Source organism: Podarcis filfolensis, assembly GCF_964270895.1.
Source record: "Podarcis filfolensis genome assembly, chromosome: 9".
Taxonomy (NCBI): domain Eukaryota; kingdom Metazoa; phylum Chordata; class Lepidosauria; order Squamata; family Lacertidae; genus Podarcis; species Podarcis filfolensis.
Window position 1 is genome coordinate 48,403,964 of NC_139610.1, and position 144,179 is coordinate 48,548,142.

The 144,179-nt window shown below is 41.2% G+C and overlaps 1 protein-coding gene and 2 long non-coding RNA genes across 3 annotated transcripts in view; 1 reads left to right on the plus strand and 2 right to left on the minus strand.

Annotated features, from left to right (window-relative positions):
• Positions 1 to 1,276: 1,276 nt before the first annotated feature.
• Positions 1,277 to 116,140, minus strand: LOC310742747 (uncharacterized protein; the record flags this gene model as incomplete). The annotated part of the gene is made up of 5 exons (XM_083572164.1): positions 115,929 to 116,140; positions 63,284 to 63,367; positions 30,466 to 30,572; positions 15,149 to 15,345; positions 1,277 to 1,367 (listed from the first exon to the last, which is right to left on the minus strand). Exons 1-5 carry the CDS (start codon positions 115,981 to 115,983, stop codon positions 1,277 to 1,279), a joined length of 534 nt encoding a protein of 177 aa, XP_083428290.1. The 5' UTR covers positions 115,984 to 116,140.
• Positions 116,141 to 128,686: 12,546 nt separating this feature from the next.
• LOC310742542 overlaps positions 128,687 to 144,179 on the minus strand; it is a 140,820-nt gene continuing 125,327 nt past the window's right edge. The window contains exons 4-6 of the long non-coding RNA XR_014538533.1: positions 142,173 to 142,573; positions 131,812 to 131,885; positions 128,687 to 130,556 (exon numbers count right to left, since the gene is read on the minus strand). This is a non-coding gene — a long non-coding RNA (uncharacterized lncRNA). The remainder of the gene's footprint in view (positions 130,557 to 131,811; positions 131,886 to 142,172; positions 142,574 to 144,179) is intronic.
• Positions 131,909 to 144,179, plus strand: part of LOC310742550 — a 14,741-nt gene continuing 2,470 nt past the window's right edge. Inside the window, exons 1-4 of the long non-coding RNA XR_014538541.1 lie at positions 131,909 to 132,032; positions 137,038 to 137,230; positions 142,290 to 142,502; positions 143,287 to 144,179. The exon at positions 143,287 to 144,179 is cut by the window's right edge and continues 2,470 nt beyond it. This is a non-coding gene — a long non-coding RNA (uncharacterized lncRNA). The remainder of the gene's footprint in view (positions 132,033 to 137,037; positions 137,231 to 142,289; positions 142,503 to 143,286) is intronic.

Below are 144,179 nucleotides of genomic sequence, written 5' to 3' on the forward strand. Positions count from 1 at the left end.
TGAATGATTCTCACTGAAGCCCCGTACATTAAACAGGCTTGGTTTAGCTTGATTGGAGATTAGACTTACCATAGAGACACCAAAGAATATTCTCAGGTTAAATAAAAGTTCACCCATTTATAGGCACTCCCTTATTTAAAAAGACATGCATATGATACTCTCTTCCACATAGGATTTTCATTGTCTATTGGATTTAGGATCATAGCAAACTGCATTATACTGAGTAAGACCATTGGTCTGTCTAGTATTGTCTATATATTGACTGGCAACAACTCTTCGGGAATTCAGAAACTGATCTCTCCCAGCCCTACCTAGGGATGTTGAGGATTGAAACTAGAACCTTTGGCATGCAAACCAGATGCTCCAACACTGAGCTGTGCCCCCCAATTTATGTGGGCTGTAGGGTAACATCATCAACGGCCCTGCTGTGAATGGCCCTGCTTGGGGTTTCAGGATAAAAGTTTCAACGTTAGTAACTCAAAAGTATCCATTCCAGACCTGCCAAAATACAGTGGACTATACTTCAAATCAATGTCAACATGGAGAAGTTCCACATAAAGGTCTAAGAGGAATGTGATCTCATCACATTCCAGTGGTGGTCCGTATTTCAAGGAATTCAGGGTACTTAAGTTAACTTGGAAAAGGTCATTGAGGAGCTGTAAAGCCAAGTTTTCCTCTTTGGTGGCTTCACTGCTTCCCATGCCAGCATGTGCTTGCATAATTCAAGGGGGATTCTGGGAAGAGAAAACATGTGGTGGCAACCAGGCAAATAAGGAAGAACCACCACTGTAACAGTAGGTAACATTGTTTTTACACAGTTTAAAAAGGGTATTTCAAATTCTTTCCCCTAAACTATTTGTTACATTTCTTGCTGCCATGCTGAAAACCACTGAGATGGTGGTCCCATTTTGCCATCTGGGAACACCCATGGATTGGTTGAATTGGGGAGGCAATTTTCGACTCATCCTCGATTGAAGCTTGCTGTTTAGCAACCACTGCTGCTCCTGTAGAGGAGTTTAGAGTCTTCTGTAAAATAGAAACTGGGCAGATTTTAGAAATAGTACTTCCAGGCATGGTTTATGGTCCTACCCCACTGAAGTTTCATCCCAAGGTGCCATCTTGGAAGCAGTCTCTAATGGAGAGGGTGTTCTGATGCTATCCCCAGCCAAGGGGCACGTCATATCCTGTTTACAGACCTATATAGGGGCCCCCATTTCACATATATTCTCAAGATAGTAAAAGTGAAGTAATGTGCATATGAATAGGTTTTTTTTAATCATTGCTTTTCTGGCAGGTAACTGGTGAATGTTGCGGTGTTTGATTCCTTTGGGTTGGAGGAGGGAGCGCAGGGAGCACCCAGAAGCATTCTATTACAGAAAACAAGGAAGAGGCAACATTAAAAACTCATTGCAGATGCTCAAACAAAAGCCCCGAGGGGTTGAAGCTGCTCTTTCACATACAAATCATGGCAAATAATTGAACGGAGTGCAGTTTGTATTTCATAAGCACTGAGGTCTTGGAAAATCTTCATATACAAAATGATAACAGCTGCTGTGCATTATGCATGGCGTACTGCTGCTCTGTAGTTGTGCTACAAAAATTGGTTTCTTGCTGCTGCAAAGCAAGAGTATTAGTTTACAAAAAAGGACAAAATAAAGAAATTCATAAAGGGGCTGTTGATTATGTTAATAGACCTTAGCTAGAACAGAGAACATCCAGTATCGGGGGGGGGGGGATGAATATTCAGTGGGTCAACATGCATTCTGTTCTTCTAAACTGGTGTGCAACAACTCTTTCCATGCACAAACTCTTTCATGTAGCACTCTAGAAGGAATGGGAAATCTGTGACCCACAGAGGTTACTTGACTCCAGCTCCCATCAGCCCCAGCCATAATGGGCAATGGTCAAGGATGATGGGAGCCCAAAGTCTAACAACATCTGTATTCTTATTGTAATCTGTGGAAACAGTTATCACTTTTGTGTACCTTTCCAGATTGCATAGGGTCAGTCTACCAAGAAAGCTGTATGGAGCTTATGTATAGGGTCAACTGGCATAGATCTTTGATGTTAAAGGCTTTACATGTGGCTGCAGAAAATGTATGAGGCTAAGCTTGACTGTGTGCTCTGCCCCACATTTCTCCTCAATGCTCAACCCTGCATTTTTCAGAATCAAGTACCGGTATGTAGTTTGTTCAGGAATGGGTAAGGTGGTCAGGAAGAGTTAGAGTGGATGTGTACATTTGAGGAAGGCTGAGGATGGATTCACATTTGCAATGCTTCCATTTCACAATACTGGTAAAAACACTCTTATGCTTTCCTCTTGCACAATGCTACTTCCACCAATTAATCTTATGCCAGCTTTTCACCATGCATCTTAAATGATGTTGGTGTTTACTGGGGCTGATGTTCAGCAACATCTGGAGGGTGAAAGGTTCCCCACATCTGCACTAGACTATCCTGATTTGAATCAGTGTGAGTACTTTAAAATAAACAAATTAGAGATATCAGTTGGGTTTCTCAACTGTTACAACTCAGCCAAACATCTTCATCCCTGGCTGAATTATGGCTTTAATCCCAAGGAAATTAGTCTATGCAAAGTTTCAAGACAAAAATTAATTGGCAGTTCTTAACCTTCTGCATGTACAATAAATAAACACATGGGGTGTGCAGCTGTTCCAGATGTTTGTTTATACTCTCTGGAAGAAATGGCCTTGGAGCATTACATAAACATTGGCAAGGATTTTAATGTTCATATAAAAGAAGGGACTGTGTACTGTAAGATCATTTTTAAATAATGCATCTACTGCTTTTAAAAATTTAGCTAGTGAATAGTTATGATACAGCCCATAGCTCTCCCTTCCTTTCATAATTAGAACTGCAGGAGTTACTTGGAGCCACATGTGAGACCAAGTGAAACTCACTTTAGCTGGAATTTCATTAGAGTCCTGAAATTTAATTCTGGATTGAAAACCAACTTTGAATGATCCTGAGCCAAGTTATGGCTTAGGGTGAAATCCACAAGAAACTTAATTATTCTGGCTCATTGTTGTCCAGCAAAGCGGGGGAGGGATACTCGTGCCAGTACATTTTCCTTTATGGCTAATTCTGCCTTTGGCTCTGTGGTCACAGAGACAGGATGGGCTCTTCAGAATGGCAGAGGAGAGGAGTATTCAAGTCCGGTGACTAAGAACCATTGGTGTTCAATATCCCACTTCCCCTTGGCACAAGCTTCATAGGCCCGCATTGTAAGCTAGAAAGGAGGAGAATAGTTGGAACAAATGCTGAGTGACCAGGAAGGTAAAAAAGGGACCCCTGACCATTAGGTCCAGTTGTGACCGACTCTGGGGTTGCGGCGCTCATCTCGCTTTATTGGCCAAGGGAGCCAGCGTACAGCTTCTGGGTCATGTGGCCAGCGTGACTAAGCTGCTTCTGGCGAACCATAGCAGCGCACAGAAACGCCGTTTACCTTCCAGCTGGAGCGGTACCTATTTATCTACTTGCACTTTGACGTGCTTTCGCACTGCTAGGTTGGCAGGAGCAGGGACCGAGCAATGGGAGCTCACCCCGTGACGGGGATTCGAACCGCCAACCTTCTGATCGGCAAGTCCTAGGCTCTGTGGTTTAACCCACAGTGGCACCCACGTCCCTGACCAGGAAGGTAGATTGTCTCTTTTTGGAGATACGAACAAACACACATACACACTTACTTCAAGTGAACCTCCTTTTATTTAGAATAGCACCATCCCAATGACCAGCATAAGCAGTAAAATGAATACCACCTCTCATCATCCTAGTATTATGGCACAGCTATGCAACTGTAAAGGCAGGTGATGGTATTTGTCTACTTTTTTCATGGCGTATCCCACAACTGTCTGGAAAAACTGGGACATCTCAATTTTCCCTGCAAGAGAACGGTGGCCATTTGGGTTGCTCTGATTTTACAGTGAAAAATGCACTTGGGGGGAGGGTCGTATTCTTTCATGTTGCCCCCAAATGCCCATTTTTGAGTGCCATGCCCCCGGTGTGAAAATGGTCTCTCTGCGCTCATGATATAAAACTGAAATATGGCATGCAGGAAGATGGCGTCCCAGATTTTGGCTTCAAAGTGTTCAGCTAAAGACATTGTTTCTAAACATGGTCCATTCTATATTCGTAATGTATTTTTGTCGGTGTTTGTCCTTTGATGCTATGGCCTGGCGGCTACGCAAATAAAGTCTATTCATTCATTCATGAACAACTAGTGGGTCAAATGATATTTGCGTGCAGCACCCTAAAATTCATGTGGTGCCACCACTACCCGATTCTGTCATGATTCTTGACTGCATCTTGCACATCATTCAAGCAAAAACTGCCAGTGATTACATCTTAAATGTGATGTTAAACATCTGAAGCCTTGTTGGTGGTGCTGACACCAAGGGCTGCCCCATGACAGGGCCTTTTCCGTGGTGGTTCCCTGGTTGTGGAATGCCATCCCTAGGTGAGGTGCACCTGTCTGCATCATTATTAACTTTCAGGAGAGGTTTGGAAACATTCCTGTTTGCCCAGCCATTTGATGACTGGAGAATACTCATCTTGCCAACCGAAAGATCACTGAATGAAATAATGTTTTTAACTGAAGTTGGTTTTTTATATTTCTAAGTGTGTTTTTTTAATGCTTTTGCTTTGTTTTACTTTTTAAAATGTTTGCTTGTTTGCTGCTCAGGAAGAAGGGCAGAGGATATAAATGCAATTAAAGAAAAGTACAGTGGTACCTCAGGTTAAGAACTGAATTCGTTCTGGAGGTCCGTTCTTAACCTGAAACTGTTCTTAACCTGAGGTACCACTTTAGCTAATGGGGCCTCCCACTGCCGCTGCACGATTTCTGTTCTCATCCTGAAGCAAAGTTCTTAACCCAATGTACTATTTCTGGGTTAGCGGGGTCTGTAACCTGAAGCGTCTGTAACCCGAGGTACTACTGTACATGAAGCACACCTCTCTCCTACACTTGCCAGTGCAAGAAAAAAGGATTAATTCAATGGTGTTTCTTCTTCAATATTTTTTAAATTATGATTACTTTTTACTGGGTGGTTTTGTGTTACAAAGCAAACAGATAAACAGGGAATGGTACATCTAATGTCTCTATTTTCTATTTATAGTCTTTTTCACAGTTTGTTTACATCTGATGAGAGACATTTTTGGCATAGACATATTGCAGTTGGGGAACAGAGATGGGGATTTTTTTTATTATTATTCTATTGCCTATTCTTAGTGTAGGGGGTGTTGTGTCAGCATCACATGAGTAGGTGCTTTGTTTGTGTATTTATTTATTTTTATTGATGTTGCAAGAGGTTAGGGGTTCCCGAGCTTGGTTGGTTGCGGTGTGGCTTATTTGTGTGAGGTTTCTTCTTCCATATTGTCAGGCAAGTGATCTAGGATGTTGACAGTACTGTACTCCTGTATTACAATCACATTTGTCACACCCTTTCCAGCTACTGTTCATTGGAGTGTTCATTGGGGAAACACATTAGTAAAAGCCTGAATGACAGGATGAACAAAAAGTGCCAGCATGCAGTGCTGACTCTCCAAAAGGTAAACACAAGTGCCACCTAGTGGAAGACACATCCTTCTTTTTGAGAGAACTGAAAAGCTACGGCAATGGACAATTGTGTAGAAATGCCAAACACTGGAAAGCAAACCTCCAGAAACAGGCTCTACTTAATTTTGATTATTATTCTTTAGCTTCATTTTTTGCATAGTGTCAAGGACTGGTTGAATGCAGAGGCATGGTGGGAAGAACCGGCTAGGGAAACCCCAAGAGAAGAAAGCTCAGAGCCTGGGAAGTGGTGGTGGGACAGCAATGAGTGGTCAGAGGGAAGATGGAGAGAAGACTGAGAAGAGCAGGTGTCAGAAGCTTAAGAGGTAACAGGGTTCAGGTAGCAGGGACAGTCTATGGCAGAGAGCTGTCCAGAATCAGAATCAGGAGATGAGGAAGGCCAAGAAGCAAAGAGGAATCTGGATGGTGAAGGAACCAGGGTGTCTCCCCATCTTGCTGCGACAAGAACGAGGAGAGGCATGAAGAGAGAGCAGAAGTTAGCTTCCTGCAGGCACAGTCTCAGATTGCTGGGGAAGCAGCTACATGAATAATTCTTGTTCAGCAGGTTATCATGTTCTTTGTACAGAGGGTGTGCCACAGTAGTGCAGAAAGTCAGCAAACCAACACAATGTGATATTTTCTGAAGCTCAAGCCCATCTGGAAGTCATGCTCTTTGATGTGGTAGCACTTTCTCCTGGCCTCAAATGTATGAGGACTGTAGGGTGATTGGTTAGGGAAAGGAGCTCCAGGCATGTTCCAAGGAACCGTTCTCAGCATGCTTATGTCACTGGTCACAGGACTGCCTCTGCCAGCCTTCTTGCCTCAGAATCTTTGGCTGGATTGAGAAAGACTCAGATCAAGAAGATTCCCATGTGATCATAAAAATCTCTAAGTAGCTCCCATCATCCTCAGACGCTGAGGGTGACTCCTCTGCAGCCTCTTCTGCAGGAACATGTGACTGAAAAATAGTTTGTTGTTGTTTAGTCATTTAGTCGTGTCCGACTCTTCGTGACCCCATGGACCAGAGCATGCCAGGCACACCTGTCTTCCACTGCCTCCCGCAGTTTAGTCAAACTCATGCAGGTAGCTTCGAGAACACTATCCAACCATCTCATCCTCTGTCGTCCCCTTCTCCTTGTGCCCTCCATCTTTCCCAACATCAGTGTCTTTTCCAGGGAGTCTTCTCTTCTCATGAGGTGGCCAAATTATTGGAGCCTCAGCTTCACGATCTGTCCTTCCAGTGAGCACTCAGGGCTGATTTCCTTCAGAATGGATAGGTTTGATCTTCTTGCAGTCCATGGGATTCTCCAGAGTCTCCTCCAGCACCATAATTCAAAAGCATCAATTCTTCGGCGATCAGCCTTCTTTATGGTTCAGCTCTCACTTCCATACATCACTACTGGGAAAACCATAGCTTTAACTATACGGACCTTTGTTGGCAAGGTGATGTCTCTGCTTTTTAAGATGGTGCTTTAAAGATGGGTGCTTTAAAGATGGCCCTGCCAGCCTTCTGAAACCCTTAACTGATTCTTGTCCTTGGCTGACATGCCTTCCTTAACTCAGTCAGCAGGGCAAACTGGGAGCTGCCTTGCCTTGCCATGCCCTAATCATTTCAATTTCACTTGTAGGGCTCCAGCAAAGCATGACAGTGTTGAAACTTTCTAGGGTGAAACTCTGCTGAACTTTGGTTCAAATCAAGCCAAGTCGGTTCATTTCAGTGAGTTCTTTCAACATGATGCTACACTGAACAATGATGATAATACTCTGAAACATCAGTATTCCCCCCCCCCCGTTATGAGCTGCCCAATTGACACGGGTGGCGCTGTGGTCTAAACCACTGAGCCTCTTGGGCTTGCTGATCAGAAGGTCGGCGGTTCGAATCCCCACGACGGGGTGAGCTCCCGTTGCTCAGTCCCTGCTCCTGCCAACCTAGCAGTTTGAAAGCACGTCAAAGTGCAAGTAGATAAATAGGTACTGCTCCGGTGGGAAGGTAAACAGCGTTTCTGTGCACTGCTCTAGTTCGCCAGAAGTGGCTTAGTCATGCTGGCCACATGACCCAGAAGCTGTACGCCGGCTCCCTCGGCCAATAAAGCGAGATGAGCGCCGCAACCCCAGAGTTGGCCACAACTGGACCTAGTGGTCAGGGGTGCCTTTACCTTTACTAATATTGGAAATAATCTATAGAAATCCCCACTGAAATCTGGTTAAGTAATATTTGGAATGTAGTTCTATGGGAATACCTAACTCACCACAGAAGGGTAATTAAAGGCACTTGAAGGATAGATATTTTGGTGTGACTTGGGTTCCTTCCTTTTCCTTTATTAACGAGACAAAAATACTTTTATTCCACCCTCAACACAAGAATCTCTGTGGATATTTGAACTGATAATACATAAATAAACATATTGCTTATGTACTGTGTACTGCATATGAAACTTAATAAGAATGTACTACTGGATAAGTAACTGTAGTTATGCTGTTCTTGAATTAACATGAAAAACAATAATAAAATTGGGGGGGGCACATCTAGGTCTTTGTTTCTTTTTCCTGCAGAAATGATAGTAATAAATTAATTCAAAGTTAACACCACAGTTCTGGTGATGTGGTATTTTGACTACTTTAATATTGCAACTTCCTGGAAAAACCCACAACCCTTTCCTATGAATCTGATGAAGATTGTTGGATTTTTGCACTTCAGTTTTTCTGAAGACCAATCCAATTGCATTGAGACAACTACTGTACTTTTCCGTGTATAACACGCCCCCATGTATAAGACACCCCCTATTTTTCAGGACTAAAATGTAAGGAAATGGGGGGAGATGGCTCAGAATTGTTGAGCTTTTTGGGGGAGGGATTGCCCAGAGCTTTTTAAGGGGGTATTGCAGCTTTTTTAGGGGGGATTGAGCTTTTATAGGGAGGATTGCAGAAAACCGCTCAAACACACACGGCGAAAAATCCACCTGTCTCCTGTCCCTTTGCTGGCAGAAGCTGCCAATCACCCACCCAATTGCCGCAGCGTCAACCAATCAAAACCAGCCCTTTACGTAGCAACCAATAACATGCCCAATAGCTGCTGCCAGCTGCAGCAGCAACCAATCAAACATCCACCCTATGCATTACCCATGTATAAGACTCCTACTTTTTAGTATGATTATTAAATAAAAAAACCAGTCTTATACACAGAAAAGTACAGTATACCCAAATTGTTATAGTATCTGAAGTTTATTATATAGATTTTTCTTTGTTACGGGGAAATAGCACTGATTACTTAAGAACAAAACACACTGTATGGTATTTATTTCACTGTAGTTATACTCATGAATGCTCAGTATGTGATTCATTAGTTCATTGTTCCACTAGATGGCACAAAAGTCCTATCTTTTTTAGCTTTTCCCAGAGGATATTCTAGAAGTTAGCAGCTATTTTAACAAATTAACCTGGAGGACAGACACTGATCCTTTTTAGAGGCAGTAAAAAGCTAAAGTAGCTTATTTTTCTGCCGTTCATGGCAAGATGTGCATATCCACCGAAACAAATATAGAAACAAACATAGGAACATTTGAAGTACCTAACAGGATAGATATAAGTATCCATGAATTTAACCAAAGACAGTTGTTCCACAGGTCTCTTTTTTTTCTAAAGTAGTCAAAGCATTTATAATGTGCAGCTTTCAAAGAGAAGATGTTTCAGTCACATGGGATGTAGAGAGATTAGTGATGAGAGAGGGATTTTATTTGGTTTGAACTGAAAGGTGAATCTACCCAATTCACACGTTCCAAAGCAATCTGAGAACCAAAATGCAGCCATTCTTTGAAATTTGCACTTCTCTGAATTTTGCCATGCTGTTTTCCAGCCAAGTGACATGTGCTGGGATAAAGTGCATATTAATGTATGTATTAGTGAAACAAACATACAAAGATGTGTTCTATTAGAGAAAACTGTTTTGCAAAAATAAGCGCTAGTTGACAAAATTGCCTACAAACATGTGCATTTCACTATAAATGGTGGTGGGTTTCCAAAAGGGCTTCTTTCAAAAAATTGCTAACCAATGTAGAAATGTGGAGACCTGAAATTATGACTGGAAAAAATGAGAAATGGAGAAAACCCAAAATTGACAGATCCGCCCATCCGTAGAAGAGATGGAGAGGCGCATGAAATAATTTTATGTTTTATTTCAGTGACTTAGCTTGATTGCTGCTTTTGGAAGTGAGGAACCCAAATTTCAAATATCTGTAGTAATGGCATTTACCAGGTAGCTTTCAGTCATAATTCCTCAAGTCCATATCACAAATTCAAACTTTAAGTCAGACACACCAAGACCAAGAGCCACGAGGTCTCTCTGATCAGATTTTTTAAGGTGGCTTACAGATAAGAACAAGAATCACTAAAAACATAGAAAAATCAAATATATGTAAAACAAAAAAGCAACAAAAGCCAGTAATGAACACAAGACATTCAAGTTCATTAGGTTCCCATTTTAATTTGAACCTATTGAATCCACACTTCTCCAACTTTTGCAGTGTAGTTCTCCATCATAAAAGCATGTCTGTTAGTGACAATGACACTCAAAAATGCATTTCATTGTAGCAAATTGCCTGCAAAAAATGCGTACATTGTGATGTTTTCGTGTGTGTGTGTGTGCGTGTATGAAAAGATAAATAGAGAGAGAGAAATGGGGTAGACTGAAGATTGAAAAATAAGAAACTGAACAAAACTGAAACTGAACGATTCGTTCATCTCTAGTCAATGATGTGTGTGTGTGTGTGTGTTTAATATTAAACAAATTAATCAGAGGGGCTGCAGAAGTGTTCTTTACAACCCTCTGCTCATTTCACCCTCCACTCCTTACATACAAGCACAAACATTCCCACACTGCAGCCTGGACATCTACTCACCTTCCTGCCAAGTTGGGGCTCTGCCTGCCTCGGGGCATAGCTTGGAGAGTAGGACGTGTGTGAAACAGACGCCCAAAATATTATCTTTGAGGAGACAACTAGATGTTCTGACACTACTAGTTTTTGGCAGAAAATAATATATTTAATTCATCCTTCTGTTTATTTTTTTAAGTTGTTTTTTTTTAACCTGTGTTGTTTTGGCAGTTAAGAATCTGACAGCCTTAAAACCAGAGATTAAAAGAAAGGGTTGGGTATGCTTTTGTTGAGGGCGAACTGTCAACTGTGGAACGTCTTCCTGACATTATAAAGTTTCAATATTGCCTTGAGATATTTAATGGGAAGCAATCCATAAATGGAAATAAGCACACAGGATTGCAGGCAGAAGATGGCCTGTTGGAGTTCAACGTCTTCCATGTTAGAAAGATAATGTTTTGGATCCATAGAAACACGAGCAAGAGGAAAATAGTTGGTGGTGATATGCTCCAAAAACATGTTCAAGAAAGATTTGATGCAGGGCTGTAAAAGGGTTAGGATTTCCAAAAGTTTTCCCATGAGCAGAAGGTACGTTTGATCTAACCCATTAACTTCATTAAAATTCCAGTGGAGATCTTCAGAAATCCTGAATGGGCATTTCAAGAAATTGTCTTAGGAGTTACAGAATTGCATTGGTGAAGTAAAATTTTCTTTCTTGTAGATCAAGTTTTGGAACTAAACAAACTATCTGCTAGTTGTATCTTAATCAAAGCTGCTTTGATGATAAAATAGTTTATTTGATCTTCAAGCATCCTTCTAGTGAACTTCTTGAGCACACAATGCAGATTTCTCAAAAACGTTTCAGCCTTTTAAATTTTATTAGTCATACCCCTGCTTTATGACTTAGCTCCGACAACCCAATTTCCTTCATTTCCCACTCATTGTACTATTGCCTTAGTGATGCCACATGATCCTAACTTCTTCTTAAATTGATGTTGATTTTCTTCTTGTATACAATCATTAACTGTAGCATTTGTACTCCTCCCCCCTGTAACAATCAGATTACCAATAAACTGAAATCTTAAAGACAGCGGAGAGTAAATTCTGTAATTTTTAAAAATTGATAATGCCCTGGCATCTTTCCATTCTGCAACAGGTGACTATTGGGGGTCTCTTCTACCAAAGCAAGCTTAGACTGGTTATTATTCCGCATTTTCTCTAGCTGCTGGTGTACAACTGAATTACAGCAAAGAAATAGTGAAGTCTAAGCTGATTAACAGCCCAGTAATAAGAATCTAGCTTTTTTCAGTTGCCTTGAGTAGAAGTAAACCCTTCATCTCAACTGGGTTATGAATTTGACTGTTAGGTATTAGAAATAAAATAAACCAGTTGCTGCAATGTTTATATCTGTCAGTCACACTATTAATAATTTGAATGAATACCTTACATTTGCAAAAAACAATGGTGTCATTCCTGCTAAGGGTCAGTGGGAGTTTTGCTGCTAACGTGACACAAGAGTAAGGAGTAAATTCAGTTTTTACCTCTCAGGCACTGACATGAAACATGCTCCTTATAAGGATGGTATTCTTCTGGCCACTTATATGTCACAGGATGTTATTTTCATAGAGCTGGTAGTAGCAAGTGTTAACGTAAATCCCATAATTGACAGGTTAGTGGTTTGTGGAGGCAGTGACTTCCCCAGAGGGGATTTCTTGATTAATTGTGATGGCAGATTTAAGGCAGACTGGTTGCCAGTGGGAGGCAGCTGATTACACAGTGTCTAATTACAGACTTTCCACTTTCCAGGGCAATGTAGTGTCATGCATAAACCTGCCAAAATTCTTTCAAGACAGGAAATGCAGGGGAAGCTAGGCTGACCAAAAAGAAAGACACTGCTAGCAAGGCAAATCTTTGATGGATCATGTATAAATAAGAAGCAGGGACAGTGGGAGACAGTGAGCTCATTGACGACATTGGGAGGCAGTCCGTGCAGTTGGGGTAGAACCAAAAACACCAAAGGTCAAAATCTAAGATATACTTCAGCTATGGGTAAGTCCCTTTCTCTCCCTAATTCAGATTGATTTCTGCACCTGAAAAACAGGAATATGGGGCAATTCTCAAATGCTGTTAACATAAAAAAATACATGCCAATGCTCATACTGTATAGTACAAAAAATTGGGATCTGCAACAAATTGTCAGTGTGGTGTGTTCCTGTCTATTGCTGCAGTTGGTCAGCCTGACCCTACATAAGACTTGATTCCATTTCCTTATCTGCCATATTTTCCATTTTCCCTCCCCACAGCCAATCAGCTCCTTGGTCAGTCCTCATTGGGTTCTTTTGGAGTTCTTCCTACTCTGGTTTTATTTCATTTCAAAACTGCAATGCTACAATCCTTGTTGTTGCCCCAAACCTCCTGATAACCCCCTCTTGTGCATGTGTAAGCCATGGCATTTCACCTGAGCATCAGAAATTAGATAAAATGACTCCATTGCATGCCAAAGGGCAAACAGCCTTCTGGGTTATAAATGATATATCCTGTGTAATTTGTAGACTTAATGGGTCTCCTTCATTGAGAAGGACAGCTGAAGGATATATTGTTCCATCATAACTGATCTTCCTCTATCTACAGTTCACAAACAGCCACAGGGATATGTGAGAGGGAATACTCTCAGTTCAAAATAGGTGATGGTAAGGTCCAATGCTCTGCCTTGTGAACTGAGGGTTTACCTAGAAACATGCCCCCCAAGATTCTCTGTAATGTACAGGGTCTCTGTTGTAGAAGTTTCTTGGCAGTTGCTGATATGGAAGATGTTGCATGGTGGTAAGAAATGGAAAAAAAAACCCCACTATGCTATGCAATTCCATGTCAGCTGTCAGCACTGCCAGATGTTTATTACCATTGCAGGTCAATGATCAAACATTGCAAATTACATATCAGATATCAAAACCAAACATCATTTGGCTGAAACACAGACAGCAATAAAACTCTACGAATATTAGGAAACTATTCCAACATTTGCTGTTGTTATCACTGAATAATTTACATCATGAAACTTTAATTAAAGTACATGATGTTCCCAGGTGATTTCCCTCCAGAGAGAAATACTTTGAGAATATTCAGCATCAAAATCATCCACAGAAGAGAATTTTGGGGACAATTTTTGTTTTATTTCAGCTGCAAATGTTTCACAGGTAACTTGGATTCTTGTAATCAGCTTAAGCCCGGCTCATTGTATGCCAAGGCAATGTGCCACCCCCACCCCATTTTCCATAGCAATAAACCAGGCAGAACACAGTGCTTTTGGATCAAATAAGGCCACAACTTTACTGATTGCAGAAGTTAGAGGTTTGGCATAGGCATTGGATACAGCCATTGACTTGAAGCCGCCTTCCGGAAGTATACCCAAGGTCAATCCAACAGCGGGGGAGTCCTATGACTTATATCAAGTAGGAGTACCCCACGGGATGGCTGTCTTGATGAGTGCTGTGGCTCTAGCCCCCATCTAGGACAAAAGGAACTCCTCACATATGTCTTTAGTGGGATATCCTTTTCTCAGAGGGACAGGCAGAGCCACAACCTCTCCTCCAGCCAAGACTAAGGCTTACCCAATGCCTAAACCACCAAAGTTGTGATGACTGCTGTGAGGTAGACAAAAACAACTGAACTGGAGCAAATTTGCTGGATCAATTTCTGCCCCGAATATGGTGACCAATGAAGTTTACAGCAAGGCCAAGCAAGCATAATTAAAGCTGAAAACATAGGCAGGGCCCAGGGCTGTCTGACTTGCAAGCCCAAGGAGTGGACCCAAGGGAAGCCTGAATGCTCCATTGGGCCTGCTTCCGAGGAGAGCCTGTCTCCAGGCCCACCCATGACTGGGCAATTTGCAGGCAGGCCTGAATCCAATGCCCTGGCCATTGACGCAAATTGTTCGGTCCAACGTTAAGTGCCAGGCTGCAACACCACCTGCCCCTTTAGTGGTACAGTGGTACCTCGCAAGACGAATGCCTCGCAAGACGAAAAACGCGCAAGACGAAAGAGTTTTCCGTTTTTTGAGTCGTTCCGCAAGATGAATTTCCCTATGGGCTTCCTTCGCAAGACGAAATGTCTTGCGAGTTTGTTTCCTTTTTCTTAAAGCCACTAAGCCGCTAAGCCGTTAATAGCCGCTAAGCCACTAAGCCGCTAAGCCGTTAATAGCCGCTAATAGCCGCTAAGCCGCTAAGCTGCTAATAGCCGTGCTTCGCAAGATGAAAAAACCGCAAGACGAAGAGACTCGCGGAACGGATTAATTTCGTCTTGCGAGGCACCACTGTAAGTGGACTTGCTACAAATGTACTCTATTGATGCTTTGACTACTTGGCCAATGCCGGACAGTAATTGACCAAATATTTCTTTCCTGGTTGAGTTTACGAATAACTGGCCCATCCTAATGCAGTCGGAGATTGTTACACTCCTAGAGAGAATGGAGTTGATTAAAGATTGAAGTATAAAGTATGTTTCGATGGCATGAATCACATTTAAGTAATTTGCAAAATATGCTTTGCTCATAAGGAGCAACCAAAGCTTTTCTCTGACCTTCCGTCCGCACACCTGTGGGGTTCTCCAGGATCACTATCTGTTGGGATGTACAACACATCCTCTCTCCCTGTTCCTCTCTCTTCCCGTTAGCAGGTGATTTACGTGACCCCCATTGGCTTCTGTCAGTTACCTTTGATTTGTGAACAAGCTGGAATGAGCCCAGGGCTGGTGGGATCGCATGGTGACAGAGGGATGTTTGAAAGAAAGGTTACATGCAGCCTTCCACTCCTGTGAAAGCCAAACATGCCATTTTTCATAGCTGTAGCTCTGTGATTTCACCTTGCTCACTCGTTTGGCAGGAAGCACAGCTACCGCCTGATGACAGTTCTGAAACAGAAGCAATTGAAAGGGCTTCTTTATTATCTGGAGGTCAAAATAATCAGAAAGTGGAAGAGAAGCAGACAGTGTGACATACTGAATGAACCAGGGTTTCCTCAGTGTGTATCTCTTTAGAAAAGAAACCTTATTTTTACCCATCAAATAAAGCATGGAATGCAGTAGGGTAAATGATTGAGCGCAGTCCCATTGAGTTCAAGGAGACTTGCTCTCAGGTATAGGATTGGAGCCTTAAAATAGTTTTTATAGGTCAGTCTTATGCATGTTTGCTCAAAGGTAAGAAATTCTGACTTCAATTGCACTTACTCCCAAGTATGCAAGTATAGGACAACAGCCTAGGGCTGTAAATCTAGATGCACTTAGATGCACCCATGGTGAGACTTCCTAATATATACATATATATGCATAGAACTGTAACCTTGCAAGTCTTGATTTCATATTCTTAAAGATATGCACTTATTTATTTAGCCTTTCACCCACCTTGTCCCCCAAGGTCAATGTGGATTGAACATCAGAAAAACCAGATACACAAGGATGTGATGATTGCTAAAAGTCACCTGCTGTAAGATGCCTGCCCAACTTCTTCTGAAATATTTCAAGGGAAAAAGTTATTTGCTTTTTAATTAGGTCAAGTGTATCTGTGCAGTTGGATTAATTGCCTTAAAGGTAAAGGGACCCCTGACCATTAGGTCCAGTTGCAGACGACTCTGGGGTTGCAGCGCTCATCTCGCTTTACTGGCCGAGGGAGCAGGCATACAGCTTCCGGGTCATGTGGCCAGCATGACTAAGCCACTTCTGGTGAAACCAGAGCAGCACATGGAAACGCTGTTTACCTTCCCGCCGGAGCGGTACCTATTTATCTACTTGCACTTTGATGTGCTTTCAAACTGCTAGGTTGGCAGGAGCAGGGACCGAGCAATGGGAGCTCACCCCATCACGGGGATTCGAACTGCCGACCTTCTGATCGGCAAGTCCTAGGCTCTGTGCTTTAGACCACAGTGCCACCCGCATCCCAATGTACTTCATAACCCACTCCTATCCAATAATCCTATCCATAATTGTGCTCCTACCAAGAAAAGCGCTCCCTGACCCCAAAGAAACATCAGCATACTCAGGCAGCAATAGGTCCAGATAGTTTTCTCTCTTGAGATTGAAAGTAGACCAGGCTTACAAAAATTTTCTACTCCCATCCTCTTAAAATATACGCTACAAATTGATAGCTATTTATCAATGGACAATACAATTTGGAACTCATGATGATAGTACAAAGTAAAGGCTTTCCTATCCCAAATTTAGGCTCTGCATTCAAACTAGTTATTCCCAATGCAAAATCTTTTTACAAATTCATTTCAACAAACTGATTCTATCTATGAGACATTTTCAAATGTAACTTCTGTAAGTAAGTCTTCAACAAAGTTTAGTTTCACTTTTACACATGGTATCCTGTTTTTCAACAAACCATGGTTAGTTATACAAGCTTGCTTTCTCACCTATGGCTTGAACTTTAGCAACTCATAATAGTTTAGGATTCTATGCAAAGATGGCTAATGCTAAATTTGACAAGTTCATGCAACTCAGCATATGTGCTATCTGTTAGCAGTGCCTGAATGTCCAACCTGGTGGTCTGACATTAATGGAGCTCTGACGTGCCAGTGCCATCCTAATCTCTTCAATCATATTGATCCGCTGAAGAGCTGAATCGAGTTTGAGTGCTTCTTACTCATGTTGTTTTTGTAGCTGCAGTTTGTAGTTTGGGTGATGGGCCAAAAGATGACAAGTCCTTTACTCCACTTGAAATGGCTAGTGAAAACATTTTTTAAAAAATAAAAAAAATCAATTATTGCTTCTGCAAGGTTTACACGCCACTGAAAAAGTTTTGTAACTCAGCCAAAATGATCAGTTTTTCAACAGGACCAGCCCTTACAAGTATCAGATATGTCTGAACAAAGCTCTGCTCTATTCTGCCTTGCAGTCACAAATGGCTGACGATATCCCTGTTGAATGATGTTGTTGAGTGATGGAAAACATGCAAGTAGTACTCAGGACAAATGTCAGAATGGTACTTTGTACCTTAAAGATCTATTGCAGACTTGTGCAATCAGGAAACACTGGAAAAAGGCAGCCACTCGATAGCTCCAACGCTGGAGAAAATAGACTCTGAAGACACTTCCCAGTCACCTAGCTTGATGCCTCATCACCCAGGCTCCTCTTTCCCAACGTCCATTGAGGCAACAGTGTTCAGGGAACATGGGCTTTCTCTGCACTAAAAAAGAAGAGAGCTATTGGGCTTAGAGTGTTTTCCCACTTGAATAGGGCACCATTATGGTCTCAATGGAGTCAGATGGAAGTGGAGAGATAGACATGTGTGAGCACCCAGAGCCATTTGAATGATGAAAGGAGGATTACACAAGTCAGCCGTTCAGTGGGGAAGGACTATTGCTAGTAGCAAAGCACATGCCTTCAAAGAATCATAGAATTGTAGAGTTGGAAGGCACCCCAACAATCATCTAGTCCAAACCCCTGCAATGCAGGAATCTCAACTGAAACATACATGACAGATGGCCATCCAACTTCCAAAAATGGAGAGTCCACCACCTTCTGAGGGAGTCTGTTCCACTGTCAAACAGCTCTTACTGTCAAAAAAAAGTTATTCCTGATGTTTAATTGGAATCACCTTTCTTATAACTTGAAGCCTCAGTCCAGTATACCTGAAGGAGCGTCTCCACCCCCATCGTTCTGCCCGGACACTGAGGTCCAGCTCCAAGGGCCTTCTGGCGGTTCCCTCGCTGCGAGAAGTGAAGCTACAGGGAACCAGGCAGAGGGCCTTCTTGGTAGTGGCTCCCGCCCTGTGGAACACCCTCCTACCAGATGTCAAAGAAAAAAACAAGTACCAGACTTTTAGAAGACATCTGAAGGCAGCCCTGTTTAGGGAAGCTTTTAATGTTTAATAGACTATTGTATTTTATTTTTTTTGAAATAATTTTTATTAGTTTACAACAAAAACAAAAACACATACTAATTTCACATCCAATTTTTCACAAATTGTTTCTTTTCTGGACTTCCTTCAGCTTTTCCGTAAATCATCCATAGTCATTATTCAAATTACGCATTCCTTAGGTTTGTATTGTCATTGTTTATACCCTTCTTTTCTATTCCCTTTAAACAATACTTCTCAATTTAGACTATTGTATTTTAATATTCTGTTGGAAGCTGCCCAGAGCTGCTGGGGAATAAATTATTATTATTATTATTATTATTATTATTATTATTATTATTATTAGTTCATGTCCTGCCCTCCAGAGCAGTAGAAAACAAGCTTTTTCTTTCTTCCATGTGACACCTGTTGAGATCTTTGAAGATTGCAAAGAGTAGACACCTGCTACACCAGGGATCTGATGGTTTGTCCAAGGAGGGTTGCCTATTCAAGGTGAGCATCAGGAGATGCTGTTTCCTAACTCTCTTTGTGGTAGCAAATGCACCAGAGCTGAGTTAGGGGAGAGATTGCCTTTGGCTAGTTGACTGCAAATCAAACACATACGTCAACAAGGCTGTGGCCCACAACTGAACCCATTTGCAGTGCCTTGTGTTTTCATTCCAGGGGTGTGGGGGAGGGAAGGCGGAAGCAATCATGTTTTAGGTTGGAACAAATTAATACAAGCAACGCTAGGCACATGTGACACGGTGATCATGGAAACGCTGGCACAGCTCTAAGTATAAAAGAACCATCTGACCATGCTTTAAAAACCACAGTACACTGTAACTCATTATCAAAGAGCTGATATACAAACAATGGATCAAAGTCTCCCAGCATTCCCATGCTATGGGTAGGAAAGCCCGGCTTTCTTCCGTTTCAGATGAACTCAAGATGAAAATGCTGCAGTGAATGAGACCTTTTCCACTGATGAGAGAGAGGGAGAGCAATAACTTAAGAAGCCTTTACTGATGTTAAGCTCTCAGGTGTTGCCTTCAGGCAATTTTTGTGTGTTGTTGATTATTAATCTTTGTAGCTTAATCACTATAAACACGGATGATAATTATCTTAAAAGGGAAAATGCTTTCTTTGTTGTCTTCAGCACAACATTAGGTGTGGTTTTTTTTTACTCTTCCCTTAGACTGTAAACCACACTATCTAAACTCTCTCCTCAGTAAGAAATATAATCCTCTAAAGCGGAGCAAAAGTATTTTAGCCAGGAGGTGGTTGTCAAAGCTGTGGCAGTTGGTAAAGCGCTCTGCTCCTGCAGGAAAGCCGTTCGCTTGAACCATTTGGAAATCTTTTCTTTTTGTGCTTCTGTATTTTAAATGTGCACACATAAACGGCCTCAGCTCTGCTCTCGTCATGGGCAACAAGTCATGTCCCAGAATGGCATCTGCACCAAAAGGCACATTCAGCCGGTTCAATGAAAACCATGTGGTCACTGCAATGCAGGTGGGAACAAGTGGAACCTGCAGCAAAACGTTGTAGTGTGGAGTGCTGCCCTTCACGGTTCCAGCCAGGCAGCTATGCTCCTTTCCAGGATACTCCATTCCGTTCCCATTCCCACCCACTGTTTTACATTTCCCATTTCCTCCTACTTAGCAGTAAGTCAGCATTCCATGTCCACCAAGCTCAGTCTCACTAGCCTGCTCTGTGATCCACTCCTTATTTTTTTGCATGTGACGCGGACATCTGCCCTTATATTTCTGGTGGGATCTGATTAGACAATCCTCACTTTCAATTCTATGAATATATTAAGAAAATAATATTTTTAGAAGTGCTAGACTTCCAGTTTTGGTAAACATCCCAAAGATGAAAAAGCTATAGGTGAAGAAGTTAATACAGATCCTTTGGTGCCTTTGAAAGTCAGGCCAAAAGTAATTTGCCTAAAGCTGTGCCGATTGCCCCAGGAATTATTCAAGCTCTCTTGACTGTAATTTAAGGCTGATTTATGTGGTACATTTTTGTGGCCAAACCTCACATGCACCGGATTGTGTGTGTGTTTGTCTTTCCTAATCAGCAGCTCCTCTGCTGACTTGAGAGTCTCCACATTCAAAAGTCTTTCAAGCTTTAAAAGCTGTCTTGCGATTCATGCAACAGTTTTGCTGTGGAATCAAAATTGATCCAAAAAGCTCCAACATGCCATATGTAGCCCTCTTTCCAGTATGTCTGAGCAACAGACAAGAAATCAGGTTTTGTAGGTGATTTGTCTGGCTCTTAAAATGTCATGTGCATTGTCGTGCAAGATAACAGATCTTTGGTGATCGGTTCTCTGATACTTTGCCTTCTAAAATTATTCAAAGGCATGCCCAGATGTGCCTAATTTCAGTGATGATATCCTGCTTAGGGAAGCACATTTACTGAATTTGGGATTTACATTCAATAGCATGCACTGACTCCCCCACGCCTGACCACCATTCCCCATTCCATTTGTTGCTGGGCAATCTGCCAAGTGGAGCTCCATTTTAAGGCTTGAGTAGCTAAGCAGCTTTCCTTCACATGGAGCTGAATTGACAGGTTTGCTCCTGGATTAATCACACACATAGTTCTTTTGAGACAAAATTGCATGTGACAATATTAAACCCTGGTCACCTTTGATGTAAAGATCAGACAATGAACCCATGAATGGCAAGGTTAAACCACCATGCTATTCACCAGTAATTCTTTTTTTACTACAGACGGAGATCAGAAATGCCAGTTTCTGAACCAATTATGAGTTGCTGGCTTAGGAGAACTTCCTATCAAATCCAAATGTGGGCTATACTCCATAGTCTATATTCACAACTGTAACCAATATCTTCCAGAATTGGATAAAGGTTTATAAAAGTGGAATCTGAACATTTTGTGGATAGACTCTAAGAGCACATGGATCTATTAGAACAGAGGAAGGCAGAGGTGCCAGCTTCTCAAGATGATAGGGGAGCCCAACGCAATGTCCTGACTTTGCACATGCAACATCATGAGGAGCCAGGGGGCGGAGCCAAATGCCCTCTGAACATTAACATTGGGGGCCCCCAAAGTGCCTTGGCCCCCAGGAGCTGGCTCCTATGGAGGAAGGCTTGAGAATACTGTTCAAAATATTGGGAGGAACAACATTGCACCAAGATGATCATTCCATGAGGGCAAACGCTTCGGCTTGCCTGATTGAATGATCCCCCATGTTGTTGTTGTTTAACTTTGCTGGTTGCTTTATGTTGTTCAGGGCAACTGAAAGTGACTTACAACCAACCAAACAGATAATAAACCCCACATAGATACACTAAAACCAAGAGAAGGGCCTACTGCATGAGGGAAATGTTTTTCAGTTGGATGACCACACTCCCTCATGGGTGGTGGCAGGTGTTCTAGGCACCACAGATGAGTGGCAGGAAGGGGCAGGGGCAGAACTGGGTGGAGCAATGGTTGTGACAGCAGACTACATTCCAGCCATGTGGAAATCAAATGCGCTCTCTCTCTGTCTGTCTGTCTCTCTCTCTCTCTCTCTCTCTCTCTCTCTCTCTCTCTCTCTCACACACACACACACACACACACACTCCATCCAGGTGATCAAAAGGCATTGTCACATCACAAGGGCATTCCAACCAGGGTAAACATTTGAGCAGGGCTGGTGAAGGGTTTGGTCTGTGAAGGGTTTCAAGGGCTAAACATTGAGGGCTGGAGGATTGTGTTCTGTCCTTCTCCCACCCCAGGCTAAGAATCCTCATCCCTGAACTATAATATAGGCTTTTATCCTAAATAAACAGCTCCTGTTGGGGCACCCTCACCGATAATGTGCTACGGGTTGCAATCCCAGTGAGCACAATGAATAGTGATCAGGTTATACTTGGGTCTTCCTTCCCTACATTGCTCCTCCTTCCCTACATTGCAATTGATTTGCTTTTTTGCTAATTGCCCACTGCTTTCTTAATCCTGGGTTGTTGTTGTTGGGTTTCTTTACTGAATTCCCAAGTCCTAAACACTTAAGTGCTGGAGACGAACTGAATTCAACAGTGTGCTCCTTGATAATGCAGCCTTGATAGGCCATGTAACAGCAGATGGCACTAACGCACTAATAATAAACACTCCACAAAACAGCACCATATTTACACCACATCTACCAACCCATACTTTTCATCAAGCATTTTAAAACACTCTTTTCTATAGATCAAAGAAGGCTGCAATATACCAGGTCAAGCTATTTGCACAGTCTGCTTAGCCCACTATATTGTCTGCTTCTCTCATAGGGCAGCAGCTCTTCAGGGTCTTAAGGCGGACATCTTTCAAATCACCTGCCACCAGATCCTTTTAACTGGAGATGCCACAGGTTAAATCTGGGGATTTTTTGAAGTGGTTCTCTACCCTAAACTATGGCCCTCCCCCCCCCTTTCATTTTTATTTAGCACTCACTCTGAACGTTACCTATTTATTCCTCCTTTTACTAGCAAAGGTAATGGATTTATGTTCTGAATGGTTCAACATTTCCTAAGTAGCTACTGAATTTTAAAATCTGTGTTGAACTTTGTGGGTGTGGTGAGTTTTGTTTTTTCCTGTATCTAAGTAGGTTTTGATTTTCTGGTTTTATGCATTTATTTTATATTGGAAACTGTCCAGAGAACTTTACATGATGGGATGGTATACAAATGCCACAATACATACATACATACATACATACATACATACATACATACAAAAAACCTCACAGTGTCAACATTTCACATGACTTGCACCAGAATTGTACTTTTAAAATTTAATCAGGAATCTTTTTAGATAAAGGTTGTTCTCCTTTTAAATAAAGGCTGAGTAATGATCTGCACAGGCTACTCTGGCTATATTTTTATAACTATTGCTCATATAGGATTTGATCCCACAGAATTTTGTGTACTCAACTCATTTCCTAGAAATATGTGCTTGCTGCAAGATCTTGCTCACGCCCGTGATTAACACTCTGATTGGCAACTGGTTCAAAAAAGGATTAAAATACTGACATTGGGATGGGCTGCAGTGAAATGTTACAATGAATTCTTTGCATGTACCCTGCCAAGTTTGAGCTGTGTGACATTTCTAGTGAAAGGCATTTGAGATAGCAGGGCAGGAACTTTGAAAGGAACTGGCCTACTTTTGGGTCACTCCTTACAGTGGAAGGATGTAACCCAAAAAAGAGCATGACCAAAAACTATCTTAAAAGCAGAAGTGCTGTTGTTGTTTTTTACCCATGCTCTGATATTTTCTTGTGATCCTGCATTTCTTAAGTGTCTAATGCTTTCATAATCTTTCTCTCTTCCTCAGCAGCCAATTGAATCAGTTTTTAAAGGAACATCTATTTGAGATTCATATGAGATATACAAATCTGATTGGATCACAGTTGTTTATATTATCACTGCTGTTGACAAGAGGTTTAATGGGCTAATTAACCTATAGATTAACCACAGGAAGGGGTTTAAAATGACAAACTGATTTCCCCCCCCCCCAAAAAAAATATTATGGGAGTATAGTCATGGGAAAAAGAAAGTGCACCCTCTTTGAATTTTGCGGTTCTGCATGTCAGGACATAATAGCAATCATTTGTCTTAAAATTAGGTAAATACAACCTCAGATGAACAACAACACATGACATATTACACCATGTCATGATTTCTTTAACAGAAATAAAGTGAAGATGCAGAAATCATGTGTGAAAAACTAAGTACACCCTTATTGTTTCCATAGGAACCAAGAGGCTAAGTAGTAGACAAGGGCTGCTAATTAAATGCCCTTGCTTAATTGATCATCTGCAAGTGCGCCCACCTCTATAAAAGCCAAAGTTTTGGGTTTTTTCTGGTCTCAAGCATTCAGATGTGCTTTAACACAATGCCAAAGAGGAAAGATGACACAGTGCTCTTAGAGAAGCAAGTTCTGCTGTTCATGAAACTGGGAAGGGTTTTAAGGCCATTTCCAACCAATTTTATGTCCATCATTCTACAGTGAGAAAGATTATTCAAAAGTGGAAAACATTCAAGACAGTTGCCAGTCTTCTCGGGAGTGGACGTCCCAGCAAATTCACGCCAAGGTCAGACCATTCAATTCTCAGAGAAACTGCAAACAAAAACAAAAACACCAAGACTTACGTCTCAGGCTCTACAAGCCTCTGTTAGCATGTTTAATGTTAAAGTTGATGACAGTGCAATTAGAAAAAGACTGAACAAGTATGGTTTGTTTGTCATGTTTGTCAGGAGAAAGCCTTGTCTCTCTAAAGAGAACATGGCAGCACAGATTTGGTTTGCAGTTGCATCTGAACAAACCCCAAGACTTCTGGAACAATGTCCTTTGGACAGATGAGACAAAGTGGAGGTGTCTGGCAATAATGCACAGTACCACGTTTAGCAAAAATCAAACACAGCATATCAGCACAAGCACCTAACACCAACTGTCAAGCACAGTGGTGGAAGGGTGATGATTTGGGTTTGTTTTGCAGCCACAGGCTCTGGGAACCTGGCAGTCACTGAATCGACCATGAACTCCTCTGTAATAAAGTCTTCTGCAGTCAAATGTGTGGCCATCTGCCCGACAGCTGTAGCTTGGCTGAAATTGGGTCATGCAACAGGACAAGGATCCCAAGCACACCAGTGAATCTACAACAGAATGGCTGAAAAAGAACAGAACCAGTTGATATCCAGACCCCAACCCAATTGAAATGCTGTGTGGGACCTTAAGAAAGCTGTGCATAAACAAATGCCAGCAAACCTCAATGAACTGAAGCAACGTTGTAAAGAAGAGTGGGCCAAAATTCCTCCACAACAATGAGAGAGATGGATAAAGTCCTACAGAAAACAATTACTTCATGCTATTGCTTCTAAAGGTGGTTCTACAAGCTTTTGAATCATAAGGTGTACTTAGTTTTTCACAAATGGGTTTTCCATTTTGGCTTTATTTCTGTTAAATGAATCATGACACAGAGTAATATGTCATGTGTTGTTGTTCATCTAAGGTTTTATTTACCTGCTAGGGAACAGATGATTGTTATTATGTCTTCATATGTAAAACTACAGAATTCAAAGAGGGTGCTCTTTCTCTTTCCCATGATTGTAAGTCAGAAGAAACTGATTTTACTTACGCTCCCCAGTTATGTTAAAATTTTCTTTTGATATCAGTGGAAATGGGACAAATCCAACTCTGCCTGGATTATGTGCCATGTCACCTATTGCCTTAGATTTTGGAAATACGGTCCAAGCATTATAAAATCTATTAACATGCATAGCACCCAAGATAAATTTAAAGCTTACCTTGCACCATTGTCAAACATGGAACTGGTGCTTGATTTGCTTGATGTGTTTCTGGAGTAGACTAGCTGACCATATTGGAAAATCTTGGACTATTCTTATTTATTAATTTCAGAATATTTATAGCCCATCCTTCCTCTAGATCAGAGCACTGGATGACTCTTTCACCCTAACCTAATACACAGGGCTGTTGTGAGGATAAAGCTGGGGGCATTCGATATGTCACTCCGTAAGAAGGGTGGGATAAAATGTGGAAATTAGGGTTTCCCAGTGGCATATTTAGATCACAGTAAAAATAAAATAAAATTGCTTAATTTTACCAATAGATGTAAATGGAATCAAGAATAGAGTGGAGTGTGTGTATGTGTGTGTAAGTAAGTAATAATGCAAAGCTTCATTGAAAAGAAATGAAAGGAGAATCCCCCAAATTAATGTTGCTTTATTGGAAAGAGCAGCAATACCCTGTAGGGCAGAAGAGAGGTAGGAGGTAGGAGCCATTTTTCCTGAAAATTGGAGCCCTGGAGACACATTGATGATATACATGAATTTAACTTCACAATGGATTCTCCACTCTAAGAGAGATTTACCATCAAATAACATGATAAGAATAAACAGCAGCATCAGAAAGTGCTGTAGATGAATTTTAGCTTCTCTATCTGCCTCAATACCTTCAGGAATGACTGGATATTCTTGTTTGATAGATGTTTATTTTGTATGTACAGACTGTGCCGAAGATTAATCTGATACATGCCGGATGTGTTGTTGAGCAGGGCAGAGTTCATGTTTTGCATACCAATTTGAAACAAGAAAGTGACTTTTGTCTGGGATATCTGAGGGAACCCGTTGCCAAGAAGCATATAATGTAAGTCTGTCATATATAATGTTACTGTTTCTTCAGAATGAACGTCGTTTTTGAAGAGCTTTTGGCTTTATTTTTCTCCAAAGTAGTGGAATGAATAATATCAACAAATAAACTGAACTGGAACATTGCAATAAATTTGTACTGGTTTACATGTCTCTAGGTAGCTGTTGATGGAAAAATATGCCTTTTGCCCTAGAGTTGCACGTTAGTTGGAAATGTCTGGATATGGCTATTGAAGTTGTCATTAAATTTGTAGGGATGGTTTCTAACTAAGTAATACTCATAGTAGACCCATTTAAATTAATGGGCAAGACGCTGGACACCAAGTCACACAAAGTTTTTGAAAATATTCTTTTACAAAAATAATAATATGAAACTAGAAGACACACTTGTTGATTTTCCTGATGAACATGGATCAGAATTAGTCCATGGAAGTGATTTGTACAACTTTGCCAGCCTCAAAACTTTGCAAACTGATGCTCTCTCTTGGAAATCTTGTTGAATCCTCTTCCCATAAAAAAGCCAGCATCTGGAATGGAAAGACACAGCTACCGTATTTTTCGCCCCATAGGGCGCACCGGCCCATAGGACGCACCTAGTTTTTTGGGGGGGAAATAAAGAGGGGAAATTATTTTTTCCCCAGGCATGGGGCTGGGGCGGGGGATGCCCGAGCTTCCCCCGACCCCAGCCCCCAGAACAGGCTGCTATCCACAAGCCTAGGGAGCCCGGCGGGAAGTTGCGCCGGTCTCCCCAGGCTTGTGGATATCTGTCCCACGAGCTTGTGGGGATGGCGGTGGGGAGAAGTGCGCTTCTCCCAGCGCTAGCCTACAAACCAGGTCGGGCAACAGTGGGAAGGCGCGCTCCGCCTCCCCGCTGTCCCCCGAGCTTGTGGGACTGGCCGATATCTGCACAAAGCCCGGGGCGCACTATGCAGCGCGCCCCAGGCTTCGGGATGCAGGCTGCTATCCGCAAGCCTTGGGAGCCTGATGGGAACTCCCGCGGAGCTCCCAAGGCTTGCGGATAGCTTCCTGAAGCCTGCATTCGCCCCATAGGACGCACACACATTTCCCCTTCATTTTTGGAGGGGAAAAAGTGCGTCCTATTGGGCGAAAAATACGGTATATAGTGTTATCTCAAGATGACGTCATATCATTCGGTAATCCTTCATTTTAGCTAAGGCCTTAAGAAATGAACCTGCTGATTATTGATGCTGGATGAAGTTGGGGCTTAGTGTTTCTGTTTTCCCAGTGGATATGTTACTCTCTCTTTTTCTGTAAATATGTGTTTAAATTGTATATTGTGTTATAAGCTGATCTGTGCTTCAGTGTGAAGGAAGAATGGGTTATAAATTAATAATTATATTTATTATTGTTTTATTTATTAGAGGGAGGGAGGGAGGCAATGCCCCATCTGTGCAGATTTCCTTTTCTTGGTGGTGCCAGAAGTGGAGGGGGCATGAACCTGCAGGAGAGGGGAAGCCAGTGAATATTGTTGTCCCCTATGACAGCCTGCAACTAGGATGGGACCAGGTTGTGTAGGTCATGAGAAATGGGGGTGGGGTGGGGGTTATTGACACAAATTTGACAGCATCCATTTATTCATTTCTTTGCATGCTTGACAAACATATTGATGGTTAAACACGGAATGTTATTTAGTTATTGGTCTGTGCTGCATCCTATGCAATTAAATTTATAGCATAATTTCATGCTGGGTGAAAAAGTATTTCCTACAGGGAAACCACAAAACCCATAGTCAAGTTGCATACTTTCTGTTTCTTATTTGGATTTTAAAAATGCAGTTGAATGGCAGCTATTACAAGCGTTCCTACGAACAAAAAACCTTAGCAGTTCATTAGTCTCTGTGCTACAATTAGGGGTTTAGAGCAGGTCCAGTTCTTTCTTCTCCTACATCATAGCCAGATGGAAGAAAAGCCTTGCTTGTGGAAAGGGGTGTGGGGAGAGAGCAACATGACTAAGGGGGGAAACCAAAGATTCATATCATTCGCCGTGTGTAATGTGCCTTCACAAAGTATTTTGCTTTGTTTCTTTTACCAGTTCAGGCACTGGTAACTTCAAGGCTGGACCACTGTTTGGACCTTCCCCTGCTGATCAGAGGGTCTGAGGTGGTAAACCACAAAGTTCTGGCCTGTCACAAAGAAAACACAAAGTTAAGATAAAGTTTTTCAGAAGATAGTCATTCAGAAATTGCAGTTCTTGCAAGCTGCAACAGCAACCCCTCCTGATGATGTAATGTGCCTTCGCTGGTGTTGAATGGCTTTACAGAGATGGTTCAAGAGACTCAGTATTGTTGATGTTGTAAGGTGCTAAATGTCTTCAGCCAAATCCTAACCCTGATCTGCAATCCCTGATCAGGGAGTTAGGATTAAGCAGAGATGTACCTCTGATGACTTCTGCTGCTGTAAATGCCCCTGCTGTACCTGCCCAAAGTCCAAGTGGTTAGGAAGCTACCACTTCTTTCCAAAATTGGATAAAGGTTTATAAGATAGCCTGCATAAGGCTCCAAATCAGAGCATTTCAGTGGCAAGGCAGGGGTAGAACCGAACCAGCCATAGATTCACCAGAATCAAAGCCGCTATATCCCCCTGAGCAGGGTCTGATCTGACAATCAAAATATCCTCTTGGTGATAGCCTTTCTATACCATCAGACTAAAAATTGTGCGGAGACAGAAAGCCATTCAAAATAGGCACTCCATATTCCCTTAGAGGCTCATTAAAACCAAATATTGCAGGTTCTGTAGGCTTTTCTTCTCTTTTTTCATTATCAAATGCACAAAATCAAATGTATCTTCATATAACAGGAAATTCACCTCATCAAATGCCACAGGTCCTATGGCCATAAAAAATAAATAAATTTCATTAGAAGATGAACAAATCCAAAGGTAAATTTATTATCATATAAGAGAAAATTCTCCTCAGGAAGTCCATAATCATGAGCCCTATAAAGGAAGCAGAGCTAGCTTCTGTTACCTTGAGGCAACAATATGCTCAGTCACAAAATTACCTCAAATTACAGTATTTCACAAACACGAAAATGACTAAAACAAAGAGTCAAGTATTACCTCAGATTTAACAGGCTATGTTGCCATCATAAAATTAACAGCCTCTTAAAAGTTTCTATTCCCTTTGCAATATTTACCCTAATATCTTCACCAAGTTTCTCAGCCAAGGGTTTCTTTGATTTCTTTGGGGAAGAAGAAAGAGAAGAAAATGAAATATACGCTCCTGATGATGGTAAGAAAACTAAAGATTTCAGAAGGATAGCTTTCTAAAACTTTATATCAGTATATTCAATTACATTAACAGTATAGTCCTATGCATGTCTGCTCACAAGGAGCCCCTAATGAGTTCAATGGGACTCACTCCCAAGTCAGTTTTCCATAGGATTGTTACCTAAAGGTGTCATTGCTGAACCCGGGCATTCTCAAAACTTTAAAGACTACACCTTTTAATTGTTGCCTTATGATTAGACATTGAGAAGAACTTGATTTGGTTTGCACTTAAAGGTAAACCTCCCTAAATTCCACTTTCCAAAGCAAAGTGAGAACTGAAAAACATCCATCTGTCAGGATTGTTTGGCTATACTGTACTACTACTGTACTTTTCACCTTTTGAGCCACCCTTTACCCCTTTCCCATTTTATTTGCAGGTTTCTGTGATCTTTGATGGGTTTTCAAAGCATAGGAAGCTTCCTTAAAACAAGTGAGGCAATTGGTCCATCTAGCCCAATATTGTCTACTGTGACAGGAAGTGAGATTCCAAGGTTTCCTGCGGGTGCTTTTCCTAGTCCTATTTGGAGATGCTGGGGACTGAACCTGGGACTTTGTACCTGCAGGGCAGGTTCTCTACCTGAGCTGTGGTATTTCCCCCTTTTGTTTCTTGCTGTTTTAAAAAACAGCGGCATTTGATTTAATTATCTTCCTTCCTTTCCTACCTTTGTGGGCAGCAACATCTCCTATGTCCTTCAGCTGTCTTAGATGCTTGTTTCTTGTACTGCACACGTTTGACAAAAAGATCACTTACCCAGAAACTCCTCTCCTCAAAGCCAATAAAATTAGAGAGGGGCTGTTTGCTATGCCTGAGGTAGCTCAGCCTGTCTTCCACCATTTTCATCAAGGCAGCCTCGACACCTGACAAATTGGACACGTCAACACAATATTGGTACGAGCTTCAGTGTCGCCATTCATGAAAGAGAAGAGAAAGGATAAAATAGCTTTGTAAAATGCCAGCGTTTGCACATTTCTATTTTTCTCTTGGCTTACTAAAGAGCACTATTATGAGATCTCCCCAGCTAAAACAGCGTTAGCTTTCATATTTTGTTTCCTATAACTTATCTCCAGCATCGCAAGGGGGGGACTCTCCTGGGACTATGCCCCTTCTGAATCCAGTTCTGTGTCAGGGATCACATGTTGGAGTGTTTCCCTTCATCAATAAAATATTCTTGAATACAGAATGTAAGCATGACAGGGAAAAAGCTAGGCAGAATCTGATCCCCTGTTATTGTCATTTATTTATTTTCAGTATTTATAAGTTGTCTTTCTGCACCAAGTCCACCCAAGGTGGCAAACAGCAGTACAACAAGGAAACACAACTGTTAAGTTGTGGGTGAACATATCAGACGACACAGCGATTCTTCAGCAGCTCTTGTTTATTCACAGGCCAGAACAGAAATGAACAGAAGGGTTCAGCCAGCCTGCTTATACAGAGCTCCACTAGAATGCAACAGTAACCATTTTCTGTAACTATCCAATCACTGAACATCTCTTTTGATCCCTTATTTGCATATGTGGACCTGAACTATCTTACAGTATCGCCCTGCTAGCCCAGGGTGAGAACTTCAGTACATAACAACAACCCAATCCAATCTCCCCAAATAGAACCCCAAAATGTATGTGATTGGTATAAAATCAGTATAAAATTATTTCCAAAGCCACAATAGTAAAACTACAAAATACATTTGTATTTTTTTATTCTGAGAACAATCTCTATTCTGAAGAGAACTGTATCAGATGAATGAATGTCTAGAAGCCCATACTCATTTATCCAAGAATCCAGTTGCCAGAATTCCAGACTGTAGCCTAAGGAATTATTCCAAATTATAAAGAGCTTCCATAGGTGAATTGATCCATCTCTTCTTTCTGCCACTCTGCCCACACTCACAATATCCTAAATCCAAATTATCCACAATCCATATCTATTTAGTACATGTCCTGAAAACCTCCCAGAATGGAGATTTCACAACCTGCCTAGACAGACTGTTTCATTACTGAACTGTTCATATGGTTAGGAAGTCATTTTCTCCTGCTTCAGCTACGTACACTTTCCTGAAGCTTTAACACATTGCTTCTTCCTCTGTCCTTGGTATAGTGGGAACAACCACTGTATTGTTTTCAAAACTGAAGTACTTCTGATGCCCTCCTTTTGCGTGAGAACACAAGTTGTGTAATTTCCTCCGTTTTCTTTATTACTCAGCTACTCAAGCATGTGAATTGAGAGTTCCATCACCCCTTGTTGAATTCACACTGGCAGATATTCACAACGGGTAGATTCTCAAGGGATGTCTACTGCTACACAGACAGCAAACCTGCAACTCTGAAAGCATAATATTTTTTCCCCTGTTCTGAAAACATAAATACTTAAGGATGTAGCAACATATTGATGGTGTTAGAGAGTTATAGATTGATAGTGCTGAAAGGAAACAGAAGGTCCTATTGTCCAACCCCCAACTAGAAAGCTGTACCATCCATTCTGTGATCATTATTATCCAAACCTCTTGTTTTCACAGGCCAGGAACACTCACAGTGAGTATTTGGTAGAACTACTACAAATGATTCAGGAGAGAAAGCCAATACACACTATCAAAAGTTTAAAAGTCAGTTAAAATGTAACTTCCATTGCAAGTGTCACCATGTCTCCTTGGAAGTCCCAATGAATTTGTTGGGGCTTACTCCAAGGTAAATGGAGTTAAGATTGCATTCTAAGGCCAATAGCACATGCTCCATATACAGGCAGGACACCACCTCCCTACGGGAGGTGATCTGTACATCTCCAAGGGTAAATACATATCATTTCACTTTCACTCTTTCTTCCACCCTATTTTGCAGAATGTAGAAAGCTCCTCACAAATAGATGTAGACTAGGAGTATTACACACATGCATGTACATCACTTGAACTATCTACATTTGATCACTGTAAATAGAGAACTGGAAGCTAAATATATGAACTGACCCACTGGAAACAACTGAGATGATGTGAATATTCTGTCGGTGCTGTTTTATTTGTAATTGCACGTTCACACATGCCAGCCATCAATTGATATTATAATTATCACATGATGAATATCCATGTCCCCAGTTCCATGAAGTGTTGTTATTTGTTCTATCAGCTAATTTTCTTCAGCATGCATTGTTTTCTAAGGCACACAAGTTCTAAGCTATTGAACATAAGCGCTCCTCCTCCTCTGTGGTCTATGTGGCTGTTCTTGTTGGAACAGCTCTATGGCATTTATTCAAGGAGGGAAGGAATTGCTTTTTCAGTGATCATGATTTGGCAAGGGGAAAGCCAGGACAGGATGCCCAGATTCAGTCTGTCAGGCCCATTTTTTTTCTCATCAGTTTCAGCAGCAAATTTATTTTGCCAGTTTCAGGAAGATGTGGAACACACTCATACACTTGCTTGATACTGAGATGGAATCTGAAATTCATTTAAATTTGTGAAAGGAAGAAACCATAACAGTCTGAGAGTGTAGCTCTTCTCTTACTCACTCTTGCTGAAAAAGGTACTTAAACAGTGATCTGAATGGGTAACTTGTATGTAGCATTGACTTTGGAAGTTGCAAGAAAACAAAAATGTACCATATTGACTAAAAATGCCCTCCTTCTGCTGTACAAACATGTCCGTGATTTACTTCTGAAAATACAATTATTCTGTGTATGTGTTATTAAAGATCCAGTGTAGTGGTGAGGCTGTTGGATTAGGAACTAGGAAGCCAGGGTTCAAATTCCTACTCCAGCATGATGCTCTCTGAATGACCTTGGGCCATTCATAGTCTCTCAGCCTAATATTGAGAAGATAGAGAAATGCTATTGGATGAGAAGAGAGAAGGCGGAACTACTGGACACCTACTTTGCCTCTGTCTTCACCCAAAAGGAAGGCAGTGCACAACCTGATGATAACAGAATAACTGATGCAAGGAGGGAACTGCAGCCCAAGATAGGAAAAGAGGTGGTAAGGGAACACCTAGCCTATTTTAAACGAATTCAACTCTCATAGCCACTGTCTATAATCTTCCAGGATACCCCTGTTATTTCCTTGTGTCATTAACCTTTTTGTGGAGGAGTGGTATCTTTATTGAGGTGTTGTTGTTGTTTTGAAAGCTTATAATATCCTGCCCCCAAGCTTTGTGTTCTCTTGTAATAGCAGATAGACTTCAGACTCCAAGGATGGAAGAGGAGCAACTTTAAGTCCCCTACCATTCTAAAACTGAGGGCCTAGGCCAAGAATAATGCTTAAAAACCCAGGTGGCTGAGGAGGCTAGATTCTTAGGTCCCTGAGGACAAGCAAGATGTGTTTCTTGTCCTTTTTCCAGGACTGCCAATTGACTCTTCCTGGTCCTGCAGTCAGCCCAATTCCCTTCCCTGTTCTTATCTGAAGATGCCTCCACTAAATTAAAAAAGTAAATGTTCCATATGGATTCCAGATGCTTAATGCATAACTGGGGGGGGGGGAGAGAGATAGAGCATAAATAACCATCAAGATCACATTCCAAAATGCAAAGCATTAACAAGCTGGAAAGAAAAGGCTGTGGAATAAAATCCCTTGAAATTAAGTAATGCAAGGAAGGGTAAGAAAACAGATTCTCCCTATACCTGTCCGTTTCTCCATTAGCGATTTTCCAGATGACCAGAGTCTTGGTTACAAACTACCTCAGACAGGATTTTTAGGAAAGTGTTTCTTTGGTTGAATGAATAATCATTAAATGTTGGGCTCTGAGCTATAACATATCCCGTTTGATTTTTGAAAGTACTTAGCATGATGCCCCCATAGGATAAAGTGAACAGTTTTAAGAGCCAAATTGCATGAGAGTACATTATAATTTCAGTTCATTCTTTCTTTTTCTCGCAGTAGAGGGGAAAAGTGGATGTAAACCTTTCCTCATAATAAGAAAGGATGCCAGTAGCTTTCGTAATTTCAAAAGGTGCCAGAAGATAATGGCAGGGAACTATGAATATAGCAATTGGCTACTGAGAGTAAAATCTGGGTTCTACATTTATGTGAAATTTGATTTTCTCTAAAGGTAATCATTTCAGGGGCTACAAAAATACTCACAAGCCCACTTTCACCTTTCACTCTTTTGCACATCTTTCCACACCCACGTGCAGCCGTTGTTTCTGGTGCTTGAAATAATATAGGTCAAGGATGGGAAACCTGTGGTCCTTCAGATGCTACTGGACTCCCATCCAAGGTTGCCATAATTCAAAAGGTGAAAAGTGTTGAGGCTTTTTGTGAAATCTCAAAAGAAAATCGAGATTTCTACACTACTGACATAGGCTGCCATACGTCCAGATTTTCGCAGATATTTCCACCCAGATGCAGTTTTTGAGAACCAGATACAGCCTATGTCTGGGAAATTCCAGACGTATGGCAATCCTACTCTCATCTGGGGGAAGCTAAACTAAATTGGGGGGGGGCGCTGGGCAGATCTTTGCACCCCGGCAGTACATATGCTAAAGACGGCCCTGGGGCCAACATTCTCTGTGGATGCACATCCAAATATGTGATATGATGATACTTCAATGCAGGGGAAGAGCAGTAGCTCAGTGGTACAGCATTTGTTTTGCATGCAGATGGTTGCAATTTAAATCTCCAGCAGTTGCCAGTAGGACTGGAAACTTCTCCTATGTGAAACACTAGAGAGTTACTGCCAATCAGTGTAGACAACACTGAGCACGGTAAACCAATGGATTCATCTGGTATAAGGCAGCTTCTTGCCTTCCTGTGTCTACAATGGCACCTGCACTTGGATGTGTATCCAGATGTCAATCCAAATACATTCCTAAATCAGGTTGCCATTCCTTTGCAGTGTGCATCCCAACATAAAGGTGCATCTTGCAAAGGGAGCATGTTCCCCTTCCCCCCTGACTGGATGCAAAACTTGTGGGATATGGGGAGCTGTTTGCAGCTGCTGGAGGTAAAAATGTTTCAGCTCAGCGCTAAGACCATCCAAGCTAAAAAGACTCAGCTAGCACTGGGGAAGTTTGAGGGCACAAGAAGAAGGGGACGACAGAGGACAAGATGGTTGGACAGTGCTCTTGAAGCTATGAACATGAGCTTGACCAAGCTGCGGGAGGCAGTGGAAGACAGGAGTGCCTGGCGTGCTCTGGTCCATGGGGTTACGAAGAGTCAGACACGACTAAACAACTAAACAACTAAACAACAACAACAGCACTGCTCAAATAGAACCAGTTCGTTAAAGGAGAATCAATGGAATTTTTTTAAGTTCCCAATGGGGCCCAGTAAATGAAACCTGATAATATGCAAGTATATTGTCTTTTATTGCTTAGAAGTGTGCTTGGTGTGAAAATTCCTTAATTGATTGATTGAGTGATTAGATTTAAAAGCTTAAAAGTTTCCGTCTGTATTAGTGTCACTCTCACAAAAAGAATAAACGGATATTCTAACCTAAGCGTAGGGAATTTGTCTCCCCTGCCCTGCCACACACCACAGATATTGTTAGACACTGAGCATGCTGTCTGAGGCCGATAGCATTTGGAGGGTCACAGTCTTCCCATCCCTGTTCTAAACTAAACAAACCCATAAAGTGGAAATTCTTAATGGCAAGGTGAAAGAGTGACATGCCCAATGCTGCTTTGTGATTTCCTGGCTGGGCAAGCATTCAATTCATCTCCAGGTCCAACATTCTGTCTTTTGGATTGCATTTGTCCTCAGTCCATGTCTCTGTTATCTTTGTGAGTCACTCAGAGAATGATGTTACTGGGCTGCCAACATAAATGCTGCAACTAAATAAATAAGTAAGTAAATAAACTGAAAAATTGCCCAAGCATTTTAGCTTTTTTAAAAAAACAACAACAACACAGAATGCTCAGAAAAGGAATGACTATGTGCAGTATTTGTGTGTCACCAACAAATTAATGGCAGTTCCCACATACAAGTCTTCTAGCATGTGCAAATAGCAGAAAGTGAGAGAAACGGGAATGAGGTTTTTTTGGAGATCTGCAAATGAGAAAGAGTGGTGTTGTCTTCATGTTCTGCTTCTTGGGGCCTCCCATAGACACCCAGCGGGACTGTTTTTAATCCTTTAGTCAAATATGGTGAAATGACTTTAGAAAACAACAATGATATTGGATTGTGGAGTAGGCAGGGCATGCACTTATTTTGCATGAAAAATCAGGGTTCCAAAATGTGCAAGTACCTCCACAACTACATGAGGCTTCCCCACTGCAGACCATCATCTTTTAAGTTATGTAAGGGTCTGAGCGAGCACATTCACACATCTTCTCTGTCCTTGTGGGTTCATTTAAGCGCTGTTATTAATGCCTGAATAGGGCTACAGAAGTCAGGGCAAGGGCAGCAAACTCCCCTGCCATGTGTTGAAACCACACACATGCCAAACATGTGCAAAAGAACTTATGGCTTAGGTCAACTTTTATACAGTGGATTGCCATGATGTGATCATAGAAAGCTAGCATATTAGAGTCAAGGGTTGTAGTCTAGTCATTTCCTTCACATGCTAGATTTCTACTTAAGTAAAGTAAATAAGTACATGCTTGTTTTCTCTCACCAAAATCAATGAAATTTGTACATCCTTGACCATGCCATTGTGCTCATTAGTTAAGAAACTTGCTGAATTATCCCTTGGCCTTTTCCCAAGTTTTTTTTTTCTTTTCCCTAGAAAATAAACATGAAACAGAATATCATATGACAACGATGATGTCTAAATCATTTAGTGCATGCTTCAATCATTTTAGTCACCATGTTACCATTCATTCCACGGAAGGAAATTTATAGACGGTTGCTATAGATCTGTCCCTTCACATTTGCATTTACTTCATCTGCAGAATCCTATACTTTTCAAGTAGTCGCATTGTTCTTCCCATGCACAATTGCTTTTAATGCAGGAAGTGATTCTCACATATAAAGTCCTAGTACTAGAAAGATTGGGATTCCAACCAAACTTATGCATGCCACCTGGAATGCAGCCTTTTCACTAGACTTTGATTGATTGTGACAGTTTATATCTGCCAAGAGATCCTACCCATAACAGGAGAACTGCCTGCATTTTATATACCTTGAATTCAGCTAGACTGGATTTATATGTCTGAATGCAAAGCAGGCAGGAAACCTTTTGGACACTGGACAGGAAGTCTTCTGAAAGGCAAATTCTTGAGCTTTTCATTCAGTCACACTTGTTTAAATTCCTTTGGGAAAGGTATATTTTTTCACAGCCTTTGGCATCCTGCAAATTCAAGCTGTGGCTATTCATGCCCACGCACAATACTGACTACTGTGGCATGGAAGCCTGTATAGATTGTCCCCATGCAATAAGGGGGGAAAGGGCGGGGAGAACTTTATTTAGTTGCAGTAAGTCTCACTGCTTTCATCTTTGAATGCCTGGGCAAAGATTTTCATAGAAATGCAAACATTTCATTTAGAAATATTGATGTGCGTTAGATAAATTATGTGAACAAAGCCAATGTTGATGACGACAACAGCATCAACAAAAACAGTAGTATTTTTAAATCCTGCAGTTCTCACTAAGCACTGTTTCACTAAGTATAATAGCTTTAAATTACATCCCTTCCCACATCCTACATCCCAAGTAAGTTCTTGTATAGCTGTAAACTCTGGAAACTGAAGAGGAAAGCAAGCAAATGTCTGTGGATGTTTTGTTCTTTGTTCCCTTTTTTGCATCTCTTCCCCCCCCCCCCCGAAGTTCTCTTTTCCAGTCACATTGTTTATTTGCAAAAGCACAATTTCATAAATTTATTTAGCATCATTCCATTCCAAAGGCTTGTGTGCACATTTGTCAGTATCTAGAAGACCTTCCTTAAACCAAGTCAGATTAACAATCTATCTAACTTAGTTTTGCCTACACTGAATGGTAGCAGTTCTCCAGGGTTTCAGAGAGAGAGATTTCCAACTCTCAGCTGGAAATGTCAAAGTCTGGATACGGGGCCTTTTGTGTGTGGAGCACACACTCTACCACCAAGCTGCAGACCTTTCTAATTGCTTCAACAGATTTAATCATTATGCTTTCCTATACTTTGCTTTTCAGTTGTGTTCAAGTGGCGAAACAGTAGTTTCATGCATTCTGAGGGCATTCATTTGTTAAAATACAAACAACTAACACTGAATGGTACTAGCTTTTAAGATGTGCGGTTCATGTTAGGTTTTTAAGGCGTGCACTTCTATGAAGAGTTTTAATTTCCAAACATCTACTTAACAATGGAGGTGCCATATCAACCCGTTCATCTAGTTTAGCATCCTGTGTCTGGCAGTGTCTGGGTAATACGCAGAGGTGTTGAGTGAAAAGCCACTGTGGTACACCTGGGTAATTGTGTAACATTATATCGTACGCTATAGCAAACACTGCTTTTGACTGCTCCCTTCTGTGATTAATTTAGCCATGTGGCTGAATAATTGATTTCCCATGCATGAGTTGTATTTAGTAAGGGTGGAAAAGATTGATATTTCTGAATCTCCAACAACAAACAGTTTAATTTCAATAACATTGTGATGAGGTAGTTTTATGCTTTTGGGCCTTTGTTATTGCGTTGCTTTAAAAAGGAATTATATCACTTACATGCGCACATAGATATGTTAAAAGGGCTTATAGGGTGAAGAATCTGAGGTCTGGGGGCCAAATGTCCCCACATGTCTCTCTAGCTGCTCCTTCCAGGTCACACTCACCAATGGACTTGTTGTACACCCTGAAGTGTTCTTGCCTGGCTGGAATATGTCCTTGAACTGTGATAATGCTTCTTCCTTGCTTGGACGGAGGATGGTGGTAGAGAAACCCCTGAGTTTTGTGTGGTTGAAATGCATGCCATTATACAAACACAAGAGTCACATCCTTCATGCTGCCTACTTTTACCTCTGGCCGCACCACGACTGAAATACACTATGGCCCTTGGAAGGATGTCATAATGGAATTTTGCCCTCAGGCTGAAAAATATTCTCCACACGAGCTTTTGGCTTGGGCCAGTTTTGGCCAATGTTTCAAGATGACCATAATCTTTAGAATATTATCGATCATATAAGGTGAACATAAAGAGGCATGAAATGAGACTGTGGGGAGAGAGAGGAGTTTAGCTTGACTGGAAGCAAATGGACTTGAGGGTGCCCCCCTAAAGATCTATGCTGTTGTTTTGAGAACCACCAACACGACCTGTTGGTTTGCTGCCATTATTATTATTATTATTATTATTATTATTATTAGGGATCTGCTTACTTCCAGTAGGCTCTGACTGTATATTTGTAAATGAAAGAAAAATTGCAAAGACAGGATAGGCTTCCAGCTCTCTCTTATCCAGGGGAAACTAAACCTGGTGGCAGTAATCTTGGGTTCCTGGAAAGCATGTGGAGAAGTGAGGCGCATGTCATAGTATTATACCACAAAATGCATGTTTTGTGACTTCACAGTTTCTCCAAATCCCCCCCCCCCCCCGTGAAACAAGGCTGTACCTTTGGCCTCCATCAGTTCTCCATTGTAAACAATGGAGTTCACTGTAAACAATGGAGTCATGGCAAAGCTAGGTACATACTCCACACCTTATTCCTGCAAGCAGTAAGAGGAGTGTAAATATTTATTTATTTACTCCTCTTATGTGCACCCCGCCAACATTTGCCCATAGGCAGCTACATTGGAAAAGAAACACTGCGGGCGACATCATAATTTGCTCACTGTATCAACCTGAAGAAACATGTTTCTTTGGAAAACATTAAAGACTTCTTCATATCTGGAAAGTAAGACCTTTGGGAATAATACAGAGGCTGTGTACACACAACCATTTACTCTGGATTCAGTACACTCCCACCTTTGGTTTGGGAAGTAGTTTACACAGCACATTAGTCACAATCCATATCTAGCATGGATCTATTAAAATTGTGCACCGGATTTGGCCAAGGCCTGAATCCCAGGGCAAATTGGGCCTTTTCCAAGGCTGCCAGGAGCTGGTGCATCAAGCAGTAAGGAGAGGCAAGGATGAGTGATAAGAAGGCAGGGAAACCACAAAAAAATTCACATTTAGCCAAAAAGCTTGGGCCTCACAACCACTTTCTCTCTGCCTAACTTAGCTCACAGGATTGTTCTGAGTAGGGGCTGGGGAGAAATTTCATTCAGGTCACATTTAAAGGCAAACCTACCTCATTTTCACCTTCTGATGCCAAATGAGAACAAAAACAAAACCATCTATTGAAATTCGTATTTCTCCAAATTTTGCAGTGCTGTTCTCCAACCAAGTAATGTGTACCAAAATACACATACTGAGGTAAAATTTGTCTTAACATGCGTGTTAGTGAAAATAACATTAAAAATGCATCCCATTTGAACAAATTGCTTTTCAAAACTCTGTGTATTCAGCAGATTTACATGCAAAAAAAAAAAAAGAGCTCACCCTGTTGCATAGATTTAAACCGATCGGCAAGCCCAAGGGGCTATGCATGTATATAAGGAAGAATTTGCACTAGTTTTCACAAGGAGTTTTTTAAAAGAATATCGCAAACCGAAGTGGAAATGTGCAGAACTGAATTTAAGATTAGAAGGGCAGTATTTGAAAGACCTACATTTTTGCACAATATTCAGATGGAGCAAATAAATTGCCATAAATCACTGCAAATTTGCCTTGTCCCTTGGTTAAAGCCACTTTTGGTAAGTATTAGGTACAATAGTGTGAGTTGAAATAAGATACTTTTGGTTAACTTGTCAGAGATTCTGGGTTCAGAAAAGTGAGGGGGGGAATGAAAGCCATCCATTCTCTTGTCTGATTCGGGGTCGTCCTACAGTTTGCATGAATATGCTGCCTACCTGTTTCTCCAATTTAGTCAGGAAAGGCTTTTGTTCAAAGGTTCTTCTTTTTTCTTTTTTTAAGGCATATAATGTATGTTTCAGAGTTGACACATTGGTGGTGGTGCTTTCATTAACGGCTGAATTTATCTTGTGATGGTGAGGTTGCCATGGTAATTGCCAACTACTAGGAGGTAATTACTTTAGCAAATTCTCATGTAGCTAATCAGTATATGAGACAGACAACCCAAGGGTAGCTTTCAGTATGTACATTCCACTTTCAGAAATTTATTTGTTTTGACAGAGCTAAGGTGGGGCGGGGGAGGAGAGGGAGATTTTCATTGATCAGTTTTTTGCCATTAGACTCAACATTTGATTCTCTTCCAAATGACACTGGCTGCAATCTTAACCCTGCATCCTGCCTGGCTATGCTTAATATAATAGCAGGTCCACCATCAAATCTGCAGGCCTGCCATGCGCATACATCTCAGTAGATATGCCCTCAAAAACCCACAATGCACAATGTTCCTGCTCAGCTCCTGTTTTCACTTGCTTGGTCCCTCCTGTATTGAACACAGCCCCCACTCCTGTAACCCCGTTTCATTGGATGTCAGGATTCGATAGCCTTCCTTCCACTCTGAACAGAGTGAAGATACAAAGACTTTCTGCCTTTGAGCAAGCATTGTTGTCCAGAGCAGGGTTAGGAGAGGCATGCCCACACCATTTTGTGAGCCTATCTCTTTCTCTGCTCCATTAGATATGGCAGCCATTTTGAGTTACGCCACACGGCAACAGCAGCCATTGACACGCATGCTCCACAGCAGCCATTGTGTGACTGGCACCATAGACACTTTCTTAAAATTCCAAATATGCCCATTGCCCCCCCCCCCGCCCCAACAAATTGGCAAGCCATGGTTTAAGATATCAATAAAGCCATGTTTGGAAAGGGCTGCTCCTCCCCACCATGATCCCATTATCACCATTTAGGGCTTCTGTATCAGTGAAGTTGCAGCAGAGTTGAGGCAGTGCCAGCATAATTATATGCTGGCATCCTTCTTCCTGACATGCTTGCATAATAAGCCCAATGTCAGATCACCTCCAAGATCTGCTGGCACAGCAGACTTAGTCAAGTTCCTACTGTCATCCAGCCAGTGTAATTCCTGCTCTGTAAATGCTCTGTAGAGGCACAGAGGAATGAGTTTACTTAGTGAATTGTGCACTATTTCTGCTTGTGCATGCCAGTCCTGCCTTCCCCACACAGCAAAGACACACTTGCACACAGAGAGACCAATCTAACAGTGTGTTCCGAAGTTCTAGAACTGCAGAATTTTCCAACTCTGGAAGGTATTTTTTCGGCATGTGCCTTTCTGTTGCCCCTAAATTAATCTATTTTTTTAATTGCATAACTGTTTATGTAACGCAGTTCTTGCCAATGCCAGAGGTGATGGGTGTTCCCAAAGTACAATAGTTTGCATTCCATAATATTTATACTATTTTTGAACATGCTGCCCATACACACAGACACACACACACACACATAGTGTATGACTAAGTGTGACCACATATTGTTGTGTGTCTGATTAGAGCAAATAAAACTCTTAATCTGCATGGACAAGCTTAGGAAGATGAGAGGATTTCAACCTATATTCATGCTCTAAGAACACACCTGCCCCAGAGCAATGTGAATATAAATCCAGATCCAAACTTGTAGTTTACATGACAAGCCAAAGGATTGCTATGCCTGATCCTCTAATTCCTACAGAACATATTGAAATCAAGTATACATTCACAGGTCCAAAATCAACTAATTCAGGCACTACTTAAGATGAGCAATCAAAGATAGTAGCAAACTCAGGTGTTAAGTGTTGACAGGATTAGAGTCAAGGTGGAGACTGAGGTTTGCAGAAGTACAAAAAAACTTTGTTTAAAAAAATCTATGTGGACATCTCCCTGCTCCAAAAATATATCCAGCCCTATGAAGACTGAGCATGTTGAGCCACCATAAAATATGGATTGTCAGCTAGAACAAAAATGGGGTGGGAAGAAAAATACCCTGCTTGGAAGGAAGGAAAATCTGGAATATCTGGAATCCTGCAAATAACACCTAATTGCAGGTGAGGATGACCTGCAACATTTTGTTGCAGGTTTCACTTCTTGTTGTACAAGAGACTATGTGAACTTTAATGCCTGATCTGCATTCATTCTGTGAATGTGAATCAGTAACAGAATTTCCTTGGCCCTAACATAAGTGAAATTAAGCTATAATTAACAAAACCTATTTCTCTAAGCAAAGGAAGGGGAGGAACGTCTTTTAAAATAATGCTTCAGATCCGTCATATACTTTAGGCTGGAAATGACACGCCAATAAGTTAAGTGAAGGGCATGTCACAAATGATTTCCTCCTCATTTTATGCTGTCATTCTTCCCTACAGCTCTGAACTTGGTGCCTGTCAGGTCCAATCAGTCTTGTTGTGTATACTATGCTTGCTTGTGAACCTCAGCCCAGTCATTAGTTAGTAGTCACCCGGCTGAAGAAAACTTAGTCAATTAATCATACGAATCAATTAACATATAAATAAAACAATAGGAGAAAGCATTTTTTTAGCTTGTGACAAAAAGAAGAGTAGACCAGATTGATGAGGTGATCATGTTGGAACAATTGATTGGAATCCTGCTTCTATATGCTTGTTTCTGCCCAAAACACCTTGGAAGCACAACTCTTTTTACAGAAGCTTAGGCAGGGACAGAATCCACCAATCCCTTCCACACACTGAGGTCACTGAGGGAGGCACTTTTGCATGCCCACCCCTCATCTGAGGGATGACTGGATCATCCTAATCCAATTCCACATCTTCTGTGTATGTCTCAATGATACATCCCGTCAATCCCATTCTTGGCAGATCTTTGTTTTAAAAATGCATAAAAATTCACATTTAAATTGTATGCATATTCTGTGCATTCTCCCCCTGAAGAGCACATTTTTGAATGATTTCCAATGCACTAACTCCTAAAATATACATGGAAAAATAAGATTGTGGGGGAAGACCCAAACTCCATTGCAAAATTCAGAGAAGTTTGCGATCCAATTAATAGGTGCATTCTGATCTAATTCAGGACCAGGTAATTAGTTCAGTTTACTTCAAGGTGAAAAAATGAACTCATTTATCCTCCATCCTTGGCTGTGGCTGGCAGAAATACAAGCGAGGGCTTCCTCCATCGCAGCCTCCTTTGGAACTCCCTGTCCTAGGGATATTGCAACTTTCTGAAAACTTATTTTCCTAATACTTTGTTCTTACTGTTGACTGATTTTATCTGTACTCTTTTTGTTGTCATTCAGGTGACTGTAATTTTTCTGTTAATTTTCTTGGCTGTTGTGTTTGTTTTAAACCTGTTTTAAAACCAGTGGTGAAAGGATGAGCAGTTAGTATTAGTGGTTAAATTACCTAATAAGCTCAAACTTCTAGGTGAACACCTCTTTTGACCATTTACTGTTTCTTTGTTATTAACTTCAAGGGTGAAAACCACCTTCCTAGGGGCCATGTCTAACTTACAATTCACACAATGAGTATCTACTCTGAGACTAAAACACTTACTTTGTGCAATTTCATTCCATTGATCAATCACTTATTTGGTTTCCATACTGAATCTTAAGACTGGACTTAATCTTTTTTATTTTAAAAAAAACTGAATGAAAATGTTATTCATATAGTACTTATAAATGCAGCATTTTATGCCCTGTGACATTAGTGTTAGGAAGTCCCTTGCCAATCCGTTCTGTCCCCCATTTTGTTCAACATTTATCTGGTTATTTCATTGCATTCCCAAATGCCACCTTTGATCCACCAGTGTGCTGTATCTGTGCTGACCAAGCTATAATTTGAGCACACAGTGAAGGAGATTTAATAATGAGTGCTGCAAAAGACCTCTGCCCAAGAACCAAAAGGGCCATGCCCACCACAATTCTGAGTAGAACAATGGTAGGCAGACCGTATGCTTGTCAAATCTAATTCATTTTTACTAGAACCCCCAGATCTACAGTATCAATCAGTACCAACTGCAAAAGACATATTGTTAGAATAAAAGAAGAAGGTACCCCGAGAACATTTTGAGCCTAGCAATTGCCTACCCTTCCCCCCCCCCCAGTACCAGAACTGAAGTAAGCCCAGTCCTTTCACACAAAAGCTACTCCTGGCTCATCATCAACATTTCAGCACCCTAATTTAAGTGGTGGGGGGAATCATTTTGTTGCTGCCATTGTTAATCTTTTGCAGATCACTCAGAGATCTACCTCCTTCCCACCCTTGAGTAGACTATGATAGAGCAACCAATAATAACCTCATGTATATATAACAAAGCTATCAGATAAATCACTTCTAGCAACTAAACTTGGCAAACCACCTTACCAATCAAGCCATTCTACACATTATGTGAGGCGTGCCACATTTCTGAAAGCCCTGCTTAAATTGTTCCATTTGTATTGTATACTAAATTGGACCTTTCTTCCCAGCGTATTGGCTTTGTCACATTCAAGAAGGGAAAATTCAAGAATAGGACACACACAACCCACTTGCAGTCTGAAGTACTGCTAGCCAGAAAACTTCCCTTAGTCTTCAGTCTACACCATGTGTAGAACAGCTCGCAGGCTGAGTCAAACAACATTTTGCCCTGCTGAAAGAGTCATGTGAATTAGCCCAGTGATTCTCACAAGCTGAGCTCTTTCCCCCTTCATGCCGTTTTGGCAGCAATATAATCAGATCACTTCCTAGTTTAACTTGTGTATAAACAGTGACCCTATTTATACTTCCCAGCAATCTTTCCTCTTAGTAGCAGGATTACTAATTGCTGGTTTACAACTCTTTCCTCCCTGAAGCTGTAGGACCAGTGGAATTTGGCTCCCCTCCAGATTTTGTCTTGCAGGAGACAGACATTTCCAGTTCTGCTCCGCCCTTGCTAAAGTGAAGCTGAGGCAACAGAGAGAGGAGACGTTTTGCTGCACAGGCACACACAGACCTTTGTTTATACAGCTTGATTGTTGACAGCACACTCACACAAGAATGGAAGTTCAGAGGGTGACCTGGCTCTCTAATCTCTGTTAATGTTTATCTAAAAACAGAATGATGGATTTATTGATGCAGCCCTAGCCTTGTAAAGTTATGTGTGGTTTCCACTAGGAAATTGTTTATTAAATGTTCAACTAAGGCTGGCCTGACTTTATCTGGAGGCAAATAACATACTGTTGTGTGTTTGGCGGAACTTGACTTGCCAGATGTCAGCTAGACCTACATTCTGGAGGTTGTATCGGGAGGATGGATTGCCTTTCTGGGCAAAATACAGCTCTGTGCATTGGAAATTATGCAAGATATTCCACACACAAAATTCAGAAGATTGTGGAGACTTTTCCCGAGTGAATCCAAGGCCTAGAGAAATCTATCAGTCTCTTAAATCTGCCTGTATTTAAACGAAATCTTTGCCTTAAATGAATAGATGCAGGGACGAAAAATGGTGGGTAACGTTGCTCCCCTGCATCGCATAGTGGAAGGAGCCAGCAATTCTTTCCCACCTTAGATTTCAATCCAAGCTGCAGAAGGATTCAGGGGCATGTAAAACTCATTTCTCCTTTGTGGTTGGCTTTTGCAAGGCCCCACGGTTCTTTTCTGAGCCCTGCTTGGGAGGACACCAACATTTCTTCCATCAATACATTTTTCTGATCAGATCAGACTAAGGAAAATAAATCTATAGGAAAGCACCTCACAGCTGCAGCCAAAACTGCATATCACAGAAACAACTTTCACAGCCTCTTTGATATCCTGAGTTCCACAGATCCCTCATCTCCATTTAGCTGTATGTGCATAGGTTCTGTATGCATGATCTGGGACCCTTCAAAGAAGCAGGGTCCCTGATCATGCATGCACAAGATGTACGCACAGAGGCTGTATGCACACAGAACTCATACTCAGAGATGAGAAATGCATAGAAGTCAGGAGCAGAGCAGTGGAATCGATGTGTTCTGACTGTAAAAAAAGCTTTTGTCTTACAAACATCTGAGAGCTGGAGCTAATCGTACTTCCTCAAAGTGCATACCTGCTTCTCAAGCTTCAGGATACATTGTGAATATGCACAAAGCTCTTGCGAATATGTAGCACAGTGAGGAACCTTTGCTAGATTTCTCTTTTTCCTTCAAAGCATCAGATTGCCCGAAGTTAATTCAAGTGAAACCTTTTCCTCAACAATATCTTGAATCCAAGCACTCTGCAGTAACAGTAATTCATGTCCATCTCAACATATTTGACGTACCCTTGAAAATAGCTTAAGACGGTATTGAGTGCATGGTTATTTTGAAAGAAAGGCTTTTCCTGTTTAAAGCAACTCTCTCATTGTCTTATTTTCAAAGGCAAAGGCCATTTGCTGTTCCTGGGATGTATTTTACACGTGAATCCAAAAGCCTCTTGAGCATAATCAGAGGGAAGTCAGGTTGCTTAGAGCAAAGCTTTCATAAGGCCTCACAACTGGGTTATTTTAATCTTCTAAAGCGTCTCTTAATTTGGACCAGAATGACAGCCACAGTAATTGGAAGATGAGTCACTGGATACACTTTAGGTGAGACATCACCAGTAACAGAAGGCCAAGAAACAGGGCTTTTTTTAAAAAAAAAAAAAAAGATAGAAAGATAGAGACTTGCTTTTATTTTGCCTCTGGGCTTGTAGCTGTCAGTTTGGAAGTATTTATACTGGCGCCATTCGTGTCAGGGTTGCTGGCATTTCCATTAGAATTTCTGTTTGTACCATGATTTTCAAGTCATTATCAATAATTTTTATATGAGCTGGTCTTCAACTAAAAGTTGAAAAACAAACCAAGCAAATGCCAAAAGTTGTTCTTATGTTTTGGACACCAGATTAAAAACAATCCTAAACCATTCTACTCAGAAGTAATACTGTGGCCAATGGGGCTTACACCACCAGTGTGTTGCCTTAAACTACAATCCTATATCCACTTACCTCAGAATACATCTCTCTGAGTTCCATTAATTTACTTCTGAGTAAATATGTGCTTTCTTTTACTTAACAGCTGCTTATTACTACTATTATTAATAATAATCTAGGTTGTTATACAATACATGTTCTCTTTAACACATCAATAAGTTAAGCACTGATTTTGTAATCTTCCTCACCCTGTAATTTTATTAAAGTGTATAATGTGTGGCAATATAGAATTCAATCAGAATAACAATGTTACACAACACATTGCTGCTGCTTTATAAATTTTTAGTAATAGTAGTTGTGGGTAGTCGTGGTTGAGGTTACAAAGCCTTTTGATGCTCTGCTCAATATCTATATGATAGCATGTGATATGGTATGTGGCTTAATCCAGAACCATGCAAACAGGAGTCTACAATTTTTTGCTGGTCTTGCTAGCCAAACGCTGTGGCCACCAGAGTCTTCTTTGGCCCTATATAGCAGTACCACGCCAACCCAACCTGCAGGGAAAAAGGCACTAGAGCACTCTCCAGTTTGACCACTCTGTGTTAGGTGCATCAAACACCTCAGAAAAAGTGACCAAATAATAGAGCCCTCCTTTCAACTTAGAAGTTGAGAAATAGCCAGAGATCACAGGATGTCTGGGATGATGATCACCCATCTCGCTGGTGCTTAGGTTGGTCAGAAGGCTTATCTCCCACCACACCTGCCATGGTAACCACAAATGCAGAAGCTGGCATGCAACCCCATGTGCAATACTGCTTGTGTGAAATGGGTCTTAAGCCCAAACAGGGCACAGTCAGTATGTGAGGGCTAGTGGGCATTGTGCTTTGTGGCCCTACTCTTTACCACCCTACATTGATCCAGTTCTCCTGCATAGATTGTTTGTACATGTAAGTTAGACATGTGTCTAGTTTCTTGCTAGACAATTAGGAGCCCTGAATCTCAGAGCATTCCAGATCACATTAGCAGAACCTTCAAACAAAACTTCTTGTACATACATAGTCTCTGTGTAGAGGAGCTGCATCAATGCCTGGAAGTCAAGGTTTAGGTTAATGTAATTTCCACCTTTCACATTTTTGACTGCTCTGGTTTGGTTGGCTAAAGGCTGTAGCCTACCATCCTGTTCTCACAGTGGCCTACAAAGACACAAAGGCCTGTGGGAAACCTGCAAACACGACCCAAACACATACTCGCTCTCCCCTCCTGGAAATGACAGCGGTCTCTCTGTTGGCCAATGTGAAGATAAGCAAGATAAAAATGAGAATGACTTTGGACATGCTATGCATGAGAAATATTATTCTTAAATGATTTAACTGTTCATTAGTTTTCCCTCTCTTTCTTCCAGAAGAAAATGCCTCTAAGATTATATATACAGTGTCCCTACTCCAACTGAAGAATCAGGTTTCTCCTGATGAGGAACTGGATATTGCACACATTTATGGTCACCAGATGGAAGGTGAGTTAAATCGCTCCTTGTGGCACTGCTGTGGAGCTATCCACAAGGAAGCTTTTCACCCCACAAATCATCTAGTATTCCTCAGATTCCACTACAATTAGTAAAATGAAATAAAGTGCCTGCTGGTGTGTCCAGCAAAGTTCAATGCACCAGCTTAGAGAGGTGCCTTTGAAGAGTGTAGCCTAAATGGGAAGTGTCTAAAGAAAGATAACATTTCTTTCATTGTGTGAGCCAAGTGAATTTGGCACTGAACTAATAAATGTGAATGAGAGGGGAGGGCAGGGAGAGATGAACGTGCACCAACTAGCACCAAACACAGCCAACAGCTCTCGGAAGTAGTTTCATCAATTTTTATTCCCCTTGAGGCACCAGGGAAGGGAGAAACGGGGAAGTGCAGGTTGAGCAATAAGCTCAAGGCATACATAACTGAATATTTTAGATTTAGACCTTTACATATTTTGTGCCTTCTGGAGAACATCACTTTTAAGTGCCGGTTCCTTTCTATCTTCCTTGGCTGTGTCTCTGAACTTGCCCTTGGCACCAGCTTGAACTTGGAGAGCTCTTTCTTGAAACAAAACAAAATTAATTAGAGCATCTCACAGGCTGAGGCATGCGGAACAAGGAGCGGGGGTCCTATTGTAGCTGGCACTGTAGATCGCTTGATTTCAGAGAGAGGTAATATATCTCTCTGAAAAGTGTTGCTCTTAAGCTGTTGGCCCCTTGCATCCGTTTTGCCACAATCATGGTCCACAAAATGCCATTTGTTGTGTTCTTTAACCGACATGATATTCACAGATAATAGTAAGCCTACAATTAGAAGGAAGTCACATAGGTGATTGGATTTAATTTAATGGATACTGATCTCTATCACCGATGTCTCTGCCCTAGATGCCAATCAACCTATATCAAGCATCTAATGTAGAAAAAAAATGCTACAAACGTGAAATCAGCATCTACATGATAGAGAATAGAGTGGGTGGGGTATAAATAATAAATCATCATCACCACCACCACCATCATCGAAGTAAGGCACTTTTCTGAAAAACAGGCATCTCTCAAAAAAACGATAATGGTCATGGGGACAAAGAATAAGGTTGTCCTTCAAGCCTTAGCATGAAAATGCACATTTTTGATGGCCATTCAGCTTGTCTGATCATGTAGACCATGGGTCAGCAAACTAAGGCCCGTGGGCCAGATCAGGCCCCATTGCATTCTGGATCTGGCCTGCGGACAGTCCGGGAATCGCTGCGTGGATCGCCAGTGCACGTACTCTTTCCCTCACATGGCGGTGGGGGCAGCGCCTGCTCCCTCCCTCCTCCTGGCTTCTCCCCGCCCTGCCTAGAGGAGGAAGGGGGCTGGGCTTTGTTGGTGCCAGTAGCACTCGAGCGGCCACCATTTTAAGCAGCCCCTCCCTGGAGCCCTTTTGTGTGCTGCTCATCGTCCCTCCGCCACCACCACCAGCCCCTGCTGCTCGCAAGACACGGTTAAGCAGCCACTGGGGCTCGTGGTGCTCTTGCATCATTTATTTATTTTTTCAAAATATAGTCCAGCCCCCCATAAGGTCTGAGGGACAGTGGACCAGCCCCCTGCTGAAAAAGTTTGCTGACCCCTGACATAGACGGACTTCTGCTGTTGAAGCTCAAGCAGTGACTTTTGCCTCGGTAGCAATAGCATAATGCTATTAATAGCAAGTGTGGCAGATCAAGCTGACTTTGCCTATTTTATTGGGTGGAGGGAATCCACCCCTTTCTCTTACTGTCAACTATATGAACCTGCATAGTATCTACGGTTCACAAGGTTCTGCACAGGAAGCAACCCTAGACATCTTGCTTCACTGTATTTTGGAGCTGCTGTCACAGAGACAGATACATAGATACAGGGCTCATTCCTAGTCACATAAACCTATATTATCCAACAGTGTACAGTACTGATAATAATCCTGGGTCAGCCAACATGGTGTCCCCCCGGTGGTGTTCAACTGCAACTCCCATTGTCCCAGACTATTGGCCATGCTGCCTGAGGCTCCTGGCAATTACAGTCCAACAGCTTCACGTTGGCTGCCCCTGCTGTAATATACATGAAGAGTCTCCTCCTTGTGTTGCTGACAAGATATTACTTCTGAGCATAAAACAGCCGCCATGTTCTAACCTGAGAGAATCTTTCAAAGGCTTTGACATGGGATACAAACACTTTCTTTACATTGGCTCAGCCAGGGTTGGTCCCAGTAAGGTTTTGTGAAACAGCCTGTAGATAAAAATGGAGTATAAAACAAAAAGCAGGAAGGCGCTCACCAGCAATTGTTCCACAGATGGAAAGAACTGGGATTATATCATGCAAAACAACATCTTCTAGCTCAAACTGGACTGCAAAGCCCCCAAATTTGTAGTCTCCTAATTTGGTGTTTTTACAGGATTACCAATTTGGGCCAGTGTGTTTGTACTACAAAAAGAAGCCAGCCTAGCCACTTTAGAAATGCGACAACTCAAATTATAGAGTTCATGAAAACAAAGCCTATATATGAAAGAGAAAATAATGTCATTTGTCTATAGGTGGAAAAATCACACTCCTCCCTTCTAAATTGAATATGCATGGATGTTTTGCTTATTTAGCTTCCATGTTGTCTTAAAAGACATGCAGATCACTAACCTGAGCACCAGGACAGACCAGTTTGTAATAATTGGTCAGTTAAAATCACATGGACTATGGCCCTACTGTTACACAAGCTGATTGAGTTTAGTTGACATTTCTTCACTACTAGCATTGGCTAACCTAAGAGTGTCCTCACACTTCATATTGAGGCCCACCTCACATTCCAAGAACATTGTGACTTCAGTTTGTCCAGGATGCTGTCCTATAACATGCTTAGCCTGGATGTTAATCCAACACTGGTGTTAAAGTCTCACTCCTTGTCATTAAACAAACCCTGACTCTGGCTCCTCATTATACTGAGAAGATTTTTTAAAAAATCATGCACACATGGTTCTGCTTTCCCACACACATTCTACATGGCAGTGCACCCTATTATAGGAGATGGTCGGCTACTTGGTCTTCGTTGTTTTATTATGGTTCTAAGAGGAGTTCTGTGAAAACATTTTGCATTTAATAAATATGACTCAGAAGTCATAGAGCCATCACTCCTTCCAGCAAATATTCCAAACTCAAAACAGATCTTATGGCAGAAAGACAGTCAAATGCAATTGGTTGTTATTACATAGCCATGGTAACATTTCAGCATGCTTTGCTATAATTCCAGATGGGAGAAAGGGAAACAGCATATGGATGTATTCATATTACAGCCAAGGCTTCAATGCTTAATAAGAGGGGTGAATCAAGACTTACTGGAGCAATCTTTCAGCTAGTTTTAGTTCCCTACAGATGAAAAAACAGATGAGGAAAGCTCATTTAGAGAATAAATTTAGACATAGAGTACACATACTCTCAATAAATCCTGTTTTTCCTTTGTTAGTGATTCACAAATAATGAACAATTTTAAAGTCACTCTGATTCACAGTCCTTTAACATAAAGGACAACTGCTAAAAGTTGAGGTAGCTTAGCATTAGATTTGTTTAAAAGTGTTGTAATTAATAAACAGAAAGCCTGATCTTTTCACAGTTTTTCAGCTGGTTGACAATATTGAACTTCTTGAATATATTTGTGAGGCATTGGATGGGTTTGGATGATCATCCTATAGTTTAATAAACTGAGCTATGGACAAGACCTGCCCACATGCTCAGCATCTTCTGTCCCCTCTCCACAGCATGTCTGAATGAAAAGTGGGCAGTCTTTAATAAACCTGTTTCCTGTTTCATCTGAAATGGACAACTATGGTTATTGTAACAATCCAGGAGCATAAACCCACTTCAAACAGTGTTCTGCATTAGGCAACCATAGTTTGCTGATTTGAGTGAAACAGGAAACCATGGTTAATAAGACACTTGCTCATTTCCTTCAGGCACAGCAATGGGAGGAGAGAAGAGGCTAAAGTCTTGCACGTATCTTGGCTTATTAAACTGAGATGCAATTGTTCAAATGCAACCATGTCAAATGTTGGGCCTTAGACGGCCTTGAGCAGACGCAGAACACAAAGCCAAAGACACAGGTGAGGGGGTGTAGAATTGTGATGGGGGGGGGGGGGAGCCAATACTATATGTTCATAGAATTGTACAATTATAGAGGGTCATGCAATGCAGGAATCTCAATTAAAACCTCCAGTGAAGGAGAGCCAAATGTTGCCAAAGCAAAATCACAAACTAATCTGGAAAACTTTCAATTCCTACCAGATCAGGAGAATCTGATGTGTTGCATGGGTGTGTTGAGTCACAACATAGCCAATACTGAACCTTCTGAACTGCAGCCTAGGTAGCTTACCACATTTGCCTCCTTTGGAAGAGAAATCAATCGGAGATTGATGCACTTGCCAGCTTCTCAGGAACAGAAGGAAAGTCATCGTCTTTCTAGTCTACTTGGCTCCTTGTCACTCCACTCCACTCCACTCCTTCCTTCCTTTGGATTATTTCCCAGAGCCAGAATCTCCTTAATGTAAAGCCCCAACACAGACATGCTTTGGCTAAGGATTGATTTATATTTCTTTATATAGGAATTCCTGTCCCACCATTCTAGCCTCTATGTACCACACAGGTTGGTTTACAACTAGTTATTATAATTGTTGGTCTTGTTTATTAGTTTCTTTTTCCAGAAAAAAAGAACTTATAAAAAATGACTTTTAAAAACAAGTTCAAAAACAAGGATAGATAACCTAAAACACTCGGGCTGCGATATTCCATAAAGGAAGACCCCAAAATTGTTGAGCTTTTGGGGGGGAAACCTAACATAAAAATAAGTTTCTTGAGCTGTTTCTACTGCTTTCTCTATCGTGCATGGCAAGCCTACACACACACACACACACACACACACACACACACACACACAGATCCAGTTTAACATCAAAATACAATAAGATGCAAACAAAACAACTAAAAGTTACATAAAGCGGTAATTACCACAGATGAAAATGGCATTCTCAGATAATACTTAGTAGACAAAAGCCTGCCTAAAATTATGTCTTTATCAGCTGGTAAAAGCAGGCAGAGAGTGCCGTCTTTGCTTCATGGGCCAAGTATTCCACAATATTAGTGCAGCCACTGCCAAGTCCCAATCTCTTATCACCAACCATGCCTCTACTCTAGGTGCGGACTCTCCCTGTGGACTTTTGCCCATATAGCAACTGTTAAGAGGCATCACCAAGAGGTTTTTACTCATTACCACATTAGCCCTCTTTTCTTCCTGGACCACAGGCAGAGAATCATTCAAAAAGAAATACTGTGTGGATTAATTTTAGAATGCAACTTATTTCACAGATCTACAGATACTTGGCTCTTATCTCATCATTTATTTTACACCAAGGCTAGGTCTACACTGATCTATAAAAATGCTTAGAAAATAATAATATGGTTCCCAATGCAATTTTCCATTGACAACGGATCGCTGCTCTACAACATCCTCTGGTGTCACATTTTTGTAACGGATTTTTAATGTTATAACTGACCAGTGTAGATTTGCCCCATGTCTTCATCTTATATAACTCACAATTCATTTTGCCAGCTTCTCTATACATTGAATAATGTATGCTCTATACATTGAATAATGTATACATTGAATAATGTATGCTCCCTTTATTGTTGTTGTCATTTTTCACATTCCCAGTGATTTTCATATCTACCCCAGTCCATGCATACTTAAAACAAAAACAATCCCAAATGGGAGTTTAATATACTGAATGAGAACTATCAACTACTTCTGGATTGTCACTGGAGAACATCTCTGGAAAGACGGCTGTGTTCCCACTTTGACAGGGTTAAGAGAAGTTCCAGTGTTATCTTCCTAATATCCCAATTCGTTTTATCCCAATAGGTCTGGGTTCCAGTTGGAATCCAGCACTTAGCCATTGCATTAGTCATAGATGAAAACATTCTGTTCCTATTCACTATCCAAATGCTAAATCCCCATCCTTGGGGATAAGCAATAAATATGACACTCTAGGTCTTGGAGAAGGTTCAGCTTTGCTGCGGAATATAAGAAATGTATTATGTGCTTTTAATATGTGCACAATGAGTATATACTGTATCTGAGGTTCACCTTTCTTTTAAAGCATGACGTTCACGAATGTCAATATACTGGACATGTTAGAGTTTGCAGAGAATAATCTTGGCAGGTCAGATCCAGTGTATGTTTTAATTCCTCAATCAGCTGCACACAGTCATTTTTATTATTCAAGGTTATTAGGAAAAGCCCTGCTCCAAAATCCTATCATAAAACAACCCCCTTTATTTTAATTACTATGTCTTACAACAACAACAAAAGCTGCCTCGGGCATATGGAGCCAAATGTTCATTCTCTGTTTTTGACCTAGCACAAACACCAAGCACTCTCACTTCCAAGGTTCTCTATAATGTTTGACAGGTATCTTTACAGTTTGTTTGGAAAGGAAGGCTAAGCTCTGCTGCAACATATGAAAGGAAATCACATCAAATGCCATCCGTATAAACCTGACATGTCAACAATGCCTTCATCGGAAATGTTACAACACTTCTGTTACCGTATCTCCCTTAGCAACGCCCTATGATTTGTTTAAGCTAGATAAATCTTTAAGAGCTTGACATTGAAATGTTTCAGGGGATAATATATCTCGATGCCTGTTAAACTACAAGTAAAACCTAATCCTACTAGATTTCAGAGATGGCACCTGCTCAGTCCTGCTGGATTTGTCTGCTGGCATGCAGTGTGTGAGAGAGGTGAAGCTGGTTAAAACTACAGGGACAAAACTCCCAACTACTCTGTTTCCTACCCCCCCCACCTCCCGCCCCCTAGAATGTCAAGGGTAAGGGTAGATTTGTTTGCTTGTTTAGATTTATAAGTTACCCCATTCCTAAAGGCTGAAGATTAATAACAAGAAAAAAGGGATTTGCAGAATAAAATATTATACTAACAGGCCTTGCTTAGAAGATGAATAGAAGGGATGTCCTATATATATATAATTTATTGATTTATTACTTTTATATCCGGTCAATGAATGTGATAGAGGTCACCTTTGCTAACTCCTTCCTGCAGCTTTCAGTGCAATCTTGCACACTGTTCTGGGAGATGTGGTGGCCCAAATGTTGCCTCCATCTTCTGCCAGTGGGATCCCTCCCCTAGCTCAAAAGCCCCCCCCCTTTTATATTCATTGAAACTATAAAATGCATGCACTATGCAATATATGTTTAAGATAAAATGTGCTGATTGAAACAGTTCCCTGACCAACTCCTCCTCCCTTGTGTCATGTCTTTTTATATTTGTTTGTTTGCTTATAGTCTATAAGTTCTTCAAATTCATGTATAGAGAGACAGCTTACAGCCTGTTCTTTACGTTCATTTGTAATGTCTTCATCCTGACTACCTCTCAGTTCCAGGGTATCTCTAACTGGGGCTGCTATTATTTCCTTCAGCTTGATGTGGAAGGTTAGCCCAGGCATCCTGAGCTGGGCTGCCTGTCTTTACAGGCCTGGCCTTCAGAATACTGGAGTCCTTTGGTCCATTGCAGACCATTTCCTGGCTGTCCTGGGACAAATGTCTGGCCTCACTTCCTCCTATTCCATTGTCCTAGGCATATATGACCATGGAAGATAATAAGCATCTTCAGGCATTCATTTAGGTATGGATGAGTCTGTGGAACGGGTAGACTGGTGTCATGTGTGATTGCAGATTTTTCCACTTTCCAGGGTTCTGGATACCTCATACAGGAGCTTACACATGTTTGGGTGTCCATCTGTAGGCTGGTTCCACAGTGGTTGGGATAGGGATGGTAAATTGATCCTGATGCATTTACTGGTGCCTAAATGAACATCATTCCTGCTTACCAGTGAGCTGCCAAGGCAAAGTAATTGTTTAATCCTTAATAACACTGTTGAAGAAAATTACTAATTACAAATACCATGGAGATGCAGTATTGCCACAGGAATAATCATTGCCATAATACTTTTGGAGCTTTTGTTTTGTTTAGTTTCCTTGTTGCAATAATGTAGAGCAGCTGTGAGGTGAGAGGTGACAGCTGGGCCTTTCCGGAATGTACTATTATTTCCAGATCAGCAGTTTTCTTTTGACCTAAAGTAAATTCTGGCCTATTTTGGGGGAGCGGGTGCCTGCAGGGAAGATACCTCCAGTACTGCTTTTAGTTCCTTTGAGATAGCTCCCTACTTCTCTTTTCTTTTTCTTTCTCAACAAAAACTTCAGTATAGAAATGAGGCCATGAGATTTGTGTGACAGGGTTGATTAAATCCCAGCTGTGCCATAGAATTTCAGATCTTAAAAAATCAACACATTCTAAAAAATAGGTAGCCTTTGGGGGTAGCTGGGGGCATTTTAAATCGTTTGGTATTCCATTGAAGCTATTCCGTCCAGTCAACTGCTAGCTTTCTACAGTGTTTCTTAATGTTGTATATATTCCCCATAATTGCCAACAAGTGCATTGTAAACATTTGTTTGATTGAACGGTGCAAAGACAATCCTACTATGCTGAAGTTGAGATTTATTGGGTGGTGGGTGGAAGAGAGAACATACAGGTAGTTGTATAATACCTGAAAATTTTATTCACTTATGGGGCAAACAGCAGCTTGGCAGTGACAACTTAATGGGGAAAATGGTGTAGGGTAATGGGTAAAGTCCCTTCGCCAGGATTCCAGTCTGGATCTGATACCTTAGAATCCAGAAATATAGCATACAGAACATGTAGTCATTTTATACAGAATACTCATAGTTCTAATTTCCTATACAGAACTCTTTTTCTCAACGGATGTGCTTGTTTTGATATGCCTTCATTATCTCACTTTCATCTGTCTCACTCTCAACCTGTCACTCATTCTAACCCTGCCCAACGTTTCATTCCACTCTCCTGCTGTCAATCATTCTTGCTCTCGCTCTTCTGCTAAAGGTAGCATCTTTTAATTCGTGTTATATGTCTTCTCCACTTCTTTTAATGCTTCCGTGAAAGTTGCAAAGCCAAAGATAAGTTCTATCACTTTATAATTCTAAAACCTGTGAACTATTTTTATTCCTCTTCTGCAAAATCCCATGCCACGCCATGATATGCTTCATGGCAAAATATCACACACAGCAGTGTGTGCACTTGCAAGTGTTGTGGTCTTCAAACAATGAAATAATTAAATCAGCAAATAATAGACAAATAAAACAGAGTCAATCAAGAGATGTGGATTTTATAAATGATGGTATCCATAATTGTGCAGTTTTTGCCCAGCTGTAAATACACAGACATGATTGATTGATTGATTGATTGATTACATTTCATAGAATCATAGAATTGTAGATTTGGAAGGGACCCTGAGGATCAACTCCCTGCAATGCAGGAATATGCAGCTGTCCCATGTGGGAATTGAACCTGGAACCATGGTGTTATCAGCACCACATTCTAACCAACCTTTTTCTCCAATGAACTCAAAGTAGAGTGCATGGTTTACTTCTTCGCTCATATTATCCCCATTACAGCTGTGTGAGGCTGGTTAGGCGGAGGGGCAGTGAGTGGCCCAAGGTCACCCAGCAAGTGGGAATTTGAACCCTGGTCTCCCAAGTCCTCATTTGACACTCTAACCCAGCCATTCTCATTCTTGGCTCCCCAGATGTTGTTGGACTACAAGTCCCATCATTCCTAGCTAGCAAGATCAGTTATCAGGGATGATGAGAGTTGTACTCCAACAAAATATGGAAACCCAAGGTTGAGTGCTCTAACCACTATACCACACTAGGTTTCCTTCTAAACTAAAAATGATGGAGTAGTACTTGAATTTCCTTGATCTATGACTGTCGCAGGTGGCACTGTGGGTTAAACCACAGAGCCTAGGGCTTGCCGATCAGAAGGTTGGCAGTTCGAATCCCCGCAACGGGGTGAGCTCCCGTTGCTCAGTCCCTGCTCCTGCCAACCTAGCAGTTCGAAAGCACATCAAAGTGCAAGTAGATAACTAGGTACCGCTCCGGCGGGAAGGTAAACGGCGTTTCCATGCACTGCTCTGGTTTTCCAGAAGCGGCTTAGTCATGCTGGCCACATGACCCGGAAGCTGTATGCCGGCTCCCTCAGCCAATAAAGCGAGATGAGCGCCGCAACCCCAGAGTCGGCCACGACTGGACCTAACGGTCAGGGGTCCCTTTACCTTTACCTACGACTGTCTAGTACTGTTCAGAATGTAAATTTTGTTTAAAAATATCTTTTCACATACTAAATTGCAATAATTACAGCAAAAACAAGAGTCTTGTGGCATTTTAAAGACTAGCAAATGTATTATGGCATAAGCTTTTGTATTCCATAATTATATTGTAACAATTATATTCAAAAGTGCCCCACTGAAATACGTTTGTGTGTATGTGTGTACAATCTAGGCCCTCCAAAAAAAAAAAATCAGCCATAGCAATAATTAGCACTTGGAGGAAATCCTTTTTGTTGCTAAAGAATGGATTGTCAAAAGGTATGTTCCTCTTTTTGGTTCATATGGGGTTAATTTAAGTCTGCAGAAGCTGACCCAGCTGAGACTAATCATGACAGAATGAGGGTTATATAAATCTCTCTGGCCTAGACAGAGGAGTATAGGGCAAGGATAGCTTCAGCTTTCCACCTGGCTTTGTTAAAGGAAGTAAGACAATTCATTGAGGACTGCTATCTTCATGGTAAGGTTGCAATCTCTCTCTCTTATTTTAGCCCATTTTCTTCAAAAAGTGTAATGTAGGGCATAATGGATATTCCTTATTTTAATCACCAGCCTTGGAATAGCTTCCAAATGAATTTTCAGTATGGCAGCTCTTCCTGCCAAAGGATTATAGAAACATTGAATTGTAGAGTTTTGAAGGGATCCCAAGGGCCATCTAGTCCAACCCCCCGCAACACAAGAATTTCAACTAAAGCATCCATGACTGATGGCTGTACAACAGCTGGAGGGCCACAGAGTCCCCATCTCTGACCTAAACAGAAACCAGCTGCACAAATATAAGATGAGGGACACCTGGCTTGCCAGTAGTACATGTGAAAAGGGTTCTTAGTAGGCCACAAGCTCAACAGCATGATGTATCTGCAAAAATACTAATGCTATTCTAGGCTGCATCACAGAAGTATAGTGTCCAGATCAAGGGAAGTAATAGGCACCATTCTATTCTGTGTTGGTCAGACCACACCTAGAATACTGTGTCCAGTTTTGAGCACAACAATTTAAGAAGGCTATTGACAAGTTGGTGTTAGGTTTTAACTCCCTTCAGTCCCTGCCAGGGTGATCAATAGTCAGAGTTTATTAGAGTTGAGGACCAATAATATCTGGAGGGTTACAGGTTCCTAGTTTAGGTATTTTGTTTTTGCTTTCTGATATTTTTTATTCTTCTTTCATTGAACTGTTGCACTATGTTTACCAATTTAAATAGACTGTGAAGGAAGGAACTGCTCACCTGCCCCATATAAATACAACCCCCAAAGCCTGATTCACTATGGTCCAATAAACTGGACAGGGCAACCTGGTGTTCTTCTGTGTCAATCAGAAATATATGTATGATTACTTTAAAAATACCCAGCAAGTGTTACTGTGATGGTCAACTGCTAAATGCAACCAGACGTAAAAGACTGGGGTGGGGGGAAGCAAACATCTTCAATAACTAAGTGTGGTGTCTGACTCAAGACTGAAATTGTCACTACATTGAAAAAATAGGATCCACTTTCTTATATTCTGTATATGAGATGCATATCACTCACCTTCCTTCAGTGCTAGGTAATATCTACAGTATTATGAAATACAGAACTACACTAACAGGATGCTAAGAAATACTAAGGGCTCATAAGAGCAAGACTTCAGTTCTTGATTGAGAAAGCACCAGGGAAAATAAAAAGGTTGGGAGTAGGGATATGGATGTCATCACAACCTCTACAGTGAGCCATTTCAGCTACATAAAACAGTTATTAATAGAAAAACCTTTATTTTGTTTGAATAGCTCCCAAGGATTTAAATGTCAACCAACATGGGCTTGCTGATGCTTTGCAGACCTTCAGAGGATGTTAGAAAACCATGATCAATCGTGTTGAGACAGAAACATATTCTTGAATGAAATTAATAAGGTATGTGCTTCATACTTATAATGTTTAATATGTAATCTGTAGACCCCACTTCTAATAACCTTTAGGTCAAAATGAACACAGGAAAAGGAAATGTGTTGTAATAAATACCACTGGATTTCATGAAAGCAAAATTACATCCTTTTAACCGTATAAATTCCAGATATCTCAGTGAGAATTATCAAATTTGTCAATACCATGAGTGGGTTGACTAGTGTATTTTGTCTCTTAAAATAGCAGCTGAACTGTTTCACAGGAAGTATTTAGCTTTTAGTACCTTCATTCTTTCCCCACAGTTCAGAAATACTGTTTCTGTCTGCAAACATCGAGAGAGGGAGCTGTTTGGGACAGCCAGCTGCAAACTGCATTATTTTGCTTCCAGAAGACATTGGGACAATACTGTGTCTTGATTAAAGACAGTGCCATCCAGTGTCTTTAAAGGGGAAAAAATAAGGGCGTCCAGCTGCTGATCACACCAATGAATTCTCCTTGATTTATTTTCAAGCTGTGTGTGTGAGAGAGAAAGGGTAAATGCCCTCCCCCAAAATATTCATGGCAGTAGTTTCCTCCTCCAATATTTGGTAGCTTCCAAAATGGCCACCTCTCCTGTTCCTCCACCACCCAAAATGGGTAGCAGAACAAGGAAGGCAATTTTAGCTCAGCTCTTGAATATCCATCTCATTCTCATAGGTTTTGTTCTCTATATTCAGGGGTGAGGAAGCTGTGGAACTCCAGATGTTAATGAATTCCCATTCCCATTAGTCCCAACGAACATTGCTAATAGTCAGGGATGATGGGAGTTGTAGTCAAAGACACTGACTGTGGGGTACAGTGGGGTACACATGTACTGGGCCCCAAGCCAGCAGAGGGCCTGGACTCTTAGCTTTATTTTTAAGTAAGTACATTTGTAAAGAAAGTTAGAAAGCAAAGCATGGAGGCAACCTTCTAAGGCAGATAAAGAAAATTTGCTGTAGTTAAGGATTTTTAATCCTTGTTGCTAAGCAATCAAATGAAGGGAGCGGGGCCTCCAGAGCAGCAGAAAAATAGGCAAAGCTTGCTGGTGGTGGTGGTAGACTGAAACTGGATGAAGGAGAGTCTGCCTCTGTTCCAAGAATATGTTTGTTTAGGCACTTTCCTCCATGTTCAAATTATCTCATACACTCCTCAAGAGAATTGCTTTGTTGTACCCAAAATTGATAGTTTAATAAAATTTCAAAAATTGGAGCTCAGTAAATGGAAGAAGAAAATATACCTTTGGGATGAGAAATGTGATCCTTGACGAGAAGTTGTGGAGGGAGCTGCCTTCTTCCTTGTTTTCTGTTTTTGCTCTTTATATCTGAAACATCAATACATTATTTTTTTTAAGGAAAAAGGAAATTTGCAACAACCCACGCAATTATTTCTCAGGACGCAGATCTTGGCAACTGAAACACTTCAGTGATCTGGCCTACATAAAATGTAACAAAAATAAGAGCCATTCCGTATGAGAATTGCATACTATGCATACTAGAATCCTAACAGAGCTAGGAAGGAGATTCTGTGGCAAAATTTGCTCAGTCAGCAAAGTGGTGGGGGCATGACAGGTATCCTTGCAACATTACGGCTAAACTTAGATTAAAAAGGCATACAGTTGAGATGGCTCTTGCAAAGCTACAAGGGACTGCTAGATACTCATATCGGAGTGGGAACATAAAATGCAAAGAAAGGAAATAGCTCCTATTATTCCCATTTCCTTTTCACTGATTATTTCAAGTTTTCATGTAGATTCTTGCTTTTAATCAGCACAAGATGTTAAGGCATAACTAGGACATACTAAAGGTTTGCATAAACAATACTGCTACCGTACCAATGCTCTTAAAATGTAATTTACTGCATTCTCAAATGCATTAAGTAGGTCACTTCACTGGTATACCAATACCTCCACCCACATGCCTCCTCCCTATAGAGATGCCATGCTAGTGCAGTAAACTATGCCTCAGTTGGTTTCTATGTTGCTTGAATTTGTTTGGATTTGGTGGGGTGAAAAATAAAGACAAAGGCAAAACCTGCTACCTACATTTCAGAAATATTGCCTCCCATCACCTCCACAGTTCCAGCCCCCATTGCATTCTAGGTGTGAAATCTATGGCCATAACTATGATAAGTAACTGAAAGATGTGTTTCCTTCTTAGTATGTGATGAAGAGTTAATTTGTGTTACTCTGAGTACAGTTCCTAGCTTCCAGATCCGTTTTTGCATTCTCTTTTTGCCTATTCTTTCATCTCCCAAATATGCATTATGTACAATGAAGAAGGTGGTGGTTCTTTCCACTGGTTGTTGCCAGAAAGATCAGACATTCATAGTCATCCTTTTTATTGTGTACTCATGATTGTTTGTGTTCATGATGCTATTGGGCAGACAAGAGATCTCACAGCTTCATTTCCATGGAGGGCATATCCTGTAATCTACTGCTGAAATCCCCAAAACCTTTATAACACAAATGTTCTAGTTTATTTTTGTCCCACTTTTCTCATGGTAGAGCGCTTCTGGACATCAACATTTAGTGTCACATAACTAAAGCAAAATAATCCACAACTAAAGAACTTTTTATTGTGTCAAGAATACACAAACAATAAAACACCAGACTGGAGGGGCCCCATGTAGAATGAACCCAACCAACAATGAAAACATTTATACTAGAGTAAGATTTTATGGACAGAGAATGTGCAAGAAAAGCCACTGTCTTGGTCCCTTCTTATTGGTTCAAGTTGTTCATCTAAGTGATACATTTTTTAAAAAATAATAAATTTCGAACATGACCTGCAGATGACACTTCTAAAGTTCACCAGCAATTCCTTTGAATGACAAGTCATGGCATCAATGATCTTTCCCATTTACTAATCTTAGTGGCTTGACCTGATGGAGAGGTATAAGCACATTCAAATCCTATGCTTTCACCATGTCAGTATAATGGAATTACTTACCACTTATCACTATAGTCAGAAGCTTTAAAGGATTAGGTGCTTGCCTTGTGAAGTGAAGGAATCTGGTACAGGAAAGTTGTCATTATCAGTGCATGGAAGCAGGCTATGCACAGTGGATCTTTCTAGCTAAGTAGTTGGTACCCTGTGAACTTTCTAGTTGGCCTTCTCTACTGGGGCTTGGCTCAAGAGAAGATAGTCACTTATTATAAGCAGCTACCCAAGGCCTTTTTCTTCTGGCCAGCCTGACTCCCAGGGAAGTTGTTCATCGGGATAAGAGGTTCCTGCATGCTGGAATCTATCGTGACTGCAGACATCTGAATTGGACAGTCATCTAAGAGTGCATTGGGGTCATACAGTGAGGATTTTCATCCTACGTTGCCTAGGGTTGCCATATTTCAATAAGTGAAAGTCCAGACACAAAAGTTGTTGAGCTTTTTGAAGCCTCTTCAGCCCCCCTAGGAGTTGGCTCCTATGGATGGTAGAGAAGCACTCCATATAAATGCCAAGTGCCATGTGTCCCATTTCTGACTTCGTTGTAGAATACTAATGCAGAAATAGCAGTGCTGTTGCCAACTGCTGTCAAGGATTGGTCACCATCAGTCAACATCCTTGCCCTCACACCTTAGCAGATCCCAAATGATTTGTACCTGTTGTATTTGCCGATTGTGAATAAAGATGATTTCCAAGGAATGCTTCAGAACACTTCTTCTAGTCTCCCAGAGATGGATTGTTGCTCTAGGCATAGATTTTCTCAGAATTTATGTGCATCAAATGGGATCTTGTACAGACAGAAATCAGCAAGTTGATTTTTTCCAAGAGCAACCTGCCATTTTAAGTAGTTGTTGGCTTAATAAGTTAAATAGCTCCAGGATACACACATGCCATGATGATTGCATTTGGTAAGAGAAGACTGTGCCTATGGGCCTCTGTGCATCAGTGCCAAGATGTGTCATCCTTGGGGTCTGTGTGTTGCAACCTGGAGTTAGTCTCATTGCTGATGATAAGGGGCAGCCGATCTTCAAACTCTGCTTTTTTTAAAGAGCAGCTAACAAAAACAAAACTCAGTTGAGCTACACAAACATCATTTGATTGACAAGATAGGTATTTCTTTGCAATATATTGCAAGCAGTGCATAACATCTCGTGCCCTTAAGCTATTTTCAAACTTTAGAAAGCCAAGAATAATGATCTGGCATTGTTCCTGAATGAACTGAGCCTTCAGCTCTAAAATCTGCTGTAACTTTCCCAATTGCCTCTGGAAATTATAGAAATACTGTTCTTATGGATTGGAGTTGTATCACAGGGTTTTCTTTTTCTTTTTATAAAAGGGGGGGGGGGCATTCTAGTATAAACAACTGCAAAAACTGAAAGAGGCTGAAAGCCCTTAGGGGGTTTAAGCATTTGTCTGCTGATTTAATTTCTTTTGATTCATTGGGCTGGGGAATGGGGCCCAATTCTTTCTTTTCTTTTCCTTTTTTACTATTGCGTTCATGGTGGCGGGGGGGGGGGGGAGAAGTGCCCAAAGCGATTAGACTTCATGCAGTTCCCAGAATTTTCTGTATCATCCTTTGCAAAGCAGAGCAGAGCCTGGATTAGATTGTGACACGATAGAAGGAGCACAATTTAATTGTTTCATTAATACAGTCAATTGCTCAGGTCCTTTTAAGGAATTGTGGCTTGACTAGCAGTTCGCACAGACCTCGAGGGCCATATGAGGCAGTGCCTATAATGGAAAGAGGAAGGAAAAACTGTGCAGAGAGCCATGAAGTGTGCTTGTATCACACTGGGGGCTGTGTGCGCGCACACACCTACACCAGGGGAAAATGAGGCATAAGCTACCCTTCTGTGTCTTTCTCTTTCATTTATTCCTGGGATGTTCTGCCATGGCTGTTTGGAGGTGAGCTGCTCACACCTCAAATAGGCAGACAATTAACAACTGGCTAGTAATCTGGTTAGTAATCGCTCTAGACTGCCATGTGAATCAGACAAACAGCTGCAGCATATCTGCTGTCTGGGAAAGTCCTTCCCTCCAGCAGACCTGCTCTTGCCTAGGGGTGGACAAATCTGCAAGTTTCACTTTCTCGTGATTCACTTTGCCCTGTTTCCCCATCAGTTTGCATAATTTTATCTTAAAGGTCTGCATGACAATTTGCATGCCTTTGAGGTCTCATTCTCCTAACGTAGGGGTCCCCAACCTGCAGCCCATGGGCCAGAAGCTGTTTAACCAGCCCACGAGCCACCCCCAAACTGAGCCGCCTGCTCGGTGAGTCCCCGCGTGCTGCGCTAAACCTGCGCAGTGTGCTGCAGGGACTCTCTTCCGTGGCTCCAGAAATCGCTTCTGCGCATGCCCAGATACTGAAAATCGCACCTGCACAGAAGCCATTTCCAGCGCAGCAGACATGCGCAGACACGATTTCCGGTATCGCACTGCACCGGTCTGGCCCACAGAGGATCTCCGTGGGAGTGATCTGGCCCATGCCTGGTAAGCCTTACTGACCCCTGTCCTAACGCATGCAGTTTCATATGCAGCCCTTGCCCAAGATGCTTTTCTTTTCTTTTTTGCAGGAATATTTCCCTAATGTAATGTAGTCAAGAAATAAATGAAGAAGTTGCCCTTTTAAGGTGGCCTTTGGGAAATAGTTCACCTCTGGCTTTTCTGTGCTGATCCATTTACTGTTGCTTTTGTTGATCATGCTTTATTACGGATTTAACACTAGGATTTTAATGTTCTGCCCCTTGGCTTAGATCTCATTTGAATGAAGTTCCATGTTGATGCAAGCTAGGATTTCTTCTTTTGCTTGACTGTAAGTAGGGCTAGCCCTACCAATAAGCAGAGGGAGGCAACTGCCTTGGGAGCAAATGACGGGGGCAGCACATGATGGAGAGCAGCAGGAGAAGCTCCTCCAGCTATTCCTCCAGCCATTTCTTTCTGTTGGAAGCCAGTGGTGTGTGTGCCACAGCCCGTCATATGCTCCCTAAACTAGCCCACTGCCCTCAGGTCCACTTAAGGATGCTATCCCATTGCCAGTGTTGAAGTAAGACTCACCTGCCAAACCACTCATGGAATGGCAGGAGAAGGCACGATCTTCTCCTTTGCCTCAAGAACAAAAATGTATTGGGCTGGCCCTGACTATAAGTATCTGCTCTCTACACAACTGTATGCTCTGGCTTTCCACATTGGTGTGGCTTGGATACAGAGGCACACAACAGCAAGTCACCTGAATCCTCTGCTCAGCTCCATGTTGAAGACATGTCAAAGAGTGAGCCAGCAGTAAATCACACATTCAAGGTTGGTGTTAACTCTTTAGTGGCAAAAACATGATCTTTACTTGGCTGAGTGTCAGGTCTAATAAGCACAACAGCTGAGACCGAAAGTCCCTGCCTCCCCATAACAGTCTAGGTCTCCTCTCCAGGCCTTTTCCCAAGCAATTGGAGACTGAGCCTACATGCAGCCAACCTCTACTCTACTCTTTTCATACCTCTTCTGATTCTGGGAGACAAGGCAAGGAGGGGAGTTGGTTGCAGCAAGAGGTGGAGACACCTGTGACTCTTCACCAGCCTGACTCCTCGCTGCCTCTTGGCTCCCTCCTCCCACTCTCCTGCTTCAGCTTCAGCTTCTGATTCTGGACTTCTCTCTGCCACAGGCTCTCCCAGCTCAGGAAGCCCTGTTGCCTCTTCAGCTTCCAACACCTCTTCCACCCAGTCTTCATTCTCTTCTCCCTCTGACCATTCATCAATATCCCACCACCAATCCCCTGGCTCTGAGCCTTCTTTCCTTGGTGGTTCCCTCCACCATTCCTCTGCATCCAACCAGTCCATGACAAGCCATGACAAAGTGCAGGTCCCCAGAAAGTTAGAGGGTAGCTTCTAACTACACTCTAGTTAGAATTTGTTAGAGTTAGAACTCTAGGTAAAGGGACCCCTGACCATTAGGTCCAGTCGCGGACGACTCTGGGGTTGCGACGCTCATCTCGCTTTATTGGCCGAGGGAGCCGGCGTACAGCTTCCGGGTCATGTGGCCAGCATGACTAAGCCGCTTCTGGCGAACTAGAGCAGTGCACGGAAACGCCGTTTACCTTCCCGCCGGAGCGGTACCTATTTATCTACTTGCACTTTGACGTGCTTTCGAACTGCTAGGTTGGCAGGAGCTGGGACCAGTGTACTCAGCAATGCCATCATGAAATGCCAGGTGCCATGTGTGCAATTGCAAGTACATTGGCAAACTGCAGATGCTTGGGTCTTGCCCCATTTCCTGTACTGAACGCCTATCTTTTCAACACCAAACCATTTCCCTGAATGCATGTAATAAACAGATTCATGTTATATTCATTTTTAAAGAGACAAACTCTTTAAAATAAAGAGAGATCAAATATTTGCCCAGAGTCTTAAGTGTAAGTCTAGGGCAAAAACAGTGACTGAAGCTTGATTTCCTAAATGCAAGAATGCCGCCTTAACCACAAGCAAATCCTTCCTCTTAATACTACTTGACAATTATTTAAGAGACTACAGACACCTAAGGGAAGCACTAGATCATTTAACCTTTTTATGTCTTTTCTTAAGCATGCTAGGACATAATTACATGATTAACCAAAATATTCTGGCACTTGATGGGTGAAGGGTAGAAATGGAACCCCTCATCCTCCTGGCATATTTCTCTTGTTTTATTTGTACTATTTTTAAAATACCGTTTTTGAAGTAAAAAGGAGACTTCCTTTACACCAATCTATTAGCATAATACCTTCATGCCTGAAGGTACTGTATGTCATTGCAGTGTGATCAGACTCTGACACTTCCAGTGCTCCAAGGATCCGTGACAGAGCTGAATGAAAACCTAAAAAAAAATACTTGGCAGGAATAGTAAGAACACATAAAACCTGCCAGCTGTCAACGATGTAAATGGTGATTTTTGTTTCACTTTTTTAAAAAAACAACGAATTAAAGCAGGATTGAAACCTTTCCAAAGACAGCATGTTTGGCCATGCAAAGGAAGAAAAATGAAAGAGTAAGATTTCCCACCCCCTCTTCTCTGTTGGCAGTTGCACTGGAGAGGGTGTTTTCTGGTAGCATTAAGGCTGGTCAGAAGGACACTCATCTGACAAAAGTAAAGTAAAAGCAATTGGAGAATGAAGAGTGTTGCCATTTAATAAATAACTGGGATCAACATACCTTGAAGCCTTTCAGTCTGTTAGTGCCCATCATCAAAGACATATCCACATTCATGTGTATGCTGTGCTGGCCATAGCCAAGTAGAGGATGCCTAAGTCAAAATATAGTATCTTTGCTTGCTAACTGTCATGCTTCTGCTATGATACATGATGGCAGAAGTGCTAGATCTTGATGGAAATGGAATGTGGGGAACTACCCTAGAGGTTTATTCCTTTTCTTCATTTTAGGACAATTCACAAAGTTTTCTGTTCTTTACATGTGGCTGCATCATACATGCTAAAAGTATAACATAGAAGACTTAAAAACATGAGAGATAATCAGGGATTTTTCCAGAACTCAGTTCCGGTACCTCTCAGGTAGGCACCATTGGCATTATAAGAGAACAACACAGGCGTTCGTGGTGAGTTCCGGCACCTCTTTTTCTAGAAAAATAACACTGGATATAATAAAATGCAGGTCTGATATGGATGCACATTGGAGGACTTTTCCACATTCCCATGGATCTCAGTAGTATCTGTTTATCAAAGAATGCTCTTGGTTTATACATGTATCTAATGAAGTGCAAGTGACCCTGATTCAGATTTCATACCTCTGCCCCCAAATGGCAATGGAATCCCTTGCATAATGACAATTTTGCAATTGTTTACTTGGGCGGGGGGTGGGGGTGGTAAACTGCCATGATAAAATAAGCATTATTTTGATCTTCACAAATGGTGGGCTTTATGAGCATATTTTGGATGGTGATAGAAACATGTAAGAAAGCTTTTTCTGTGGTGGCTTCCCATATATGACACTCCCTGCCCTAAGAGGTTAGATTATCTTCCCCTTTATTTGTGTTCTGATGGTAATTATAAACAAGCTTCAATTGCTGATTAATGTATTGATTGTGGTACTGCTTTTTTTGTTTGTTTATTATTCATTTGTATTTTAAAAGTGGGAGCCACTTTAAGCAACTTCTTTATGGAAGTGAAAAGTGCGGTACAACTCTGAGCCTGGCTTTGGCTGGGGAGGGCAGGATATAAATAAAATTTGATTATTTTATTTATTATTATTAAAAAATTAACCATCACCACCACCAAAACATTTGTTTTCTTAGTGACCTACCTTGTAAATATTTTAAATGAAATGCAGTATCACAATTATTTATAAATACATAAAATAGCAAAGCCTGAGACAGAGAATTGTTACATGTGAAGCAGTTTTTCTACCTGGACATTTAGGTATAATAATATAATTTTATTATTTATACCTCGCCCATCTGTGCGAGTTTCCCCAGCCACTCTGGGTGGCTCCCAACAGAGGACTAAAAACAGAATAAAACTTCAAACATTAAAAACTTCCCTAAACAGGGCTGCCTTCAGATGTCTTCTAAATGTCAGATAGTTGTTTATTTCTTTGACATCTGCTGGGAGGGCGTTCCACAGGGCGGGTGCCACTACCAAGAAGGCCCTCTGCATGGTTCCCTGTAACCTCACTTTGGTGTCCAGGCACTGGCAGATGAAGAGGGGCGCGAGGGGAGCATACTGCCCCCGGCAGCGCGATCCCGGTGGGGTGCTATTGCGGCTGCCCCCTGCCCGCACTGGGCGCCCCGCCCCCAGAACATGCACCAGCCCCGCCTCCACCTGTTCTCCACCCCTGGTGCCGGAGCATGAAGTTCCGTCACTGTGTCCTGGCTGAACGATGGAAGCCAAGGCCATTTAGGGCTTTAAAGGTCAGCACCAAGACTTTTAATTGTGCTCGGAAACATACTGGAAGCCAATGTAGATCTTTCAGGACCAGTGTAATATGGTCTCAGCGGCCACTCGCAGTCCCACTTCCAGTAAAATTAAAGCAATGCTTTGTAACACTTTAGAATGGCCTGTTGCCCTGTGGGGTGGCAAGATTCCTTCATGATCAGCTACCTTGAAATCAAAACCATCCATTGAGCATTATAAGGGTTAGGGTTGACTGCTTTTGGTTGATCCTCCCTAACCCTCTCCATCACCAGTTTACTACCCATGATTTGGTGTCAGGGACATCTAAAAAACCTGTTTCAAGCACAAACAAGCCCAAACCTCTACCCACTCTTTCACAACTGAAAGACTAAATCATTAGCTGAAGATACAGAGTGGGCAGAATATTTTTTTTATAACTTGTTGAGATATATTCTCCTTTTGAGAGACATTGTTTTGCAAAAAGAACAAGTTTCAACTTTATTTTCTGCTTCCATGAAACCAGAGGTTATGTTTATTTAGAAAGCTAACATTTATACGGCTTATACATTCACAGCAGTTCAATGCCAAAAACCACAGGCCTAAAATGACTCTTTTCATTGCTCTGAAGGTTTTTAACCTATAGCTGTTTTTACAGGAACTGGATATTTTTGAGCAATTGCTGCTGGTAGACTTAAGAGCAATCATAGCACCCTGTGCCATCATTTGCAAAGAGTTGCTTGAGGAAAGGGATGTGCAAATTAGCCCTCAAGCTGTGGCGTGTTTTCCAGACTTTCTAGAGAAACATTTAATAGGCTGTTTTGAAAAACAAGAGGAAATAACAGAATCATAGATATGGAAAGGACCCAAAAGTTGCTAGTCCAAATCCTCTGCCCAAAGGCAGAATCCAAACATTAAACCCATGGTTGAAAAAGGTGTCTGTTATTCCTTTGATACTATAGAAGCGGGTGTGTGGGGAAGCAAAAACAAGAAGGTTGGGGAGAGGAAACTTTCCCAAAAATGGCAAAAAGGAAGTTGATGAGTGAAGAGGGTCAAATCACTCCAAAATGCTTCAGAGTTGTTTAGAAACACAATTTTAGAATAGAAGTTCAGCTGGAGATCAGGAAATGTATCCTAAGGGCCAAGATGATGCTGGTTTGGTTAACAAGCAGAGTCAAAGAAGAGATTAGAGGCATGAAGAGTTCCATAAAAATTTTGAAGGCCTTGTCTAATGAGGAGAACAAAAAGGAACACCAACTTGGCCAAAATAAATAAAAGCAGACAATGTGGGATGGTGAAAAAGAATTTGAGGAGCACATTGCAAAAAACTTAAAGACCAGCGCACACACACAAATATATCTGTAAATACGGTAAATTAGTGGTAGGATACTGGCAACAGGGGCAGTTGGAATCTTGGATGACAAGTAAGTCAAAGGGATGCATTGGAGGATAAGGAGATTGCAGGGAATGAATTATTTCCATCTGTCTTCACAGTGGAAGATTTAGGGCAGATCTCTATACCTGAACTAGCTACTGCAAAAAGAACATATGACAAACTGAAGTTTAATAGTTGTGGTGAGAGACAATGGGGTAAGTCCTGTCTCACATATACAGTGGTACCTCGGGTTACATACGCTTCAGGTTACAAACTCTGCTAATGCAGAAATATTACCTCGGGTTAAGAACTTTGCTTCAGGATGAGAACAGAAATCGTGCAGCGGCGGCACAGCGGCAGCAGGAGGCCCCATTAGCTAAAGTGGAGCTTCAGGTTAAGAACAGTTTCAGGTTAAGAACAGACCTCCGGAACAAATTAAGTACTTAACCCGAGGTACCACTGTAATATAATATAAATTCTTGCGGGTACTATCAGACTCACTATTTTCAGGTAGGATTCAGCTGACTACTGCCAAATTCAGGTTGCACGACAAACCTGCTCTCCCCCCTCCAAAATCAGACTTTTGCAGTAACAAAAGTACTGGGGAAATGCACTGGAAAATGTGGGATAACAATTGCTTGATGCAGCATTGTAAAACCTCTCCACCAATAAACAATAGATGCTCAATAAACAGCCAACTTCATATAACCTCCCTGCAAAGTTTGTGTGCAAACCAATCGGGAGGAATGCTCAATAAACTGGTCACTTGGAAGTAATCTTCTTCTCCTTGCCTGGAGGGTCCATGGTTAGTACATGCAATCCCATATTCCACTTCAGAATGCAGGTTGGAAATGAATATAAAAGTTTAAGATGAAATAGTGGGAAACATGTACACACACAAACACACTCATATTATCATGTAAAAAAAGGAGCCCACACACCCAGAAGTAAAATGCCGCAGACAAGGTCCTGGCCTAACTGTGTCTGACCATTCCTGGCCATTTCTTTTCCTCTACTTCACTGATGGCTCCCTCTCTCCTCAGCCATGTGGCAATCAGAGTGCTATACAGTGGTACCTCGGTTTACGAACTTAATCAGTTCCGGAAGTCTGTTCTTAAACTGAAACTGTTCTTAACCTGAGGTGCGCTTTCCCTAATGAGGCCTCCTGCCGCCGGTGCCCTTCCACTGTTCAGATCCTGTTCTTAGACCAAGGTAAAGTTTGCAAACCGGGACACTACTTCCGGTTTTGCAGAGTTCATAAACTGAATAGTTCGTAAACAAGGCTGTTCTTAACCGAGGTACCACTGTAAGCACTTTGATACTCCCAGAAAGTGGGAGAAGGCCTGTCAGGTGGTTCTGTGTGCCACACAGAGAGGCCTGTTCTTTACCACATGTCCCTACTTTTTTTAATGCTCATTTTTTAAAATAAAAGCTGTTCTTTTTAATGTTTCCTTTCATACTGTTATTTTTTACTGAAAGGTAAGAGGGAGGTTTTGACACTGTTAATATAACACGGGGTGTTAATCTTATAATCACCCTGTCAGCACTTTGTGTCAGGGTGTTAATGACCACCTTTCAGCCACTCAGAGCTCCCTGCCAATACAAATAGAGCACTATATAGCCAACCAGCAACAAGTCAGACACTTTGGGTTCTTTCCCCCCTTTTTCAAAACTCTCTCCTCCTTAAGTCCTCTTTTCTACAAGGAGTAGACAACTCACAATGTGGCAAAGAAAACTCCTTCTTTGTCAATTCCTTGCATTCTCCTCTTCCTTAGTTCACCTGCACATTTACCATAAAAAAATTGGGGTTGGTGCATGTACCATGGGATATAGATACACAAATATTTTCTTTGGATTTAAATATAGCAAATCCAGTATTAGGGGTGGAGAGAGATGTGTATTTTTCATCGGAAACAGAAGCAGCAATTCATCTAATTTCATATGGTTAATTTTTATGCAGTAAGCCAGCTTGCTTTATTTATTTAAATATATTTCCAACCCTCTTTTCCAATATAGGAATCATAGAGGCTAATAAATTAAGATAAACAAAGGATGGTACTTGCCTCAGCAGGATTCTGCACCAGATTTTGAAGTTATGTATTGCACTTATGCTTGTACAATGGAATTTACCCTCTTCCCATTGTATATGCACAAAATCTGTTCTGGGATAGGCATGGGGCTAGAGGGAGGAGGAAAATTCCTTTGGGTAATCTTTGCACTGATAGAATGATTTAGTTGACTACTGTCTGTAGATATAGATATTGATATTCTTTTAGGTCAACTAGGGCCAGCCACCACTGCTCATGTTGTTCACACACACACACACACACACACACACACCACCCCCTTCCCCACCCCTTTATACTTGGTCAACCTCCCTCCCTTTACACTGGTACAATGTTGTGTTCTACTGCAAACGGTGTTCACAGCACATGGTGGCCAAAGACTAAGCAGACAAGAGTTCAGGGGTAGGCAGATATTAAGGTCATGGCAGAACCCTGGACAGCTCCCAGTGATGCTCGGGCTGGCAACTGAAAGCCAAACTGGAGGGGACGATTGTAGGGCAGGCCACTTCCATTGTTGCATTGTTAAACTGCTCTCATAATCGAGAAAGGTCTCTTAACATTCCACTAAAATCTACCCTCCTGTAACTTAAACCCATTCAATCTAGTCCTGCCCTCTGAGGCAGCAGTGAATAAATATTTGCCTTCTTCTATATGACTGCCCTTCAGGTATTTGCAGAGTACAATTGTGTGTGTGTGTGTCCCCACCTCAGTCTTCTCCAGGCTAAGCATACCCACTTCCTTCAACATTTCCTCAAAGGAAATGTTCTCCATACCACTGCTTTTGTTACCGTCCTCTGAACCCTTTCCAATTTGCTAATATCCTCCTTAAAACGATGTGCCCAGAATTGGACGCAATACTCGCTACATTGGCTTGTGCTCTGAAAACAGATATTCTTATCTTTTTTCTGGGAAGTCGGAGAAACGCTTACGTTTCTCAAAAAAAGAAATGCATCCTGTCTTCAGGGAATGACTATGTCTATTCTTGAGTCCAACTGTTTATTATTTTAAGAGATATCATTTTGACTTCAAAGACCAATGAGTTGGGGGTGGGGGCAGGAAGTACTCAGCTCTGTTTATCTGTTAAATGTCAAGCCCATCATATAAGCTTCAAGGGGGCTGGAATTTTCCAGAAGCAGTTCCCTGTAGCTCAACTGAAGACATCCAAAACTCCTCTCTAAGCAGCTGTGATTCTTATTTGAATTTCAGCCTAGGTATAACCACAGGCCCCAAGCTCCCCAAGGAAGTCTTGCATAAGCATTGTTCTCAATTAGTAGTGCAGAGATTTGAGAGAAAGCAAGAGGTCTTTGCTTTAGTTGGCATTGGGACATTAAAAATAAGTGGTCAAGTCTCTTTTAGATGTCTGTGTGTAAATTTAAATCCCTCTTAATGGTAATGGGAACTGCATATGCGTGCTGAGGGGAGAGTGAATACCCCCTAAGCAAGCAGGCTGGGCAAGGCCAAGAAAAGCCAAACTTTGCTACATTTTAGAACCAGCCAAAATAATAGTTTTTCAAGAACGATTTTATGGGTTAAGCAAATCTGTCCGTCTGCGATGGGATTTGACTTCCCAGTAGGATGTACGTTTTATTTACTAAGTTTTCAACTTTTACATCGTGCTGGGGAGGGAGAGGGACAAGAAGCAAGTTTCCAAAAATACCAGAGTAGAAAGGAAACAGCTGTTTGAAGAGATGAGCCATGATGGTGAGTACAGGGGCCAATGGCAGAGTCTGGGTGTTGCTGATAGATTTCTGGGCTTGGCAGGCTTCATGGGCACCCGTGAATTATGTCACTGAGGAAGAATCTGCGAGCAGGGATTTCAGAGTCCTGCTGATCACGAATCTTCCTTGCAAAAATCCAGTTGGAATATTTTCATTCCGACCTAACCTAACATTTTTCACTTGCGTTCCTCTGTGGAGGACAACATGACATTGGAATCAACAGCCCTTTCAGCATCCAAATAGGAGATTAACAAGCCGTGCCAGAGTGATCCCTTCTTCCACTCCTCCCACACACAAGCGGCCCTAGATTGACCTCAGCTCCAGTTGCTGGGCTGAGCAAGTGGCAGAAACAGAAACCTGATTTCCTGCATGGCTGGTAGAAAGAGACCCAGAACCAATCTAGACTAATTTGAATCAGACTCGCTTTATTCTACTCACTGGACATTGTAAATTTAGCACATACATTTCATACTCGGGCAAGACATGCACAAAGAGATTAGGCCAGGGGTCGGCAAACTTTTTCAGCAGGGGGCTGGTCCACTGTCCCTCAGACCTTGTGGGGGGCCGGACTATATTGGGGGGGGTGAACGAATTCCTATGGCCCACAAATAACCCAGAGATGCATTTTAAATGAAAGGACACATTCTACTCATGTAAAAACACGCTGATTCCCGGACTGTCTGCGGGCTGGATTTAGAAGGCGGTTGGGCCTTAGTTTGCCTACCCATGGACTAGGCTATGGTGGAACTATATACATCCCCAAAAGGAGTAAAATAAGGAAAGCAATGGGGTTGTTCCTCACCCAGCAGCTGCCATTGCTGCTTTATTTTTGTGGTTGCAAATTCTTGGAAACTATTTTCGATGTTGTGTTTTAAATTGTAACTCACTCTGGGACCTTCGGGTGAAGGGTGGGCAATAAATTAAATTAAACTAAATCATTGTCCCAGCGTTTTCTCACGGGGCTTATCTAGATCATCTTCTGCTGACCTCATGCCCTGCTGGTATTTTGGACTACAACTTCCATCAGCCTCAGCTCATGGGAATCCAAAACTGCAGATTGAGGCAAGAAGAATATAAATAAATTACAAATCCTCAGAAAATGGCACGGCCATGAGAGGAGAATTAGGTTACTACTCTTCTATCCATCATTGTCACTGGAGGCACAAGTGTCCTTGTTGGCGCAGGTCTTGGTAAACTTTAGACTGGGCTGCTGCAATGTGCTGTATGTGGGGCTGCCCTTGAGGCTGGTTTAGAAATTGCAGCTGGCGAAAAAAGGCTGTGGCCCAGCTTTTGCCTGGGACAATTCTCTCTCAGTATATTATGCTGGTGCAGATAGCTCTGCTAGCTTCAAGGTACTGCTGTTAATGTAAAAAGCTCTAAATAGCCTAGAATCACATTACCTGAAGGACCACCATGCCCCTTACACAACAGCCGGATCACTTCAATAATCTGGAGGTAACTCTCTTCAATGAACTACAGTGATTTCAGATTCTTTTAGTTTCTGTGCTAAGACCTTTAGTGGCACCAATACTTCTTGAACACTGCTCACATTGAAATCAGGCAGGCATGCACAATTCTGATATTTCATCACCTACTGAAAACATTTCACCAAGCATTTTTACAGAACTCATTTGATTCACTGTTGGTCATTTCTTCCGAATTTTATAAGATGCTTTAGGGTTTATATTGTAGATTGCCATTATATTTTTTTTAATGAGTTGGTGGTTTAGAAATACTCTTATAAATAAAATAATTACTGTTGATGCCATAGGCATTATCCATCACATGATCATGACAACCATATTATTATGACAACCATATTATTATGATTACTACAACTATTACTACTAATTATGTATATCCCCCCCTCATTCTACATAAACTGTACTCAAGGCAGCTCAGACTTTAAAAATTGGCTTTAAGACTACAGAAGTCAAATAAAACAAACAGTACATTATTTAAAATAGCAGAACATTATATTACACACTGTATTCACTTTTATAATTGACTCACTTACTGAAAGGAAATTGCATTTCCACAGCAGCAAGATATCAGCGTTTGAGTGCTTAGAAGATGCAATCTTTGTGGTGTAGAATTTTTTTCCTTCAGAAAACGCTGCTGGATTCCACTGTAATTAATTAATTACAACTGTCTGTTGTGTTGTAAAGCAAAGCCTTGCAACACCATCAAATGGATTTAAACACCCATTTTTGTAAGATAAATCCAGATTGTGTTTAGCCAACTTTGTGGCATTAAACCACACTGTGGGCCATACTAGACAGTGTGTAAGCACCATTATCTCTGTCTTTAAGGGGTTTTAAAATGCAGATTACCATCACTGGCGGAGGAAGAGGAGTGAGGGGGGAGCGCAATCCTGGTTGGGTGCCATCGTGGCTGTCCCCCCCATGCGCTGGGCACCACACCCCCAGGACGCATGCCACGCCCCTGCAGGTGGCATGCCACGCCCCCCAGAACACGCATCACGCCCCCGGGATGCATGCCAGCCACGCCCATGCCTGCTTTCCACCCCACCCCCTCTGGAGCTTGAAGCTCTGCCACCATCTTGACCCTGGCATGGTGAAAGGGAGAGTTAATACTTTGTCACCAGTATAGATCTGGGCACATTCAGAGGTAGAGACAGGAAGGATTGTCAGATGGGCTCTGCTCCATTGTCTCATCAATGGATGCTCTTTGACTCCTGAGATGCTGCTTTTAGCTTTCCCCCCCTGTCTTCTGGATTTCACCTTGACCTATAATGTACACGAAGAGATTGTTCCAACTTTTTTTCTTTGCATAGCCTCACTAACAGTTATACTTCCGTGTGTGTGTGTGTGTGTGTGTGTGTGTGTGTTTGTACCATTTTACGTTTGTCAATATGTTTAAAATTTAAAAGAACATTGCAATTAAGGACACAGATATACCCTCTAGCTTGCACCTGAGCATTAGACAAAACAAATTCTTGATTGTCAAGTTTATTGAAGATCAGACCTTCCATCACCACCATCATCAAAGGGCTGAACTTGAGGCAGCAACACCTCAACAGCTGTTTCGCTTCCAGGGAAATTAGCAATGTGGAGTGGAGGGTGGGTTTTGTTGCCCACAGTTTCCTCTCTTCTCAGCCCCCAATAATTTCCAAAGAGAGTTTCCCCCCTTATAAACACATAATTGGAACTTCCTATGCCAGAGAAGCTTCAGACCCGGGGTGTGATTTGATGTGGAGAACAGTCAGGAAAATGGGTTAAGAATTGTTCTGCATCTCCACTTCACATCACCATCTCCCCAAGCTGCTTTTCCTTAGGGTCACTAAGGGTTTGTCACACATGTTTGCATGTAACATCCTGTTTGGTCCTAAATGTCTCGTGCAACAGCTCAAGGAATGTTACCTCATGTCAATCCTTCCCCCTCCCTGGGTTTGCTTGTTTTCTTATATTTTCATTTCTGGGTTTGTGATTATAAAGCTCAGAGGTTTCCTAAACAGAATCGTAAATCAAAGAGAAAGCCGGATGTTCATCCAGACCACATGTTGAGCAGCAGGCTTCCAATTCCACATGAAAGCTGCACTAACCAGATGTGAATGCAATTTTCCTGCTTAGATGGGAAGTTGTAGGGAGAACCTACAAAATGCCCATAGCTTTTAAAATAGAAAGGAGATCTTTCCAGAAAAGGTCTACCAAGGCTTATGTTCATATTTCATTTCTGGGGAACTTTCTTGTGGTCAGAGTTGGATGCTACAGGGCATATCCATTATACCTAGCAAGCTACATAAGAAGAACGCTACTGGGTCAAACCAAAGGCACATCTAGTTCCAGTATCCTGTTTTCAGAGTAGGCAGCCAGAAGCTTATGGGAAGCCCACAAAGAGAATATGAGTGCCGCAAGACTCTTGCCCACTTGTATTTCCCGCCAGTGGTCATCCATGAGCCCATTCCATTCCATTTCCAATCATCTGCATTAAAAAAACCAAACAAACATTGCATTTAACATGTTGGCACCTATCTGTCTTGGGAGACAATGGAGCGATGCACCTTTTGGGGTGAAGTCAAACTGTTGGAAGGTTAAAGCACCTGCCAGAGACCGAAATGAGACAGGCATGTTTTGTTGCAGCTGGGGCAGATGAAGGTGTCCTGTTGTGCTGCTGCAGATGCACCATGGTGTTTCTGCTCTCTGTGCTCCTCCCAGCAGTCATTCCTCCTCTGGTCGCTACTATAGATGCAACTTAGAACTGCCAGAAGTGAAGCCTCAACATTTTCCACGTTCACTGCATCAGGAAGATTTGGACATCACAAGAGACTGAAACAAAGATGTGCTATCCCAAGCCCACATTCCCAGCAAATTCACACTTCTGTCTCAGCGACACCTGTGCTGGCTTGGGCATGTCCACAGAATGGAAGATAGCAGGATCACCAAGGGCAGAGTCTACAGGGAGCTGGCTTCAGGCACCAGGCCCATTGGCAGACCAACTCTGCATTACAAAGATGTCTGCAAACACGACATGTAGGCTGGCAACATCAACCCTACCATGCAGAAATCCCTTGCATTGCATTTAAGCATGTATCTATTTAAACACACTTTTCTGAACCTATTTCTGTCACAATATGCATTTCTAAATTATTTTCTCTCAAGATATGCATTTATAACTATTCCAGTACAGTTTTGATGCAGGAACTGTGTTGGAAGAATTGGGGAAAGTGAGAAATTCTGTGGGTATTTAATTTGTCCAGGAGATGGTGATCAGGTCAGTTTGTACTGGAATTTGAATGATTAACTTCTTGCCTCTATCTGTACGGCAGAAGAGGATAGGACTAGATAGGCTGGATGGGGAGGTGTTAGGTTTATGTGTGGGCTGCATTTGTGTGTATCTTTCCCTGTATACTGGAGAAGGTTCATTAGAAGCTACTTGAGGGTGATTTGGCTTGTAACCCTCAGATCCTTTAAACTGCTGGTTGTGGTGATTCACTGTGCAGGGAAATCAACTTTGACATTCATTACCAGAGCTAAACTTTGGGAACAAGTTCAGCGGCTGTGCCCTGGCCTAAAATAAGCTTTGTGTTTGAAATGGCAGGTTTTACCCTCTTCCCCTTGAATGCTTGAAGGTTTTCTCAGAACGAGCAGGAATATGTGCTACTTGTGTTGCCACAAGAAAGGAGACATGAACAATTTCCCATGTGCATGCCATAAGGCAGAGTGATGGCAAAATGGTCAGAATGTGCTGTGCATGTTTTGCTTCTCTCCTTGTGGGTGGAAATACCCCTAGAATCCAAACCAACCAAGAGGAGAAAACAGCAGAGCGAGCAGCTGCAAGGTTACTAAGACGCAACAATGCTCGAGTACATTCAGCTCAGAAAAGACGGCAAGTGACTCTTGGCAGCCTCAGCTTCCTTGCGTTTATAAAGCTATCTATTTTAAATTTGAAGTGGAAACTTTGTTTGGGGCCAGCTTTTAAAATATCAGATCAGCTCCAGGAAGGAAAACAGTAAAGGATGTCAGGAAGATTGCTGGTACAGAGTGTACTCCAGACTCTTCAAGGCAAGAAGCAAAGAGAAATCTCAGAAATGTCCCTAAAGCTTTCCTATCTCTGTCTGCTTGACAGCAGCAAACAGTCTTCAAAAAATAGGTAATGGGGGTTACCACATTAAGCTCTATAAAGCAGGAAAGGCTTGTTTCTCAGAGTTATACTCCAGACATTACTGGGTGACGATTAAAAAGGTAAAGGGACCCCTGACCATTAGGTCCAGTCGTGGCCGACTCTGGGGTTGCGGCGCTCATCTCACTTTATTGGCCGAGGGAGCCGGCGTACAGCTTCCGGGTCATGGGCCAGCATGACTAAGCCGCTTTTGGCGAACCAGAGCAGCGCACGGAAATGCCGTTTACCTTCCCGCCGGAGCGGTACCTATTTATCTACTTGCACTTTGACGTGCTTTCGAACTGCTAGGTTGGCAGGAGCTCACCCCGGCACGGGGATTCGAACCGCCGACCTTCTGATCGGCAAGTCCTAGGCTCTGTGGTTTAACCCACAGCGCCACCCACCTCCCTGGGTGACCATTAATGATTTGCTAATGAGTTGGTGAGGAGAAGCCCAGCTTTTAGGAAAGAGAGATGTGAAATGAGCAATGTAAGGGTAGTAGAACCTCTTCAGATGTTCTGCAAAACATGATGCAGGGGGAGCCCAATCACATGCTCCCAACTCCCATGCATTCATGATAACATCTGAAAGAGGACAGTTGTACACACAAAGAGCTCTTGCTCTGAGAAAGCAGGCCCCTGATTTCATGGAGAGAGCCTTTCACATGTACACTTATAGATCCATGGCTACTAACCATCATGTCTTTGTACCATTCCCAGTTCCAGAAGCTGCATGGCTCCAAATACCAGTTGCATGGGAACTCATGTGGAGAAAGTGATTTTGATTTTGTGACCTGCTTGCAGGCTTCCCATAGGCTTCTGGATGGCTTTGTGAGAACAGGAAAGTGGACTAGATCAGTCTTTGGTTTGATTCAAGAGGACTATGGATGGGGGCTCACTTCAGATATGAATGAGAAGAACTTGGGAGCGTGTGATTATGCTCCACATATTGGATAATGTCAAAGAGGCCTCAGTATAACTATCAATGGGCAGTCTGGACTGTCCTCCAGACCAAAGTGCCACATGGACCACACAACTAAGATGGCACTGGTGTGTTGCTTATCACAAACGTAGCCAGAAAACTATTTATTGAGTACTTAAGCTGTGACCTGCCAGGACATGAAAGCCGCTTTATCCCAATGATTTTGCAAATGTCGAAGATTTTCTCCATTTCTGCAAAACATTGTCTCTACTTTCCATCCAGGTACTGCCCTGTCTTCAGTCTCTTTATTTTGTGGAAATGTTTTTGAATAACAGTGGACGTGAACATTAAAGAGCATGTTGACCTCTTTGGAACATTTGCCAATCTGGTTTTCATCCCTGCTTTCAGACTCTGATTTTTTAACTTTGCTTGGCCCAACTACGTTTAGAAATCTATATCCATCAGGAGAAGGAATATCAAGTATACATTCCAGCCAGGCAAAAACTGTTGGGGTGCAAAGCAGTTAACCAAAAAGTTAACATTCTTTAACTATCTAGGCACGCAAATTCTATTTTTAAAATTGGAAGCCTGTGTGTGTGTGTGTGTCTGTATCGGCTTTGGTTTGAGTTATATAACATTATTTTGGGTAGTCTGAAAGAACCTGAAGTATGAGGCCTGCCAATCTGTCTGCTTCATATAAGCAAGTAGCTCAGTCAGTTGTGGTGTTTCCCTGACTTTAATTTTTGCCAATCTCAGTGAGGCATGTTTATTACTAACTTTTATAAATTATATGCTAACATAAACCACAGCTAAACCCATGTCTGGGATTCTTCTTCCATCCTGCTCAAGTTCACTTTTCTGCAAAAATATGCCTAGTGTATGATTTTACTAGTCTTTTTTCTCAGACCAGAAGTGATTTATATTAGTAGGTTTTCCAGATACATGACGCAGCCCTACCACTTGAAGTGGGGTCATTGCTCACATGGAAGAGTAGTTTCAAATCCACACAGGATCCTGTCGTACCTGATCATTGCAAAGCTGATCTATTGATCTGTCTTCTATGCATTTAGCTTTGCTCAGAATTCTGCAGCACATGGGAAATGAGGTCATTTGATGCATATAGGGAGAATGGTTCTTTTATTTAGCCTTCAGATGTACAACCACTTCAAATCACAACAGCTGAAAAAGCACATGCAAGGAATATAAGTTGTACCCATGCACAATTATAAATTCTCCTTGCAAATGTGTTATTTGGGCAGTCAGAGCTGTCATAGAAAAGATAAATGTATGAATTACCATCTCTAACTGTACTTAACCCCATCTCCTTTACACACTGGAAATCAATTATCTCTTACCTGTCCACTGTACCTTGTAAGCCCATAGGATAGAGGTTTTGGTATTTAGTAGAACATCAAGCATGCTATTAGTGCTATACATTTTAAATTATTGTAGTGAGAGCACAATCATCAACACAGAGTTGTCCATGGTCATGTATTAGGTACTTATGGAGTGGACATTTTAGGCACTTGTGATTAAAACTTGAAGAATCCTGCTGTTGCAACAAGTTGAATTAGTTAACCAAACTATTCCCCACCCCCAACTTTGAATTAAAGGTCTGCACACTTAACTGTTGACTGCAACTTTCTTAAACACTTCTTATTGTCAGAAGGCTGGGATCTGACCTAAATAATAAAACCACCAGGTTGAAAAAGTCAACACATCCCTAGTGGTTTATTACATCTCATTCTGCATGTTCTTATTGTTCTGGCATTTGAGAGATCCATGAAAGGGCATGAGAAAATATTTCATAGTTATTGAGATTAAAGAGGTTGTAGAATTGTGCTTTTAAAAGGGACAGAGTTGCAGCATTCTATCAGCTACACTTTGAGATGACTATTTATTACTGGATTTAATTATTCACATCTTGGGAAATAACTGAAAATTAAAATTACATCTTAATTGGCAGAACTCATAGATTTTGTTTCTCTGTTCAAGGTATGACTGCCATCCAAAGAGCCCTTTTAGGTGCAGACAAGGTTCTGTCTATACTCATCCAACCAACAGGGAATCAGAAAATAAGTTCCACCAAATTCCACAAGTGTCAAGCAGGTAAAGATAAAGGGACCCCTGACCATTAGGTCCAGTCGTGGCCAACTCTGGGGTTGCAGCGCTCATCTCACTTTATTGGCCGAGGGAGCAGGCGTACAGCTTCCGGGTCATGTGGCCAGCATGACTAAGCCGCTTCTGGAGAACCAGAGCAGCGCACGGAAACACCGTTTACTTTCCCGCCAGAGCGGTACCTATTTATCTACTTGCACTTTGACGTGCTTTCGAACTGCTAGGTTGGCAGGAGCAGGGACCGAGCAACGGGAGCTCACCCCATCATGGGGATTCAAACCACCGACCTTCTGATCGGCAAGTCCTAGGCTCTGTGGTTTAACCCACAGCGCCACCCATGTCAAGCAGGGACAGAACTGCTATTAAAAATCTCTGAATTTCCCACCCAGTCCTCCAGATATGGACATTGTCCAATAGATTATTCTTTACAACAGCAGATCATTCTTTACAACAGCACATCAAATTTTCTGCCTAAAGCCTGTTTTGCATAGTGTTTGTCCAAAATCAGATGCTCTGGTGTGCATCTTTCCATCTTTCAATTTGTTTGCTTTGCAATCTGTTTGCATCTCCTAAATTAGCCAGCTGCCCACCCTCATGCATGGTGGGGAATGTTGTCCCATCCCCACTATTGAAACAGTGTTGATTCAACCATAATCCCAGTCATATTTTTTACATAGAATGGGGGGTGGGGGTGTAACGGTGCCTTCTTGCCTCCGGCAGAAAAATGTTGTGGTGGCTCTGCTCCCAGCTGCCTACACTCCAGGACTGGCAGCTATGAATTAATTCTTCATCATTTGCCCCAGCAATCCATATGTCACCTCCTAAGATGGCCCTATATTACTTGGCCTGCACCAAGAAGCAACACAGCAGCTTGACCAGTTAGCATGCTTCTGGATTTTGTGGGTGCTTTTTACTGAAAGAAAATATCCTTACATTATTGCAGAGATCAGCTACTATTTACACTTCTTCAGCTTCTGATTGCCCTCGTCTCCTGCCCCTGCCCATTAAAATATGAGGAGTTCCCTTTTCATGCAAAGAAGAGCATGTTATTCAGTTATGGTCACATTGCATCATGTCATATGTCTAGGGGACTAGCTACTTGTCAAGGAAAGCAGGACCCTGCTGAAAGACAGAGATAGCATGTTATAATGAAATGCTGTTCCACAGCTGCTTGCTGAATTAATTTCCCTGTAGAATTTTCTAATTAGTCGGCTTTCTCCAGCCTATTCCCCACAGATGAAACAGAAAGGAAGCAAAAGGCTAGCACCTGCTCCTAAACTTTGGCTGGGGTGAGGGGAGATGGGGATTTAATGGCTGACATACGCGGAAAATAGTTAGACACGCGAAAGTCTCCCATCCAGCCAGCTGTGGGGATGAAGTAACTGGCTTTGGAAGCTTCGTGGAGATTCTTTTATGGGAGGAAAATTTCCACTGGCTAAAATTTGAGACAGTTAACCACATTACTTGGGGGGAGGGGGATAGATTTGTCCAAGTGTCAAAATATTGTCCTACTACCCCCCCTTAAAGGATACTTCAGGAAAAGAAAGAAGAATGGATTACTCAAAGCCATTAAGGTGGTTTAATGTGGAGCTTGAGCAATTACTCCTAGTTCATCGTTTTAATGGTTGTATTTTCTCCCATTATTATTTTTTTTAAAAAAACACCAAAACACTATTTTACTGGAATGCAGCACATATTTGAAAGTACCAATTAGGATGGCATGCAGGATGAAGGCAATAACAGGAACTAGTGGCTTATGATTCATTGCTTTGAAGGAGAGTTATTGATTGCACAGAAGTTGTTCATGTTAGATGTTATAGGAAATCAAAGCATGGAGAAAGCAGAAAGTAGTCATCAAGATCTTCCCAGGAAAATAAATACATGCATAATATTGAACTTGCAAGCACACTTAATTCCCTTTCCCCAAATATCTCAGAATTACGACCTGTGACAAAGAAACTGGATTGCTCTAAGGCCCACCACTTTATTAATAAATTTAATTGATCTCCAACATCATTGTTAGATTAAGAGCCAACTTTCCCGCTTCCTCCATGTGAGTTTCCTGGTACCAAAGCCAGAGCTTGGATTGCTACGTGCCTTGATTGGATAACCCCAGCCTGGCTCAAAGCATCAGACTTGTGACGCTTTTAATCTTCACAAGCATCTTAGTGGTCTGCAGAGGAGCCCCTATGTCATCAGCTTCCTGACTGAAGAGTCCTGGGGATTTGTGAGACTCTTGGGACCCAGGGGTGGTCCCTCTCCTAGGCTCCTCTAGCTGCTAAGCTGTGGTGGTCTGATTGAGTAACCCTCTCTTCACCACACAGTACCTTAGCATGTGTCATGATTCCCTCTGAGTACTTGGATTCAGACCAAAAGTGTGAGGGACCTGAGGAAGAGGACTCTAAATGGGGAGGAAGAGGAATGAGACAATGGAGCAGAACCCATTTGACAATGCCTCCTGCCTCTGCCACTGAATGCACTCAGACCTACTGATGAGGCAGGCGTTCCAGAGAAAAGGAGGCTGTTAAAGACTGTGGAAGGATGAGGAGGGCTCAGCGGCATGGGGAGGTATGGAAGGCTATGTCTTCCATGGAGAGGTTGTGCCTCAATAGAAAAGAAGAGACTCATTTCTCTAAGGAGGAGTGCCTGCCTTCAGGCCAGGAATTCCCACAGAGATGGGGATTTTCACAAGTATATGGGCATTCTCTATCTCTGCTGAAAAGCTTGGCAGGTAGGCAAGGAAACTTGTTGGAACAGCTCCATAACTCCTGTGCAGTTTCGGTTTCCTTGTTAGGATCTTGGACACAGTGGCCTAGATCTTAGACCAAGCTTATTGTGTTAAACTGCTCTGTGTGGGCAATAGGGGTCTCCTAACAATTCTCTGTGCCCTTAGCAAGCTAAACTTCCCTGGATTCTTTGGGAGGAGCCATGACAGTTTAAAGTGGCATGGTAATGCTTTAAATGTGCAGATGGGGCCCCAAAGCGAGGGCCAAGCTGAGCTTTAGTTTTTGAATTCTTCAGGCTGATAGCACCTGGGGATTCAAAGCTTTATCTTTCCCCACCAGTTTCTCCAAAGAGCAGCAAAGAAAAATAAAACAAATTAGATGGTCAAACTTAGATTAGAAAATGTGTAGTACAAAACATTTATTTCTAGACCCAGAAGGGAAAGCAAAATCTGGCTTCTGTGGGATAAGAGACAGAGGTTTTGAAAAGAAATAATGGAGCATGTGCACATACTTTTCTTTGCTCCAGGATGAACTTAAAAACATTAAACACAGAGACACAAATGGGAGGTAAAGGGTAAGGATGTTATTACCCTAAATAGAGAAGATTTGGCAAGATACCCTAACATTGCAAAAGCTTGCCTGTGGGAAGCTGGAAAATTAGTACAGGGCAGAGACTAGCACTGCAGCTGACCTCCCCTGTTTCAGGAGATGATCTTAATGAACCAGTTTCCGAAATGCCATTGCAAGGGTTTTAATTGGAGCTGTCGCTAATTAACCTGTGGAATGAGGAGTATTTTGACAGGGATATCCAGTCATTCAATGTACAACTCGCAGAAAAATCCAAAGCAAGGTTTGTAACATCTTAACTTTGAAAGAAGGCCAGCAAGCATTATGGAGTCTTGCAAAATCCCAAAATGTCCCAATGCACACTGAGCCAGGAGGCTGTTCTTCAGACAGCGTGATTTATTTATTTATTTATTTAAAGACGAGTTAAAATGAAAGACCTTCTCCCTAGGCTTGTAAATTCAAACCTGAGTGTGCTCTGCTGCTTGAGAACTTTATACAGACTGCAAACAGCAAGCAACACTCTGGCAAAATTTACAAGCCCAGGACGTTTTCATTTACATCCCCATGACCAATGATCATTTCTGTACCCATTATGAAATGAGCAAGGGATGGGAATTTAGGTTTGTGTATTTACTGATTAGGGACGCGGGTGGCGCTGTGGTCTAAACCACTGAGTCTCTTGGGCTTGCCTATCGGAAGGTCAGCGGTTTGAATCCCCGTGACAGGGATTCACGTTGCTTGGTCCCTGCTCCTGCCAACCTATCAGTTCGAAAGCACGTCAAAGTGCAAGTAGATAAATAGGTACTGCTCCAGCAGGGAGGTAAATGGCATTTCCATGTGCTCTGGCTTCTGTCACAGTGTTCCGTTTCACCAGAAGCAGCTTAGTCTTGCTGGCCACATGACCTGGAAAACCTGTCTGCAGACAAACGCTGGCACCCTCAGCCTGTAAAGCGAGATGAGCGCCGCAACCCCAGAGTCGTCTGTGACTGGACTGGGATCCTTTACCTTTACCTTTACAGTGAGGGGGGGAAGTATTTGATCCCCTGCTCAATTTGCCCATTTGCCCTTTGACGAAGAAATGACCAGTCCATAATTTTAATGGTAGGTTTATTGTAGCTGTGAGAGACAAAATAACAACAGGAAAACCCCCAGAAGGGGTTTCGTCAGAGGGCGAACAGGCAAATTTAGCAGGGGATTAAATACTTTCCCCCCTCACTGTACCTTTACCTTTACCTTTATTTACTGATAGCAGAATTAGCCCTTAAGTTCCAGCATCTTGACAGTTTCTGATTTGCAAATGTGCCTCAAAATGCTGGTGACCCTGTCGTAAGCTGTCCCTATGAACAGAAACCCTGCACTCTTGAGTTCCAGTTTACAAACACATCCCTCATGTATGCAACAGGGCTCTCCCTTTCACGCCTTCCCGCAGTGAGTAATCTTTGTGCCCTGAGTTTACTTGTAAAAATAACCTGAATAACTAGTTGTGTGTCAAATCTTAGCTTTGTGAGAGTACCATAACCATTTATGCTTAACTAAAGTGAAATATAACTTGAAATTCATGGTGTGTGTGTGTTTTTGGGGGGGAATAGTCATTTGCAGATTATTCTTGGATTCAAGGTGCACCAAATTTCAGGACTCTAATTCAACAGGAAGGACCCTGAGAATTTTGATTCTCCAGTCAATTGGTGATGTCAAAGTGTCTTTAACTATATAATATGGGAGAATGTAACTGTTAGAGGCTGGACAATGCAGGCAGCTAGATTAAAGAGAATGTTATTTATTTTCTTGGTTTAATATATTAGCCACCCTTCAAAAAAAATCCCTAGGGTTGCATACAACAGTTAAAATTATAAATATAATAAAAACATGTTAACATTAATAAAATGTTAAAACCAAATCTTAGAGCTGCTAATTACATCACAGAATCTCACTCTGAAACATCAAGCACTCCAAAACACTTGGTTATTGTGAAGTGATTTCATGCTCAATCTAAAAAAACAAAACAAAAAAACAATGACGAGGCCAGCCAAATCCCCTGGGGAAAAGTATTCCACAGATGAGGTGCCACCACCAAGAAGTTTCTGCACAAGCAAACTTGACGTGCCACTCGGGCTACAAGCTGCCTTCCTCTTCCTACGCAGCAGATCTTACGGCTCAAAATGGCGGATAGCAGGAGAGGTGTTCCATCACACACTAGATCCAAGTCACTGAGGACTTTCCAAATTAATATAAAAACCTTTAATTGGGCCCAGGATAACACCAGGCTAGCCAGTCAAATATGGCTGCATGATAATACCAATTAGCCAATTCTGAGTGATGTCTACATCTTTCCCACACTTTGAACACTTTTACAAGTGTTGACAACCTACCCTCCCTCCAAAATAACTTGATGAAAGAGGGCATGCATTTCCCAGGTAGTGAAAGCTTTTACAGAAAAAAACTCCTCCCTTTTTCGCTGAGCTCTAAGTTATCCCGAGTATACACCACACCCCCATTTGATTTTTTCCCTGCTACAGCATGCACTTTTTCACATACAAAAATCCCCCACCACAATTCTTTCTATAAAAAGTCATATTTGACACACATACCCAGGCGATTAGATTCAGTATTCATGAATGGGCCACTGCGTGTTTTCTTATGTTGTGTAATCTTCAACAGGCTTCCATCCAAAGCAAGCAATGAAAAATATAACGTGATTCTCTTTCCTGGATGTTTTTCACAGTTCCACTTTCTAAACTTCTCCACTACCACAAAAACACACCACACATTTGCACAATAATGTCAAAAGGAATAGCGAGATCACAGCCATGACTGCGGTCATCCTGAAATGGGTTTCTGGCAGCTGATCAACACAAACACAATTAGAGGGTTTACCCTTGCATGAAGTATTTGCTTTCTTGATCATCACTACCCTTAACCTTCAGGAATGTTTAGGAGTCAGTTTAAGTTCCATGAAAGGAAAAAAGTCGTCTTCCTGGTGCGTTTCCACACTCATTTGTGGAACTGTTTAACACAATTTTCACAGTTGGTTTTCCTTTCACTAACAAGCTCATTTTTATGAGGAATCTATCAACAATCTTGGCCTTGGAATATTCTAGCTCCTGGTCAGAAAGATACAATCTTGAATTATTTCTCTCCTCAACTTGCCTTACACCACTTTGCCCAAACTATCTGAAGAAGAAGAAGAAGAAGAAGAATTTATTTTATTTATACCCTGCCCATCTGACTGGGTATAGTTAAGGTTCTGACCTCAGATACAATTTCTAGCACCTTTAACAAGCTGCACTTCCCAACATTCTCCACAACTGTTACAAGTGATGTTTTAGATGTGTGGTGTTTTAAAGGGTGTTTTAAATGTGTGATGTGAATATGACATTGCCATGCAGACATACACGTGTGTAGTATTCTCACAATGAATGGGAAGAAGGATAATGGTTAGATCTTTGTATCAAAGCACTCTTAGCTCCCTTTGTAGAGCTACCCTTGGGGTCAGTCCAGAGGCAGAATGCAGCAGCTAAGTTGCTTGTGGGGATAAACTACCACCAGCATATATTACTGAATTTGCACTGGTTGCCTGTCTGTTTCAGGGCTAAGGTGCCGGTAGTAACATAGGGGTCCCTTATAGCTCAGGACCAGGTTACCACCTTATCCTTTATATACCCAATGGATTGTGGCCGAGTTTTTCCTGCAAGTTCCAAAGATCACAATGACCCCCAAAACAGAACTGCTTTGTTCCCAGTGAAGCTCTGAAGGATGGCTATGTTATATTCCAGCAGCCACGTTGGTGCCAAATGTATTGTTCTACTTTCCTTTGGAACAAGATGGATGTCTGGATGTCTGGGCAGCCCAGGGCCTCCATACACACTGCCCAGGCTTATGCTCTGGAGAGGTCACTTTGCTGCTGCTAATGGGGCAAAAACAATGCAAGAGACAGAAGTTATGAGTTTCTGGTTTCTGTAGCGACAGCACGCACTGATACTACAGTGGTTTGTCTTCACCTCAGAGGTGCACTCCATGGTCTTTCAAGATAGGCTGATGACAACAACAACTAACAACTTATTTCTATGCTTCTATTCAAGCTTGCTTACTGTTTTCTGGCACTAAAGTTGCAACAAATACACAGGCGAAAAGAGTACCTAAAAGAGGAAGGGAGGACTGGTTAGAGAAGCCAAGAGGCCTGTCGAAGATGACTAAAGAAACAAAAATAATTGGAAGCCCTGGCCAGTGACATCTGGAAGATAAGAACCTGAGTACATGGATTTACACTAGGGAAGAATTTGTCCCAATATATGTCTGATGCTTTTAAAATTAGCTACAAACTGCTACATGGTTCCTGGCCTTGATTTATTGTATTTCCACTTTTCTTTTCTTTTTACAAAAAACCATAAATCCACAGCCCTGTATCCGGCTATAAATGAAATATATCAAACTGATGCTGTTTAATGCATTCCAAAAGAAGAAGGAGAGCTTTCTCAATCCACCAGGGCTCACAAAGCAGGATGTTCCTTTCCCCTTCTTATCCTAAAGTAGGTTGCAATTGAAAGGATCAGCATCTAAATCAATGGAGGCTGCCGTCCCCTTTGCACCTCTTGCCTCTTATTTCTTCCGTGCCTCGGTGGACATAAATAACTTATCTGTGTATTAGAATGTTTGGCTGCCTGAGGAAGCTTATCAATTCCAGTTTTATGGGCTGCTTGGTGATGGAAACAAGGGAACCCTGCTCTCCCCCTGATAGGGAAGTCTTCAAGAAGCCCTGGAATGTGTTCTCCGGTATTTCTGGTATCTGCAAGTGTCAAGAGAGCAGATTTTTTTCTCATCAGTTGTCACAGTGTGACTCACAATTAGAGCCATCTGCTTTGCATTTAACTCCCCGGGGGCATCACTCATTTTTCACCCACTTCCTGTTGCTGACAGCACAGTTCCTCCTTGTATCATTCCATACCAGCCCCTCTGCTCCTCCAAGAGATTGCAACAGGCTTGTACATTTTTCCCTAGGGAAATCCTTTCCATTAAAAAGGAAAAAACATACTTTATTTGCTCGTGAGGTCAGAAATCATTGGAGAAACAAAAATTCCTTAATAAAATAGAACAGCATTATTTACCCAAAGTCCTTTCCTAGCAGTATAATTCCTCTGCTACTTTTAAAATGCATGGACTTTGAAGTCCTTTTAAAAATTAGTTGGGGAGGGGAATAGAATTCCAGCGAACCTGTGAGAACAGATGAGGATGAGTTTGTTTTTAGGTTCCACTTTGTTCAAGCTATTTATTTTGCAGCAAACCTGTAAAAGATGAAGGAAACAAGCAAACTCTCACTTTAACAATAAGCCGAACCATATGAACAAAGCAGGCGAGGGGGAAAGAGTTTAAAAGCATCATTGAATAAACTCTTCTAAAGTATTTGAAATTATCATTGATGGGCTTCTTGCCCTGCCAGACGAATCTAGAAATATCTCTCTGCCACTTCTTGAAGCAGTCCATTTTATCCAAAATTTGCAGTGTGAAACAAAAACAACATTCTTGGCAATACATTCATTTTTATCACAGCAATACGGCCTAGCAATGAAAGCTTCAGATTTGACCATATTTCTAGGTCCTTTTTCACTTCCATCCAACATTTTTCATAGTTATCTTTAAATAAATTCACATTCTTAGCAGTCATATTAACCCCCAGGTATTTCACTTTCTTAACCAATGTTAATCCTGTCTCCTTCTGAAACCTCTCTCTCTCAATCTCTGTTAGATTTTTCTCTAAAACCTTAGTTTTTATCTTGTTCAACTTAAAACCCGCAACCTGACCAAATTCTTGGATCAGTTCCAATACTCTTTAAGTACTAGATTCTGGCTCCTGTAATGTCAATACTAGGTCATCAGCAAATGCTTTCAATTTGTACTGTTTAGCTCCGACTTGTATTCCTTTAACCAATTGATCCCTTCTAATCATATTTAACAGAACCTCCAGGACCGATATAAAAAGCAATGGGGAAATTGGGCAACCTTGTCGTGTTCCTTTCTCTATCTTAAATTCCTCCGTCACTACATTATTGACAATTAATTTAGCCTTTTGTTCTGAATATATTGCACCTATACCAGAATAAAATTTAAAATACTAACTGATGCAAAAGAAAGAGGTGGATTTGCCCTGCCAGACCTTAAAATTTACTATGAATCAGCCGCATTTTGCTGGCTGAGAGAATGGCTGCTTCTTGAAAACACAGACATTTTGGACTTAGAAGGTTTCAATAATGTATTTGGGTGGCATGCATATTTGTGGTATGATAAGGTCAAAGCACATAAAGCATTAAAAAACCATATTGTCAGGAAAGCATTGTTTAATGTCTGGACAAGATATAAAGACCTACTTGGAAATAAAACCCCAAGGTGGTTGTCACCGATGGAAGCGAAGGCTCAGAAAAAGCTCAATATGGAGGCCAAATGGCCGAAATATTGGGAAATTTTGGAACAAGAGGGAGACAAATTGAAATTGCAGAGCTTTGAGAAACTAAAAGACAAAGTGTGAGATTGGCTTCATTATTATTGAAAATTGGCTTCCAGGTGGAAAAATCAAAATTGGAAACAGAACTGTTAGATCCCCAAAACTAAGATTTTATCAAGAATGTATAACTTGCTGTTGAAATGGAACACTCAGGATGAAACGTTGAAGTCTGCTATGATTAAATGGGCACAAGATGTTGGACATAACATTATGTTCGCTGACTGGGAACAGTTATGGACCACAGGTATGAAATTTACGGCATGTAATGCCTTAAGAGAGAATATTATGAAAATGATATACAGGTGGTACATGACACCAGTCAAGCTTGCAAAAATATATCATTTGCCTGATAATAAATGTTGGAAATGTAAAGAGATTGATGGTACATTCTTTCACCTTTGGTGGACGTGCCCAAGGATTAAGGCTTTCTGGGAGATGATCTATAATGAAATGAAGAAGGTATTTAAATATACCTTTTTGAAGAAACCAGAGGCCTTTCTCCTGGGCATGGTCGGCCAAATGGTGTTAAAGAAGGACAGAACTTTCTTTATGTACGCTACAGCAGCAGCAAGAATACTCATCGCAAAGTATTGGAAGACACAAGATTTACCCACCAAGGAAGAATGGCAGATGAAGGTGATGGATTACATGGAATTGGCGGAAATGACTGGCAGAATCTGAGACCAGGAAGAAGAATCGGTAGAAGAAGGTTGGAAGAAGTTTAAAGACTATCTACAGAAACATTGTAAAATTAAGGAATGTTAGAAGGATGCTGGAATGAAGTTATGTGGTTTTAGCAGTAATGTTATAAAGGAGTATGTAAAAATGGGTTGTCAACAGGTGAGAATGCAAAGTCACAACATATTAAGATAAATGATTAAGATAAAAACAAAGATGGAAAGGATTTGCTGAATTAAATAATTGAACTAGAATACAAAAAAGGGAGGTGTGAGGAGTTCAAGGAAACAAGTAAATGAAAGATAAGCTATGGAAAAATTGATTTGTTTTTAATTTTTTAATTTTTTAGTTTTTTGTAATTTTTTCTTTTATTACTTTTTTCTTATGTTTGTAATTTTTTGAAATTTTAATAAATATTATTATAAAAAAAAAAGAAATTATCATCGATGAACCTGTCAATATAACATGATGGTGCATGTACATAAGAAAACATAGTATGTTTTGAACTCCAAAGGGTATTCCTAAGCAGGGAATTGTGCAATGGTTTAAAAGCAGAGCTGCACTCATTAATTATTGTAACACTCAAAATAAACAAGCAAAAGTTTGGTGGTATTTGTAGTTTATTTATACAAAGGTATCAGCTGTTGCTATGGAGAAACTAAATTTATACATGCATAGATACAGGTTCAGTCAGTCTATGTATTAATGATCCTTCCTATACGTAGGCAAATACTATATAAATAATTCTTTTTAAGGGAATAACTATACTGTATGTCAATGGTAGAGCATATGCCTAGCGTGCAGAAGGCCTCAGGTTCAATACCTAGTGCCTCTTGGTGTAGCACTGGGGAAATTTATTGCCAAAAAGCCTGGAGAGTTACTGTCAGTCAGTATAGGCAATACTGAACTAGAGGACCAATGATCTGATTTTGTAAAAGGCATCTGTCTCTATCCTTAACCTGATCTCCCAACAGCGGAAAGGTTGGGCGGTTGTATGGCAAAATATAACTGCAAAACATGGACTGGATTTAGTTCCATGTGTTTTTGTAGATCTGGGTCTAATTCACTAAAACAGTTACTCAAGGAAATTAAGGGTAGGAAAACATATTAATGCAGTGCTAGCGGAGACTATAAAAGTGCCAAAGTAAGGAAATTAAAAATTACAGAACCCATTAAGTAAGGTCAGTGCAATAATAGAAAGAGCTATACAAGTCTAAGAGGACTAGATTAGCTTCCTGCATGAACCATAACTTTTAATTTCCTGATTTTTATGCATTTGGAATCTCAGCCATACCACTGTGTGGCCATCAGTGAACAATAAAAAGAAACACGTTGTGTGTGTTTTTTTCTAGGAGTCTGAATGGCAAGTTTCTAGCCAAGAATAAATATTTACTAATAAACCATGAACACCCTTTGGAAAGGAAACAGGCTCTGGAAGCACAAATGTTCTTTCAAAGCAGAAAATGGTTGGTGGTATACTTCCGATGAGGAAATCATCATCTGCAAATTGTATTTTTTTTTAAAAAAAAAATATGCCTCTTGTACTAGGCATGTGCAAAAGTGGGAAAGAAAAATCCAGATTTGGCAGCCGAAAGAAGAACCAAATAATATTTTGCAGACATCTTGCTGGCGGATGTGGGCTACCCAACTCCATTTAACAGCTCAGTCCTACAGAGCTGATTCAGTTGCAGTCATGTAGTAGTCCATACCACCAAAGTTCAAACAAATATACATGGGGAGACCCATCTAAGACACCCATTGCTTGTACATTTACTGATGTGGCTGGCTACTATTACTTAACATTTCCTCCTTTGCCAATTGGATATGTGACAAAAAGGCTTCCATCCATATTGTTTAATCTTTCATGGCAGCCTCATGGCAGGTGTGCTGTTTATGTGTTAGATATAAAGAAAGGATGGGAAACCGTCCAGCCTGAGGGCCAGATTCCCTCCTAGGCAGCTTTCTGAGGGCCGCATGCCAGTGGTCAACAGAGTCAGAGGCAAAAAATGGGGCAGAGCAAGAAATGCAGATGCAGATTTTGCCATTGTACAGTGGGCTATTTTTTATGCATGCCCAGAAACCTGTATCTATCCTTCATCCAGCAAGATACACTTATTCTAAGGAAAGGCCGTAATTCTAAGGAGACCAAACCCAGTGCATATGTTGGCACCCCTGAAATCACTCACCACTTGGAGATTGGTTGGTTGGTTGAGTTTGCTTATATGCCACCTTTCCACAACAAGCTGTGCCCAAACAGGAAACATCCAAAACATCAAAATGCAAATATACAAAATACAGACATATCACTAAATTTAAAAAGGATACTAAAACAACAACAAGAAGACAGTGACTTCCACCAATCCCACAGCACCTCCTTTATCTCTCATTGTGTCTTCCTGTTTTCCTTATCATCTCTATCCTAACATCTAGATATAAATCCCTCTTTCTTATCCTTTCACTTCACAAAGTTATTCCAGACTCAGCCCGATTTCTGTCCTCGAACCTTGACTTTTAAAGTATTCAATTAAGCACTCCCGTTCTTTTTTTACTTGTAAGATATGGATTTGTTTTTTTGTTTTTTTTGTTTGTTTAGTTGTTGCTTTCTTTAGTTTTCGAATGTTGGCTTTTGTGTGTTGTATATTGTTATTTTTTGATATTTTTCATGGTGTTGTGTGGAAAATACTAATAAAATTTATATTAAAAAAATATAAAAAGGATAGGGGTGCATGTATCAATATATTACAGTGTGGTTGGCAGGCACGGATCTTCAGCTTTAAAAATTCCCAACTTCTGTTGATTCATTGGATTCATGAAGTGCTCATCTTGGATCTGTGTATGAAGACTTTGTGCTATTTTGTGTTCTTTATATTGGCATTTTTATGCAAAGATACTGGGAAAGAAAACTCCACAGGGCTTCCTCCCCCCCCCCCCACTTTCCAGCAAGCCAGAAAACAGGGTTACAGTATTTTGAAGAACAAAAAAGAGGACACATTTGATGACTTCTACTTTTAACTATGGATCGCTAGAACGACTCTACCCATGAAAAAGAGGACATGTCCGGGAAAAAGAGGACATATGGCAACCCAAGCATATACACATTACCCTTGGAACATAACCCCAGCATGTGATACAACTGCCCTGTAGGTATGCATGGGATTCTACTGTCAGGTACTAACGTCTGTCACAAGGCAACTGATGGAAATTCAGTTTTACAGCAGTCATCTTCCTTTGCTTGTTAAAATCTGCTTTGTATTGGTCAGTTCTTATCTTTCAAAAGAAACCGTACTTTGATTCAGTAGCTTTACAACCTCAGCAGTGCGTCTATATGGCATGCCTTAGGGAATGTCCATACTTTAAGGCCAACCTTAAATGGAATTAATTAAACAGATTAGACAGACATTCTTTATTGTGGAATCATAACAGGACGGTGTCTGCGAGTTTGTTGTTTGGAGCTTACTCATTTATTGAGAGATTTTAGAAAAACAATTCTCAGACGCTGACACACACCATCTGCCTGGTTGTACCTATCCTCTATTTTTGGATTATAAATACATGGGAAATATAGGTAGTTTGCTGGTATATTCAGACATTTCACATGAGGAAATATTCTGTGTAGTCACTGAGGTCCAAACAGCAGGGTTTGCCAATGTGGTGCCCACAGATACCCACATGTCCACAGAGGTCATCCCTGACAGCTGCAGGGTCTCCTCTCCTTTCAATTGGGCTTGAAAGAGGCATGCTGATGTAGCTAATAGACTAGGTTGCAATGTGTGCTTAGTTTCAGGGTGTGTATGCTGCTCGCCACAGTTTCTCCAATGTGTTTACATTCCTACAGCTTCTAGAAGGTTGGTGGGCCCTGCCTTACAATTTGTAATAGCCACAAAGCGATTTTTTTTGCCATCATATATTATGTACATGGATAAAACTGAGGTCTCCAAACATAAAAGCAGGGTCAGATATCAGAACAAATGTACACTCTCCTGATACAAAACTGAGTTTCAGCACAGACATCCAGATTTATTTATTTTGCCTATTTATTTCACAACAAGTTTATGGGATTCCCAAGTATCTTAGGTTCAGCGGTGCTAATTTTAGTTATGACCTCTGTTGGGCGTTGCATGCGAGCTTTTCCCCCTGTGAAATGAATTCCCATCGGTTTGTAATATAATTATTAACATATTAGATATGATAATGGCATCTACGTTTCTGGTTGGTTTTCTGTTTATGTCTTTTAATACAGAGGGTGCCCCTTTTTGCTTTTCCGGTTCCTGTTGCTTATGAGCACTCATTTGCCCCTCACTGTCTGTCTGTATTGCTGCTTTACTGACAGAGCACTGCATGGAATTGAACCACAATCTGTTGGATAAACACTGCTCATAATCTTGTTTGGCTCTACAAGAATTGCATTGAAGGATATGGACTATTGAATAAGCTTCTCCCTCTTTCTACATTTGTTTGTCTTTCTTATTTAAGTGTAGATGGCGAGTTTCTTACACAAGTCAGAATTTACAAGCCCTGGGGTATGGCACCCATACTAAAGCCCTGTTCATGTGTTCAGAAGAGCATTGTGTGGGAGCCTGAGGTGGGTAGGGAAAGTGGGTGCGAGCATGCTGCCCTCTCCCTAACACCTGTGCTCACTCTAGAGTCGATGTTCAACCTTCCCATTTTGTGCAGGGAGTACTGATGTTTGGCTAGGTTTACTTAGACACCTCCCGATGAATGGGAATCCTGCATTATCACAGTTCCCGGCCACAAAAAAGATGGCTTGGTTCAATCAGCTGAATGAGGTTAGATGGCCCCTTCAGACCTTTCCACTCAGTGTGGGAAGCTCCAGTGGAGGTGAAGTGTGGAGTGCGCCCAATTGGGATGGGAAAATCTGTCAATTTCATTTTCTCTCGCTTTCTCATTTTTTTCCAGTCTTAAGTTCAGTACTATATATTTTCCCATCAGTTTGCAATTTCTTTTTTTAAAAAAATCCTCATGAAAATTCACCAACATTTTAGTCCCAATTTCTCCTAATATACACATGTTTGCAAGCAGTTCCCCTAACATAGCATGCAGGAATGCATTATCTTCACTAATAGATACCTGCTTATGCACACTCTGTAGATATTGTTCTGTTAAAGAACTGAATTGCAAAATTTGGAGGTGTGACTTCTGAAGGATAGCTGTACAGGCTATTTGTGTGTGCTAGATTGGCACATGACCGCCAATGTGTGTACCATTTTTGACCCGAAAGGGGGGCAGGGGTGGAATGGGGCAGGCTTAGATGTGCTCTGCCGATTCTCACAATGACCTAGAACTCAACCTTCGTGCAAATAAAGAGTTGCCTCTATTTCACTTCATGTATTGGTTTGAGAAGTGCACATTAGATAGTTTTTCATTGACATGCATACAAAATTGAATTTCTCCTCCATCTCTAGTGCTAGGCTGCATTCACACAGCAGTGTGTGTTGTTTTCCTGATGTTTCCCTAACTGTTATTTACATACTTTTCTCCTGGAAACAAATGACATGGAAATGAGCGTTAAACTTGCACTATATTCCTTGAAGTGGCTTTTATGCTGTGTGAAAGCTTAAAAATAATGCAGAAATTAACAGCTAGAGAAATGGCTGGAAAATAGAATGAACCAGGGTTTTTTTTTCAGCAGCCTCTTAGGTAGACACCATTGCCATTCTAAGAGAATGAGGGAGGCATTCATGGTGAGTTCCAGCACCTCTTTTTCTAGAAAAACAGCACTGGAATGAACTGTCGTGTGAATACAGTCCTGGTCATGTTGTGGGTAAGAGCGTAACACTTGCTCCCCCTTCACATTTGATGCTCGCATGCATTCTTTTGAAGGCAGAAAAGGGCACTTATGTCTTGTGCCTATCATTGCCTTACAACATTTTCTCCGACGACCCAGAAAGTTCTGCTTGCAAGTCAGACCTACAGGAGGAATGAGGCCTGCACAGAATTTGCATTCCCCTAGAACTACTTGGAAATGTCCTTTTTTCAACTTAGCTCTGCCGCATCTCACCATATGAGAGAACAAAGGGATCTCTTTCTACATCACATCTTCCTTGGAAGCTTGTTATTCTTGGCAGCCTCGAAACAAATGCTTCTTTAGCTCAATTCCTTGTACTGCAGTGAGGTGCAAGTAGCAACCTGCAAACATGTTGAGAGGGCCTACAAAACAACATATTAGCAGTGGGATGATTTCATCTCATGTTCTTCGGTGACTTTTGTAACTTCAGTTTCCTTTTCTTCAAGTGTGAACATGCACATTCATCTGTTGTTTTCACACTAGTTATCTGTAGGGAGGGGGGGAGCTGCCTGGCTGTTGTTGTGAGACCTGTCTTTCAACATGTTTCGATAGGCTTGGATTGAGTGCTTAGCAGTAGGGCATGTGCCTACTTGACATGGCTTTGTTTTGTAACTTCCTTTCATTTGAGATCTTTAGGAAGTTATCATCCTTACCGTAAGCAAGGGACTCTGAGTTTGGGCAACAACAAAGACTGCACACTGTCCTGGTCATCCAAGACGAACATGGGCAATGGACAATTTGGATTAAACCAAGTCTGTTATACTTAAAAGAAAGATAAATACCACAGACTTAAAACTGTGGCAAATGTACCACAGTTGTACCACAAAAAGTACCACAATGTGGCAAAAAGTACTTCAAATAATATCAGTAATAACTTAAAAGCATTTGAATAAGCCTGATTTGTTTTCAGTTCCCATTTCCACCAGCATATTGGAAAGGGGTTCCAAAATCCTATTCTTGTTTTGCTTTTTAAAATCACTCTGCTTGTGGAGCAAAGACACCATGCTAAGCAAGCTTTTTAGGTCTGTAAATTATTTTCAGGCCTTTAAAAAGATGTTGCTTAAAAGCTTTTTTTCTTCTGTGGAAAGGGCAAGTGGGAATCTACCGTACTAATTCTTTTGCTTTTTTGGGGAGCGGAAATTGTAAGGTAATGTATTTAATGCTTGAGCTTTATTCAAAATCAATTCACAGGGCTACAAAAATAAGGAAAAGCTGCATTAGAGGAGCTAAAATTAAAAGCTATTAATAAGTAGCACGTATGTTTGAACCAGCTATACTAATCTTTTTTATAACTGGGTTCAGGGGCTACAAACATAAATTGCAACAGTAATTTGGCTTTAGCAGTTTTATACAGAAGTTGCTCACCAGATAGGGTGAAACTGCTATGCTACCTTTCCTCCAAATAGGTTGCTGCCAGCCTCTTCTTCTCCCTCCCCTCCACTGCCCGATTGCCCCATCTTTTGACAGCTCTAAATCACTCTACGTGGATCAACATGACCTATCCAGCATTTCTGCAACTCAATGTGGTCAAAATCCAAGGCTGACTGAATTGGTTCCCATGCACAGCCTTTGAAAAAGCTGCTTTGCAGCACCAAAGGTTAATACAGCAAAGAGGCCTGGATTGGGCCCACTGATGTCATGTGATGGTAACAGGGTCTGCACAGGATCAAGTGGATCCTGTGCCAGCCCTGTCCTGCCTCCTTCCTGCCTCACAAATGCCTCATTTCAGGGGGTTCCCCATGAGCTATCACTGGTGGGGATGCCTCTGGCATAGGTAGGTAGGTAGGTAGGTAGGTAGGTAGGTAGGTAGGTAAACAGAGTGAGGAGGAAGGGGCAGGAAGATTCAGGGGCCACAAGAAAGTCCAGAGCTTTGGACCCTTTGAGCCCTTAACAAGGCCCCTACACTGAGGTATAGATAGGAAGCCCACCTTATTCAAGTCATTCTATGAACCTTAGTTAGGTAATACATAAGTGGACCCTTGCAACATAATTGTTGCTGTGTGGAGTACGTCTTTTCAGAGTTTCAACCACTCCATTCGATTCCCCTTGTCCCTTGTTTAGTCAGTCCCAATAGGCAGAATCCTGAACACATTCAGTTTGCATTATCATTTGGTTGAGGGCATTTTTCTCCATTAGCAGGTTTTAAGGAGAAGACATGCTTATACCCAACCTGAATTATCTTAAAATTTTTGGTTTTCTTTCCATTGATTTTTATGGACACCTCTCACATCTGTCCCTGGGCACATTTAAGAGTAGCTTCCCGGCATTAAACAGGAAGTTATCTATTCAGACCATGGAATAGACATATAAAATATGGAAAGACCTATATTCCCTCCCTCCCTTTCTAGCCTTTCCATTTCTCCTTCCAACAGGTTGTCTACCCTTTTCCCCTTCTCAGTCTCACAACTTTCTGTGCCACTGACCTCTGAAAGGGGTTTCAGAGACAGATTTTTTTGGGTATCTTTAAGCCTCAGGGTTACCTTGAGTTTGCTGGTGCCTCTCGTGTAAATGATCTAGCAAAGCCCCTTGTGGATGGCCAAGCTGCAACCTGGTCATCTACAAGGTCTGGCAAGTTCAAGTCTTCCACATTCATTCTGTGGAGAGAGCAACAATGTGCTCATATGCCTCACAAGAAAGTGTTAAAAAGTGTGAAGTCTGTGTTCATATTTCCATGGTCTAATGCTTCTTAAAGAACTCCTCAACACCATGACAGCCATCACTGAAAGAAATATTTTGTTAACAATTCAGATATTTGCATTTTATCACTGAAGCCATCTTTTTGTTGGGTCAGGGGGAAACCAAGCAGACCTCTTTGCTGGGATTGGCTGTACAAATCAGAGGTTTTTTAGCTTTATGTGCATTTAATGAAAAATATCTACTTCCATGGGATGTAAATACATACCACAGTAAGTGATTACACTCACAAATATTCTCACTATATTTTAAAAATAAGTTTCTGCAGAACACCAAGCTGTGCAGTTTATTAGTGTTATCTTAGTTGTATTGCTTCCTTTGCCACATCGTAAGTTAGCCATCACTAATTGCTACATTGGACATTAACCAGACACACCCCCACCCACCTCCTGGGAATAGGTTTAACAAGAACCACAACTTTCCGGTTACTGGGTTTTCAGCGGCTTAAAAATATCCCAAGTTCATTCCAAGTAAAGAATCTAAGTAGATCTATTGAAGTCTTATTAAGAAAGCCAACACACATCAAACCGGAGCATTCTAATATGCAACTGCTAACATATGCTTTATTTCCGATGTGTGGTACTTTAATTAAAGTCTTACCTTACCTTGGTTCAAAAAAGGGACACATTTAAAAATCAGATTACCATGGTAATAAACAGCTCATTTCTGAGACTTGTTGTGCTTTCACCTAAGTGCTTAGGAAAGAACACACCTAACAGTGATGTGGATCCTATGCAGAATGTAGCATTAGAAATGCCCTATATGTTGGTAGAAATATCTAAGATCAGGGTTGTTGGCATACGTCTTTCTCAGGAGACAATGGAGGAGTGAGCCTTTGGGGTGAAGTCAAATTGTTGGAAGGTTGCAGTGCCTGATGTAGAGGCTGTAGAGACTGATACGGGAGAGACATGTTTTGTTGCAGCTGGGGCAGATGAAGGTGTCTGGTTGAGTTGCTGCAGGTGGACTATGACAGGCATGGCCAAACTGGGCCCTCCAGCTGCTTTGGGACTACAACTCCCATCATCCCTAGCTAACAGGATGGTCAGGGATGATGGGAATTGTAGTCCCAAAACAGCTGGAGGGCCAAGTTTGGCCATGCCTGTACTATGATGTTTCTTCTCTCTGCGCTCCTCCCAGCTGTGCTTGTCAAGGCCTCCATATGGTATATATTGGGGATTATCTCAGGGACTGCAATCATAGCTGATGTGTTGCTTTCTTTTCCTCTTTCTTTCTTTGATTTTTTTAATGCCAAGGTCTTGTGCAAGACCTCTTTGTGACTCTTAGTTGGGTAATAATAATAATAATAATAATTTATTATTTATACCCCGCCCATCTGGCTGGGCCTCCCCAGCCACTCTGGGCGGCTTCCATAAAAACCAAAAATACACTAAAATATCACACATTAAAAACTTCCCTGAACAGGGCTGCCTTAAGATGTCTTCTGAATGTCAGGTAGTTGTTTATCGCTTTGACATCTGCTGGAAGGGCGTTCCACAGGGCGGGCGCCACTACTGAGAAGGCCCTCTGCCTGGTTCCCTGTAGCTTTGCTTCTCGCAAGGAGGGAACCGCCAGAAGGCCCTCGGCGCTGGACCTCAGCGTCCGGGCAGAATGATGGGGGTGGAGACGCTCCTTCAGGTATACTGGACCGAGGCCATTTAGGGCTTTAAAGGTCAGCACCAACACTTTGAATTGTGCTCGGAAACGTACTGGGAGCCAATGTAGGTCTTTCAAGACCGGTGTTATATGGTCTCGGCGGCCGCCCCCAGTCACCAGTCTAGCTGCCGCATTCTGGATTAGTTGTAGTTTCCGAGTCACCTTCAAAGGTAGCCCCACGTAGAGTGCATTGCAGTAGTCCAAGCGGGAGATAACCAGAGCATGCACCACTCTGGCGAGACAGTCTGCAGGCAGATAGGGTCTCAGCCTACGTACCAGATGGAGCTGGTAAACAGCTGCCCTGGACACAGATTTGACCTGTGCCTCCATGGACAGCTGTGAGTCCAAAATGACTCCCAGGCTGCGCACCTGGTCCTTCAGGGGCACAGTTACCCCATTCAGGACCAGGGAATCCTCCACACCTGCCCGCCTCCTGTCCCCCCAAAACAGTACTTCTGTCTTGTCAGGATTCAACCTCAATCTGTTAGCCGCCATCCATCCTCCAACCGCTTCCAGACACTCACACAGGACCTTCACCGCCCTCACTGGTTCTGATTTAAAAGAGAGGTAGAGCTGGGTATCATCCGCATACTGATGAACACCCAGCCCAAACCTCCTGGTGATCTCTCCCAGCGGCTGCATGTAAATGTTGAAAAGCATGGGGGAGAGGACAGAACCCTGAGGCACCCCACAAGTGAGAGCCCAGGGGTCTGAACACTCATCCCCCACCACCACTTTCTGAACACGGCCCAGGAGGAAGGAGAAGGGGTAAATATCACTTATGCAAGATCTCAATATTGAAATGAAAAAGAAATGGAAGTGGATGTTCCTCCCTTTCTGCAAAAGGCCCAAGTTTCCTTTTTGCCCATTATGAAACATAATCATTCCCAATCCCTGGCCTATGGTCTTCTGAGGAACAAAGGAGAGGCTGAAGGGGTTGGGGAAAACACGAGTGGATGCTGGGCCATTATGGCAAATGGGGTCCTGCCCCATCTACCTCAGTCTGCCCCCAGCCAGCTACCACCTGCCTCCCTTCTTACTTATAATCATTCCAGGTGGCGGCACTGCTTATTAACTTCCTTCCCCTTAGTTAGACACAGTTTTGCCCATATAGGACTTGGCAGGGAGGCGGATGGGGATGATATTAATTGATTCTATCTGTCATTGGCTTTAGCGCCACCTGTTGTTGGCATCCCTGTCTGCCACCAGTTCAAACAGGCACCAGCTGCCACTGAGGGACACCATGGCAAATCACTGTTCTGATCAATGTTACTTCTGGATTCTGACTTAGCAAGGACATATGTGAAGAATTAAAATGGGAAAACTCAGCTGAATGTGTCTATATATCTTTGTCCATCAAGTTAACAGCATCACAGGAACCTCTAGTTTATACTTCATTGTATAGTTCCTTTGTATAATATGTATAATATTCAGCTGGTCAAAAGGGTAAGATAATGCCTTTCTCTCAGTAAAAACAAAACAAAACTCCCCTCAGATTTGCAACTCCATATACATTCAAATTGCACAGAATTAAGGGAAGATAGCCCATGTTGAATTCACATTTCAAGGAGACTTCCTATAGTGACAAAGTCCAGGTGGGCTTGGAAGGGCATGTGTCAGGATTAGAGACAGTGCTCTTCCGCATGACAGATGATCAGTTGATAAATGAGAAAGCATCAGAGGCTGGGCTATTAAAGTGAGTGATGTGGGAACTAGGAAGTTAAATAAAAAAAAGTCTTCAGTGTGCTGTGGAACAAGAAACGTGGGTACTGTGGTCAAAGGTTGTTGGAGATTTTAAAGGTTTCATGGAAACTGTGGCAATGGAAAATATAGTTTTCTGGAAATGTGATTGTGTGTTCTGCAAGAATCAGTGAATAGATGCACCAAACAACTTTTCTTTATGTTTCCATATTTGGTTCAACTTTTTACAAGGAGAAAAAATTCAAACCACTCTGAATTAAATTTAGCCTATAGAAATCTGAGCACATAGTGCAGAATTCTACCTCTCCAAAGTAAACTTAGCCTGCGCCCCTAGAATGTGTTCGTATTTCCTTTTGATTAGTTCGCTGAAAGGAATTTATTGCAAAATATGGCCACTTTTATGAAATTACTTTCTTTATTATTAACAAACCTTTCACAAAGAGGTTTTGGGGTAATATGTCTTTTTGCCAAACGAGAGCGCTCTTTCCGAAGCAGAATTTCCACAGTGGACATCACCATGAATGTACAAAAACACAAATGTATTAAGTTTACAAAATAGGGAAATGTTCTTCGGAGGATGGGGTGGGGTGGGCAAGCCTTACATCTTCAAATCATAGCTACAAACGTTTGTTCTGCGAAACCTTGAGGAATGGCTATTGAAGAGAATTATAGCAGTGTCTACAAGGGCAATTGAAGCAAATCCTCTCCCATTAACACAGATAATTGCAGAAAGACATGGGAGACTGACTCAGGATTCAGTGAGTCCCAGGCTGGCTCAGCCCTGCCCTTGGAATACCCTGGACTCAACTAGATTGGTAAAGAAAAGGTGTTTTATATTTGTTGTATATGCGATATAACACTGTGACACCAGATGGCGCTGTGGAGTCCCGTCTTTCCCTACCAGATTTCCCTGTATGAGTTTACAACGTGTTTAACTGAATCGCTGCTTTGATGTGTCTAGATCCAGTCCCTCTTTGGGGGCATTCTGCTGGTTGGGGTCTCACCAGCAGGCCCCCACATTCAGCAGGTCAGTGGGGCATGAAGCTGGCTAAGCTGGGAAGCTGGGCAGAGCAATACTTCCACCTAATCCAACTCACCCCTCCTGCCCAGCGCAAGGAAGCTTTGGGTTGCTCCAGCTGTGTCTAAAAGTACAACAAGTATTTTGTTAAAACAAAACAAAAAATTTTTTCCTTCCAGTAGCACCTTAAAGACCAACTAAGTTAGTTCTTGGTATGAGCTTTCGTGTGCATGCACACTTCTTCAGATATCTGAAGAAGTGTGCATGCACACGAAAGCTCATACCAAGAACTAACTTAGTTGGTCTTTAAAGTGCTACTGGAAGGAAAAAAAAATTTTTTTTTTTTGTTTTGACTATGGCAGACCAACACGGCTACCTATCTGTAACTGGAAGTATTTTGTTGTTTCCGTTGCAACAGTCTAACTAAGCTCCCGCTCCAGCGTATATTAACCCCGTTGAAATGAATGGAAGTGAGTTTTTAAAAGCACAGTTATTGCTAACTTTTCTTTACAACTCTCTTGGATGAGGATTTCAGAAAAAAACCAGAAACATAATGTTAGAATATTTAAACTTTTAGCTTGGGACCATTGCTCAAGATGTTTCCTGTTCCCATTGCTTATATTTCCTCAAGTAGAAGCAGTGTGATAATCTCATCTTGAGCACTGATCTTTTCTTTTTGCAGTGACATGCGAAGCTGCTGACCGGGTCTCTGATTTGCATATGCTGGCTCCATTATTTTACCCCATTTAGCATATCCTGAAATATTGAGATGGTTTGGAGTAGGTAGAAAGGACTAATCAATATTTGTAACTGGCTACAAATTATTCCCCTGTGTGCTTTTCATCACACAGAAACTTTAATCTCCTGTACCTTTAAAAGATTATCATCTGTCAAAAACAATAACTAGCCCATGGTGAATGTCTCCTTTTGGACCAATAGAAGCTTTGCTGCAAGGAAAAGAGACCCTAACTATTTAATGACCGTAATAAAGTACAATTATATTGCAGCGGTGTCTGCAACCTCAACTGCAAACAAGCTTCCCACTTACCATAGTAGACCTTTCTCTGCATAGAGCGACTCAGTTTTTGCCAGTTACAATTGCCGCAGTGGAATTATTTTACTGTCCTGTTGATAAATGAGCTTTATGAGCCATTTGCTGAGCTGAGTCCTGTGTCTCGTCAGGAGCACAGTCTGTATATACGTAACTTGTCAGCATCAGCTCTCACTTTTCTTTCACTTCCACATTTTTATTCATTGACAGCTTCCATCATGACATTTAATGACCGCCATTAGATAGAGAAAAAATTGACGAGTGAAATCTTTTTCCTAGTTGCAGTAATTCTAGCCCCTTTCCAAGCAGGATATTTTTTAAAAAAAGAAAAAGACTCAACTTCTGGAGGTGTAGGTGCACATTTTCAAGGTATAAATTGGGTGTTTTTTTGTGAGCTCATATTAAGGTTGATAGGAGCCTTGCCCGGACCAATGATGCTATTATTGATTATGCCTTCAGTTTGTTGTTTCGTCGTTTAGTCGTGTCCAACTCTTCGTGACCCCATGGACCAGAGCACGCCAGACACTCCTGTCTTCCATTGCCTCCCTCAGTTTGGTCAAACTCATGCTGGTAGCTTCAAGAACACTGTCCAACCATCTCGTCCTCTGCTGTCCCCTTCTCCTTGTGCCCTCCATCTTTCCCAACATCAGGGTCATTTCCAGGGAGTCTTCTCTTCTCATGAGGTGGCCAAAGTATTGGAGCCTCAGCTTCACGATCTGTCCTTCCAGTGAGCACCCAGGGCTGATTTCCTTCAGAATGGATAGGTTTGCTCTTCTTGCAGTCCATGGGACTCTCCAGAGTCTCCTCCAGCACCATAATTCAAAAGCATCAATTCTTCAGCAATTAGCCTTCTTTATGGTCCAGCTCTCACTTCCATACATCACTACTGGGAAAACCATAGCCTTCAGTAGCCTACTGTAAAATGGCTCACATTTATTCAGATTTAGCTGCTGCAGTTTGGAGAGCTCCAGTGAGGGTGGCTAGAGCAGAGTTTCCCAAACATGGATGTCAAGCTGTTTTTGCACTACAGCTCCCATCATCCCTGAACACTGGTCCTGCTAGCTAGGATGATGGGAACTGTAGTCCAAAAATAGCTGGAGACCAAAGTTTGGGAAACACTGGGCTAGAGCACCATTACTTGTTTGTTCAGTTTCCGTTACTATGGCCCAGTGGTATACTAAGCCCAACATATAGCCAACCAAGCTTTCCTCAGAATAGAGCCATTGAAATTAATGGACCTGTTAGCCATGTTCATGCATGTGAGTGTGTCTTCTTTAAGCAGGACTTGACTACAACTCATGGACAAGTTGCTTGAAGGATTCTAGCCCACCAAGTACTTCCTCTACCCTTGGCTAATAAAAGCAAGCCAAAGGGGATTGGCCAAGTGGAACAGGGATGCTTTTGATGCCTTGTTGCAGGAGGAAATGTTATATCAGCCTTGAAGGAGGCAATGGTTTGTCTCCTCCTTAAGATTGAAGTATCAGAAGTATTTGACAACTTTCACCTGGTTGCTAATATCTCTTTGGGCAACTGATCAGTAGAGGAGGGCAAAATGGTGAACAGGTTGGAGTCCAAGTCGTACAAGGAAAGGTTAAAGGAGTTGGATATGCTTAGCCTAGAAAAGATGAAGAGGCAACATCTGTTGTTCCAGAGAATGGGGCCCAAACTAACATGTTGAAAAGGAAAGAAAACGGGTGGGACTAAACATTGGAGAGAACTTGCTCTGGTTCAAGATGTTTGATAGCTGAACAGGCTGCCTCAGAAGGTGGTGGACCTTCATTATTATTATTTTTAAAGCCGATCAGGGATGCTGTATTAATATATATCCTGACCTGAGCAAAGGAATTGGGCTAGATGATATTTGAGGACTCCTCCAACTCTGTAATTCACTCTGCAAGTCCCAAATATATGAAGAAGTACACTGGACTTTGCAAGGTATGCCAGATAGCAGCATTCCACGTCTTTGTCATAACATTTCAGTATTATTATTATTATTATTATTATTAATTGCTTCCCATGAGACATCTCAAAATAATTTACAATAAAAGAGTTACATATAAAAAAAGTTAAAAACAACTGCATATAAAATCATTTGTTTGTAAAGAACCATAAATATAAAAACAGTTTAAAACAACAACACATGCATAAAATCATTTCAGATCCAGGACAGATACCAACTGGGATAAATATTTTAGCAGGCTTGGGAAAAAAAAAGATTTGTAATCAACATCAGGACAAAGCAGGTTTGTAAGTGGGTCATATTGCAACAGCTGACTATGTCATTCGCATGTCTTTGTGGCCTGTTAAAAGGGGGTGTAGCTTATAGCTATTATGTTTTCTGCTTATATAAAGAGAGAGGTGTAATTTCCACAACAAGCATAGAATCCAGTTCCTGGAGGAACAGAAACTCCCTCTTTACACAATTTCTCTGAAAATACAAGTGCCTGTGTATGCAAGTCCAGGAGTGAAGGTGCCTGTGAATTTCAGTGTGAGCAAAGGGGAAAGTTATTCAAAATGTGTAACTTTCTCTGCATAAAGTGGCATTCTAACACACATACTGTTCAGTATATTTGGTTTAATTCACAATGAAATGGAAAATGCCTGTTTGCATTGATGTGATACACTTAGGCACAAAACACTTAAAGTGATAATTGTCCTTAAACACTGCCTTTGGGTTGTTTGGTTTTTTTAAAAAGATTGTGAGAAAGGATTAGTCTCTGCGTAAAAAAATTTGACCTCGAATAAAGGGGAAGAAAAATAAAAACTTGCAAGGAAGTATCTGACTCAGAATAAAGCATCCTGGTAATGGAAGTGCTGAATAAATAAATAAGGGAAGACAAAACTATAAAAGGAATAACACTAGGGGAGAAAGCATACAAATTAAAGGCATTTGACAATGATCGTATTATTATGACAGAGAACCCAAAAGAAAGTTGATTAAAGTTATTAGAAATTATCAAGACATTTGGGCAGATAGCCGCGTTCAAACTAAACAACTCTAAAACCAAGCTCTTGGTCAAGAATTTAACAACACAGGACCGAGATGATCTAGAAAAAGCCTCAGATTTGAAGATCTGGGAAAGGCAAAATATTTGGGAATATGGATCTTGGTGAAAAATATAAACCTATTTCTATATAACTACATTAAGACCTGGATGGAGATTAAAAGAAATTTAGAAATATGGAGCAGATTAAATTTATCTTTCTGGGGGAGAATATCCACCATTAAGATGAATGTCTTGATCAAAAATGCTTTTCCTATTTCAGACAATTCCCATGATCACGGGAACAGGTTGCCTCAGTGATTGGCAACGAAACATATCTAGATACATCTGGCAGGGGGGAAAGCCCAGGATTAAACACAAATTATTAATTGATATCAAAGAAAGAGGGAGATTTTCCCTGCCAGATCTGAAACTCTACTATGAAGTGACCTGCTTCTCCTGGATCAGGGAATGGTGTATATTACAAAACACAGACCTGATAGATCTGGAAGGGCATGACAGCTGTTATGGCTGGCATGCCTACTTAGGCTATGATAAGGTCAAGACTCCATGGTAGATATCTCCCCTTGAAGCAATAGCAGTGAAGAAGAAAAATATGCAAGTGAATTGGCCAACATACAAAGTACCGTTAAAAGAGAAAGAAATCAGTTGAAACTAAAAAAAATTGAAGAAATCAGGGTATCACCAACTTCTGAGGATACTAGCCCCAGATATACCTAAAAAAGCAATGGAAATATTATTGTAAGCTACAGTAGCTGCAAGAATATTAATCTCTACGAATTGGAAAGGAGAAAAAGTTCCAACTAAACTGGAGTGGCAAAGTAAACTGCTAGAATATGCCAAGTTGCTCAAAAATGACAGGGAAACTGAGAGGTCATACTGATCAAACATTTATTAAAGAATGGGACATGTACAAAAAAATACCTTAAGGAACATTCTAATAACATGACATCAATGACAGACCTTGAATGACAACTGTGGTATGATGGATAATTATAGGAGAAGAAATCATTAATGAAAATTAATAAAAGAGAATAAATAGTGCACTAGATAGATTAAGTGGCAGATACATGGGAAGTCAAAATAGATGTAAGAAGAAATTATTGTGATCTAAGGTAACAAATACTACTGTTTTCTTTTCTGGATAAATTTTTTGTTTGTTTTTTTCTTTTTAACTTTTTTTTTCATTGTTTCTTCTTAACTTTAATAAAGCATTAAAAAAGGAAAATAATAATAAAGCAGCCCACTGTGCACTTGTCTGGGGCAAATTGCAACATGCCCAGTTAATTGGTCCTAGAAGCGACATTCCCTCTGTTGATTTTGCTCAAAATATTCAGTCACAAGTGTAGCTGGATGTGCCCCATGTTCACAATAGGTCCATAATATTCCCCCCCCATCTTTTCATTATTAATAATTTCAAAGATTTCAAGCTGCCCTGAGCCCTTAGGGCGTACAAGTGCAAACAAAATATATATATCAAGTTGAAACATAAAGGTAAAAAAAAAAAACCTGTTCAGGAAGTAATCAAATCTATATGACTTTGGGATTCTGCGGAACCAATATGATAAAACATTCCCTAAAAGAGTTAAAACAGTTTTCAAGACAATAAAATGGAGGCTTGAATGCCAGAAACCGAATTCTGCCCAGAATCTTTTCAAAGCACTTAAGAAGCCTGGAGGTTGGGCTGGGTACACAGTGATCTCCACCTGCTTCCAAATGTTTGTTCTTAATAAAAACCATATGTTTTTATTGAAAGAATGGAACCTTTCTATCTCCAGCACACATCCATACACAGAGATACGCTTTATGATTTTTTAAATCTTTCTATGATTGTGTGCTGATCTTATTTAACAGATTCCAACTGCTTATTTTATTTTTTTCACCCCAGAAATGTTGTTTAGGACATGTATTTTTACCCAGTGGCAGCTGATGCCCTGCAGGGCAGGTGGATTGGCACCACTTAGTACACATTTCAAACAACACCCTTCTCTTGTCACGCAATACTCCCATAACTCCAGCACTGTTTCCTGCAGTTCTGAATTCACATGGTAATAGTGGGGTTGGCACTCGTCAAAGATCACTGCCACTTAAATCTGCTGTTACAAGACGACTGCGGGTGGGAGAAGGTGGGTCGTTCTTTTAACAACAAAGTGCAAAGAGAAAGCATGGAACTGTAGGAGACAAAGGGAATGATGTCAGACTTTCTCGCCGTTCCTAGCAGTTAGTGAAAGTCAATGAACAGGGCAAATTATATCTTTCCGCAAGCAGACTGCAAGTCGTGTCAAGGTGCATCAGTGACAGATGCACCTCAAATACATGGCATGCATTTATTATACAGTGGTACCTCGGGTTACATATGCTTCAGGTTATAGACTCCGCTAACCCAGAAATAGTGCTTCAGGTTAAAAACTTTGCTTCAGGATGAGAACAGAAATCGTGCTCCGGCAGTGCGGCGGCAGCAGGAGGCCCCATTAGCTAAAGTGGTGCTTCAGGTTAAGAACAGTTTCAGGTTAAGAACGGACCTCTGGAACGAATTAAGTACTTAACCTGAGGTACCACTGTATATTAGGCAATGAGCTCAAGGGAATCAACTTCATATTTAAGTACAAAGGCAATAAGAAGTACCCTTTTCAATCAGACCAGGGGAATATCTGGTTCAGCATCCCATTTCCTGCAGGGGTCAGTGGATGTTGTAGCAACATTTTGACACTGCTGTTGTTGTTGTTGTTGTTTTCTAAAAAAAATTCCTTATTTCAGTCATTCCAGTGCTAAGGGTGGAATACAGTAACAAATAACACAAAACGAAACCAACTCACCAGTCAACAAAGACAGAAAAACAGCACAAGTAAAAGAATTACCTTCTTACCTCCTTGCCATTGGCCACCCTCTATTATCAGAATGTGTGCACCAGCTAGTCCCATCTTCTATTATGCTTGCTGCACATAAACACACAACCCGTCCACAAAGCTATATAGTGTACGTTTGGGCTTGCCACTGAGCCTATTTTAAAATATGCGTGCTTATTTTTTTTATAAAAAAAACTGTCAAGCAATGACCCATTTTAAATTTGGATGCTTTGCTAACAATTAACATATGCAAGTGTGTAATTATTGGCTCTTTTATCTCAGAAAACTGGCAACTCTTACACAGTGAGATTGTTTTAATTGCTTTAACTACCTCCTGAATTAGAGTTGGTTCATTTTCAGTCAAAACGTTTTCTCTGTTCATTTGAAAGTTGGGAGTTTGCAGAGGGGATAAGTTGAATTTGTTTAGGATTTCATTGTGACCATTTTATTCTGCACTTGGATTTGTTTACTCCAAAGGTTTTTAAATCCTCATAGTTTTTTGTACAATTCACAGAATTTACTAGTTGGTTTCTTCAAAGCCGTTTATCCACTGGAATGATGTGAGAAAGCTTATAATATATTTGGTGCCTGACACACTTTTTAATGATGCACAAACAGGAAAAAAAGGGGTTCAGGCCAGCATACAAAGTAGGTACAACAAATGGATTCACCACAATGTACCTGCAATGTATATTTGTTATACTTTGCTTGCCATATATTGTGTCTTTGTATGCTGGCCTGAACCCCTGTTTTTTCTATTTGTGTATGTTTCTATACAGTGGGTTCCTTATTTTTGTCCACACTTTTTAAAGAAATATGCCATCACATCTCAAATGATAACCATTGTAATCTCCGTTATTTTATCAGGCTTGGCTATGGTGACATATAAAGCTTGGTGTGGCCACTACTTAAATTCTTAATATAGTGGGAGCTGAATTTGTTAGGATTCTATTCCCAGGACCCTTGGGATGTTTTTGCTAAAGACTAAATGGAAGTGTACATGTTATACTATCTTCATTATGCAGTAGTTCTTTCATTGTTTTAAAAGCAGCAGCATCTGCCAACTAAAAGCAACATAAAATATAATATTATTATGGGTCACCTATGTGTCACCCCATCAGAATCACTTTGGTCTATCACATGCTGAGAAGCCCATTCATGTGAACTGATCTGAGAAGTGAAGAAGTGCAGTGTTTCTATACCATCCCAGACCTAATGCAGAAACTATTTTTGGGTTATGCCTATCACATAGATACCACGAGAAACCCTTCCCTAAAAGTGGTTGCTCCATGCAGTGGTTATAATATGCACAAGCCTTTTTACCTTGTGGGGATTGCCACAATCACATGAACAATCTCCAATGCCAGCAACACACGCTCCAGTATTTGCTGGCGCTGAAGTGGACACTCTCTGGAGAATCCACACGGCAAGAGGTTCTCATGTCTTACAGCTGTAGAATATAGTAATTCTTGTGCATAATGATTCACCTGGAAATTTCACTGTGTTCAACCCCCAAGCAAATCTGGAGAGGGTAAACTGTTCATTGAAACCAATTAATTAAAAAAAAACCACTAAGACTTTATATAACTATTATTTTCAATAATATAACTCACCAGGTGGAGAATACTTATATATATATATATATAAATATATATATGTTGTTTGTAAAGGGAATCCTTGTATGAGTCAATATTTATTATTCGTTGGAGCTGCACTGTACTTCCAGACCATGATGTTTTATGGTTTACCTTTTCAATTCTTTGTTTTCTTTCATTTTTTTTACTCAGAAGCAAGTTTTCAGTGGCCTTTACTTCCAACTGGGGGAGAAATTTGCATCAGTTTGCATTTAAAGGAAAACTGACCTAATTTGCACTTTCTAAAACAATACGTGGCCCACAGCCATCCTTCATAATTCATACTTCTCTGAATTTTGCAATACAGTTATCCTGCCAACTGATGCATGCAAAAAAAACATGTACAAGAATGAGGTGTGCCTTAAAATGAGAATATTCATGAAAATGATACACAAATATGCATTATATTAGGGGAAATGCTTTGCAAAAATGTGTATATTGGGAGCAATTTGCACAAAAATGCTGAAGAGGACTTTTTTAAAAATCACAAACTCTTATGTAAGTGTGGAGAATGGAACTTCAGACTGGAAAGATGAGAAACTAAAAGAAACTGAAATTGAAAGCCTTGGTTTAATGGTGTCTTCCAAAGTGGATGGAAAGGGAGAAACAAGCAAACCGTAGAACCGCTTGCATCCATGTTAAGGGAGCAGAATGCTGAGAGAACGTAAGATGGAATCTACCCACAACACTCTTTCCCAAAGATGTGCTGCTTGAGGCATTTGCAGTGACAGTCCGGGGTTTCTATTCAGCGTGCAATCTAGGCAAATGATTGGTATCCGTGAAGCAGTTCTCTTTCACAAAACCCAGGGAGCAGTGCAGTGACACTTTTGAAATGGTTCCTGAACATAACATATTTAGCTTGTGAAGCAATGGAGAGGAAGTGACTATGATAAGGGCTCATTCAGTAACAGTCCCAAATTGATTGCTTCCTTCCTTGTGTAAACTTAGCAGGCAGCCCTTTGGGCTCGTTTCCGAAGGCCAGCTCAGCACAAGAGTCTTATCGGAAGGAAACGGAATGCAAAAGCCTAGACGGCTTTCGATAAGGCACGTCTTACAGCCACAAGTTTCTTCCCCCTCCCCCATTCTGTCTTTGTTCAGAAACGAGGAATGTTTATGCTGCATACTGATGCAGAACAGGACATGCACATTCAAACGCTTTCTGAGTAAATAATTTTGGGGGGTTTTTTGGGAGGGGGGAGAGACTCACAGACACGAGTGCCGCAATTTCATGTGATGCATTATCTGTGCTGTTATCCGGAAAACGGGGATCTATAAGCAATGAATTCACATGTAAACACCTTGAAGCTAGCAAAGATTCCAGGCGCTTCCTGAAAATGCAGAGGTACTTTCTTTCTAAGAACTTACATGTTGTAGAAGAAGGATATTGACAAGCCGGATCATGTGTGGAGGAGGATGACCAAGGTGATAAAGGGTCTGGAAACCAAGTCTTCTTAGGACCACGGAGGTGATTTTAATTAGTATTAGTATTTTATTATTTATATGCAGCCCATCTGACTGGGTTGGCCCCAGCCACTCTGGGCAGCTCCCAACAAAATTAAAAACACAAGAAAACATCAACGATTATAAACTGAAGGGCTGCATTCAGGTGTCTTCTGAAAGTTGTGCCTGCTTCCCTGTAACTTCATTGTTACGGGGAATAAAACTGGATCACTGGTTTTCCACGGGACACTCAATATTCTAGGGCTACCAAGTGTGTTTATTGGACTGTATGAGTGGGAAGGATTGCCACTTAGGCTGATTGTTGTTGTTGTTGTTGTTGTACTTCGGCAAAACCTGGAGTCCATCTAGGCATACTGATACTTTAGGGACGTGGGTGGTGCTGTGGTCTAAACTACTGAGCCTCTTGGGCTTGCTGATCTGAAGGTCGGCAGTTTGAATCCATGTGACAGGGTGAGCGACTGGTGCTCTGTCCCAGCTCCTGCCAACCTAGCAGTTCGAAAGCACACCAGTACAAGTAGATAAATAGGTACCACTGTGGTGGGAATGTAAAGGGTGTTTCCATGCGCTCTGGTTTCCGTCATGGTGTTCTGTTGTGCTATAAGGGGTTTAGTCATGCTGGCCACATGATCCGGAAAGCTGTCTGTGGACAAACGCCGGCTCCCTCAGCCTGAAAGCCTTTGACTGGACTTAACTGTCCAGGGGTCCTTTACCTTTACCTACCTTACTGATACTTTCCTCTTATTTCTTAGTGGCCCCATTATGGGTTCATTTCTGTCAGCAACGCTCACCACCCAAGTTTGCTATTAGAAGGAGTGATTTAGACAAGGGTAGGCAACCGTATCCCTCTGCATATGCCAAAGTGGGGCAGTGACATCCTTAAGGCCAGCATTATAGGTAAAACAATAAACTTGCTGAAACAATGAAGTAATGAGTAACTGATTGTTTTGAGCAAGAAATTGCTTGGTGCTCTGTCTGCCCAGTTTATAAATCATTGACAAGCCCTGTTATGCAAGCGACCACTGGTGCTTAATGTAGCCTGAATGTCAGCTTGTTAGACACAATCTGTTGATCTTTCCTCTGGGCCATGTGTGTGGAGGGGGGTTGGGGAGGAATCAATGGGATGTTGTAGAGCTAATAAGCATTTAATCACTTTAGACAATCCAAGTCAGCTAAAGAGATAGACCTGAAAGGTGCCGAAATGTAAGCACCTTCTTCTTAGTGGGTCTGAATACATCCAGAATAATTAGATAGGAAGGCTTTTTCAAGGCTGCATATACACTTACTTGGGTGGAAAACCCATTCCATTCAGTGGGAAACTTACTTTTGACTAAATATATATAGAGGCAATATGAATGGGAGCAAGTGAATTTAGAAAATAGCAGATATTGGGGGTTTTACTGACTCATCAACCAATTCATATAAAAGAGCAGGTTTTTCCATCATTGCATTTAATACCAGTCTAACAAAAGGCAAGCTATTGCTATGTAACTGCCAAAGTTAGTCTCTCTGCACAACAGGGACACCTTCTGTGTCCTAGAAAAGTCACCACCAGATCACACATATCAAAATGATTTTATTTACCCCCCCCCCACTTCTCATACATGTGTTTTCATCCCCAACAGTTTTCTTAGGAATGCACTAACTCACTTTTTAAAAATCAAGAGGCTCAAGGAAGACAATTGCAATGATTATCTCTTTCTGATTTGGCTGATGGCCTGATAAGAGTTCAGCTTTATAAGCAACATCTGTCTTTAGAAAGCAGCTTTCAAAAAAGAAAAACAGCAAAGGTTAGGAAAGGGGTTGGAGGCAATATCAAATCTATGTTTTGTAGTACAAACACGGAGAGTTACATCCCTATAGATACTTAACATGGAAATGGTCCTGAGCACACTAGCTCTTACTTCCAAGTAAACATACTGCACAAGTGATGGTGGTAAACGGCTTCTAAGTCAATAGTGCTAGGTCCACTGACCATGCAGGGAATTATTATTATTATCATCATGCATACTAGTAGCAAACTCATTGCCTGAGTGCCTATCATTACATAGCCAAAATGGCACTTTCAACACACAATAAGAAGGTGGCTTCAACAGGTATGAGGAAGCTTGAAGGTTTTCAGAAGTATAAGAAAGGGAAAGAGGGGAATGTTCATTTCAGTGAATCATCTTCCCAGGTATGGTAGACCACCTGGGCTGTGAGTTCTGGAAGACCTGTTTCCTGCCTTGCAGACCTTTTTATATCCTATGTCCTTTTAAAATGTGGTGGGGTTTTTTGGAGGGGGGTATTAGGTTGATGTTTTTATTTTGATTATATATTTTGTGGTTTTATATATTGATTTTGTTCTGTGAACGACCCTGAGACCTCCGGATATAGGGCAGTATATAAAGTCTAATACTAATACTGTACTAACAATAATAAAACCTGGTCTGGAAGTGGCCCCAGCTACAAAAACTGTGGCTGTTGAAGAGGCCAGTGACTATCTTGGCTGACTCTTAATGCAGACCCAGGTCATAGAGCCCGAGCTATGAGCTACAATTGGCAGGACTGGCAGCAAAAGCAGCAGATATGTTCTGCGCATATTATACTATTTCATTCTCTTGTTAATGTTGCTGTTTAAAATGTGCATTTTTATATTTGACTTCCTTTAGTAATGTTTTATTTTGTAATCTTTAAGATAATATTTTAATTCCCTGTTTATTGTGTTGCCTTGACAGTATACTTTATATCTGACTTTCTCCAGTAATGTTCTATTTAATGTGCTGCAAACCACTTTGAGACTTTTTCTTAAAAATATAAAGTGGTATAGATATGAAGTGATTAATAATAATTGATAATAGTTGCTATATTCGTTAGAGGGGTGAAGTGTAAAGCAATTTATCTTAGATCCAGGTTTGTTGGCAACCAAAAGAACACCAAAACTTGTTTTTAATTGTTTTCGTGAGTTACATTAAATGTTTTATGCACACTGCCTTGTGAGCTAAAGTCGCAAAACAGTATATATGTTTCGTAAGTGGGACTTGACAGGCTTAGAAACAAGAACTTTGTTTAAAACAAGTTGTTTACTGGGTTGAAGTTCACTCCCACTGCTTTCTTCCCAAATACCATTTTATGTGTTGACACAAAAGTATGATTTGAATGCTTCTCAGATGAAAAGGTGCAAGACAGGCATTCTATATAGTTAGCAAGCAGCTAATTTTCTCTCTGTACTCTGATTTTCCCTTACATTATTACCCAAAGGTTACAGTTTTTTTCAGACACAAAATAAAACACTCAGCTTCTGGGCATTAACAGAGAGAACATGAAAAGGTCACCATGGTGAGCTCATAAGTTCTGCATTCATAACTTGCCTTTCAAAGCAAATAGCCACAACTGCAAGGGCTATTGAAGTGGATCAGTCAGAGCGGCAGGAAATTGTTCACAGCATGATGCACATTTTCTCCTTTTTATTATCACTGTTTTCATTCATAAAGGATCACTTTAATAACCGACAAAGGAAGAAGCTGCCAGGACAACTGAAGTATGCTGCCTCATGCTGTGGCTAAAAGCATTGGTACTTTGTTACTATGAGTAACCACTGCTAAAAATGCTACTGGGGGACACCATTATTCCCTGGTATTAGGACAACATTACCTCCATTTTGCAAAACATGCATAGCTATTTGTGGGAAATGAGGGATCCTCTGTGCTATTCCTCATTGGCAATCCTTTAGCTACATGATGGATCGCTTTCCTTCGCATCTGGATCAATTTTTCACATGCAGCTACGAATTGCAAACAGTGGAGGGGTGCATTTGTAATTGAGCGAACCATCCCCCTCCAAAATTATTAGAAAACTAGTTAGCACGTCATAAATCAATTCTGGCAAGTGGGATATGAAAATTTGGCCATGGTGTTTAGCCAAGACCACAATTTAACCGGTATAACTTTGTTTAATAACAAAAGAATGTTATTCAGGGTGCAAAATTTATGTAAATATTGCCTACATGCAAATACATGTACATGCAGTGCACACAGAAGAATGTACTTAAACTGTATTTTTGTTATTAACATTAAAAAAAGAATACACACATAAAGAATACACAGACACACACAAACCAATATACAGCTAGCCCTAGGTTTGGGGACTTTATAGTGTTGTGCAGAAATTCAGTATATAACAGCCATTCCCCCCCTTGCCTTATCTTATCCATTTCACATTATTTATGTGAGCCAAGAGGCTAACTAGGACAAAGGAACTTTATTATAAGTAATAATAGACCTAATAACAATGAATAATAATAATTGAAATAGTAAGAATTAATGACTAATAATGAAAACAAATAAAACAAAGGACAATTGATCCTACCACATTTTGCAAAGAGTATCATTCAGAAGCACACATTTGCAAACATTGAAATCAGGGCTTTTTCAGCCGGAACTCGCCGGAACTCAGTTCCGGCACCTCTCAGGTGGGTGCCATTGCCATTCCAAGAGAACAAGGGAGGTGTCATGGTGAGTTCAGGCACCTCCCCTAAGCCTCCATAAAACCCCAACAACAGTGGAAGAAAAGTCCTGTTTGACCAGTATTTGACAAGAACCTGTGATCTATCAAGTATCCCTAAAAAGTAAATCTCTCCTTTTGAAAGGATTCAATAAGTTCTTTCTGAACTCTCGTGGCATGGTAAAACTAGCCAGGTTGAACAAGTCTCATAGAACTGGAAACTACAAGAATTTTGTCCACAACCTCAGACCACATTAACTGAAACTCATGTAGGCAATTGCAACTTTACTGAAACCCCAATAAAAGGCAATTCTTCAGTGGAAACAGAAAAGTTACAGCTTTGCATACTGTCATTTCCTAAGGAAATGAGGACTTTAAAATAAATAAATAAAACACCCTGACGATTCCTGAGACATTAGTTTATAATGCTGCCAACTACATTTTACAAATAGCTCAATCTTTCAAATCCCTCTTTGACAATGATAAATTAACAGTGCTTATAGCTCCAGACAATGTATAATTACCAATTATTTGCAGAATAAAGAGTGAGCAATAGAAGCACATAGTCGTGCTGTAACACGTACTACATGCTCAGGAAGAATGTGCCACTGTTTTAGGCAGCCGCCTCTTTTGTCGTTTGAAAATTATGCAAAACTCTTTCTTCAGCAGATTTTAATTGCCATTACAATGAAACTGCATTTCATATGTTATCTTTGCAGCTTAATATAATGGTTAGCCAATGTGGCTTTGTGCTGTTTTTCCATATATTAGAAATTTTATTTTTAATATTTTTTTAATATTGCTTTTATTATTGTCAAAGTACAAATCAGTCAAAATAGACAACAAAGAGACACATAAACATAAATAATATTTATATTCAAAGACCTAGAAGTACAAAAGTTAAGAATAAAGTAGGCCTCCCTTTCATGTAAAGACAAGACACATTAGGGAGGGAAGAACAATGAAGTGAAAGGAAAGTAGTTGAAAGTTTCTGAAGAACAGCAGCAGAGATTATTCTATGTGGAATTAAAGGGGTAATTCTGTTAGTGCTGACATCAACTAGCCAAGTGGGGGAAGGGGGGGATGTTCTTCAGCAACCCAGCTGAGTAGCATGTTTATTGAGGTTGCAGGTGCTCTAATTGTCTGTGTAGTTCTGAGGGAGTTTTGCTCTGTATGTTTAATTGAATATCTACCTGTGCGGGTGGTGCTGTGGGTTAAACCACAGAGCCTAGGACTTGCCGATCAGAAGGTCGGTGGTTCGAATCCCCACAACGGGGTGACCTCCCATTGCTCGGTCCCTGCTCCTGCCAACCTAACAGTTTCAAAGCACGTCAAAGTGCAAGTAGATAAATAGGTATCGCTCCGGCAGGAAGGTAAATGGCGTTTCCATGTGCTGCTTTGGTTCACCAGAAGCGGCTTAGTCATGCTGGCCACATGACCTGGAAGCTGTTCGCCGGCTCCTTCGGCCAATAAAGCGAGATGAGCGGCGCAACCCCAGAGTCGGCCACGACTGGACCTAATGGTCAGGGGTCCCTTTACCTTTACCTAAGTACAGGGCAGGAGGTAAAAAAGAGAGGAAACCTCTCTGTTCCTTTCTCTGTTTTTATTCAGTTTCCTCAGTAAAGTGTAATCAGTATTTCTTTTCTCTCTGGACTCCATCTGTGTTATTTAAGTGACTTTGCTAACAGAGAAAAGCCAGCGAAAATAGCCGTGTCTTGAAATACTTGGCAGTGCAGTAACCGAGAAAGAGAGTCGGGTGTCAGGTGGAAGGGCATTCCAATTGAATGAAGCTTAAGGGAAAAGGGAGCTAGGCATGGAATACAGTAGTTTAACCAAAAAGAAACTTGATAGCCATAGAACAGGGATGTCCCTTTAGCTGTTGATGGACTACAACTCCCATCATCCCTGACCATTGGTCATGCTGGGTGGGGCTGGTGGAAGCTGGAATCCAACATCCAGAGGGCCGCAGCTTCCACATCCCTCCCATAGAGAAACAGATTCATGGAAGACTATATGGAGAAAGAAGAGAAGTTTATCTATAAAGGAGGGAGACCTTGGAAGCATTTGAAAGTGAATCCATGAAGTGGACAATGAAGGTAAAAAGAGAAGAGAAATCAGTTAGGCGGATAGGATGTGAGTGTTGGCTGAAAAGAACCAGTGCAGAAACCAAGGGTCAGGAACTCCAGTATGAAAACAAAAGAGCAAACTGAGGATCAATTAAGAGAACTATAATTCCTCTTGATATACTGCTGCACCTCATTCTCAAGGGAATTAATATTAGACATGCATATTGTGGGTTTCCCTTTCAGCGATATGACACGTTCCCATTCAGCGCAGTAGTTATAATGATTGCTGATATCCACGACAGTTCTTGGTCATGTCAACACTCCTCAAAGGAGTTAACTCGACTGGTGGCATACAGCTGGAGTTCTAACTACTGTCAGAAAATAGTAATGTATAAGAGGTCTAATTAGTCTGAAGAGTGCTGGTGTTTTTCTTTTTGTCATGGATTATACTAATCTTCTCAGTGTGTGCTATATATGCAGTCGTTGGGTTGACTCCAAAGGGCCTCTTGTGAGAGTGGGAAATAGACTCTACGCATACAAAGGGGTGCCCCTGATTTATCTCAATTCCTTTTTCAAGATGCAGCCACATCCCACACTAAGAATGGCTCAAAACTGCATGGGAGAGATTCAGGCACATAGATGTGAAGCATTTTTTTCACCCCTCAAAAAAAGAAGAATTTGGGGAACTGTGGTTTAGCCCAGGCTTCCTCAAACTTGGCCCTCCAGATGTTTTGAGACTACAATTGCCATCATCCCTGACTACTGGTCCTGCTAGCTAGGGATCATGGGAGTTGTAGGCCAAAAACATCTGGAGGGCCAAGTTTGAGGAAACCTGGTTTAGCCCCTCACAGAGCTCCAGTTCCCAGCACCCTTAACAAACTACAGTGCCCTCTTTGTGTGGGGGAAATGTACTTTAAATGCACTTTAAAAGTCTGGTGTATACACAGCCTAGAATTGTGCAATTAAAGTGAATTAATGGGTTCTGTTGCTCTAATCCGCTTGAAGAAGAAAAAAGAAAGAACTGGACTCCTTGAGGTTTGGAAACTTAATGGAAAATGCACTAAAAAGTGTGGGATAAGTGAATGACTAGAGGAAAGATGTATAAAATGTCCCGCAAGCAAATCACAATTAATTTAGGATAAATGTTCATTGTGATATAGCCATCCCATAAAGAAATCAGAATGAATGCTCAATGAAGACTGGATATAATCTAACCTCCAAATCAGGGTGAATGTGGAATAAATAGGTCACCTGGAAAAGTCCCAACTTTTCGGGGGCTGCAGTAGGATGATGGGAAAGTTGTCTTCCACAGGAAAAATGTCTGCTCATAACTCTTAGGATCCAACCCAATATTTGTGGCTTTCTTCATCAAATGAAAATGCAAGAAAGAATTGGTTGTATCCAACAGTTACATGAGTGGAAAGCAGCTTATGAAACAGTTTTTTCCTCTCACCCTCCTGTGCCCCACTGGATATGCCCAAAGGCCTGTTCAGAGGGTTAGGGTGGGTTACTATAGGATTGCAACAGGAGAAGCATGACCCAAAATATGTGCTTACATAAGGGGAGGGAGCCAATGTACATCTATGTAGTTGGAGCCTTAGAGTTCACTTCCAGCAACATATATTTAGGATGAGGTCCCAGATTCTACCAGCATAGTCCACAACGGAATTAAACCAAAGTACTTGGATTTAAATGGATTGTCTTGCTGAAGTCAGCAGAGCTAATTCAGCTAAAACCAAACTCACGGTTGTTGCCAACTGAGGTGTTAAATGCTTACATTGTATTTGGAAATGCAACAGTGGCTATCAAGTAATTTTGTACTGGTTACAGTTTTACCTTCCTTCTAGATATAAACTAGCTTTAATTAATATCAGAAGGATATAACTGATTTGGAAGCATTCCTGTTAACTTCTTGGTTTTAAACCAGGACTTTATAATGTACTTCCAAAGAACCAAACCCAGGCCAGCTGTTTTCAGAAACAGACATTTCTTATCTTTCAATATCATTCATTAGAGCATATTAGGGGATGGAAGGAATGCCACAAAACAACAAGGTTTCTAAGTTCCCAGAAGATTTGTTACAAATTCTAAACCAAAGTAGTTCTAGGCCTTAATTTATGTAGACATTTTCCCCTGATATTGGCAGGAGAAGGGGCTTTTTCCTCAGCTAGTGGTAAATATTATATAAATAGAAATTGCTAAAATCTCAGATTCCCAACAACTGGAAATCTTTTTCTGCTGCTCTTGATCTCAAAAGCTGAAACTTCTTCAAGATGACATTAATGTCTCATCTACACTTTGCTAAAATAATAAGGAACGTCCATGTAAATCTACGAGACCGTTTATATTCTACACATCAGTAAGGCCTCTTCCCATAATATAAAACTTTTCTGTCAGCAAATCTTATTGTTAATATGTCTTAATCTTAAAGGGGGGGGGGTGGCTCAGTGCCAATTCACATGTCTGGTGAAAGCATTCTGCACCAAAGATGACCCAACAAGAGATTGATGTAGCTCTGTGACAGAAGCCAGAGACTCCTTGGTTCAACTCTTACCTGATCCACACATTCACTGATTAGCTTACAATACAATCCTGTGCATGTCTATTCAGAGGTAACCACCAGTGAGTTAAATGGGACTTACTTCTTGGGAAGTGTTTATATTAGGGATAGCTCAATGTTAATGGATTCCAACTCTCAATGGATCCAATAACAATGGCCAGTGGTTAGGGAGGATGGGAACTGTAACCCAGCAACATCTAGAGGGCACCATGTTGGCTATCCCTGATATATAGGATTGCAGCCTTTAAAGCCACAATTGTTTCAGCCTCAGTGCACCACCCCCCCACCATGTGCAATATTGGGCATAATAATGTGGGCATCTTGTAAGGATGATTGAGATGAGAAAATACTTTGAATATGCAGAAATAGATCGTATGTAAGGTATTATAATAGTGTTTGTGCATCTATCGTATTAGGATAAAGTGGCGGTGTTGGTGTTATAGTCAGGACAAAACCATCTCAGCTACATAAACAATTATGGGTTCTCCTCCTGCTGAAGGGCTAAAGCTCAGATATAACAGATCCCAAGTTCAATTCCTGAGGTCTCCAGGTAGGTCTAGAGAAACCTTCATGTCTGGTACCATGGAGAATTGCTGCTGGCTATTGTAGACAATAGTGAGATAGTGAAATCAATGGTCAGCGTCCTTCCTATATTTCAATGGATTACAGTTCGGACTACAGTGGTACCTTGGTTCTCAAACAACTTGGAACCCAAACACTGCAAACCCGGAAGTTAGTGTTCCAGTTTGCAGACTATTTTCGGAAGCCGAACATGCTCCGTTTTGAGTGTTACATTTCCGATTTGAGTGCCACACTTGCATTTTGAGTGTTACGCTGAGCTCTGTCTGTTTTTGCTATTTATTTTGCTTTTTGTTTTTGTGGCTTTTTTGTGACTGTGGAACCCAGTTCGGCTACTGATTGATTGATTGATTGATTGATTGAGTGAGTGAGTGTGTGACTGCAGTACAGTGGTACCTTGGGTTACAGATGCTTCAGGTTACAGACTCCACTAACCCAGAAATAGTACCTTGGGTTAAGAACTTTGCTTCAGGAGAACAGAAATCGCACGGCAGCGGCCCGGAAGCAGTGGGAGGCCCCATTAGCTAAAGTGGTACCTCAGGTTAAGAACAGTTTCCAGTTAAAAACAGACTTCCAGAACGAATTAAGTTCTTAACCCGAGGTACCACTGTACATTGTTTATTGCTTTCATTTTATGGATCAATGGTCTCGTTAGACAGTAAAATTCATGTTAAATTGCTCTTTTAGGGGTTGTTTTTACAAGTCTGGAACAGATTGATCCATTTTGCATTACTTTCTATGGGAAAGCGTGCCTTGGTTTTGGAACGCTTTGGTTTTGGAACAGACTTCTGGAATGGATTAAGTTTGAGAACCAAGGTACCACTGTATATAATTATTTTCCTCGGCCAGCTAAATGTCATCAAGAAATATGTCATTAATTTATAAAAAATGTGTATATACTGCTGTATCGTAAATAGATATCATATATCATAGCGGTTTGCAATATAAAAACATAAAACCAAACAATAACATCATAAAAAGTTAAAAACAAGTTAAAGGCAAAAAGAAATTGAAAGCAGACATCAACAGACCATTGTGATTGATGTACTCTTAATTGCCTGCATAGGCCTGGCAGAATAGAAAAGTTTTCAGCAGGCATTTAAAAGTTGGCACATAAGGCACCCGCTGAATCTCTGTTGGCAAGATTATTCCACCAGACGGGGCCAATGACACGAAAGGATCAGTTTCTCATTGTAGAACCCAATCCCAAATTGGTTTAATGAGAAGTTAAGCACTATTCAGCCCTACTCACTTTCATGTGAATTGTTTGCTAAAGTATTAGGAAATATTCAAAGCTGTGATCAACTTAGGTCAGCAGCCTTAGATGAAAAGAGCCATTCAGATGTTGGTTGAACAGAACTTATGGACTAATGGCAATGGGTCCTTAACATGTTTTACTTGCTGTAGTAGGTCTACAATGACCACCTGCAAGGGATTTCAGCCTAGCTAGTCTCCATCCGATTCATACATCTGATGAAGACAACTGCAAGCAAAATCAGTGCATGGCCAAGTTCTCACATTTCGTGCTGAGAGGAAAGGCTCCAGATTTTTCCAGGACCACTTACTCAGTACATCTGATTATGTGCTACAGTGTCAAAATGTGACTGCAGTCAGCTGCCTTGTAGGCATGCTCTTATCCTTTGAGACCCATAGAGCAACAATTGCTTCTTCCAACCTTCTGCATCAGACTGCATCAATAGCAGTTTGATGCATATTGCAGCTGGATGTCTGAAAAGTGCTGCCAGAACTCGAATGCTTCCTCTGTGGCTGGCTGTCCTCCTTGACAGTGATGGGCTGGAAAATCTCAGGAGAGGATCAGTGCTCAGGGTATTCTGGCAATTCCTGGGTTGGCCAGGGTCCAAGGTGGAGCTGCAGAATTCATTGAAACAGAATATGGAAGTTGACTCTCAAGCAGTCATAAAATCCAAATCACAATGTAAAATACAATAAATACAAAAATAAATTGCAATTAGGTTTAATAACCTTCTGTATTTACGCGATCTAATGCGCCATTGAATCTAATGCACACCTCAATTTTCAAAACTAATGCGCACCCTAACTTTCATGACATAATTTGGCTAAAAAAGGTGTGCATTACATTTGAGTAAATACAGTAGTTTATATGTTCTAGTTAGGCTAAACAAGACATTGGATAATAAATGTAATATGAATTTCTAATTGAAAGAGTATCCCTTACAAACTGTTAGTCAATCAGTATTATTATTATTATTATTATTATTATTGTTATTACTATTACTATTACTATTATTCACTTTCTCAGTCCCTTTTCAGTCAAATCAAAGTCTTCCATACAGTATAAAAGCACTAAAAATAAAGCATCAACAACCACAAAGCATTAAAAATAGTATTCCATAATTGTAATATTGTGGGCCCAAGGTACAGAGGAACCACGGGCCGCAAGCCCCAGATGAGATTGCAATCAACACAGGACAAGCATTTGCGATTTTCCTGGCCATGCCTTCCTTTTATGCCCAGGGAGTGGACCAGAGTAAAATCTGTGTATGTGTAGGCTTCACCTAGGTCCACTCGCTAAGCCACACCCCCAAGCTCACCACAGTTCTTAATAAATAAAATAATATACTGAGGACATTGTTTGTTACTATGTTGTGTATTTTTGTGTGTTTATATTGTAAACTGCCCTGTGATCCTCGGACGAAGGCTGGCATAGAAAACTAATAAAATAATGAAGTAAATGGTGTGAATTTGCTTGGATACTATTCATGTTGAATCAAGGGTGCTATTTACTATTTAGTGAAATACTAACAATTTTAATAAGGCTTTGGCATGATATGAATGTGTAACTTGCATGTATCTTGAGCACAAAGCTTACGTATTGCTCTTGTATTCATATGGCAGTGAATCACACTTTCATTTTGTGTGATGAAATGGTTGTATCTCGCACAGCATACTGAAAAATCCAGCCTAAAAGTGAGCATAGAGTGGGAACTGTGACTGGGGAAAATTCTGAAGTGGCCAGAAGAGCTGGTGGATGGTATTGAAATATCAAATTTAAAAGGGGGGAGAAGTGCCTGCATTTTAGTGAGTGGCACAAATCGCAGTACTTAAGCCAAGGGAAATGAGATGAGAGTGTTTTTGTACTTACGATTATGTGGCTATGTGGCCAAGCACAGTAATGGAAAACGCTGTGGAATTCAGAGACTCGAATCAACTCACCATCTGCAATAGCAATATAATTCCAGGAAAGATAGCTGTTCAGTCTTGTTTTGCTTTTGTTTCATAGTGGGATGGTGTAAGATTGTTGCAGGAAGTAGTGAATTGCTGAGAGTGTGGACTTGGGCAGACCCAAGAAAAGAACACTAAAATGTGAGTGATTTATTTCAAGCTAGAGTAAGCAGAAACCTTCTCAGGCTTGAAAACTGTTTCTTCAGATCTGTGACATTCATTTTTCTAAGTATGTTTAGATATATCTATACTATTTAAAATTCTGTGTTGAACAGATGAGGTCAGGTTCTACCAAGATAACTTCTGAGTCCTGGATAAATTGTAATTTACTGAGGACAGTTTCTGTTGGTAGGTCTTGTTTCTTCATCAATCTTTTTAAGCCTGCGAGCACATTTTGAATTTTGGGAATGTGCAATGTGTGCCAGTCACAAAATGGTAGCCAGGGTATGTGTGATGTCTGCCATAGGAATGTGGTGAAATACAAAATGGCAGCCTTAGGGTGTGGCATAACAAAACATGGCTGTCATATCTAGAAGAGCAGAAAAAAGAGACAGAACAGTGTAGGCATGCCATCTTGTGGATTTATGAGGGGCTGTTTACTGAGACCCTTTGCAGGCAACCATAGGAGGCAACGGCAGACACTGGTTGGGCAATCCATTGTTTAAAGCAATAGTTCTACATGATTGCAAAGGCATCAAGACATATTAAAACTAGAAGGGAAAAAGCAACATTTCCAGGTCCTTTCTAAAAGTGATAAGAAAAGAGAGGCAGTCTAGTGGAAGGATGGGAAAGGACAGTCAATAAAAAGGCCCCTTTTCCTGTCTCCTGCAATCTCACTTCAGTCAGTAGAAGCGCTCTGGGAAGACTATTGATGGAGATCTTACCAAGTAGGCTTTTGTGGGATAAAGTGGTCCTTTGTGTACTCTAGTTTCCATTTAGGACTTTAACAGATAAAACATGTACCTGTCCAGTGCTATTTTTCTAGAAAAAGAGGTGCCAGAACCAACCATGAACACTTCCCTCATTCTCTTAGAATGGCAATGGCGCCCAGTAAGCTGCAGTGATTCAGCTGCCCCACCATGCAAAGAGGGTACAGTCTCCTTTAAACTAGTCTGACTAAACCCTGCCCTGACCAACACTGCTTCCACCATTTGCAGACAGAGAATGCCTTTCAATTTGGACATAAATAGGCATGTGTGGTCATAAGCCATATAGGGATTGGCACACCAGTTAGAGGTGGGCAAATCCATTTTGGGCTAAAAATGCAAGCTGGGCATCCAGGAACAACGCTGGTTTTTTGCTGCCTATTACTAGGTAATACAACTAGTAAGGTTGTATAACATAGCAATAACCACATTATTGTTAGCTGTAGGGAACACATTGGGTTTCTCTGTTGGATATAATATGGGCATGATATATTGGATTGTGGAAGGATAATTTCAATAGGCAAATGAATAAGTTCATATTTCCACTCTCACACACACCTGCCACACACACAAAAAGGATTTGGACATGAGATATTGTCCACCTTGGCCATATATATCTTGTAAGTGGTTTGTTGAGTACAAAATCATTGCCTTCTACAGACACTGTCCGGTTCATGTTAGACTATAAATGTAATGCAAGTAAAAAGGTTACATGAAATCCAATGCAAATACAATTTCATCTCGAACAGCATTCTTAAGTATGAATCTAATTGAACTGTGAGCTCTCCAGCAGTCATTTATTATTATGATATATCCGTTCCTTTAAAATAAGCTTTCATGGAAATGGGTAATTGACTTTACTGTACTTTTAACCAAAGGCAATTCACTGGAAAATAGCACTATCATTTAGCCTGATCTTTCATTTGGATTGCTAAAAAGTAGATATGTAAGAGAAAGGGCAACCATTAATTGATAGCTTAAGAGGGCTATTGTTTATGTCATTGACAAACTATTACTGCTACTACTACTACTACTACTACTACTACTACTACTACTATAACTGTTAACCAAAATGTGGGGTGGTCAGCTTTGTGAAAGTGCTCCTCAGAATTTAGTCACCTACCTTTAAGGATGATAGGAATAGGCATGAGGCATCTTATTATGTACATGGAGGCACCCCTTTTCACATACTCAACTCAACGTAAAGACATCAGGTGGGAGGGCCAGCAGGGCAATGTTATGGTGGGGCTAGTGGTGTGCAGTCCTACTCCCTCCAGTTATTTACTTTCTTGATGGATCTTACATGGTTAGGAACAGTGATCTCTGAGAGCAGTACCAATTTGTGCTGTGCTATAATAGTGGGTGCTTCCAGTTTTGAGCTTAATATTGCAAATGGGTTGCTGAGATTTGGCATAGGGGTCATTGGCAATAGTGAGTGGTTGTTGTTTTTCTCTCTCTTAATTTATGAGACATTCCCCAGGGGCAATTAATCCAAATTAAAGAGGGGAGAATATAGGCTAGCTTGTTAATGATCATGCCGTGTGGATGCTGGCGGAAATGCACACATGAGGAGCAACACCCCAACAAGCAGAAAGCACCCTAGGCTACCAGAAGTTGATCTGGGGAAAGAAATTGGATCTGGGCTTACTGCAAGGCCTAATTCCTGGCTTTATGTATCTGCTAGTCTGTTATTACCTGTTAGTACCAGGTCTTAGATTACAGGGCTGTATATAACTAAGACTTTTAATGAGAAGTAGCGCTATCCACAATGGGCTATATTTCAGTGATGATACATTGGAGCAATTTGTTCTGGGAACTGTGAGTGATGATGTACAGCAGAATTATTTTTGCAGAGCTGAAGTCTTCATACATCTATTTTTCTGGCAAAATTCAGCTTTTAGGTGAGATTACTTCCTCCCATGGAAGTAATCCTGTTCATGGAATCCTCCCATGGAAGTAATCCTGTTCATAAATACAACATGTTATTTGAACTCTAATCATATAATTAATGCTCTCTGTCAAATTCCAAGTAAGTAAGGCCTTCTTTGGTGTGAGTGAACATAAACTGAAGTTCACCAGATTCTGTTTTATCTGGTTTGAGGAATCACAGCTGGTTGACCGGAAGAAAAAGATTATGAAATGTAGATGCAGAGGTTACTGTTATCTAGACTAGAACATTCCAGGGCTAGCCCTTCTTTTAAGATTTTGAGGAGTGTGAGGGAGAAGCAGAAATATTTCTTTGTTGAAACATCTCCAAGAATTGAAGTTTTATTCCAGCCTTTATTTCCCCTTTCTCACCATCTCCAGGTTCCTAATTCTCACGGAAAGCCATAAATTTTGAACAGAACATGATTTGCCACCTACTCAACAGATTTTACTAACAATATAATGACTTTGAGGCTGCTCTCTGAATTGTGACTTTTTTCTAATGACTGCTCTTCTTGACAGAAGGTATGGGGGTGGGAGAGAGTTTGTATTTCAAGAATGGCATTGTTAACTCAGCACTAAACGTATTTATTTGGAAGGAAAAAACCTGGGTGTTTAGGATCATAGTCTGAACCCCTCACTCCCTACACCTGACCACCAACAGCTCAAGCAGTATCACACTATCCCACAGAGCCACATCAAAGGCTTTTCTAGATGCAGTTATGCATGGCGAAGGCACAGTGGTTCTCAGGCTGCTGCTCTTCCTCATCCAGACAACATTCTCCCCCCCTAACACAACAGCTTATAGGAACCTCCTCCCCCCCCCCCCCGATCTTAAACCACAGTGTTATTTTCACTAGCATGTGCATTTTATGCACACTTTCCCCTAGCATATGCTCTTTTTCACCCGCTTCTTGGCAGGAGAACTGTGTTTCAGTTCGTGTTATGTTTCACAAAGTGCAAAGCGGTAGGTTCCCCTTTAAATACGAACTGAATCCAATTATTCCACTTCCCTGCCCAGAGCCATTGACAGGCAGAACCAGCTCCTTATTGGCTGTCAGCAGATGGGGAGCTGGTTGAGGGCAGACTAAGGCCATGGGCCAGTGCTCCATTCGCCCTACTGGGCCAGCCCCCGTTATTCTGCAAGTGTCACAGAGGATTGTGAGCTATAGCAGGTGAGGCAACTCCAGAAATTCTCTCTCTGTAAGATTCCCCTGAAAGCGATATGTATGACCCACTCCTCTGTCCCACTCAGCTTTGCCAAACACATAGGGTTTCTTCTTGGGAAAATCAAGTAATTTAAAGCCAAGATTTTGCTCACTCTGGCTCCCAAAACCAAGACTGAAAATAAAAGCAATCTGACCCAATAGCTGCTATCTGAATTGTGTGGGACATTTCAGAGAAACACTCTATTGTGCACTTCAGCCTGAGAAGATATATTATGCAAGGAGAAGGGGACATAGTAACTCCAGAGACACCCCTCTCCCTTTCTGCTAAATTGAGCATAGTACTGCCTGTGTTTCAGTTTCTCAGAGTGCTTTCTGCCATCTGTTTTTAATTTTTCTTTAATTTCCATTCACGGCCTTTGGACTACTCCCATGTTCAGAAGAAAACAGCAATTAAGGCTAACATTATCTGGGTGCCTCTTCCAGGCTATAAACTTAAAATTGTTGGCATAAGCAAATATTCCGTATCAATCTTTTACCAGCAGACCAGTGTTGTTTTCTATTATTTTGCTTTGCAAACACATGAGTAGAGGCATGTTATGCCCCCACTACTTTCATACTAGTGCTGGTATGTGAAAATACTGGAATATTCATTCCAATTCTAGCCTAAAGCCTGCTGCAGTCCAGCCGGCCATGGAAAAGAATGTCCTTCATAACAGCTCTGTGAAGGCACAACATAGATTCTTGCCAATTTATCAGATGAACAGAAAGGAAGCATCATTCCAGAGGTGACCCTAAGTGCCACCATATAAGCCTATCACACTTGTCACATGTTAACCCACCATACATGTTTTAAGGCAGGAGTGGGGAATCTGAGGCCCGTAGGGCTCCTTGGGAGACCCCTGACTAGCCTTGCTTCACACCCTCTTTTGAGTGTTTTGCCTGCCTGGAATGTGTCATTGACCCCTGATAATGACTCATAGGAACTAGAAAGGGGTGTCTGTATAACTTGAGCTACACTTATTGCTCCATCTATTTTACCTCTGTCCTACCCAGGAGAAGGGAATGCTGCCTTCTTCAGGTGTCTCAGCCCTGTTTTAAAGTCTGTAATACATCACTATGTTTCAGATACGCAATGATTGTGGTTTCACCGACTAATATTGTGAGCATAATCCAATCAAAATCAAGTCCTATTCCTACTAATGGAAGAGTGGTGACCATTTGCTTAAGTCAGCAATGGAAATAAATGGAACTGGCAAGCGTTGTTTAGAGGAGAGGTGAGCAAGAATCTTCCCAGTCCGACCAGGTTTACCTATTTCAGGTATGTCCTACAACCTGTTATTCCATGTGCAAGCAACTAGAATGATTGACACATTGTTGTTGATTCCACATCCTCTTCTGGAGGACAAAAAAGTTTGCAAAAACATTCATGAAATGAATGCCAGCTTGGCTCCTAGCCTAGATATGGTCCGTTTGCAAGCTATTACCTCCATTGACCCCAATGGAATTTTTTTTTTTTGGCAAGTGATAATAACATCTGGCTGCATGTGGAAATGATCCTTGATGCCATCCAGATGTGCTATTTGAAACAACAAATGAAACCTTTGGGCCACAAGTGCCCAGTTGCTAGTGGACCTACAGTACTACAGTTTTTCTCACAGATATTTACAAACTTGTTTCCTCTAACATATTGATCTGTGGCATTAGAAGCATGGTGAGAACTGAATAGCTACTGTAGACAGTTAACCTCTTGTTAACTACTCTTATCTGTATTGCTTTTAACACTCGATTGGGAGCCGCCCAGAGTGGCTGGGGAAACTCAGCCAGATGGATGGGGTATAAATAATAAATTATTGTTATTATTATTATCTCTTTCATCTTTCACTTCCCTCCTCTCCTTTGCAGTTTTCCATTCTCAAAATGAGGACTATAAAAATTTTAGGTGAATTATGATCAGCTTACCAGGAAAAGATATGGAAAGTGTTCTCCTGCTACCACTGTGTCCATCCACCTTTTCCTCTTGCTAGGGTTCCTGACAGCTACATATCTGGCAAGAAATCAACAAGTACTGCTTTCACAGCATAGTGAACAATGGAGATGGGTCTATCCATTGACTTCCTGCCTTCCAAGAAGCTAGTAGATGTACACAAATCCTGTCAGCGAGGGAGTGGAGTGGGGCAGAGATAGCAATTCTGATTTATGTACTTGCTCATTTTAGAGTATGTCAGTATTGCTGTTGTGAGTCATACTGATTACATGCAGCGCTGGTTGCGAAGTCAAGGCTGCATTTATTCTAGGCAAATAATATTAAAAAGTTCTTATAAAAGAGAAAGGACATATAACTGATCAAGATCTTGTACCACTCAGCTTTCTCATGTTGAAGAAAACAAGAGCACATATCAGGATCATTTTATTAAGCGGCTTTGGAAAAACAATTAAGTTTAACATTTACTTCTCATTAGGATTCAAGATACAGCAAAACAACCCCTTCTAACTGAAATGTTGGTCCATCTTTCAGAAAATATTAAGTATGCATTAGCTTTGGAAATCGGGTTTTGGTTTTGAAACACTTTCTTGATGGACTAGCATTACAAAAGTGCTTTTGAATAAATATGCAATTATAATGAATTTCCAGAAAGCATTTCCACCCTGCCCCCCAATTAACAATACAAAGAAAATTATTTACAGGGGATTCTTTGGCCCAAAATAAACTTTTCTTAATCTCAAATACAGGCTTGCTTTCCACAAACTATGGCTCTTTCTCGCTCTCTCACTCTTTGTCTCTGTTTCCCAGTATTCCCACATCCTCTGAATAATCAATCTTTCCTCCCCTTGCTCTAGGAATGTAGTAGAATGATGCTGCAGCAATCCATTTTGATTAATTTTGAGATTAGATTCTGTTTTATCACAGATTAATTGCATACTGGTCTGGGTTGCACTTCCCCTATTGCAACCAGAGTTGTGCAGAATTATAAAGATATTTGAGATTTTATGCAAAAAGTATGCAGTTGAGAGGCACAAAAAATCTTCTGCAAAATCCCTCTGTTTTTGAGGGTTTTCATCAATTTTGTTACAATGCATCTGAGGGCGAATAAGGGATTACCACTGCCTTCATTCTGAATAGGGAAAAAAGAATTAATTGTCATTGCCCAAGCAATGACTTACAATACTGCACTACCGACTTAATTTCCTGCCACCACTCTACAATGATATTTTCACCCCTGATCCAGTTATGGTTGTATATAGTTACACATGAGCAGTTGGGGCAAAGTAGGGTATGTATTCAGCTGTACATGGCATATCTCCATCCACATTCTAAACCAGATCGTCAACTTCAAATTGGAACCATTGACCTGTTTGTCACCTTAGCAATGGGGAAACTTTTGCTCTTCTCTGAACACCTAAACCCTTGTGAATATTGTTCTGCCTTTGCACCCATACAAAAGGGTGCAAAAAATACAAAAGGGTGCTTCTCAGGGAGAAAAATGCCTATGAAATGACACACAAACACACACTGTTTCCGCACTCCTTAAAAACGACTGCTTGTCTCTATGGTATCCATTGTGCCCAAATTAATAAATCACTGAAATTCCCAGTGGGACTCAAACTTTGAGAGGTCAAGCTAGAGTGGAAGTAGTACAGATCAGTTTCTCACAGACACGCTATTAGAACATCTGTTTGTGTCCACGATGCCTATTAAGATGTTTACACTGCTAATTGTAGGTATAGCATAGCTACCTTTTTGTATTTTTGTTTTTCTACCAACCTCAGCGGCACAACATCATATATCTAACTTAGGCCAACTGTCAGCATGCCAATTAGTCAATGCCATATATATTTGTATCAGGTACATTCATTTGATAGATGGTCAAACTCACTGGAACTAATAACCTATGAAAATGCTTTGCTAAGACTATGCCCATATCAATTTTCAACGGCAATGTCTTAGTTTAAGAAACTGATTTCTTGACATTTCCATGTCCAGGAATTTTATGTGCAACACAGACACACATGTTGGGAGATTTTACACTAGTCTTATTATGCTTTAGTAACAACGGTGTGCTGTAGTTTGGACCTCATTATTTACTAGATTTTCAAATAAGGCTATTCCTGCTAAACATCAAGATTCTATAAGAACTCAATTTGCCTATATCTTTTTGGCTCATTCAGCTTGTGTCTATATCAGTGTAAATTGTTTCAAAAATGATAGCCAATTAGAATTACAATGCAAAACTAAACTAAACTATAAACAGTTGTAAAACAAAATAATATTGCATCTTTTTAATTTTGTTACCAAGACAACTGACAACCCTTTTCCAGTCCCTTATTACTGACACCAAGAACTGCAAATGATAATGCAGACTCTCATTCAGCCTATACATTAACTCCTATCTTCATTATATCTATTTGTGGCCTTGCCCACTAAGTTTGATCTACCTGCTCAGTTCTGGTTTGCACTGAGCTCAGCTTGTACACTGAACATGCCCCATAAGCCAGGGCCACATTTCATTGGATACTACAATTGGACACTGACCCATTCTGCACAAAGGGGATGTGCAAACTGCTTCTCATTGTAAATGAAAAAAGGTGCCTTTTTATTCCCATAGATGTTTGGGGGCTGATGTGAGATTTGCCTACACATTTTTGTGGTCCTGCCTCTTTTTCTGCTCTTCTAGATGTGACAGCCTTTTTTTGTGTTATGCCCCCACAACAGTCATTTTGTGTAATATCAATCTCCCACTCACACACAGAGAGCACTCATTTTGTGACTGGCACCCGCAACACTTTCTGAGGATTACAAATGTACCTAGTGGTCCAGAAACATTGGCAGCTCCTGCCTTAGAGCCCCAGCACCTCTCTTTTTGAAAATAAAACACTTATAATGACTCTGGGAATCATTCCATAACAAGAAACACAAGAGAAGGGTTGTAGCGGTGTGTTCACTGCCTAGCACCCCTGTCTAAAACCTTGAAGAGCGTATTTTTATCAGTTAAAATAAGGCTGATGAACCAATGATTAGACTCCGTATAAGGCTGCTGCTATAATCCATAACAACCCTGAATTGATACTGTTGCCCCATTGTGACTATTTCTACACAATCTCATTTCTCTCTATGGGACTAAACCATTGAGTGCTTTCTTAGCAGCCATGAAAATGTTTAATTAATTTGCTTTTTATAACTTGAGTAAAAGCAGGCTGTTAATTTCAAGATTCTGATCCTTGTTATATTCAGCGCCTCAGGCTTTGCCTGCCATGCAGGTACATTCAGTAAAATAAACACAAACACAGTTTCCTCATCCTACTCACTTCATTTCAGCCCAAGTAACCTTTGCATCAGCCTTAATAAGAGCTAGAGGATGCTTCTAGCAAAATAAGTTACTGACCATATCCTTGGCTAATAAACACCTAGGCCTGTGGCCTGTAGTTTATTTAGCCTAGGATATGGTTACTGCTCATTAGGAGAAAATAACCTCAAGTTATTATTTAACAATCTTTAGCAGGGGAAAAATTGGGGGGGGGGGGAGTAACATATGGTCCAGCTGTCCACGATTTCACCTGAAAAGGTTTTATCAACACCTTTAGCAAAAGCTGCCTCAGGCAACTCATAAAAACATGGAGAAGTCAATACACCCAGAAGAGCTGAATAAATAAAAATTGTAGTGGTACATTTAATGTATACCTTTCATTCCAAGGCACCTCCACAGCCTAGAGAAATTTCACACTAGACATAAATGGTCGTTGTTAAAAAAAAAAAAAAACTTTGAAATGCTACTATCAGCTACCAGGCATCTTCATTTTACTCCTTCAGAACACCTGACTTGATTTCAGTTGAGCAACTGTGGCAATGAAGTCTCCAAGTTGTGACTTTTTAGTTGTATGCAGTTTGGCACTACCAAGTGGTATAAGGCGGCGCAGGTCAGGAACGAAGAATCCTGACAGTGAGGGTTTCAGGGGCAATGGTATTTCAGTGTGCAGTTGTTGTCAAGTTGTTAACTATGTGCTCCTGTGAGGTGAGCCACAATCTCACTGTATGGTATGTCAACACACTCTCATAGTTGCCCTTCTGTGACTTTAGATATTGTAGCTCTTCATGTGAAACTACTCACGGTTTCCTCAGTTTCTCATCCTGCTGACGACCCAACCACAGATCAAATCAGTGGTTGGAGGGGTTTGTAACTGTAGTAATTTCACAGAACCTGCCACTTTTGAAGGGCTGCTACCCAAAGGCAAAGAGAACACCTGCAAAGGATAACAGGACTCACCTAACTGGCAGTGGGGAAACAGAGAGGGCTGTTTGGCTCTTGTTTCGTTAGGTAGATCGTGTTTAAATAGCCACATTCAGTTTCCATTCACATTCCATGTATATTTTGTCCCTACAGCAGAGAAGAGAAAATACAGTTAAAAGGTGTTTACAAGCCAAGTCAACCCTGTGATTTGCTACTTGTGTTCATTTTTTGCTTGAGAGGCACACACCTATAGCAGACTTTAAGTCGACATTCCACAGCCATGAAGAAATTTCTTGTTTGTAAACCAAAGAGGAAGAATTATAAGCCAGACACTTACATCACCTGACAGATGTGTTTCTCAATCACGTAAGTTTATTTAAGGCTTCCCCCGACCTTTCTCTCTCTCTCTTTTTTTCTTTAACATGAATTGGAATGGGCTAGAAAAGTGGGGAGAAAGTGGAAAATAAAAGGAGGAAACACATGCTGCATTTTTTTTAAAAAAAGTAATTAATTGACTCTGCTTTCCTAGCTGCACTGTCAGAACTACCAAGTCCTCCTCTGTGTCTGGAAGTAAATATATTTTCCCTACACTTGTCCGAAACTCTATAGCTACTGGTAGAACGGTAACACATAATAACATGGTAGCGACACATAAAGCTGTCAGTCTTAAAGGGAAATGGATGCCAAAGCTGAGGGGGTAAACAGACTAAATCAATTTGAACATGCATGTTAAGGTCTGTGAAAGGGCAGAGTTTAGTGCTGCTAGGCTGAAAAGCATTTGTCTCTGTCTCGTTGTATTTCCCTACCATGCAGTGGAATACACCCACAGGCCTCTTGCTTGGCTCCAGTCAGGCTCCGTGGCTGATTAATGACAGCTGGAGGTGTCCAGTAATTTCCTCACCTAATAATAAACTACAGTCCAAAAAAGAGTGGTTCCCTCAGGCCCGCCTTTAACAGAACTGTACTCGCCACCAGTAGAAAGCCAATTACCATGTCTGAGATAAGGCACATTTAAGCAGCTTTCCGGGGCCATTTAGTTGGCTTTGGGCACCTCGCCTTTGTCTACCTTTGGACAAGCTAGGTTCAGATAATGTCTGGGTCAGTTATATAATGACCTAGTGTTCCAAAAATATCTTTGTCATCCCTGCAGGACAGAACCTAAATTGGAGGACTGTCTCGTCTAAGCACAGATCAAACGGCCTACGAGCAGCCACACCAACGTAAAAAAAACACACCAATGGCCTCTGCTCCCTTATTCTTTTTCCCAGGGTCACCAACTTACACAACGATGACTACTGTTTCTGGGGCTTAAGCAATCAGTCTGCCTCACAACATCCTACCCGAAGGGGCCCACTAAAAGATTTTATAGGAGAATTTATTCTCCGCAAGAACTTTTCCAGATTCTGTCAGCAATGAAAGATGTGTGTGTATAAAATATGAAGTTAATAAAGGTTGCATTATTTAAAGGGGAGATCTCTTTCCTCATAAAATACTAATTTCTGCATTAACAAGCATGCAAAAGTTGAGTAAATTAATCATGTCCTTAAACATAAGCCAACAGTCCCACCCTCTGCTTTGCCCTGTGCTGCACTACCTTACGTTCAAGAGACATCAACTTGATTTATTCAAAGAAGCTTGCATGGACTTCTAGAGGTGGGGGAAATGGGCCTGAAAAGCATAATGTGGCTTTTAAAAAAAGTTAAAGAATATAGAAGGTTTGGCTGCAACAACATTTCTACATACTTGGAAGCTGTGTACTTTAAAAATCAAGGTATTGGTACATTAGCTTGTATGAAGAGGAACCCAAGATATTGTAGGACAAAGAATAAGGTGAGCTTTTTGGATGCTCTGGAGTGAAATCTTGTTTTGGAAGGAAGCGTACAAGAACCTGAGGAGGAGGAAAATACAAGATTAAGCTTCTAAAGCTATGTACACATTAGCAACTTCAAAACACAGTGAGGTTGCTTCCCCTCAATAAATTTCAAGTTGCATTTGCATGTTGAGGTGCATACAGGAGACAGAGTGTGGATGTCATCACCTGAT